Below are 144179 nucleotides of genomic sequence, written 5' to 3'. Positions count from 1 at the left end.
GCAAAAGCACTTGGTATTGAGGGTAGGGGACGGACAAGAATAGAAAATTGGTTGCCAGACAGGAAACAAAGAGTAGGGATTAATGGGTACTTTTCAGAATGGCAGGCAGTTACTAGTGGGGTGCTGCAAGGCTCAGTGCTAGGACTGCAGCTATTTTCAATAAACATTAATGATTTAGATGAAGAGATTAAAAGTAACATCAGCAAATTTGTGGATGACACAAAGCTGGGTGGCAGTGTGAAATGTGAAGAGGATGTTATGAGAATGCAGGGTGACCTGGTCAAGTTGGGTGAGTGGGCAGATGCAGTTTAATGTGGATAAATGTGAGGTTATCCACTTTGGTGGCAAGAACAGGAAGACAGATTACTATCTGAAATATGTCAAATTAGGAAAAGGGGAAGTACAATGAGATCTAGGTGTCCTTATTCATCAGACTCTGAAAGTATGCATGCAGGTACAACAGGCAGCAAAGAAAGCTAATGGCATGTTGGCCTGCATAACAAAGGGAGTTGAGTATAAGAGCAAAGAGGTCCTTGTGCAGTTGTACAGGGCCCTGGTGAGACCACATCTGGAGTACTGCGTGCAGTTTTGGTCCCCATGTTGAGAAAGGACATTCTTGGTATTGAGGAAGTGCAGCATAGGGGAATGAAGTTAACTCCCAGGATGGTGGGACTGCCATATGCTGAAAGAATGGAGCGACTGGGCATGTATACACTGGAATGAGAGGGGATCTGATTGAAACATACAAGATTATTAAGGAAATGGACATGCTATAGGCAGGAAAAATGTTCCTGATGTTGGGGGAGACCAGAACCAGAGGCCATAGCTTAAGAATAAGGGGTAGGCCATTCAGAATGGAGTTGAGGAAAAACTTTTTTTACCTAGAGAGTTGTGGATCCGTGGAATGCTCTACTTCAGAAGGCAGTGGAGGACATTTCTCTAGAAGCTTTCAAGAAAACATTTGATAGAGCTCTTAAAGATAATGGAATCAAGGGATGGGGGAGAAGGCAGGAACGGGGTACTGATTGTGGATGATCAGCCATGATCACAGTGAATGGTGATGCTGGCTAGAAGGGCCAAATGGCCTACTCCTGCACATTACCTATTGCCAATTCTCAGCCCCCAACGTCAGCCCCCAATGGTCTGTGTCCCTCTATTCCCTGTGTGCTCGTGTGTCTCAGTCCTGGAGTAGATTGTTCACCCAAAATATTAACAATTTCTTTCCCTCCACAGATGCAACTTCACCTGCTAAGTTCCTCCAGCAGTTTTCTTTTTTTTGTTCCAGATTACATCATTATCTACCTCCCATGTTTCCGTTTGTCCATCTCAATGCTTCTTAAAATTCTGGCTACATTTTGCAAAGCCCAGAAGTAAATATTGACATTGGATACATATGAACAATGCACCTGGAGTAACCTTAGGGGACAGACACTTTAACAAGAACCAATTTCCCCTCCGTCATCCCCTCCTCACCAGGAGGACCTGTTTATGGAATTTCACTCCTGGAGTTCTGGAGGTTAGTGGTGCCTCCACTAGAGCACCCAAGTTTGGAAAAGAATTTGAAACAATATTAAAACTTGATAGAATGTAAAAGTGAAATCTCAGTCCTTGTTGTAGCTACAAAGTCCAATCCAACTACCCTAGCAAATTCTCCCCAACTACCCTAGCAAATTCTCACCAAATGACTTCCCATTAAAATCATTTTTGATCTATTTAAGTGAATCAGATTCAAAAACAAGCTGCTGGAGGAACTCAACAGGTCAGGCAGCATCAATGGAGACAGAGGGATAGATGCATGGTCATGAATGCAAGGTCACGATGGAAAATATTGACCATCTGTCTGCCGCCATTGATGTGCCTCACCCATTGAGTTCCTCCAGCAAGTCAAGAAAAGTTCATTCTCACCTGATTGAACAAATACAATCTGACAAAACAGCGTTCTCTGGTCGTTGGTGCAAAGCACGCAGACACACAACCACCCATAATGCACAATCAGGCAATACATATGCAGCACAAGTATTCTTATATACAAATAAATAATTAAATTTTGTTTCATGAATATGAGAGTTTCAGGTGGTTAGTGTTTGTTGTGTTGGGAAACGTATCAGGTTCAGTGGGTTCACAGAGAGACGAGTCTGGAAACAAGTGTCCAACTTTAATTAGCACACAGAAGACAAAGAGGGCAGAATGTCAAACAGTACTCAATCACTAAATAACCTAAACAATGATATAAACATTCACATTGGAACTAGGTTGGACTCCAATACCAGTGGCTGCCTATACTCTACAAAGTCAAACATTTGAGTACACACTTTACTGACAGGGAGCTTCAGACATACACCCAGTTCCCTGTACCTATGGGGGATGTGACTCTCAGCAAGTACTGATATATCACAGTACTATAGCTCAGCTTCATTGTAGTGCACACCTTACCCGTGACACTTAATGGAATGTCCACAGTAGCGACCTGGCATGTAGTGATGTCTGAGGCTTGAACTATGAGGCAGAGAGAGAGAGAGAGAGAGAGAGAGAGAGAGAGAAAGAGAGAATGTGCTATGTGTTGATGTTACATACAGTTCTGATCTGGCCCCCAATAATGATCCTAGATAAGTTAAACAAGCCAATAGCAAGGTATGCAATAATGCATGGCCAGAGTCCAACCTTGATTGACAAGTGATGTGACTTCCTAATAATTCAAACAGGGAGAACACATTGACTACCCACAATCCACAATATTACAGAGATGCAGGGAGGCCATGTGTTTCTCCACAATCCACATATACCCATGTGAGCAGATCCTTTGGATGTTCAGCATTCTCACTTCCCGTGGGAAGAAGCTGCTCATCAGCCTGATCAGCCCTGATGCTCCACGAGCAGCTGGAGACATGCAGAAGAATGCAGATGTTGACATCTAAAGCTACACATAATCTGCTGGAGGAATTCAGTGGGTCAAGGTTTCTGGCCCAAAAGGACAACTATTCTTTTTCTCCCACTGATGCTGATCAACCTGCTGAGTTCCTTCAGCGGAGAATATTTAGTTTCCTCCAGCAGTCTGTCTTTGTTCCAGATTACAGCATCTGCAATCTCTTGTGTCTCCAAATAATTCAACTTGTTGTTCAAACTTCAATTCCTGTTGGCTTTATTTACATTATACATTTGAAAGGACAGATGGAAAGTTTGCACTTTATGAGGAGTTATGTGCACTCTGCTTGCTTTCAGGTATGAGCAATGGCATGCAAGTGATGCAACTGATTGTATTAATATAGATTGATCCTGGATTCCATTTAGGATAGTGCACAAATGGGGTAAGGTAAAGAAAGAACATGCATTTAACAGTTGGATTTCTGGGCTTGTGCTGGTAAGTAAATGTGGGATCTGGACAGACATCTAATCTGCAACACCTCACACTCCACACACAGCTTGTGCATTCCAATTCCTGACTTAACTGACTTCCTTTTTTTTTGCTCTGCAATGCATATATGAAGTTTCCCGAGCATAAGGCCTGTTCACTCATGCAGGGAATATTTGGCCACATTCTGCATATTTTTCCAGTCACAGGCTTTCAAACAAAGCATTTGTTGGTCTGCCATGTACCAGCTATTTTTAAGCAGGTAACATTAAATTTTTAGGAATTATAGTTAAGAAACTGATTTAATTTTAACAGACCATTATATTAGAATTCAGAATACATTCTATTTTCATTCTTGCAAAGATGATCATAGGAAACTTCAGAGTTTTCCAGTGGTAAACTTTAATGATCTCCTTATGTTCTCCCCTTTCAAAAATGCTGCAATTTCTTATAAGATTAGTATGAAAGTTAAATTTATGGTTCTTTTGTATCCTGATATAAACTTTGTGTGGAAATTCAAATTGCTTTCCTTTTGTCTTTTAAAGGTACAAAGAGGATAGGGCGATAAGCACATTTTATGAAATTCAATAAATTACTTAGTCAGTAAGTAATGAACACTTGCTTAATATCTTCAGATTTTATCTTTTCTATGATGTTTCTAAACTCCAGCAAGGCTTTGGTCCTGCAATGCATAATTCATAATTTATTGAGCTTTCCACTGAACAAATCTGATATACTCATTTCCAGAACATTTATGCCTACAAGTGAGGTACATAATTTTATAAATACTTCTTTCCATACATGTTTTGCTTCAACATTTTTCGCACTATAATCTTGAGAAAATTCTCGGACCACTAACAGGGCAACCCTTGAGCTACCTTTTATTCTACAAATGGTGACTTCGAAATAAAATTTCATTTCAAAATATCCCCTGCAAAATCCAATTTAAATAAGCCAAGCGTTACCTTTAATATTAGTAATACTTGTAAGTAATGATTTAAAAGGGACTTTTCCTATTGTTAATCTCCCCACATGGTTAGGTGGAAAACAAGGACTTGAGCAAGTAAGGTTATTAGCAGAGAACTGCCCAGATAACCTGGGCAGTGGCTCTTAGTAACAACAGGCCATAGCTTCCACCTGTTTCAAGAAAGCAAAATAATGTGCTTAAATGAACATGACCAGAGGATATGATATTCACTGCCATCCAGTGTTTTGAGGGATTGATCTTTGCTCATATCTGCTCTCATCCCCCAGCCATCCTTAACCTAGTTCAATTTGCCTACTGCTCTAACAGGTCTACAACAAACTCTTTCCCAAATTTCAAGATCCTGGCTTCAGCAACCCCCTCTGCAATTGGATCCTTGACTTCTTATCTAACAGACCACAATCAGTGAAGATGGGTAACAATATCTCCTTTACATTCAGTCTCAACACTGGCACTCGGCATGGATGTGTACTCAGCGCACTACTATATACCCTCTATGCCCCCTACTGTTCAGCCAAATATCATTCTCACCCCATATTTAAGTTTGCAGATGACACCAGAGTTGTTGGCCATATGTCAAATAATGCTGAAACTGAACCCTGGAAGGAGATTGAGAGTCTAGTGGAAAGACAACAACCTCTCTCTCAGTGTCAGTAAGGAACTGATCATGGACTTCAGGAGGGGTGACATAGGGAGAGTTGATTCCACTCCCCTTTTCACATCAATGGTGCTGGAGTGGAGACAGTAGAAAGCTTTAAGTTCTTTTGTGTTTCTCTTTTGGAACTCTGCTTTGGAAGTTTGGTGGAACATGGTATTGTGGGGACATTCCCCACTGAGCTGGGCAGGCTGGCCCACCTGTGGAACCGGTAGTCCCCCCCCAAGATCCTTAATAAAGACCGAAAGCCCTAGTCCCCTCCCCTATACCTGCTCTTAGACTTGAGCCAGCAGCATGCTGAGGCAAGCTTAGATCTTTAGATCAATAAAGCCTTTGGCCCTTACTTTGTGTTTGTGAGTGGTCATTGATCACGCTACAATTTATTGATCCAAGCATGCCTCAGTATGCTGCTGGTTCAAGTCCAAGGGCAGGTATGGGGGAGGAGACTAGGGCTCTCGGCCTTTATTAGGGGGAGAGGGGAGGGGCTACGTGTTCCGCAGGCAGGCCAGCCTGTCCAGCTCAGTGGGGAACGTGCCCGCAATACCATGTTCCACCACAGGAAGTGAAAGTTTCTGGTGTGAACCATCAGAGGAATCTTTGTTGACAGCAAGAGCTCAGCTTATTAATGGAGTAATAGTTTCTCCTTTTTTTCACTACCATGTTTTCATTCCTAACTTTCAAAGCAATATTATTCCTTTAACACTGTACACATTTAGAATATGTTTACAATTTTGCAGGAAGTCATGCATTGCTAATACATTGGTTATATATTTTGATCATTGATTTGAATAGCAAATGGTATTTTTTGTGATATGGCAAACTATGTATGAGAAATAAACTCTCACCTTTCTTAAACAAGGACCTTGGAAAATCAAGGGTTTAGTATTTACACCACCCGTACTGAACAAATGAAATTGGTCATGGTTTTTACCTTCAGCATCCCACATTAAATACTTGCAGGGTACTTATGTCACAACTAAAAGGCGATTAAAATCCCACCTTTTCTGAATTAAAATGTTACAAAGTCTCAATCCTTCTGCTAGGGTACTATGAGAGATCAATCTTCAAAATGTATGATGTTTCTAAATGATATGGACAACTTAGTTGGACCAGACTGAAGGCAATTTCTGACTGAGATTTGTGGATTGAGCCTTATCTTCAATGGAGGCTATCCAGATCAGCAACTAAGGGAGAATATCTTTCGCTGAGGGGCCTGTACTGGGCTGTAATGTTCTAATTCCATTCCATTGGCCTCTTCCCCCCCCTCCCCACCACCCCTTCATCTATTCTTTTCCTCTCTTCTATAGGCAATTTTGTGGGATTGACTTAAATGATCCATAACCTCTTTACCCAGAGAATAGTCGATGTTACCATCTGTGGTGGAGATACCAAATATTCTGTGAGGAATAAGGCTTTTTCTCATTTCTCTAATGGATTTATTGGTGGCTGTATTTCACTTATGGGCATTAATTTTGTTCTCTCTGACAAGTGTAAACATTTCTATTCCTATCACATCAAATCTCTTCATAAACTTAGATAGATACCATGTTTTAAATCACCCACAAGGCAGAAGCTCTCTTTGGAGTTAAACACTGTAGACACTGTAATGAAGTGAAATACACAAAATTATTGGAGAACCTCAGCATTTCACGCAGCACCAATAGGAAGCAAAGGGGTATAACTAACATTTTCTCAAGGTCTGAGCAGATAGGAACCTGATTAAAAATGTGTTGGGGGGGGGAGGGAAGTGGCAGGAGGAGGAACACAGGCCAACAGGCAAGAGGTCGTAGGTGGATAGGGAAGGGAGGGCAAAAGAAAAAAAAGCTAAGAAGAGATAGAGGGAGGGGGTAGTCCTCTGCATGGAGAGAAAATTTTGTCTGTCAGAGATGATGCATGAACTGGTGGCTTGGTTTTTTTTGTGGGCTCCTATTCAAGGGGTAAGTAAGAAGAGGTGTCTGAGAGCTGTCGTCAGGCCTCAGCAAGTTAGAGGTCTGAGCGCCAGACCACAATAGCATCCCATTTGTCTGCGTGTTTGATAGTGAGGTTAGGATCAGTATGGAGAGAGTGGAGGGTAGAGCATTCTGGTGGGGTGAGGGTAGAACAAATGATTGGAGTGATGAAGTCAAGACAGTTGATGGAAGATGATGGAAGATAGAAATATAAAGAACCAGAGTTGCTACCGCTCCCCCAACACTTCTCAAAATTTTCTCTTCCTCCCTCCCACCCTTATCCACCTATTACCTTTCACCTGTTGACCTGTGATCCTCCAGCTGCCCCTTCACTCCTTTCCCCGCCTTTTTCTTCAGGTACCTGTCAGCTTTCTGCTCATACCTTGACAAAGGGCTCAGGTAAAAAACGATGGTTGCCTTTGTAGATGCTGCGTGACCTGCTGAGGTTCTCCAGTGCATAGAAGCTTTCTTTGCTCTTTTTCTGTGTATCCTACTGGATTGCATGAAATTCTATATAACAAAAAGATTTCAGGTCCTTTGACTGAATAAGTAAATGCTAATGTGTAGTACTTATTAAAAAGGATTTTGCTATGAGTATAAATTACAAAAGATTATGCCTCTGACCACAACTATGATGAATATCAGAAATCTTTTTTCTCTTTATCCTTTTGAAAATAAGGGTTAGTGCCTGGTCCCTGCATAATCCTTTCCATGATCAGAGCATAAAATAGCTTGCAGGAATCGACCTCCCCATTGAGGTCCTTTCTGACCCTTTCTCGCGTTTTAAATAGAAGTTGCATAAACACTATGTATCTAGTAGTATTTTATGAGCAGGACCCCACAGGGATGTTATTTTGTCAACATGGAAATAATTATAGGCCTGTGAATGGGGGAATTTGCTAAAAATCAAGTGTCAAATTTATACATTACACCATCAGGAAGATCTAAAGTCTGTTCTGGAGAGGTTCAAATTTTAAAAAATTTAGACACACATGCCATTTTGACCCAGGAGTCCATGCCACCCAATTTACACTCAATTAACCTTCACCCATGGTATGTTTTAAATGTTGGGAAGAAACAAGAGCCCCTGGAGAAAACCCACGCAGACACAGGGACAACGTACCAACTCCTTACAGACAGCGTGGGATTCATATTTCAGATTTCAGATTTAGAAAATCTGAATTCAAACTCCAGTCCTAATCACTGGAACTGTAAAGGCATTGCATTAACTGCTATGCCAACCGTGCTGTCCCAGGATGAGGTGTGTAGATATTCAGATACATACAGTATATCATATATACAAATAAGTTTGTTTAAATTTTAGAAGTCAAACTTTGTAAACTCATATTTCAACAATTTTTTTCTGCCTCAGTGAGGCCATCCACACATTGAAACAATTCTGTATGGATGCAATGAATCACAAAAAACCAATTAATATGGGAATTTGGTAGTTTAAGGTTCGAAGAGGGAAAATATTGCAGTTGCGTGGGAGGTCTAAGTGTGGGAAAAGTATGTGGACCAGTTATTATTTATTATGGTACAAGTCAAGAGCACTACTTTTCTATGGCTAGGTTTCAAATGCGTTCTGTCTTATCCAAATGTGTGCAACATACACACTACCTTGTTATGAACTGCACTTCTGATTGTTTGATCATCTTGGTGCATAACAATGCTGTCGTATCACTGTTTGAAGTGGTCAACTATTTATTTTGTGATATTGCTGATTATGTGATAAACATTTCTGCATGAGCCATTATCTCCTGAGAACCATCTGCAAAGATTGAAACCATGGATTTTACAAGACTGGAATTCTGTTTGAACCTTGAAAACCTCTGAACCCACTCCATTTCCAGTGCACAGACTATTTACTTCTCGGCTCAACCATATCTGGCTTGCTTCTGGCCCAGCTGCTGTAACCTTCGAATGGACTTGTTCAATCCAAGGAAAATCAAAATATCAGCAGTTGTTGGAAATCTGAAATAAAATCAGAAAATGGAGGAAACATTCAGCAGGCCAGGCAGCATCTGCGGAAAGAGAAACAGAGCTAATGTCAAAACAAGGGAACAGATGGAAATCTGTCCGAAAGTCAAGTACAACTAAGTTTGACAGTGAATTTATCAGTAAGTGAAGCTCATCCTCAGCCATCTAATGCTCTCAGAGCTGACACGTCATCCTTCACCATTCCTAGATTTAAGCTCATTGAAAATTAATGTTAATTTTAAAAATTCTCCCATTCAATATCCAGCAAAGCACTGATAATCTGTGAGATTGAGGGAGAGAGAAAGAGAGGAGAAATAAAGAAAGAGAGAGAGAGAGAGGGAGAGAGGATGGAAGACATATGAGGCAGAAGAAATGATGGATCTTTTGGTGGGAAAAGAACAATAGTGACAGCTTAAGCACTAGCAAGATTCATGCACAACCTGACCATGTAAAACAGGGTGTACTTCACAATATAAATGGAGAAAATGGAAATGTAATTTATGGTGGATAACATTGTTGAGATTGGAGATACTACTCTAAGGCATAAAAGCCCTTGTATTTTACTTGTGGAATCATGATTTACTTGGATGTACAACAGTGATGTATTTGAAAAGTGTCAGGTTCGATGGGTTCACAGAGAGACAATTTTGTACACTTTATTGAACACATGGTAGACAAGCAGAGAAGATGTCAAAGAATATTTAAATACTTTACTACTAAACAACTATATAGACATTCACATCTGACCCAGGTTGGACTCCGATAGCAGTGGCCACACACTTCGCACACGGGGACTTTCAAACACATTTCCAATTCCCTGTACCAATGTGGGTCCGGCTCTCTGCAAGCACTGATATATCAGAGTGCACACCTTACACACGACTCCTCCAGCGATGTCCACAGTAGCAACCTGGCATGGAGCGATGTCCGGGACGGGCCAGGAGACAGAGAGTGAAATGTGGTATGTATCAATGTTTTATACTGTTCTGAGCTGGACGTCTGCCGAATGGTGTCACTGAATTTTTTAAATGAGCCAATGGTAAGGTGTGCACTAATAGGTAGCCGGAGTCCAACCTTGATTGGCAGGTGATTTGACTTCCGAATAAGTTTCAGACAGAGAGGTCACATGATAATCTGCAATCTACAATGTTCCAGAAAGAGAGACCATGTAATCCTCCATAATCTACATATAACATTCCATCCCTCGGAGGTCACATCACTCTCCAATCACTCCAAACACAATGAATAACTGATTTCTAAACTGTAAAATCTAATTAAAATGTTATAACTGTAAACATGTGTCTAAAATAGTGCAAGTCAAGTGAATCGATATATACTCACGCCTTCCATACGATTGACAATGCCTCACCAGCTCCCCCTGAATAAACAGGGTTGTTGTGTTCTCGATGGAGCAGGATGCTGTGGGAACTGCACCCCAGTGTGAGAGGAGAGGGAAGAGGGAAGAGGAAGAAAATTGTCTGTTCATTGACTCACTTGCCTAGTTTCTCCAGCTTACCTGGCATATGTGTGCACCTTTACAAGGGCAACATCTGTGAGCAGGCAGTGCAAGGTTATCCATAAGGTGCCAAAGCCCTCTCTTGGCTAACGCATGCAATGGGAACAGGCATCTTGACACAGATCCCAGATGCCTGTTGCCATGCCATTCCCGTGATGAGGCAGGGGACAGGACAGCAAGTGTGTAACCAGGGTGTACCCATATTCTCATGGGAGCACCCCTTTTTTTCTGTGCTGTTGTCTGACATCAGGATGCTGTTCCTGCTCACGTTCCCTTTAAGGGATGTCACTATGCCTGTGTTTATTCTCTGTAACAATGGCTAGGAGGAGTCAGGACTGAAAGTTGGCCAAATTAGTAGTTTTTAAAATAAAAGCTCCTGAAGCACACAGCCCATGAGGAACTAGCTCCTTGCTGCTTAAATGAGCAGGTGCTCATGGCTGGAATGATTGATGGGATTGCAGCAATCTATTTTGATGAGCATTTTGCAGACCCTCACAATCGAGAAGAGGAACAGCTTGAAGGGTAGTCTTCTCTTGTGGGGAGGGGAGGGGTGTTTGGGAGAGCTCACAAGATAGATTAGTCAGGGGCCACCTCCTGTGGGGGAAGACCAGAGGGGAGGCTGGTCCAGTTTGGAGTGGATGGAGCACAGGATGCTCCATCCGTATGGGGCTTCCCCCTGCAATATTCTCTCCAGAGGGCATAGATGTCTCTGTGACTCACCAGCAGGGTGACATGCCGAACTGTGCCTCAGCCCTGCAAACTTGAGTGGGTGCTCCCCACTCCATGTATGTTGATCCCTCCAGGAGAGTAATGGCTTCCCGGATAGTTTTCCTGGTCATCGGCCCCAAGAGGGGCAAGACCACCTCTCCAAGGTTGGGGTATGCAGTAGGTACTAAATAGCCCATCAAGGCACCTGTCAGCTTCGTGCTTCCTGAGTAGTGGTGATTGCAGGTGCCCCCATAGATACCCATGATCAGCGCCCACTCCCTAACAACCTGTGTCTCCTTGACAATGGTGTGCCACTGCGGCTGGCCATGTAGGCCCCATTCTTTGAAGGCAGGGAACCTAGCCTGGATCACAATCTCCCCCCCATTCCCATAGAGTGGTGCTGTTATTGACCCATTCAGGTGGCGCCTGCAAGGCATTGCAAGTTGTCTGTTGATCAGGTAGACTGTCCAGGGTGCTCTCTTCCCGATGAGAGAGAAGGAAATTTGGTGGGCCCCTCATCTCACAGCTGAAGCAACGGCATGGGTAGGTATTCACCTAGCCACTGGTGGTATTGATCCCTTCGTCCGGTTAGCTCCTTGGCAGAGCTGTCCCAGGACTCCGTAATTTTACAATAACCACATATGTATCCAGCTGAGATACCCCCATCTTTGGCTACCTCCCCATTTTGGAGGGTCGGCAGACCTGGGACTACATGGTCACTGGTCGGGCTTACAAAGGCTCAAGCACACAGGGGAGAGGACATGGGTCATAGTACTCAGTTTCCTCATGGTCATCACCATCCATCCTCACATACCCATCCCCTAACTAAGTGCTGATTCCTTCCCTGGACAATGGCTTGGACTTTGCCTGTGTCAAGCTGCCTGCCAGACCAGTGAGCTGCTTGCTGGTTCTGCATTTCAATCAGTTTGGAAGCTGTCTCAATGACTTTCATTTCTAGGTTGGTCATTCGTACTTGGGCAGTCTGCACTGTCTCCTGTAGTGCACAACAGCAATGCTGCAGGGATTCTATCTCCCAATCTTTCAGTGCACGCCTTTGGTCTAATTCTCCTGCAATTGCGTGTTGGTGTCTCAGGAGAAACACCATAGCCAAAAGGCCCCTCTATGACTCCCCTCAATCTCTGGAAATCCTGATTTCTCAAGGAGGAACACCACGTGCTGCCCTATCTTTTCTCTGTGGGAATCCAGCCTGCCAATCAAGCTGACCAGCATGGTGTAGCTTGCCAGCCATGCTGCCAAACGGCTGAACCCCTAACAATTGTCGGTTCTTCTGGGGACTTTATATTCTAACCCTGGGGTTCCTTTACTAGCTGTGCATCACCTCCTGCTGCTGCCATTGTTGTGCAGGTAAACAATAACACATGCACCCAATAGGGCACCCACATACACACTCCTTAGCACAATCTCCCACATGGTTAATACATCATGTGTGTCTACCTGAAACTCTGAACCCTGCTCCCAGTGCCAATTGTTGAGTTTGGGAAACTATCAGGTTCAGTGGGTTCACAGAGAGACATGTCTGGACACAAGCATTACAATCAAAGTTAACTTTATTGAACACACGGGAGTCAAACATGGGAAGATGTCAAACGATACTTAATTTCTCTACTAATATAGACATTCACATCGGCCAAGATTGGACTCCGATGCCAGTGGCCGCTTATCTTCTACGTGCTCCTGCACAGGTACACAATTCACAGACAGGGACTTTCAACTACACTTCTGATTCTCTGTACCAAAACAATGCAGCTTGCTGCAAGCACTGATCTATCGCAGTACTATGGTTCAACTTAAGTGCAGTGCACACCTTACCCACGACTCCTCCAACAATGTCCATAGTAGTGACCTGGTGTGGAGTGATGCCCAGGACTTGGACCAAAAGGCAGAGAGTGAAATGTGGTGTACATCAATGTTTTATACTGTTCTGGGCTGGGCGTCTGCCGAATGATGACACTGAGTCATTTAAATGAGCCAATGGTAAGGTGTGCACTAATAGATGGCCGGAGTCCAACCTTGATTGGCAGATGATGACTTCTGAACAAGTTTCAGAGAGGGAGGTCACGTGTCCATCCATAATCCACAACGTTCCAGACAGAAAGGTCATGTGTTCCTCCACAATCCACATATAACAATCAGAAACAGCCCACTGAGTCTGCACCGAACAGCAGCAACCATTTACACTAATCCCATGGCAGCTAAAAATGCCAGAGAATCCAGTCTCCTTTGGTAGCAACAGATGAAATGGCAGCTTACCTCCAAAGGACAACTTCCAAACCTTTGGCACTGATAGGACAGGACAGCATCATGTGACCATAAAAGGTGCAAATCTCTGTCACTGCCCTACTACATACCTCATAAACTTGATCTTCTAATCGCATGCCAGAACAAAGAAGTAATTTGTTTCTAATGCAGTGCTGGCAGAGAGAGTTTTCTCATTAGAAGTCATACTGAGGGAATTTGCACAATATGCCTGGGGAAAAATGGCATAGAATATACTCCATGTAACAGATATGCTGTGAGTAACCAAAGGGTAAAATAGAGCTCTGAGGCCTTGATTGATGATGCTCATACTGGTAAATACTGCTATATGCTGTTCCATTAGGTTGAATTATACCCATGACGAGTGGTTCAGTTACCTAACTGAAGCAAAGAGCACAATCAATCTAAATCTTTGAAGGCTTTAGGCCTAGCGAAATGCATGATGGTGATGGTGATCAGTCTTGAGTTATCAGTGTTGTGGTGGACGATACTGACTCTGTTGGGCATGATTAGGTTGCACAATTTAAACTCAATTAGACAGAAATGCTTTGCATTCACAGAGTCATGCTTGGAGAAGCTATTGTTCAAATACACTGATATCTCCAAAGAACCAATGGAAAATTGAAAAACAAAACCAAAGCACAACTAAGAAGCTGATTGTGGACTTTAGAAAGGGGAACTCAGGAGAACATGAACCAGTCCTCATCTAGGGGTTAGCAGTGGAAAGGGTTAAGAACTCCAAATTCTTGGATGCTGATCTGTCCTGGGGCCTCCATGTCGATGCAATCATGAAGAAGGCTCACCAGTGGCTATACTTCGTGAGGATTTTGACGAGATTTGGTATGTCACCGAAGACTCTTACAAATTTCTCCAGGGTGTGTCAAGGAAAGCATTTTGACCAGTTGCATCACGGTCTGGAGGCGACAATGCGCAGGGACAGGAATAAAAGCACAGAGATTTGTAAACTCAGACCATTGAGGACATCTACAAGAGAAAGCACCTTCTATTCTCAAATACCCTCACCACCCAGGCCATGATCCCTTCACATTGCTATCATCAGGAAGGAGGTACAGGAGCCTGAAGCTTCTTCCCCTTTGCCATCAGATGTAATTTAAAGCAATATTTCCACTATATTGCTGCTACAAAACAATGAATTTTGTGACATATTCATGACAATAATTTCTGATTTTGTTTCTGATTCAAAGCATGTGCTATGACAATATTTTTGTCAAACCAATATATTGCAAACCAGGGTTCATTCATTATAAGTTGAAGAGTCAAATGGAAGAAAAGCTTGAGAAATTGTACTGTATTTTCACTCATATAATGTGCACACACATATAATACACACACACGCATATAATGCGCAGGTGTAGTATTCTAAATTCTGACTGGCAAAAGCAACTTTCATTTAATATGGTGCATGAGACAAAACACATACCAGTATCTGCCACAGTTAATCTCCCGACATTAACACCCGATCAACTTCCCCCAGAGGTGTCAATCGCCCATTATATATATCTTGTTGCAACACATTCACGAGCTTTGGAAGGGAGTCAACTAAATAAATCGAAGTCAGGCTTCAGAGCAAAGCGGGATTTTAATTCTAATGTTGTATTAAATCAGAGGCACTTAATTTCCTCCCTCAGAGATGGGTCTGGGCAATTAATATTGATAAGGTGCAGTGCCCTAGCCAGAATGTCCTGTTTACAGGAATACCATGGCATTCAGTACGATCAAAATTTCCCACACCCAATATAAATTTTGCCCATTCTTTCATTGCCACCATTGCATTCTCATTCTCATTATAATATTCCCATGCTCACTATAAATTGTGTCTTTACTACGGCAGCTATAAATTGCGCGAGTTCTCTCACTGTCGCTATTATATTCCAACACTCACTATAAGTTGCCGGCGCATCTTTCCCACGGCTGCTATTAATTGTGCGTGTTATTTCAATGCCGCTATTATATTCCCAAGCTCACTATAAATTGCCGGTGTGTCTTTCCCACGCCCAGTATTAATTGTGCAATTTCTTTCAATATGTAAAAATATTCTCGTATAGTGTGCACATGCATATAACGCAGTGGGAGTGGGATATCTGACACGTGCATTATATGCGTAACAATACAGGGGGTATGTAAGAACCAAATAAATAGAATCTCAGTTTCTCTTTCCTGCACTGACCTCAGATCCCTTCATACCCTTAACGTTGAAAAATCCATTAATTTCTTTGCAGAATCGACACATTTTTGAACCTCCACGAGTCTCAAGTGGAAAATTTCAAAGATAGTGAATCTTGAAATTTTCCACCCAAGGTACTTGTGGATCCTTGTATCTATCCTGCCTCTGCTGGATGAAGAGTCTAGATGCAGGATCACAATTGCAAAATAAGGGGATAGCCATTTAGGAGTAAGATGAAAGGAAATCTGTTTAACCATAGGATGGTGAATCTGATGCTTATCAGCTGAAACCTGTTAAAGAAAAGGTTGACCCTTTACTGAGAGCCAAACATCCAGAAAATATCATAGAGGTTTGTTTTATTTTCTGGGACTCATTTAATATTACACTATACCAGATCATCTGACCCACTGATGCTACTTATACTGACTTAACAACATTTGAGAAGGACAAGGAAGGGAACTGGGGAAATTCACAAATAAATTGTTTGATTGATGTTATACTTGTGCAATGAATGTCTATTAAATCAGCAAGCAATGTTGTAGCTGCTGTCATCAACTGTTATGGATGATGGGCAATGACACTGATGGGCATTCAACCAATGACAAGTACTTTGTGTATTCTTATAAGAAATGAAAGTAATAATATATATTTTAAGAATGAAGTCCTGGCAATTAACCTCGTCAGTTGCTTCTGGGAAGACTCCCTGCTATATGATTAGTCACAGGTTTTATTAGCAATTCTGGCTCCTAAATCAATAATTATAACAGTAGCAGTTTCCAGAATGCAAAGCCAGGCATTTTTATTGTCACAGGAAGAACGCATAAATTTATACCACTCATCAAAGTAAAATGTTGTTGCTCTCATTTTGCCCAGATTACCACATAAATTCTCGAGAGTAGGAAGAAAATGTATAATGATCGCACTACAACTTGTAGATGATCAGGTGCCTCATTAAGGTGGGTTCCTCAATGGGAGAGCATTGATGAATACAGAAGAGCAGAAAGATTTAGGAGTAACGGTACATCGTTCCCTGAAGGTAGAAACTCACGTGAATAGGGTGGTGAAGAAGGCGTTTAGTATGCTGGCCTTTATCAATCATTGCATGGAATATAGGAGTTGGGAGGTGATGTTGAGATTGTATAAGACGTTGGTGCGGCCTAATTTGGAGTTCTGTGTGCAGTTCTGGTCGCCTAATTATAGGAAGGATATAAACAGATTGGAGAGTGTGCAGAGAAGGTTTACCAGAATGTTACCTGGGTTTAAGCATCTAGAGTATAGGGAGAGATTGGACAGATTAGGTCTTTATTCTTTGGAGCGTAGAAGGTTGAGAGGGGATTTGATAGAAGTATTTAAGATTATGAAAGGGATAGACAGAGTGGATGTGGATAGACTATTTCCGTTAAGAGGAGGAAAGATTAAAACAAGAGGACATGAGTTAAGAATTAAGGGGCAGAGGTTTAGAGGTAACATGAGGGGGAACTTCTTTACTCAGAGAGTGGTAGACGTGTGGAATGAGCTTCCGGGAGAAATAGTGGCGGCGGAGTCAATTCTATTATTTAAGTAAAGGTTGGACAGGTATATGGATGAGAAGAAGATGGAGGGTTATGGGCATTGTGCAGGGAGCTGGGACAAGAGAGGGGTGTTTGGTTCGGTGCGGACTAGAAGGGCTTAATGGCCTGTTTCCGTGCTGTAAATTGTTATGTTATGTTATGTTAAGTTGATGAACATATTCAGAATCAGATCAGAATCAGAATTTACTGTTGTGAAAGTTGTTTTGTGGCAGCATCATGGTGCAAACATTTATACTACCACCATCTTACAACATTACGAAAGGAAAGGCAATGTCATTGATTATACAGGAACCTGATGGCAGCAGGGAAGAAGCAGTCTCTGTGCCACTGAGTGCTCATCTTTAGGCTCCTGTTCCTTTTTCCCAATGGTAGGAGAGTGAAGAGCGTGTGGCCTGGGTGGTGGGGGTCTTTGAGGATAGAGGCTGCTTTTTCAAGATACCTCCTCATGTAGATGTCCTCAATGGAGTGAAGTCTGGTGCCTGTGATGTCGTAGGCCGAGTTAACAACCCTCTGGAATTTATTCTTGTCCTGACAGTTGGTGCCAGGCAGTGATGCTACCAGCCAGAATGTTCTCCATGGAACACTGTAGAAGTTTATGAGAGTCTTTGGTGAAATACTGAATCTCCTCAGACAACTCACAAAGTACAGCCGCTGGCAAGCCTTCTTTCTGATTGCATCAACATGAGGCTCCAGGACAAATCCTCGGAGATGTTGACACCCAGAAATTTGAAATTCTTGACCCTCTCCACTACTGAACCCTCGACAAGGACTGGGTCATGTTCACATGACTTCCTCCTGACGTTCACAATCATCTCCTTGGTTTTGCTGACATTAAGCGCAAGGCTGTTGCCGTTATACCATTCAACGAGGCTGACCTATCTCTCTCCTGTTTACTTCCTCATTGCCATTTGTGATTCTGACTACAGACAAATTTTAAAGGGAGAATAGAGGGTCAGACATTGAAACAAAAGGTAATTTGTCAAAGCTGAAGAAAAGTAATTTTGATTAAGTGAAAGATATTGAATCAGCAGACTGGTGAGTATCGTGTCTCTGGTAAAGGTATTTATTCTACATTGAAAAGGTCGGAGATATCATGATAAAAATAGGTTATATCTGAACATGAAGTTGGTTCAGGAGGGAGACAATTATGGCTCTGTAGCCAAAACATGAGCAGCTGGACTGTGGATGCAGAGACAACAAATTTGCTACTGCCTCTGAGTCACGATTCAATTTATTGTCATTGTAATAAAGCAGTGTCAGATTACATGAAATTCCTTTTGCCTGCTGTAAGGCAGACTGATTCACAGTCAGCAGAAATTGCCTTAAGTGCTTCTTACAGTCAGAGAAAGCAAAAGAGAGCCACCCTCCACCCCCCCCCCCCCCCCAGAGTCACTGAATGTCTGTAGCTTCTACAGCCTTCGCAGCCACACATAGTCCAGTCCAAACCATTTCCAACCTGAGCTCCAGATCCGAAGCTCCACACGGTCAGGAACCCTTCAGCACCTTCGGCACCCCCTCGCATCTCGGTTCCAATACTTGGTACCCCTTCAGCCAGTTTCGAGCCAGTTTCCAGCAGTCCGCAGTCCGGCGACAACAGTCTCCGGCAACCACAGCCTCAAGGGGTTCCTCGCCTTGAGTCGCCAGCAGCCCGCTGCGTGAATCTTTCAACCGCATAGCCCCTCACTGGTCCGCCGCCGTGGTCACCATCCCATGGGTCATCTCCTCTGCTTCTCCTTCTCAGATAGGGGGTGGTCTCCATTTTACAGTGCCCTGCGCTAGTCCTTCACTCCCCTGAAGTCTGCAACCCCTCATGGCTGCTGTCGACTATAGAGGCAGCAAGCTTGGGTGCAGACCCCACGATCACGGGATTTCAAATGAATTTACCATTGGCTCCTTTAAATGGCCATTCAAAGCCAGTCCGGAGCTGATGGCAATTGACTAGGCTGTTGGACCCCTCAGAACCGCTGTATCTCCACTCCTCGCTGCCCAAGGGTCCGCACCAGCAGCAATGCTGCCATTGCAGCGGCTCCTGCAGCGCCGCCACTTTCGATTACAATGCTGATGTGACAATCTAGGCTCCGGGCTCCAGGCTGGAGTGTACGTAGAAATCTCATTCTAATATTGAGACCTGTGCTAGATGTGACAATCTAGGCTCAGGGCTCCAGGCTGGAGTGTACGTAGAAATCTCATTCTAATATTGAGACCTGTGCTAGTTACAGGTGTTTATCGGAAATGGCTGAAATATCCCCAACCAATCTTACCCTCGTCCGAAACATCTGATTAGTGTATTCTGGTTAGGTTAATGTCATTGGATTCGCCAAGTTAAGGCCATTGTAATTCTAAACTTGAGATGTCCAAAGATAATCAGACTGTTTTACATGAGACTCTGATGTCCTGTTGAAAGTTTCTTTTAGTATGCTTTACTGTGGTTAATAATATTCAATTTATACTTTAAAAAAAACTACCCAACACTACAGATTGTTAGACTTGAACTTGTAACTATCAAGTTCAAGAACTTAAGGTTTACTTCTTCAAAATCAATGGAAACTTTAGGAACAAAGAATATTGTAATAGCAACTGAAAAATGATGACTGTTTACAATTTTTCATGTGCAGATTCATGCTAATGTGGAGCCAGAAATAATTGTGAAAATTAGCCTGCTTTTTAGAGTGGCTGTGGTTTGGGTTTTCAAACATAACATGCCAGTTTACAAACCAAGCATCAGAATGTGAAGCTAATTTTTGAAATTTGTTTCATATCTTCCAGCAAGATTAATGGGTTGATTATGCAAACATTACAATTAAACCTCCACAAGCTCCAACCTCCAAGTTTAAATTCCCAGGCAAACTTGTAAATAAGTATGAATATATCACATCCTTTTTGTTAATCCTGATTATTCTTGGATTTGAATACAGTTCTGAAATTCTTACAAAATGCAAGGAGTTAAAAAATAGTTTCAGCCACAGCAAAAATACTGAGAACTATTGGTCATCTCCAGGCTATTTATTTTAGTAAATAATCAAGCCACATAACACAAGCATGATATTTATGTGATGAATTACATATTGCATGAACAGAAATTGCATGGATATTTTATTCTGTTTTCTTTTTACATGTTTTTAGTGCTTTAGATTTGATCGGGAATGTAACGAGATAATTGGAATAAATATAATAATATAACCTAATTTGAACACACTGACCTACTATTTCTGGGGCACGGTGACATGAGGCTCATTTTAAGGTATCTCAGGCCAATGCCTATGTCATATACAGGCCTCAGTAATGAAATAAAATTCTAAGATAATTTCTGGTCTTGAATCCTAAACTCATATTTAATTTCAGGGTTTCAAAACAGCCTGGATAAGGATAGAGAATTCTCAAAAAAAGTCTGAATACTGTGAAGTTGGCAGGAGTGAACATGCACTTCCTCAACCCTCAAAACAATTACGTGTTCCCGCAGTTGTACTGGCCCAGCCCTAGGATTATCTCTCTCCTAGCATTACCTCAAAATCCAGATGTGGTTGATTTTAATCACTTTTAGGGCCTCTGCCTCAAGGCTATTGGTTGCTCTTGTGTGACTTTTTCTGACAATGCCTGAGGACAGATTTATTTGGGCCTCAGGGGCCTCTTTTCCAGTACACGGTGCCAAATGCTGCCACATTGGTCGCTAACTGGTAGTATTAAGCCACGGTCTTCAGGGGGTGAGGAGAAACTCAGCTATATCTGTATTGTTTGTGCCTTAATCTTTCACAGATTCTGCATGCATGTCAACACCATATCACATCTTGTAATAGCATGACACTTTTTACAACTGTATGTGACTGATTTGAATCTAAAACATTTTTCTCTCTATACATTTCTATAAAGTGGGCTGCTTGGAAGATAAGCCACATAATATTGCTGCTTTGGGGAGAGGACTGGAAGTGTAAGGTGCTGCTCATACATGGAGCCAATACAGACTCAGAGGGTGGAATGAGTTTTTCCATCTGATAATCATCCTATGAATCTGTGATGTTGTAAGCTCAATGAACATCAAGAGGAAATGGTGAAGTGTCCATAGTCATTGTTTGGTGTGATAGAAATAGAGTGTTTCAAATCCAAGCACATAACTGCATTCAAGCATGAATTGACTTTCTATGACCTGAGGTAGTGAAATGTAGTTGTGAAGTGAAGTTCAGGGCCTAAATATCCTGTACTGTGTGTTCAGATAAGGCTTCTATTCATGACTTAGCTCCCCTTCCCTCTCCTCTTCAGTTTTTCTTCCCGTGGGTGATGTGCAATGGGCAGGATGGCCAGGCTTGGCAGCAAATAGCTGGTGTTAATGAAACACAACATCCTCATGGGAGAACCATAAAGGTCTACTGAAACAGACCAGGTAGAAATGTCCTTCTCTTTCACTGGAGTCCATACTGTTCTCTGTGCAGTGGCGAATTAAAAACTAAGATAATGTATTATGATATTCGGAAAGATCCAGGGATAAAGGTCAGGGTGACAGTGACCTCCACCTCCGTAGATAGAGCCATCCAAGGATTGCTGGGCCCTGCTCTGTTCAGACCTGCTTTATAGAGTGTGGTCTACACTGCATATTAATTGCATGAATTAATCAACATTACAGGAGCCATCAATGCTGTATCACATAAGAATGGACATTACTTTGGTGTATCTTGCATACTTTGTGCAAGTATGCTTTACATGTGTGGAACTGCAGGCTTGCAAGTTTAATTACACTCTATTTGTACCCTATGTTCCTAATTGCATTTTGGCCTTGATTTTAGGTTGCAATTCATTTATGAAATTCATTTAAAAACACATTAGGCATTTATATTTTTTAGGTAATTCTTTGGACATTGATTTGATTGGGGTTTGTGAAACCTTGCAGCATGCATTTCCCTACTTTATAGCAATGATTACACTGCAAATGTAAGAAATTGCTGTGAAGAGATTTTGGAAACTCTGAGCTTCTCATTAGCATTGATTGATTTATACTGAATGTGTTAAAATGGGGTAAATCATACACAAATTCACTCCAAGCAAGGAAAGCCAATTTAAACCATGTTTCAAAAGGGCATCAATCATCCCGGTACCCAAGAAGAGTAGTGTGAGCTGCCTCACGGACTACTGCCCAGTAGCACTAACTTCTACTGTGATGAAATGCATTGAGAGGCTGGTCATGGCCAGAATTAACTTGTACCTAAGTAAAGATCTGGACCTACTGTAATTGCCTATTGTCACAATCACTCCACAGCAGATGCAATATCGTTGGCTCTCCACTCAGCTCTGGATCACCTTGAACACAGCAATTCATACATATAGCTGCTCTTCATCAACTACAGCTTAGCCTTCAATATCTCAAGAAGCTACAGGCCTCTGTATCCCCCTCTGCAACTGGATCCTTGACTTACTCATCGGAAGATCACAGTCAGTTCGAAATGGAAGTACTGTCTCTTCCTCACTGATTATCAACACAGGCACACCCCAAGGATGAGTGCTTAGGCCACTGCTCTACTCATTATACACCCATGACTATGTGGCCAGGCACAATTCCAATGCTATCTATGAGTTTGCTGATGTCACCACAGTTGTCGGCCGAATCACAAATGGCAATGAGGAAATGTACAGGAGGTAGATAGATTAGTTAATTGAATGGTGTCACATCAACAACCTTGTGTTCAATGTGAGCAAAACCAAGGAGATGATTGTGGAGTTCAGGAGGGAGCCAGGGGAACATGACCCAGTCCTCAATAGTGGAGAGAGGGTCAAGAATTTCAAATTTCTGGGTGTCAACATCTCCAAGGATCTGTCCTGGACCCTCCACGTTGATGCAATCGCAAAGAAGGTCGATACTTTGTGAGATGTCTGAGGCAGTTCGATATGTCACCGAAGATGCTCATAAGCTTCTATATGTGTACTGTGGAGAGAATTCTGGCTGGTTGCATCAATGCCTAGTATGGAGGTGCCAATTCTCAGGACAAGAATAAACACCAGAGGGTTGTTCACGCAGCCAGCAACATATCACAGGCACCAGACTTCACTCCATCGAGGACATCTACTTGAGGTGGTGTCTTAAAAAAGCAGCCTCTATCCTCAAAGACCCCCACCACCCAGGCCATGCCCTCTTCACTCTGCTATCATTGGGGAAAAGGTACAGGAGCCTAAAGAAGAGCACTCAATGTCACAAGGATAGCTTCTTCCCCACTGCCATCAGGTTCCTGAATAGTCAATGAACCAAAGTCACTGCCTTACTTTTCATCCTCTATTATTTTTATTTCTCATAGTAATGCTGTAAGATGGTTATAATCTGAATGTTTACACTTAATTTCATGGCTTGTTCATGACAATAAATTCTGATTCTGGTTCTGACATTTTGACTTTCTTTACCTGATTTTAGTTGTTAAAGTTTGGTATCTTCTGGACAAGGTTGTCCATGAGGGGAAAGAAGGGTTGAAGTCTAAATGACAGTGGTTATGTTGGTTCTATGAGCAGGAATCAACAGTTCAGGTGTTTGGTTCATTTTGTTTTTCTAAGCCTGATCAGGAATCATATCTTTTATTTAACTGTCAATATTCCAGAATTTGTGTTGTAAATATGTGATGAAAGCTGACATGTAAAATAAAGTATACATTTAGATGACACGATTGGTGTGTCTGGGAGATAAAAATCCTTTTCAAGATTCAATTTATTGTCATGTAACAAAAACAGTGTCATATTACACGACATTGCCTTTTGTTCGTCATTGGCATAAATTGCCTGAAGTACTTCTTATTGTCAGAGAATCACCAAGTATCCATGGATTTGCCTCCAGCCCTGCCCCAGCCCTACAGAGTCCAGTTCAAACCGTCGGCAACCCGAGCTCCAGATCCAAACCTCCAATATGATTAGGAAACCTTCAGTGCCCTTAACATCCTCTTGCATCCCAGTCCGATACCTGGTACCCATTCAACCAGTTTCATTCTAGAAGTGCGCAACCTGGTGCGAGACCCTTGACCATGGGCTCCAGCAGTCCTAAGCCTGCATGGGGTTCTCACCTCGTCACCAACAGCCTGTCGCCTGTCTGAGTCCTTCAGCTGCAGAACTTCTCACTGGTCTGCTTCCATGGTCTCTGGCCCATGGGTCATCTCCTCTGCTTCTCCTTCCCAGACAGGGGATTTTTCTCCTTGTTTTCTGGTGCTCTATGCCAGTCCTTCACTTCCCTGGAATGTGCAACTCCTCGTGGGTGCTGCCGATCATAAGCGCCACCATCTTGGGTGCAAACCCTGCGGTCATTGGATTTTCAATAAAACTACCATCAGCTCCTTTAATAGGCTGTTCAAAGCCTGTATGAAGCTGACAGCAGTTGGACGGGCAGTTGGAGCCTATGGGAGAGCTGTGTCTCCGCTTCCCGCTCTCCGTGGGTCCACAGCAGTGGCAGTGCTGACATTACAGCAGCTCCAGCAGCGACATCATCTTTAAAATTATATATATTTCAACAATCTTACAGACGGTTAAAATGCTGATTCATTTATATCCATTGATCATCAAAAGACATCATTAATAATAAAAATGTGTATTATATGATCTATGGGTGTAACATGACAACCAGATCTATTTTAAAGAATGCCTGAACAAAAGGGATGAATTAGAATGTGCATCTTGAATGCTGTAACCAATTTTATCTTGCCAACATTTAACTGAAGAGGACATGTAAGTCACACGAAGTGTTGCAGCAGGTGTTTCTTTCTTTGGCTTGTCTTCATGGATGAAGATTTATGGAGGGGTATGTCCACGTCTGCTGCAGGCTCGTTGGTGACTGACAAGTCCGATGCGGGACAGGCAGGCACGGTTGCACGGTTGCAAGGGAAAATTGGTTGGTTGGGGTTGGGCATTGGGTTTTTCCTCCTTTGTCTTTTGTCAGTGAGGTGGGCTCTGCTGTCTTCTTCAAAGGAGGTTGCTGTCTGCCGAACTGTGAGGCGCCAAGATGCACGGTTGGAGGTGAGATCAGCCCACTGGCGGTGGTCACTGTGGCAGGCACCAAGAGATTTCTTTAAGCAGTCCTTGTACCTCTTCTTTGGTGCACCTCTGTCTCGGTGGCCAGTGGAGAGCTCACCATATAACACGATCTTGGGAAGGCGATGGTCCTCCATTCTGGAGATGTGACCCACCCAGCGCAGTTGGGTCTTCAGCAGCATGGATTCGATGCTTGCAGCCTCTGCCAGCTCGAGTACTTCAATGTTGGTGATGAAGTCATTCCAATGAATGTTGAGGATGGAGCCGAGACAGCGCTGATGGACGCGTTCTAGGAGCCGTAGGTGATGCCGGTAGAGACCCATGATTCGGAGCCGAAAAGGAGCGTGGGTATGACAATGGCTCTGTACACGCTGATCTTTGTGTGTTTCTTCTGGTGGTTGTTTTTACAGACTCTTTTGTGTAGTCTTCCAAAGGCGCTATTTGCCTTGGCGAGTCTGTTGTCTATCTCTTTGTCGATCCTTGCATCAGATGAAATAGTGCAGACGAGGTAGGTAAACTGGTTGACCGTTTTGAGTTCTGTGTGCCCGATGGAGATGTGGGGGGGGGGGGGCTGGTAGTCATGGTGGGGAGCTGGCTGATGGAGGAGGATGGAGGCTTCAGCAGGTGTAGTTACATGACAAATCATGCAAAAGTGAGCTACTCTCATACAAAGTTGGAAAATAGCAATCCTAGCTAAGACTGTGCTACAATGTAACAAAAATAACCATTCAAGCGATGAAGAAACTCTCAGTAATTATGGAATCCAGTGGCCCCTGTTTGAGGAATGATAGGACTTTTTGAATGAATGGAAATAGCTGATATCCTTAACTGATACAATTAAATATTAATTTACTTAAAACAATGTAAATTTGTTTAAAAATGTTGTCAGTTAACTCAGTTAAAAAACTCAATAAAAATAAAAGATGGATAACTATTCTTCCTGCAGTTGATTCTTCCTATCAAAATTATTGGTCTTGAGCCATGTTAAGATGTAGGGTCAAGAGGTTCAACTGGGCTGGTGAATCTGAGGAAGTCCGTGCTCCTTTATGATACAAAGCATCTGATTGTAGTGTTGAGCAGACTGAAAACACGGACTTCAAATTGTGCTCTCAGCCACTATTCACTTTTACATCTGCAAGCCTTGAAATGGACCATCTTCCCGAAAATACATTTGCAAAAATGCATTGTAATTTTGTTCAAACCTCATGATCAATAGATGGCTGAATTCAATCAGAGATTTCAATATTTTATATTTTTGTTATTAGTACAATGGATCGTCTTTGCATCAGTCAGCATCTGTGGCATGCTTTGTCAATATTTCTTTAACTGATCTTCAACTCAGGATAATTAATTCTCTGAGTGAATAATATTGTAAAGAAACCCCTTTAAAATTGCTTTGCAAGTGCATGTTTCTAGTGTGGGAATAATCTCAGAAAAATGTATTTTTATGAAAGCTTTCAAAATGGAACCATATTTTCAGAGTATTTGGCTTTAAATCCAGTCTATGTGTTAAGCTGGTTTCTCAAAGGGTTGGAAGTGTGGTATTATACATCCTGAACCAGATTAAACCAAGCCTCTTCCCAGACATAATGGGAATGGCACATGATGCTGAAGTAACCATGACTGGAGCCAGAGCATCATAATTCACTTACTTAGCAAAAATAAACTACAGATTGTCTTAGTTTGTGGTTTTCATTTCCCCACTAGGACTCTCTCTCTTCCATTCATTTGAAGCTACATAAGGATCAACTTACCCTATTTAACAACAATATTTCTCATGCTGAGTATTTCTATTTAGGTCATAATATCATTGTCAGTTACATCATTTAGGAACCATTTGACTGGACAATTCAACTGAATGATCCTGTTCGATAATATTTTGAACATGAGAACAGTTTTACCCTTTATTTGAAGAGAAGGGTTAGGGTATTTTGTTACAGATAAACAAATTAAAAACTCCAGCTGATACACTCCTGACCTATCCTGCTTCCTGAAAAACACCTCTCCCATTCTGGTTATGAGTCAAATAAGCGTTTTCTAAGCTGCTTCCTGTACATGAGCATCTTTCTTTAAATGAGGGGTCTAAAGCTGTACACATTACTCCAGCTCTCACCAATGTCCAATATAGCCATTAAATTCTCCGTGAAACAAGTGATAGTATGCTGTTAGCTTTCCTAATTATTTGCTAACTTTTTGCATTTTAAGCACAGGGACAATCAGTTCCGTATGCAGCTCAGTGCTCTGCGATCTTTTTACAGTCAGTGACCATATCTTGTATGGTCACTCCAGTTATCATTGAATTTCTAGGTAAACATGTTAAATATCTACCAAGCATGAATATTCCATAAGTTTCACTCTGAATGAATAGGAAAGGATATTGATGGCTATGCTATCTTGTCAATTTGTTTTTCTCAAGAGAGCCATATGACACTTTTATCAACCTTGCAGAGTAGTTGGACAAGCACATCTGTTCTAACACCTGCCGGAGAGCTGGATAATTTTTCAGACCCTGCATTCAACCCTGCTCCATTAGGGATGTAACTCCCAACTCCTAACAATGTCATTGTACATTGTGCTAGTTGAAGACTTAATTTGTCTTCTGCACCTGTAGTGATGAAATGAGAAATTAAACAAAATCTGGACTCTTGGGATACAATACAATAAGCCACACAGAATGAATTGTTTGGCTGCATGAATCCATATCTGGTGGAGGTACCATTAGAGCCAGCTGCAGTGTTCTCAAAGGACATTGAAGATGGATGTAAAAACAGATCGAGTTCATCATGAGGAACTGGAAAATAAAGGAAGAATTATTATCAATAATTTCATGAGAATGATGTTCTTTGAATAAATCAAACTTTGAAAAGAACTGCTCAGTCCAACTTCTCTGAAAATGTTATCTGTTACTTCCTTTATGCAAAGGGATCCAGGGAGATTCTTTGATATGCTATGTATCCATAAATATTATTTAGAAAGGCTGATAACCATTAAACATTTAAAAATAAATAAAATATTGAGAAATAAATGTTGATGGATTTATAGGACTAGGTGTTACAATCCCTGACATTTCAGTATTGGTTAGATTGTAGCCAAATGTAGCAGAACATATGAGGATTAAAAAAGTAGAAAATAAATTCAGTAGTGTGCAATTTCAATACGTTGCACCTCAGTTTAATAGAACAACGTTTTTAATGCAAAAGATTGACCCAAAGCACATCATAGGACAATCATTAAATACAGCTCCAACCATGAACTATAAATGGAGACATTCATCTGGTCATCTACACAGTTTTATTGGGCCCCTTAAATGAAAGAAAAAGTGTAAGATAGGCAGGGAAAATTCGAGAACTTATGGCAAAAAGAGTTACATGTAGCTTTTTGGTGAATCATACAAGGTTAGTAGAAAGTATCAAATGTGCTACAGGATTAACAGAACTGTCAGGCAGAATATACTGGCCTTCAGTGTCTCCAAACTTCTCACATCTATTCATTTCTGTGCTGCTGAATCCTCCAGAGCTGAGATCACTCTTTACCAATCAAGGGTACTGCAATGTAACTATGGCCCTATAGGTGGTACATTGATTTTAGCCTTTGAAGCTGAGTACTGCCAATGCACAACGTGGCTATGGAGGAGTTTCATTAAGCTTTCAGAAGTGTGCTCCCACTCCCACGTCAAGTTGCTGAGTGGGTGGTGGAACAAGATTCCCTGAGCAAAAATATGAAAAGACAAGGAGTAGATCATAAGAGCAGTATCTGCACTTCGTCATGGTTAAATTCTGAGTTATCTTACCTACATTGCTTTGAGATGAGCCTGGTATCTGTCAGTTCATTTTGCGAAAAGAGGCACTCCTTTTTGTTGAGAACATCAGGTCCAGCTGAGGAAGGTGATGGCAAGGTCTACACCTCTTGGGCGCAAAATCCAATAAAAGTCAAAGCTTCCAGAGAAGCAGTGATAGAGCAAGTCGAAACAGGTCACCAATAAATAGCTCAATTTCTCAAATGAAGAAATTTTACCCCTGACATAGTTTTTACAAGGCAATGGATCCTGCAGTTATTTTGTAGCAGTGCTTGCAAAGGCTTGTCAAAAACACACCCACCAAACTTCCCCTTGAGCAGCACCTCAGATTGGATGCTTTCTCTTACTTATATATCACTTTGTTTTCTCTTACAGAACCCGGCCCATCATATTCCAACATTTCATCTTCCATCTTCCTGATAGTCAGTAGGTTTATTTAACATTTTCACAATACCTGTATTAATTATTCCTGTGCACCAGGCACCAGATCTCAACCTTTTGAGATGCCCAAAACAGCTAACTCCAGAAAGTGTGTGCTACATGTCTGCAGTCACCTGTGATGCACTATACCTTTTCTTCCTCTATGTATCTGACAGCTTCAACCCAGTTAGGCTTGACTTGCATGAAACCTTGTTTAGAGCACAGCACACACACCGTTCGAGGGAAGATGTGATTTCATTTTAGATGGCAAACAAGTTTTTACAAGGCTGTTGTCAGGAATAAAATTTTAGTAATTGACAGATTGGAAAGACTCATATTGTTCTCTTTGGATCAGTAGAGGATGAGACTTGTTCAACTGTCGGAGAGAATGGGAAGGACTTGTTTTCTTAAACTGACATTAATAGCTAGAGTGTAGTGTGGATTGTGAAGGGGCATACATGCATACATACATACATACAGCATGGTAACAGGCCATTATGACCAAAAAATACATGCCACCCAATATACACCCAATTAACCTACACCTCGGTATGTTTCGAACAGTGGGAGGAATTCAGAGCCCCCAGGGTAAACACACGCAGACATTGGAGAAAGTACAAACTCCTTACTGATAGTGTGGCATTTGAACCTTAGTGCTGATCGCTGGCGCTGTAAAAGTTTTGCACTAACCACTACACCAACCATGCCACCCACGACATGTGACCTCTCCACCTGGAACCTTGTTGGAATGTGGATTCTGGAGGGTCATGTAACCTCTCCAGCTGGAGCCTGATCGGAAGTCACCATTAATTGGTTAGGTCTGCCCACCCGTGAGGCTGATGCGTGATTGACCCTGGCACCTGACATGGACAGGTCCTGCACTGAAAACGTAGCACATGCTTGACACCACAAAAATTGAATAGAATGAAATCAGATTTATCATATCAATGTTTTAGATGTGGTAAGGAGATGGGAACTTTCTTGCATTCAACTTGGTCATGTCCCAAGGTAAAGATTATTTGGGTGGACTTAGGGAATTTTTTAGAACAAGTTACAAGCATTGTATTTCCACAAAAACCCAGATATATTTCTATTGGGAAATATAGAAGGAACAAGACCTAAGTTGAAACATTTTTAAAAAATTAGCGGAGGCAAAGAATTGTATTGCAATGACCTGGAAATCAGATTTACACTTGGGTATGGGAAGATGGAATGTGGAAATTCAAAGCTGTATCCTCTTGGAGAAAATTACATACAATCTGAGAAATAAATTTGGTATATAAAAATACCAAAATGGTATATTTTTACAAATTTGGAGCTCAAATATGCAAATTTTAGGCATAAATATATAGTGATGTTCTTCTGGCCTCTTGAGACCTGTGTTAATTTTCTTCCCTAAATTAATTGAATAAACCTTGTTGGAGTCCTGTGTGTTGGAAAGCAATCCTTCGAGTAATCCATGAAGCTATTTTTCTTTTTCCTTTTCTTTACTGTATATTACTACATGTCCTTTTTATATATAAATTACTTTGGTTTTGGGGGAATAGGGAGGGAAGGCATGGAAGGGAAGAGGAGGGGTTATAACCATCATGTAATGATTGAAATTCTCATTGTTTTTCATTAATTGTTTATTAATCACATGTATGGAAATATTTAAAATAAAATATTCAAAACAAAGTAGCACATGCAGCTTTTGTCTCTGTTTCTGTCTCTCTCTCTCTCTTTGTTTGCTGTTGCCTTTCAACCATCCTTGAAGCTGAGGCTGCAGGCATCTCTGGAGGGGTGACTGCAATGGGCCAGTCCGGGATCTTGATTTGTGGTTGATGCTAGAAACCAGGTTTATATGTATGTACTTGTTAATTGTGACCATTGCTGAGCTCCAGGCTACAGGTAGCCTCTGGAGGGTCGACTGCAATGGGCCTGTCCTGAATCCTGAGCAGGGGCTACTACACTGGAGACCAACTTCATGGTTATGTGCTCGCTCATGTTTTATATCGTATACTGTGCTGTGGGTGATGGGTGCTGAACAAGTTAAACCACCATTTCTCAGTATACCATGCCTGTGAGTGGTGGGTGCTGAACAAGGTAATCCCTCATTTCATGGTATTCTGTGCTTGTGTGCTGGGAACATTAGTCTGTCAGTGTGTGCACTTTTTGGGAATTCCTGTGGGTAAATAAAGACCATGGTTGCTCATAATATGTGACCAGCCTTGATTCTCTTTGAACCCATCAAACATATTCTGAACACAAAAAAAACATTTGGTGCTGTGAGCAGGGTTCAAGAAAATTCAACTGGGCCCATGAGGTTGTGATGTTTTTGCACAATACTAACCTGAGAGAGTGGGTTTCCTTAATTCATCTACAGGTGCTGGAAGTAGTGATGGTGGCATTGAGTGGTGGTTGGATGTGTGCCAGCGAATGTGCCGACAGAGGAAACAACTTGAATGCTACTGAAGGACCGCCACAAACACTGATCTCTGTTGACACTGAAAGCAGACACTCTGGGGGGAAGTTGTCTGGTTCCATGGGTTTTGATATTCCTGTGTTGAGGATGTAATGATCGCAGGCCAACTTTTCCCCACACCAGTAATAGCCACATATCCAGTGACCCTTGGTGGGGTGAGTGGCTCAAGAATGGGTCTTTCCCTGTGCACATTCTGACCAATACAAAGTCCTGACTCTCAGAGCGAGTCCTCAAATGGTGATCAAGTCTTGTAAATGTTTGCACTGGTCCGAGCAATCAGTCGGAGTGTGTAAAGGAACAGTATTTAGGTAAGAGAAGGTCCACAGCCGACAGCTCAGCAAAGATGGGTGCTCCCTGGGAACTAAATGGTATGTCCTGGTAGTGCGGTTGCCAGGTTGACTCCATGGGACAGTACAGCGACTGCTGTACTGTGCCACCATATGCCTCGTAAATCTGAAAGAGCACCCAGATGAATGGCCACCATGGTGAAGACACTGACCAATGAATTGGTTCTAGGACTTGGGCATAAGGAGGAGTCAAAATGGCTTTGGACTACCTGCTTGCAGACAGAGGTGTTACCGGGGCTGTTGTTGGTAAGAAGTTTACATCCTGGGTCAGTTGAGTAATACTGCTTACCTACCACACATGAGAGTCGGTGAATAAATTAAATGAGCCAGGGACCAGTCCCTTGAGCAAAATACTTCCTGGGGATGCTTGTAAACCTATGGGGCTGGGGGGAAAATTGGAAGGCCATCAATAAATATAGACTGTGTGTAATGTAGCTACATCCATGGGGTACTAGCCTGTAAATGGACTGGCATGATGTGTGACTTCTGAGGGGTGGAATGGAGTGTGGATTGTGGAAGGCCATGTGGCCCCTCCAGCTGGATCCTAATCAGAATTCACCATTCACCTCACCCGTCAATAAAGGGTTAAATCTGCCCACCTGTGAAGCTGATGCGTGATTGGCCTAGTAGCTGATGTGGTCTCTCTCTCTCTCTCTCTCTCTCTCTCTCTCTCTCTCTCTCCCTCCCTCCCTCCCTCTCCCTCCCTCCCTCTCTCTCCCTCCCTCTCTCTCCCTCCCTCCCTCAGGCAGGTCCGGAGGGCTGACTGCAATGGGCCCATCCCAGATCCAAAGCAGGGGATACACTGAGGCCAAGTTTATATGTATGTGCTTGTTTATTTGTTACATGTTATACCATACCTGTGTGTTGTGGGTGCTGAACAAGTTAAACTCTCCTTTCTCAGTATACTGTGCCTGTGGGTGGTTGGAGTTTAACAAGTTAAACCCTCGTTTCTCGGTACACCACACCTGTGTTAGTCTGCCAGTGTGTGTCCTTTTTGTGAATTCTCCTGTATGTAAATAAAAACTACTGTTTGTACATAACATGCGTCAAGCCTTGATTCTCTTTGAACTTGATGAGCCTATTCTGAACACAAAAAAAACATATGGAAGCATAATTTGAAGTAATCAGTGCCAGTGTTACAGAGGGAGATAAAGAACTATTCACTATGTTTTCTGAAATGGCGAAAGAAGCAGAAATCTTTATGATTGCCATAAAATATTTGGTTGTATAGTTTAAGTGCCATTGTCTAAAAGGCTTGTGGATCAAGAACTTGAAAAATGAGTTTGTGATGAAACAAGCAAACCAACCACAATAATAATTGCTAGCACCATTAATACAGTAAGATTTCCAACCCACGTTACATGTGTAATTTCAGATCAAATTTGTTTTCAAAACTCATAAGGAAAAATGAGTGTGAATTCTTGGCCAAAGAAGTACTGGTAAAGAAGTGACTTGAAGGAAAAAGAATGCAAAAAGTTTAGGGAGGCGATTTTAACTTAAATTATATGAGAACTGAACACATTCTACAAATGTTGAAACAATTCAATTCAGAGATGATTATGAGCCTAGAAGTGGCAAAGTGCAGACAATGTCTTGGAAAGTTCTGGGCTTGAAAGAGATTATGTGGATGGTGGAATGACACTATTGATTAGAAAACAAGAATGAGAATTTAAATAATAATGAGGGAGCAGGAGGCTGTTCTCATGTACAAGAGGATCTCAGGGAAACTATGAAGAGAGTCAGGAGACAAACCCAAGGAAGCAATTTCAAAGCTAGTCTTGATGAACCTTAGGGAAAGAAATGAGAATGAGAGAGGCAATTATGGGATATTCTCAATCCTAGAGACAAAGAATACCATGACTTCTTCATGAGAGACGTACCACATGGAGGAAGGGGGGGGGGGGGCGAGTGGGGGAGGGAGAGATAACAGGGAACAGAGATCTAAGAAGAAGGTGTACATTTAACAAAAGAAGGAATTACCTTCACACTCAAGTGATTCTGAATATTGAATGTTTATGGCAGATGCAATTAATGCCCTATTGTACTTTCTGTGGGTCCCAAGCAAATGAATAGTTATCCTCCATATGAGTTCATCATTTTAAGTGGTGGAGCAGGTTCAAAAGGCAGCATGGCTCCATGTTCTTATATTTAGTGGAATGACAATCAGGTGGAGCATGCAAGTTATTCTCATTCATTGTATCCTTTGGCTGAAGATGCATCTTACACCCAACACTCCTGACTTTATAGTGGGATTCTACTTACCAGAAAATGATATGAATGTTGGTCAGTTAGTTTCCTACTGGAGGAAAACCCTAAGACCCAACAAAAAATGGATTCAATGAAAAAGGAAAATATCTAAAACATGCTTTCCATAGGGTGGGGCATATGAGTCTGTTAGCATTTCTTGTGGTTATTTGACATCAGCATTTAATGCTACAAGAGTGTTGTTAATGTTTACAGTAACAGGAACAGAAAAGCAAAAGAGAGGATACAGAAGGAAGCAAAAATTAATGGGAAGATAGGGGATTGGGAAGTTCTTAAAAACTTGCAGAATGCATTTAAAAACTCATAAGGAGGGAAAAGAGGAAGTGTGAAAATAGGCTCGCAAATAATATCAAAAACTATACAAAATGCTTCTTCATATATATAAAGAGTAAAAGAGAGATGAGATAAGACCATTAGAAAATGATGCTGGAGAAATAATAAATGGGAGATAAGGAGATGGTAGAGGAACTAAATGAGAACTTAACTCATGTCTTAACTGTGGAAGACATTAGCAGTGTGCTGGATGTCCAAGGGTATCAGGAAAGAGGGAGTTGAATGCAGTTACTATTTCAAGGGAGAAGGTGTTAGAAAGCTAAATGTTCTAAGGGAAGATAAATCTCCTGGACTAGATGGAATGCATCCTCGAGTACTGAAATAACTAGTGGTAGAGATTGTGGGGCATTGGTAATGGTTTTTCAGGAATCAATAGATTCTGGCATGGTCCCAGAGGATTGAAAAATTGTAAATGTCACCCCACTATTCAAAAGGAAGGGAGACAGAAAAAAGAAAATTATAGACCTGTTATCCTGACATCAGTGGTTGGGAAAATGTTGGAGTCGATTGTAAAGGATGAGGTTACAGAGTACTTGGAGGAACATGATAAAATAGGGCAAAGCCAGCATGGTTCCTTAAGGTAAAATCTTGCTTGACAAACCTGTTGGAATTCTTTGAAGTGACAAGGAAGGAGATGCAGTGGATGCTGTATATTGAGATTTTCAGAAGGCCTTTGAAAAAGTGCTGCATGTGAGGCATTGGTTGATTGACAAGAAGCAAGGAGTCGAAACATATTTTGGTTTGCTGCCAGTTGCTAGTGGTGTTCCACAGGGGTTTGTGTTGGGGATGCTTCCTTTTATTTTGCATATTAACGATTTAGATTTGTGGCCAAGTTTGCGGATGATACGATGGAGAAGCAGGTAGTGTTAAGAAAACAAGAAGGCTTCAGAGGACCTAAACAAATTAGGAGAATGGGTGGAGAGGTGGCAAAAGAAATATAATGTCGGAAAGTGTATGGACATGCAGATTGGTGGAAAAAAATAAACGGGCAGATTATTTTCAAAGTTGAAAATTGAAAATCTCCAGATGCAAAGGAACCTGAGAGTCCTTGTGCAGGATACTGTAAAGGTAAAACTTCTTCAGTGGTGAAGAAGGCAAATGCAATGCTGACATTCATTTCAAGTGGAATAGAATATAAGAGAAGAGATGTGATGTTGAGGCTTGATAAGGCCCTGGCAAGACCTCATTGGAATATTGTGAACAGCTTTGAGCTCCACATTTAAGAAAGGGTGAGCTGAAGTGGGAGAGGGTTCAGAGGAATTAAAGTGTTCTCATATGAGGAACATTCGATTGCTCTTGACCTGTACTCATTGGAATTTAGGAGAATGAGGCGGATCTCATTGAAATATTTTGAATGTTGAAAGGCATGGACAGAGTAGATGTAGAAAGATTGTTTCCCATGGTAGGAGAGTTTACGACAAGAAGACACAACTTCAAGATTGAAGAGTGTCCACTTAGAATAGAGATGTGGAGGAATTTCTTTAGCCAGAGGAGGTGTGGCTGTGGAGGCCGTTGAAGAGCAGGAGGTGAATCCACAGATACTTCTGACTATAAGGAGCACCGGAAGTTTCTGCTTATGTCGAATCTGTCTGCCTTATGGCAGACTAAAACAAATTTTGTGCAACATTACTCCTGTTTTGTACATGACAATAAAGAAATCTTGAATCTTGAATCTGTGGAGTTTGTTGCCACAGACAGTTGTGGAGTGGTGGCCCAGGCCTGAAATAATTAGCTACCCTTTTCTTCCTATGGATACTGTGTTACTTGCTGAGTTTCTCCAGCTCATTTGTGTATTGCACTCAACACCAGCATTTCCTGTTTAACATTTTGCTCCAAATCTATATTTCAATGGAGGTTACATGGATTGAGGCCCTTCCCAGGTTGAGGGACCTCTGGTCACCTAAAGGCTGCAGTCATGAGCATGAGGCATTTTCCTCTGGATTTCTGACCTTCACCCTTAAGTTTCAACAAGCTTGTTGGTCTTTAAGGAACTACTTGAGGAGCCATTTATATTGGGGACACTTCTAAAGATTACAAAATTGGAAGACTGACCCCAAACATTAACAAAGTTATAGATTTGGAAAAGAGGTGATACAAAATTGCAAAAGCTCCAAAAAGGCTTGCTTCATATTTAATAAATTCTGATTAAAATACATTGATGTGGATGGGGACTAGTGGTGCAGAGGGATGTTAAATGCTGGTGCTGAGTGCAAACCAAATTAACATTCCACAACTGCATAGGGTTGAGATGGGAATGAGCTGAAATGGATGTTTGTTCCTTCCATGCCTGAAAACAACAGGAGATTCTCATCAGGAATTTTGATGTGAATTTACAATTTCACAGCTAACCCAACAGGCAGTACTCAGAGGTGGGAGTTATTGCAACTTCAAACGAGGGTGGGAGTGAATAGTGCCACACGGTTCACATTAACAAGACCACTTTGAACGTGAAGCAGCTGCAAATTCACATCTGCAGTGTAAACACGCGGAGGAGATCAAAAGCCACATTTGGCACATGGGGAACAATGGGTACATTCAAGAAACCGTTTTAGATTAAGGACATATCTTATGATAGCAATACTTCCAATATGTCTGAAATTGATTCTAAACACACTGTTTTGGGAAATGTGGCAGACCAATGTGATAACGTATTTGTTAAAGTCTAATATTACGATTCTTTGACATCTGAAACATACTTTACAATATGAGAAAGCATTGTGACATTTTGAACTGTATAAATTGGTAAGGGGGGAATGTTATGGTAATGCAATACATTTTCAATCTGTTGAGAGTAATGCGAATGGTTATGGAGATGAAAGGATCCAAGCCATTGCACAGAGGTAACAATTTTTAAATGACAGCCACAATAGCAGGACAAGCCTCAATCAGCACCCAATATCTGTTCCAGGTAAGTAGTTTGCTGATCTAATTCCCCTGAACATTACATCTGCATATTTGGACATTAATGGTATGGATCCAGTATGGAACCCTCTCCAAGTTTCTATGGTTGGTCATCCGCTTTTGGACAAGAAGCAGACAACTGATTACACTTAAATTTGTTCTAGCAGTTCAGGTACTTTTTTTGCACCAATCTCCCCTCTCCTAGCTTTATAATAAGACAACCTATTTTTTGATCTCATATTGATATTGACCTGAAAGCCAACAAAAGTTGTCCAAAGGTTTAAGTTGCCAGAATGCTGCAAGCTTTACTTAGGTGGAGCTTGTAAAAATTAAAATGTATAGTAGTTCTATACCATATTTTTTTTTTTCTTCTTTGGCTTGGCTTCGCGGACGAAGATTTATGGAGGGGGTAAAAAGTCCACGTCAGCTACCATATAACATATAACTATATAACAATTTGCAGTACGGAAACAGGCCATAATTGGCCCTTCTAGTCCGCACTGTTTTACGTGAAACCACTACCCACTCCCATGCCTATAACCCTCCAACCCCCTCACATCCATGAACTCATCCAGCCTCCTCTTAAATGACAGAATTGACCCTGCCGCAACCACCTATACGTTTGTTCATTAGCCTGCAGTTTCTTACTGCCAAATGAATCTCCAGATCATAAAGTTTTCTCTTCTGCCTTTGTTTCGAATTGCTGATTTTGTTGTTTGACATAATATTGGATCTTTGGGCTGCTGGATATGTGATTGTTTTACACAGCAAAACTTAATGTTTTAAACCAAGAAGACCTAAATGAGTGAGGGTTGTTGAAATGATAGCTTTTTCCCCCCAAAAAAAATTTCATTCCCAATAAATTATTTAAAACTGATCAAGACTTTTTACACTCATTGTGCAAATCATATTGATACATTCTCATCACGGTAGATTTTACATTCTTCTCTCCTTTGTTGCCACCACTGTGGCACCTTGTCATTTCTACCCCCTCTGTTGGTTGAGGGACTTCCCCTCATTGTCAGCCCCTCAGTGCCCAGCGGTGGGAGGACTCTAGACCTTCCCCACAGAATCCTCGTGATGGCTGAACCATGCCTCAGTGTGTCCCTCAGCACATACTCCCATTGCCTGGAATGTGCCTGTTGGCAATATGTCAAAATCTCAGTATGCTGAAAGACCAACAGGTTTCAGGCAGACCAAAGAGCATCTTTCACTTAGTTGGTGGTCTTCCAGCAATTCTGGATGTCTGACTTAGAGAGTGTCCCTGAGAACAGTCCGTAGATTAGAGAGCCCTCTGTCACGTTGTTGCTGGGGATGAACGGCGAAAAGGACCCCTGCATCCTTCCCATCAAGACTTTGTGAATCTGCATTCAGCATAGAGGTGAGCAACAGTCTCCACTCCACCGCAGCCGTCTCGAGGACAATGTGCATGGAGGGTGATGTTCCGGTTGTACAGATGGATCTCACAGAGAGGGTCCTCTTAACGCCAGCCAGGCCAAGTCCTGGTGCTTGTTTATGAGCCCTGGTGATGAGGCATTCTATTAGATGACCTGGATGGTCTGCTCAGGGAACCATCCCACCAGATCAAGGGGGCTGCCAACATCATAAAGGATCATCAGACATGTCACAGTCTCTTTTTCACTGTTATTTCAGGTAGAAGATACAGCAACATTTTTATCCAATAGCTATCAGGTTCGTGAACCTCACTGTACAATTCTAATCCAAACCATAAACTATCCCAGGACCACCAAAATATCTATTTGCACTACTGATATATCACCTTTTTCTCTTCCACTAACTACTTTATTTATTTATCTATCTTGTTATCTATTTATCTATTCTTTGATATTTATTATCTCTTTTTCTGTCTTGCTTTGTGATTATTTAAATTTTTGTAATTGATGTAGTCTCAAAAACTTCTGCAGGTGTACTGTGAAGAGCATTCTGTCTGATTGCATCATTGTCTGTGTGGTGGTACACCACTGGCCTACTGCAGGGGGCAACCTCTGTACCTGCAGAAGAACATGGGGACAAGACAACACCTGGTCGGCAGTCAATCAGCCAACCTGAATGGACCAAGCCCCACCTGGTCGGTGTCAATCACCCTCCGGAATAGAAGCCTGAGCCGGCCCTTCAAAGTCACTCTCAGAGCTCACAGCAGCACCATCTCCACAGCTGGCTCTGTGGAGTTTTATGTCGAATAAAGCCTGTTGTACAGATTTTTTTGGTTTTGTGTGTTTGCTTCTGACCGACAGCGCAGCACAATCTGGTACAAAGGTGCAACGCTCAGGATAGGGAAAAAACTCCAGAGGGTCGTTAACTTGGCCTGAGACATCACGGGCACCAGTCTTCACTCCACTGAAGACATCTACAAGAGGTGTTTAAGAAAGCAGCCTCTATCCTCAAGGTCCCCCACCACCCAGGCCATACCCTCTTCACTCTGGGAAAAAGGTACAAGAGCTTGAAGACGAGCACTCAGCAGCACAAGGACAGCTTCTTCCCCACTGCCATCAGGACACTGCCTTTGTCTTTTCTCTTTTTCTTGCACTATTTTATTTATTTTGAAGAATGCTTTATTGAAATGTTTTCACTATTGATGCTGCTACAAAACAATGAATTTTGTGACATGTACATGACAATGAATTGTGATTCAGTATCACCTGATTCAGTATATCTTACATACTCATTTGGCTGCAGCAGGTAAGTATGCATCAGTACCTTGTTCTCATGTATATGACAATAAACACGTTGAAAATTGAATATTAATAGCAGAATCATTACAGGAGGGATGAAAGAGAATAGAAAATTGTTCCTTCTGCACGTGAACTTTCCTGAACTTTACTGGGGAGTTCAACAGGGCAAAATTATGAATTTATTTATCATATGTTTGCTTTGTTCTCATTTATTTAAACCATTTTGTTTCACAATTGATAGAACATTTAATATTAAGTATGAAAATTAAAGCAATTTGCATGATTTTACTCAATGAGACCATGATTTTCCTAAATGTTAATTCAGCAAGTTATCTAATTTTGTCTCTTCAACCCTGTAGTGCAGATTGTGGAGGGCCATGTGGCCTCTCTTTTTGGAACCTGGTTGGAATGTGTATTGTGAGGATAATATGGTTTCTTCTTTCTGGAATTTGGTGGGAATATGAATAATGGAGAGTCACGTGTGACCTCCCTGGTTGAAGCCTAGTCAGAAGTCACCTCATCTCCTAATCAATGGTTAGATCTGCCCACAGGTGAGGCTGATGCATGATTGGTTCTCTAAAGGTCAGGTGGACGGGTCTTGCATTGAAAAAGCCAAGTACAAGCCCTCTCTCTTCTTGCTTGCTGCTGCTGCATGAAGACCATCACTGAACTCCAGGCTTCAGGCTGGCTCCAGAAGGTCGAATGTAATGGGCCCATCCTGGATCCCAAGCTGTGGACAACGCCGGAGACCAGATTCATTTGATATACTTATTAGTTGCAGTTAATTTACTATGTGCTGTGCCCGCTGGAGATAGAGTTAATGGTACTGTGTGTTTAACCCTTGCTTTCCCAATTGGGAGTTGAGAATTTTCAGCAGTGATTTATTCGCATCCGATGTGTAGTTATTTGTGTATTATTGCTGTGTAGGTGTTCATTAGTTATGGCCATTGCTGAACTCTAGGCTGTGAGCCACGGACAGCTCCAGAGAGCCAAATGAAATGGCCTGTACCAGATCCTGAGTAGCGGCGACACTGGAGATCAAGTTCATGTGTATGTATGCGTTAGTTATGTGGCAATGGGTGCTGAAGAAGTTAAGCTCTTGTTTTTGAGTATAGAGTACCTGTGTGTGGTGGGTGCTGAAGAAGTTAAATCCTCATTTTTGGGTATATACTATGCCTCTGGGAGGTGGATACTCAAGAAGTTAAACCTTCATTTCTCAGTATAACTTGCCTCTGGGTGGTGGGTGTTAAAGAATTTGAACTCTCATTTCTCAGTATACCTTTGTGCGATGTATGTTAATATCTCTGAGTTTGTACCCTTTTGTGAATTCCCTTGTGTGTAAATAAAGCCTACTGTTTGTTGATTAATATGTGTCCAGCCTTGATTCTCTTTGAACTCATCTAAATTATTCTTGAACACAACAAACCTAGTTGACAAAAGGATTGGCAGAGTTGCCAGAAGACCTGTACTCAATGTCAAGGAGCTGGAAAGATTTCAGTATTAACCTTACATGGGACTTTGCATAAATCCATTACAAGGCAGTTCATCAGTCTGTGCTCTGACAGGATTTACACATGAGATACTGAGAATTTCCACCTCTGCCACTGTTGCTAACACTTCATAAGGACCAAAATTATATTCAATGTAACCCTATTTGTCCTTCTCTCCTTTTGCATCTTGTTCACAATCTTTGCCCACACTATTAACCTTGCTGTTCCCTCAACTATCGATCAGGTTCAATTGGAGCCATCTTAAACTGTTCTTCTTCATGCTTTTTCCTGCTTTATTTTGATGAACCTTAAGGATCTGGCCCTGAAACACCTCCTGTTGCACATCTGCATGGAATTTGTTCATTACATTATCTGAAATCAAAACACTGGACCTGTTGACATCTGCCTCTACCTCATCACTGTCTCTCAATCTCAGACCACTTGAATGGGCAGAAAATTCCTCTAACTAAATATTGGTCCCATCCCCATCCACTAAACCGCTAATTCTGAAACAATTTCCATTCGTATTTGAGCATGAGATGAGCTTTCAATCATGTACTGGCACCATTATTTATATTTAGCATGGTAACAGGTTCTTCTGGCCAACAACCCCATGCTGCACTGCCCATCAAAAACACCAATTAACCCACAAAGGCTGAGAGTAAACTGGGGCACCCAGAAAAAAAAACCATGTAGACACCGGGAGAACCATCAGTAAGATGGCTTATTACCACTTCAATCATATCTCCTGACACCACTGTTACCTCATCCTTCAGTGGTCGTCTTTAGACACAATTATCCCACCAATTTCATGGACAACCTTATTTGTGCTATTCTCCATAAACTTGAATTCATTCATCTAGAACTACTTAGAAAAGAAGAAATATTGTAACAGATATACAATTTGGGATATTTCCACCAGATAAGTGCAACACAAGATTAACCAGGCAGCAGTGAGTATTGCTGCCCTATATGCTTCTGTGACCTAAACTGGCCACAACCGGCATCTCAAGAGTCATAATCTTAACATGAATGCTGCCTTGTAGTGGTGAGAAGTAGTAGTTGTAGTAGGCATTACTTGTCCCTTTAAGAAAAGAATGAGCCAATGTTTCCCTGAAACTGCGGTATTACATAGAAACAACCTAACTACTAGCAGTGCAAGAACAGAAGCTCCAGGCCCCAAGAGTGCACCTTCATCCTGGGCCTTAGCTGTCACTGTATCCCCATAGAACAGTGAAGCATCACAAAAATAAGCTATTTCTCTTATAGACACATCTTCAATTACATCCAAACTACTTACAATATATGTGGAAAAAAAAAACCAGTGCCCCAATACATTGATTTTCAGAGGTTGGGCCATGGTTACAGAAGAGACAGGTTGAAATATACCTTTAAATGTTAAAATATCCACTAGCACAATTGAAGAGACAATTCACGCAATCCAAAGAGGCCACCGCGGGCTACTACCATACTGCCATCAAGGCCAGGTTTATTGGCATCTGCTGGATGTGGCACGAACAAAAGCTCTCAGAACTGGAGGAGCCAGCCATCAGCAAAGCCCATTACCAGTGAATCTCATTTCATTGCATTCACTCCTTCCTGCAGAATTAGGGCTTGTGGATGAAGATTCAGCAAGAAAAGAAATCAAAAAATATACAATTATTTGCTGATTTAAATGATCCAGGGGTCTGGAAATCCTGGCAGAGCACCTCAGCACTGGTGGGCCTTGGGCTCCTTGGGTCTCCTAGTCCCCTTGTAAGGGAGGTATAATGGGCAGTGGGGTCTCCTGGTCCCCTGGTAAGGGAGGTAGAGTGGGCAGTGGGATCTCTGGTTCTATGACGGAGGGGAATGATTTTTATTCCTGAACCGAATCTCCTGAGGTCCTGATTAGAGGTGATGGAAAAGAGTTCTGGAACTCATGGGTCTCCTGAGGCAACAGACTCTCTGTTCCATCAGGTACCAGGTCCCTGATAGAGATGGTGTCTTCCCTGCCATCTGGGTACTCCACATCGGCATATGTGGAGTTGGCATAGAGTAGTTTCATCCTCTCCACCAGGGCATCGGTCTTGCTTCTCCTCACATGATTTCTTAGAAGGACCAGACCTGGTGTGGTGAGCCAGGTTGAGAGTGTAGTTCCTGATGCCAATCTTCTCTCAAAATTGAATAAAAAACATATGAGGAGTCGTATTGGTTATTGTACAGAGATGCAACCGAATGGAATGGAGTGCCATGGGTAGGACATCCTGCCAGTGTGAGTCTGGGATGACTCTTGACTTCAGGACCAATTTGACAGCTTTCCAGACCATGATGGCTTCTTTTTCAACCTACCTGTTCCCCTGGGGTTGTAGCTAGTAGTCCTGCTGGATGCAATACCTCTTGCCAGCAGGTACTGATGTAGCTCATCGCTCATAAATCATGAGCCCGAGTCACTATGGATATAGTCAGGATAAACGAACAGGGTAAAAATAGGATCTAGGGCCTTGATTACTGATGAGGTGGAGGTGTCTGGACATGGGATAGCAAATGGGAAGCGAGAGTACTCATCAATGATGGAGAGAAAAAATGTATTACCATTCATGGAGGGGGGAGAAATCCCTTAAAATCGACACTGAGCCATTCGAAGGGCTAGGATGACTTAATCTGGTGCGCCTTTGTAGGGTGGTAGAAGTACGGCTTGCACTCCATGCAGACCTAATAGGACCTAGTCATTTCCCTGACATCTTCCATGGAGTAGGGCAGATTGCGCATCTTGACAAAGTGAGCTATGTGGGTAGCCCCTGGATGGCAGAGTTCATTATGCATAGACTGCAGTTGGCCGGTGTGAGGAAGCAGAGGCACAGCTTCCTCTGGATAAGGCGTCTGGAGGCTCATTAAGGGCACCTGGCCGATAGGCAATGTCATAATTGTAGGTGGAGTGTTCGATCCTCTACCTAGCAGCAATCTTGTCATTTTTAAATTGTTCCCCTCTTGACATTATTGAACATAAATGCGACAGAGCTCTGGTAAGTGAGGAGCGCAAATTTCCTACCAGCCAGATAGTGCCTCCAGTGCCTGATAGCCTCTACAATGGCTTGAGCCTCTTTCTCTACAGAGAGATTCCAGAGCTCGTGGCCTTGCAGGGTCCAGGATAAAAAGGGTCCAAGTCTACCTGCCTGGTTAAGGGTAGTGGCCAGAGCCACGTCTGAAGCATCTCTTTCCATTTGGAAAGGTTCATTCTCATACACTGCATGTATGGTGGCTTTAGCAATGAGGCTTCGAACATAGGTAAATGGCGTTTGGGCTTCAGCAGAGAGGGGAAAACTAGTGGATCTTAAGAGGCGACGAAGCTTATCAGTGTATTAAGGGACCCACTGAGCATAGTGGGAGAAAAACCCCAGGCATCTGGGGTTTTCAAGGTCCTTGGAATAGGTAGCTTTAACAGGGGGCGCATCCTCTCCGGGTCAGGGCCAATAGTATCATCCTCCACCACGCAGTCAAGGACAGCCAGTCGTTCAGTCTTGAACACACATTAGCACCTCCATGATGAGGATCAACTTCTTCTAATGGTCAGTGAGAATACTGAAAGACCAAAGTAACTGCTCACACTAACCACCCAAAACTCTTATTTGCATAAAATATATTTATTTATTTGTTTGAATAGATTAAATACTTGACCTGCATATGTATTGTTTATCTGTATGTGTGTTATGTCTGGTTGAGTTTCTGCATGTTTTGCACCAAGAACTGGAGGACGTTGTTTTGTTGGGTTGTACTTGCACAATCAAATGACAATAAACTTGACTTGATCATGAATAGGGCAATTTTATATAGCTGCATTTCATTACTATCCATAACTTGTTGTGGCTGGCATTTATCTTAAATGTGGTAGTTAATTAAAAACCTGAGGTTAAATAATAAGAAAATTTGTTTGGTGTTACATAATAATGAAAGATATCATTGTCTCCTTCATGTTTTTTTTCTGTTACAGAATAGCAGGTACTAGAGAACATGATTTTTCACAGCATTGACATGTGAATCTTAAAATCGTAGAATATCTGTTTGTAGAGGTTTTAATATATTGGTTTATGAAATAATGTCGCTGGAATATTCATGTTGATGGATAGAAAATTAAAGGGGAAATGTGCATACATATTCTCATTGGATGGCCCATGAGCTAATTTCAATATACAAGGTGCAAAATCATAACATTTTGCACTCAGTATATAAAATTACTCTATTAATGACATAATATAAATGGGAAAATAAACTTTCCTTTAGGAATGGAAACCAGTCTATTGGAAATATGCACTTGCAATGCAACTTTCAAGTACCGTATGTAATATGAAAGTGCATTGACATGAGAAAATAACTGGAAGAAGTTCACTTGAGAAATTTCATTTTTCCTTTGTCCCCGCTTGATAGAAGAAGTTGCAAATTGTGGAAGGAATGTTTCACTTTTCTTTTCCAGCATATCAGTTCAATCCCCAGGTGGTCATTTAAGGAAGGGAGCGAGATGAATCCTTGGAAGGGAAAATAACACTTACAAAGCAAATGAGTTCTCCAGCTATTATTTCTAAAGTTTAAAATGATCATTAAAATATGATAAATAATTATTTATATTTAAATTTCCCTTGGTACAGAAAAAAAATCTGAAAGGAGTGGCAGGAGTTTTTAATTTTAATGAGAAGACAATCGAAATGAAATAATCCATCATTTTCCAATCTTATTTGTGGAGTTTCAAATGCATTCTTATCGACTAAGAACCATGCTTGGCTTAGGATCTCTTGCTCACTTTTGAATTTCTATCCATCATTTCCTTTCACAGGAGAGAGTACTAACTCTGCCCTCATTAATATTTACTTGGATGATAAGATGAAGAATTTGAGTAATGGAAAAATCCTTTACATAGCAACAGCAACAGATGTTTGAGGAATCTCCTGAGAAAGCAGGTAATTTGAATCGTCTAGACAGGTGCTATGTGGCTCCAGTGTCAAAGGCACTAGACCTTGCATGCAGGGGCAAACTTCCTATAATATATTTATTTTTATAAACTGTATTACTGGAAAACTGAATTGTCATCATACTGAATGAAGGCTGGGATGTTGTAATCTGTTCCATAGTGATAGAAGATGGGAAATTTTTTTCCCTGACGAATTGCTGTAGGATTGTAGAATGTTTTCAATTATTGCTTGAAAGGGGAAGACATTTGTGGCTTTGTAAAATCTTTTATGTTTTTATTTCCATTATCTTCATTAGAAATTGAAACTGGGAAAAAAGTACATTTAGTTAAAGAGTTTATTTTTCAATGTTAAATTTAGACATAAGCACGGTGAAAGATCCTTTCAGGCCACAAGTCTGTGCCGCCTAAATACACCAAAATAATCTACACCCAAGTATGATTTCCAGTATTTTTTTTTAATATTGGGCATTATTTCATACAATATGGGAGAAACTTAGCAGGTCAAACAGTGTTCTTTACAAGGCAAAGTTAAAGATACATAGCCAATGTTTCAGGCTTGAACATTTTCAAATTCATCTTTCAGCTGTTTTGTGGTGCAGTAGGGCAACATGATATAAAAATGATTGAGGACATGTTGTAATGGAGTAGATAAATATTGGGAGAATTTGGTAAGATTAGAGTAGGTTACACATATACACACATTTTAAAACAGATCTTATTTGAAATACTGAAGAATTCACATTCAGGAACTTTACAGAAACTATGGAGAATACTAAGCACATTTCATAAGTAGGTGCTAATTGAAATGATGTCATGAAATGAATAGATCATTGTTTGGATTGGAGACAGACTGGCTGGTTGAATAACTACAAGGCTTCTGACCTTTCTACAAAGTGCTCAGAGAGAGGTCACTCCTAGGTTTTGTTTATTTGAGTCAACAGCTTGACCAAGAAGGATAACTCCTGTTGTTTGCTGAAGAAGGTGGGGATTTTTGCAAGTGAGAGAGTCACATGGGCTTTCCAGCAGTTGACAGTTGGACAGAGAGAGAGGTGAGACAGGCTCACTCAGCTAGTATGTGTGTGACATTGAAAGAGACTGAACAATCACGGCTGAAACAAGCCAGGAGAAGATTGTTAGAAACAGAAAGCTCCAGAGTGGCAGATGGCTGGAAGTGTTATCTGTCTGATGTTTCTCTTGGAATAAGAGGATCAAACAGTAAATTAATTACAACTAACAAATATGTAAAATTAATTTAGTATCTATCTGAGACTGTGACATCATTGAGTTATCTGTAGTCATCACATGGACGCCAACTGCTGGAGTTCTTCTGGACCATGTGCAGCAGGGATGCCCAGGGGCTGTTTGAACAGCAGATGAAACCCAGCTCCTCCATGGCAGAGAGCTCAGTCTTGGCTTGGAGGAGTTTGTCCTACGGGAGGTTCAGTGGTTGTGCATACACTGGTGGTTCATTGGTTTTGATGTGGTGCTCCATGCTATGTGCTGGTTTAGCATCATGGAAATTGGGCAACAAGGGTGACAGATACTTGGCCAGTAAAAGGGCTTATTTATTGAGGTCTAGAGGGTGGATGCCCAACTGCAAAAAGGAACATTGCCGCAGCATAACGGGGTATGACTGGAACGTGGTAATATTGACCAAGCCATATCTGTTCATGTCTACCAGGATCTCGTGTGCATGGAGGAAATCGGCTCCGAGTAGGGCTTGCCCAATGGATGCAATCATATACTTCCAACGGAAAACAGTTCCCGCAGCATGGATTGTGACTAGATGGGTGCCAAAACTTGGAATGGAGGAGCCATTGGGTGCCTGTAGGTGGAGGTCCTTGGGATTGTGCTTGAGATCAAAGTACATCAGTGGGATGAAGCTTATCTCTGTTCCCATGTCGACGAGGAAATCCCTCTTTGTCTGATGGTCCCTTAGGTAGAGTAGGTCTTTATGTGTGCAAACCTCCAAGGCCACTCTCGGCGGCTGGCCTGTTCATTTCTCGTCGTTACGCTCGACTTGGCATTGGGTTATTAACATGGAGGGATGCACCACCGGGCATTGCAGATCCCTTGTGGTAGATGAAGCAGTAATCACTCCATTTGTCTGAGCACTTGTTATGTTGCGTTGGGCTGTGGCTACTGCTGGTGGAACAGACAGAGGGGAAATCACTGGTACAGGGACTGAGCCAGGGTCGCTGATGGTGTAAATTGGTTGTACATGTATCGAGCTCTGCTGTGGAGAGCACATAAATCTTTCTGCTTCCTTTGCTACCAGGTGCGGAGCGCTGAAATCCATGTCGGGTATTGCCGAGGAAACATCTTGGAGAGGAACAGGACATTGAACAAGAAACAGTTTGTGTGTCTGTCTGCTAATGCCACCATTTTGTGCATGAGCTTGGAGGGGTTTCTATCGACCAGGCCTTTCATATTCAGGATGCAAATGGCGTGCTCATGCCAGTTGAGTTCCAGGAAATTGAGGAGGAATCACCAGAATTGTTTGTACTTATGCTCCGTAGGAGGATTTTCCACGGAGGAGCTTACTTTTGCTGCAGTAGCGGCATCCAGGGCATTGACGACACACCAGAAATTGGTATCCTCTAGGACAGTGGTTCCCAACCTTTTACTTTCCACTCACATACCACTTTAAGTATTCCCTCTGCTATCGGTGTTCTGTGATTAGTAAGTGATTGCTTCAGGTGGTATGTGAGTAGGAAGGGAAGGTTGAGAATCACTGCTCTACACCCAATTGTTACTGAAATATTTTGCTTGAAAAAAATTGTCATGGCCCATTTCCTTTGGAGTTATGAAACTATGCACATAACGAATCAATTTGGAATGATTAAAACAGTGGTTTTCAAACTTTTTCTTTCCACCCACATACCACCTTAAGCAATCCCTTATTAATCACAGAACACATGGCATAGAGAATACTTAAAGTGGTATGTGAGTGGAAAGTAAAAGGTTAGGAACCACTGCTCTAGGAGTCTAGGACAATGCCTCTGACCTGGAACTGTGACTAGGCCATTTGTAACCAATTCCTGGGCTGGTTGGCTCAGAAGGGGAGCAAATGCACATCCACAGCATTGGTCACAGCCATTGCAACTGTAGTGGTAGCAGCATCCTGCATTTTGTCATATTCGAGGTGGGTTCCAAAGACATTGGAACCTTCGGGGGTCACCACTGTAGCAGCTGCTAACGGCAGTGCTATTGAAATGAAGCACATCCACACAACGGTGAACCAGTAACTGACTTTATTTGAATCCCTCATGCCACTTTTCGGGGACGACCCACTTCCTGTCTGGGACATGTTGGTCTATGGGAGTGATGTCAGTGCATTGCAGAATCACTGCCTTCCCAGCGACATGCAACCAGAAGTGGCAACATCTCCCAGGCAATGGTGTGTCGCCAAACGCGGGCTTCTCCTGAGAAGGGAATGGGGCCTGCACCACCTTGTGCCAACCAACTGGGATGTCGATTCAGCCTAGCTAACCATGCGGTTGCTCGGCCCGCTATAGTAGAGTAATGAAGTATTATTTGACATTTTCCCCTGTTTGGCTCCCTTGTGTTCAATAATGTTCCTTTGATTGTAACACTTGTGTCTGGACTCGTCTTTCTGTGAATCTACTAAACATAATAACCGTATAATAAAACGAGTGCATACACATGAACCTGGTCTCCAGTGTCGCTGCTGTTCGGGATCCGGGATGGGCCCATTGCATTTGGCTCTATGTAGCCGCCTGTGCCTCATAGCCTGGAGTTCAGCAATGGTCCCAACTAATGAACACATATGCAGCAATAATACACAAATAATTATACATTGGGTGCAAATAAATCACTGATAAACATTCTCAACTCCTGATTAACAACTCAAGGGTTAAACACATAATACTCTCTCCAACTTTAGCAGGCACAGCACAAGAACAAGCAGTAAATTAATTACAACTAACAAGTATATCAAATCAACCTGGTCTCCAGCATCGCCCACAGCTCAGGATCTGGAATGGGCCCATTGCATTCGGCTCACTGATGATCTCCATGCAGCAGCAAGAATAAAGAGAGGGAGGGAGTGAGAGAGAGAGACCTGCAGGAACCAATCATGCATCTGCCTCACCTGTGGGGAGATCTAACCATTGATTGGCATTTGGACAACCAATCACATGTCAGCTGCCAGAGCCAACCATGCATCAACCTCACAAATGAGCAAAGCTAACCCTTGATTGGCAGGTGGGGTGATTTCTACTAGGTTCCAGCCAAAGAGGCCACATGACCCTCTGCAATCCACACTCCCATCAGATTCTAGATGAAGAGATTACATGATCCTCCACAATCTACACTACTCCACTGTGCAAGAAAGGAGATAATTTTCCATCTTGATGAGGATATTTGTGATATATCCTCATATATCTGTATGAGGAAGCATGACAATGTGTCCTCATAGTGAGGATATTTGGAGGTACTTCCTCAATTTATAGAAAGTTACACATGGCTTCTGTACTTCTGGTTGGAAAACTGCTCTGGTCAGGAAAAGGAAGAAAAAGTACATCAACTGTAAGCATTCTAGATCACCAATACTCCTAAGCATAAAGCCCTGCACAAGGCAGATGACACAGCTTGGGACATCACAGGCAATTCCCTTCCCAACATTAGGAATATCTTGGGGAATGCTGCTGTCGGAGAGCAGCAGCAATTATCAAGGATCCACACCACCCAGCACATGCTCTGTTATCGCTCTACCCTCAGGAATAAGTTACAGGTGCCTCTGTATTGCACAGTCAGTGGCTTACATTTGTTTATTTGTTTACATGTATATGTTGTGTACAATTTTGTTTTGCACTACCAATAAGTGGGTGTTCTGCCTTGCCCGCAGGAAAAATAATCTCAGCATTGTATTGATGTCATGCATGTACTCTGACAATAAATCTGAAATTTGTTGATGAGAAGAACTATGCTTAAGAGGGAAATCAGCCTGACAAAAATATTATATGAGATGGAATTGACGAGATGAATAAAAGGAAGTCCCTAAAAATCTATGTATATTAAGAGTAAAAGAGTGGCTAGAGAGAGGGATGGTCTAATTAAAGATCATCAATACTGTCTTTGTGGGGAACCGCAGGAGATGGGAGGGGTTTTGAATGAATATTTCTCATCAGTTGGTGGAGAAGATCATGCAAGCCAAGGAAATGAAGGAAACAGGAAACAATGCATTGGACTATAATAGAGCTACCAGGGAAGATGTATTGGCAGCCTTGGAACATTTTAAAGTGGATATATTCCCAAGGCCTGATGAAATGTATTCTCACACATTGTGGGAGAGTAGGAAAGAAACTGTGGGGGCCCTTACTGAGAAATGCATAATCTTAGGTGTCAGTGAAGTGCTGGAAACTGGAGGATAGCTAATCTTGTGCCATCATTTAAAAAGGGCAGCAAGAACAAGCCAGGGAAATGCAGGCCATTGTGAATGACAACAGTGATGAGAAAGTTGCTGGAGGGGATTCTAAGGATCAAGATCTACCTCTGTCTAAGACTGATTGAAAATAGTCAGCAAGAACTTGTGCATGAGGAATCATGTGTCATAAATCTGATAAGAGTTTTTCAGAGTTGAAGAAGAAGATTGATGAAGGCAGGACAATGGATGTTGAAGAAATTGATGGTAGCAATGCCTTTAACAAGATCTTGTATGACACGTTATTCTAGAAGGTTAGATCACCTGGAGATCCAAGGTGAGCTGGCCTGTTGGCTCAGTGAAAGGAAGCAAAAGGTAACTTTGGAGAGATGTTTTTCTGATCAGAGACCTGTAATCAGTAGCGTGTGACAGGGGTCCTCTGTTGTTTATTAACTATATTAATAATATGGATGACAAGATAGTTAACTTGGTTAGTAAATCTGCAGCTGACATCACAATTAATGATGTGGTGGACAATGAAAATGGATATTTAAATTTACATCAGGATCTAGATCAGTTGGAAAGGTGAGCCCAGGAATGGCAAATAGGATATAACTCTGACAAAAGTGAGATGTCACACTTTGGTAAGTCCATCTAGGGCAGGATGTGTATGAAAAATGGTAGGGCCCTGGAGAAATCTAAAAAACAGAGAAACAAAAGGGTTCAGGAGTATAGTTCCTTGAAAATGGCAACTCAGGTGGACAAGCTAGCCTTCATTGGGTGAGATGTGGAGTACAAAAGTTGGAAAGTGGCACCTCTGATTCACCTGTACACGGTATTACAGTGTGCATTTCCGGTTGCCCAGTTATAGGAAGACATTAATAAATTGAAAGAGGTGCAGTGGAGCTTCACCAGAATATTGTTGGAACTGGAAGCGTCAGATTATAGAGAGAGATTAGATAGGCTAGCTCTTTATTCCTGAGAGCAGATGAGGGTGAGGGGTGATCTTCTAAAAGTTTACAAAGTCATGGGGATCATGGTTAAAGTGAATGTTCTTTGTCTTTTTCCCAGGGTAGATGATTCTAGAACTAGAGGGCATTGGTTTAAGGCAAGAGGGGAGAGATTTATGAGGGATAATTTATAATTTAGACATGCAGCATGGTAACAGGCCCTTTCAGCCCATGAGCCCATGCCTCCCAATACCCCGATCATCCTACAACTCCCAAACATTTTGAAAGGTGAGAGGAAACTGGAACACCTGGAGAAAACTCACACCAACACAAGGCGAATGTACAAACTCCGAAGTGACAGTGCCGGATTCGAACCTGCGTCGTTGGCTCTGTAATAAATTGCACTAACCACCACACTAACTGTGCTACCTCAAAGGTTGTCAGGTGCAACCTTTTCTTTCAGATGGTGCTCTGTATCTGGAATGAGCCGCCAGAGGGATCTGTAGAAGAGGATACAATAACAACATTTAAAATATATATGGGCAGTTTGTAGATGGGAGGGATTCAGAGGGACATGGACTAAATGCTGTCAAACGGTACTGGCCCAGAATGTCACTTTGATTACCATGATGTGCATGGGGCATGATTCCAGAGACTGGCCTACATACCTGTCTGTCGAGGGAAAGAGGCCACATCTCTATTCTTTACTATCAAATTTACTGAACTTTATTTGGATTTTTTTTTGTAATTTTGATTTAGCATTTGATGTATTTCAGATTTTAAACACAAAATTATTTTGAGATTGTGAGTTTTCCTTGATGTAAAATTAATTCCTGTTAGGAATTGATCAAACTGTCAAGAAGTTTTTAACTCATGTAGCCTGGATATTTTTCACTTCAAACTTTGTAATAATGTATAATAAATCAATGTTCAAATTATTTGGACTACATAGCTTATGTTTTGAACTTAATTTCTATTTTGAGGAACGCATTAAAGAATTAAATCCTAGAAAATCTGAGGTGAATCTCTTTAATTTTTGACAATGTGTAAGACAGTAGTGTTTAAAATATTAAACCTAATTTTTGCTTTATTTGCTAGTTAGGCTAATATTACCAGTCTTAAGTGATTATCCAACTGCACGAAAACCAACAAGGTCGGGTCAGATACAGCAATGAGCTCTCTGAACCCTTCTCCATTAACAATGGCGTGAAGCAAGGCTGTGTTCTCGCACCAACCCTCTTTTCAATCTTCTTCAGCATGATGCTGAACCAAGCCATGAAAGACCCCAACAATGAAGACGCTGTTTACATCCGGTACCGCACGGATGGCAGTCTCTTCAATCTGAGGCGCCTGCAAGCTCACACCAAGACACAAGAGAAACTTGTCCGTGAACTACTCTTTGCAGACGATGCCGCTTTAGTTGCCCATTCAGAGCCAGCTCTTCAGCGCTTGACGTCCTGCTTTGCGGAAACTGCCAAAATGTTTGGCCTGGAAGTCAGCCTGAAGAAAACTGAGGTCCTCCATCAGCCAGCTCCCCACCATGACTACCAGCCCCCCTACATCTCCATCGGGCACACAAAACTCAAAACGGTCAACCAGTTTACCTATCTCGGCTGCACCATTTCATCAGATGCAAGGATCGACAATGAGATAGACAACAGACTCGCCAAGGCAAATAGTGCCTTTGGAAGACTACACAAAAGAGTCTGGAAAAACAACCAACTGAAAAACCTCACAAAGATAAGCGTATACAGAGCCGTTGTCATACCCACACTCCTGTTCGGCTCCGAATCATGGGTCCTCTACCGGCATCACCTACGGCTCCTAGAACGCTTCCACCAGCGTTGTCTCCGCTCCATCCTCAACATCCATTGGAGCGCTTTCATCCCTAACGTCGAAATACTCGAGATGGCAGAGGTCGACAGCATCGAGTCCACACTGCTGAAGATCCAGCTGCGCTGGATGGGTCACGTCTCCAGAATGGAGGACCATCGCCTTCCCAAGATTGTGTTATATGGCGAGCTCTCCACTGGCCACCGTGACAGAGGTGCACCAAAGAAAAGGTACAAGGACTGCCTAAAGAAATCTCTTGGTGCCTGCCACATTGACCACCGCCAGTGGGCTGATATCGCCTCAAACCGTGCATCTTGGCGCCTCACAGTTTGGCGGGCAGCAACCTCCTTTGAAGAAGACCGCAGAGCCCACCTCACTGACAAAAGGCAAAGGAGGAAAAACCCAACACCCAACCCCAACCAACCAATTTTCCCCTGCAGCCGCTGCAACCGTGTCTGCCTGTCCCGCATCGGACTTGTCAGCCACAAACGAGCCTGCAGCTGACGTGGACTTTTACCCCCTCCATAAATCTTCGTCCGCGAAGCCAAGCCAAAGAAGTGATTATAGAAACAAAGTCTAATTCCATTACCTTATTCCTGGGCCAAATGACCATGGAGATAATGGGAGTAACCACTGAGGCAATGATAAATTCTTCGTCTGTTTTCTGCCACAGGAAAGCTACATCTTAAATGGAAATCTGGTTTTGGTTGAATTCCTCTGTGTCTGAATCATTCATCCGCCTGAAAGGCAGAATGGAAAAATATGGTCTGACATGAGCCATTGTATGACTTTTATTTTGCAACAAAAGGGAGGAGCACCTCCCACATCTACTGTTGAGTATTAAGATCTTTGAGGGTTTAAGTTATGATCTGCAGTGGGTGAACAGGTGTTTGCAAACCTTTATGACAATGCCTAAAATATATGTGTAATTTTAAGCTGATATATTCCAAGGCACCTGATAGATGAATAAGCAAATGAAGGCATTCCCACAGAATAAAAGGGAGCTGTATAAGACCGATAAATACCAAAGGATCTCGAAGAGGCATGCCTCCTGCTTTACTGCTCAGTTTATAAATGACATGGGAAAGATAAATGGCCTATGAAATGACAGGTATAGCAAATAAAAAATGTATAGGATTGAAAAGTGACCAAGTCCACTTTTTTTTAGCTCAATCATAGAAAACTTTTGATGTAATCTGGAAAATCTTAGAATTATAAACATTCTGAAAGTCAAATGATGAATCTTTCAGAATGCATAACTAGGAACAAGAAGAACCCAGTCTCTAACAGCAGTTCAGAACTGTTCTTTGTCAGAATACTAGAAAAAAATCTCTATTTTCTTAATCTTTTTAAAACTGTCATTTAAATTTTTTTAATGTTATAATTGCCCTCTCTTTTGCTCGCCTTAATAGAGACAACATAAAAATGGTTTTGATTAGATTTTCCCTTGACCGCAAGCAAATTATGTGATTGATGGCGGTTTCAAGATCTCACAGACAAGTTGACTCTGTTCACACATAGAGGACATACAAATTTACACTTGCTGTAGGAGTAAGCAAAAATGGAGCATATATGAGGCCTTTTCAGCCTGTCCCACTGAAATGTCAGGTGCATGTTGTACATCCTTTAACAGGGCCAAGGAAAAAGACTTCTCTTCAACAGAAACAGAAAATGCTGGAAGCACTCAAAATGTCAGGCAATATCAAAGAAATAAAGTGAATGTTTCAGATTGAATATCCTTCAAGGCCCCAAATTACACCCTCTTGTTGAGTTTCTCTAATGTTCTGACCTACATTTATTCTTCGATCGACTTCACTTAAAAGCAGATACTTGAATGTTTTGCTGGGTTTTCTTGGAGGGGGAGACTTTGGTGTGTGGAAATTGGCGACATGTTTCACATAGTGCAACAATGAACATACTTCAAAAGGCCTTTGCTGGTGAACAATGCGCTGCAATATCCTGTGAGTTTGTAAAAGGTGATGTTTAATGCACATTTTTAGTTCCTCTTTAGTTCATCTGAGAACTATTGTCTCATGTCTCATTTGGACCGTCTTCACTAGCCAGAGAAGAAAATCCTTTGTCTGTCTTGTTCTTCATTGTGACTTGACCTCTCATTCAATCATTTAACAACCCCTCCCTAAGATTTGGGACAGCATTCTGATGGAATGAGTTCAATAAGCAAAGATTAGTCTTGCCACACCTCTGTGCTACTGCAGTAACTGTGGGAAACATTTCCAAGCTTTTGGGATGGCTTGGGAGAAGTGTAAGTTGGTGCTTGATATGTGGGCTTGCCACTTGAAAAGTGCACTGATGAGGTTGTTGGTAGTTTTGATTGCTGTTGGCTGTATCCTGCTTTGCATACCAGTTTTTCTTGCTTTGCTTTCTACCCACTTATCCCTCACCACTTTAAGCTGTTCACACACACTCTGGAGTCTGAAAAGTTATTCACATTTTGGTTTCTTTTGTAATGCCTCCCACAGTCTTATGCTGATATAAAAGTAGCCACATCCAGTTCTACTATAAACACAAGAAATATCATTGTATTCCTTCTTTTTTGTGCATGTGCGCGTGTGTATGTGTATGTGTGTACGTGCATGTGTGTGCATGTATGTGTATATATATATGCACATATATATATATATATATATATATATATATATATATCAATTTGCATATACATATGTATTGGTAGATGTGTGATTTTGTGAAGGCTCACATAGATTTATGCAGTTGCCCACTTATTTTCGCATGCATGAGATTAAACATCCAGTATTTTGTGCAGAAGCCATCTAATTTTTGAATAACACATAATCGGGCCCAAACTCTGCATCAATCCAGTAAGGACAAAATAGGTGTCTGGACCTCTTGCATGAAAATAATCCATGAGATCCAATTACTCTGGAAAAATGTCTTTTTTTGCATTGAACACGAGTGAAAGATGAACTGGATTGTAAAACATACTACCAATCAACTTTACTCATTTTGAATATTTGTACTCTTTATTTTTCGTCCATTACCTCTCCCCTCTCTCCCACCATCACCAGTGCCAATGCAAAATTGAGTCATACAGATACCAATATCTCTGAGATGAATACTTGAGAAATGCTGGGCCAGATGTGTTCAGCCATTAGGGGAAGAGCTATTCTGTGATGGCTCCAATTGAAAGAAAGGTTGGGTGAGAACAGAGGGAAGCTCCACTGTGATGCTCCTCCTGGCTCCTCAAGAAGATTGTGTCTTAGTGGAATATGACTGCCAGTAATTATAACAATAATAAACCCTCTACAACCTGCTCAGGAAGAAACAGTTAAATAAAAAAATCTGATGTAAATACATTTTGAATTTGCCTCCTTTCGAACGGGAGAACATTTTGGACACTAAAATCAATTACTAAAATGTTTTAATATATTTAACCATGGAAACACAGTTCACAAAGATTGAATCTTGAAAAATATTCTGATATACAATGCTAACAATTTTAAATCAAATGCCAATTTAAAAAAAAAATAAACTGGAGACACTAATTTGAAAGGGGATCTTTTTGGTGGAGAAAGGAATTTGGTGAAAAATCTGTGGCAGCTAATTGTAAACAGGTGCATGTTTCTCTGCCAGACACCAACCTGCCAAAACACGTCACGGCTCCATACTTTGGGTGGGCCTGACCTACACATAGGTGTGATACATGTCTGGCAATCAAAAGCTTCCAGCAGATGCTAAACTCCATGATATTGCATCTTTAGATCATTCACAGAGTTTGAAAAACAAACTACTCTACACGATGTGTCTCAACATGCTATAAAAATTGCAAGATCTGATTTCTGGCTTCAGTAAAGGTACTTAATCCTTGCATTACTTTTCACCTGAAAGTGCAGAAGCATGCTTTCTTTCACATAAAATCACTTGGTATATTGAATATTATTATTCAAAATTATTGTACATATTGTTCCATAAAGCCATTTGGAACAGAAATAGGCCATTCGACCCATCATCCTTGCTCTGCCATTCCACATATGAGCTGATCCATTCTCCAACTCAGCCCCACTCTACTGCCTTCTCCCCATAATGGTTGATACCCTGACTACACAAATATACATCAATCTCTGCCTTAAATACATCCAATGACCTGATGTCCATAGCCTCTGGTGGTAGCAAATTGTAGAGGTTCATCACTCTCTGGTCAAAGAAATTCCACTGCATCTCTGTTTTAAATGGGAACCCTCCAATCCTGAAATTGTGCCCTCTTGTCCTTGACTCTCCTACCATGGGAAACAACTTAGCCATATCTCCTCTGTCCAGGCTTTTCAACATTCACAATGCTTCTATGAGATCTCCCCTCATTCTTCTAAATTCGAAGGTGTACAGTCCAAGACCTTTCAAACATTCCTCATATGCTAATCCTTTCATTCCAGGGATCAAGTGATTCTATGTGATTTATAAACTTTGCAGGCTCAAATAAAAAGTGCAATTATTCTGAAACAATAACTTTCGGCTCCGAATCATGGTTCCTCTACCGGCATCACCTACGGCTCCTAGAACGCTTCCACCAGCGTTGTCTCCGCTCCATCCTCAACATTAATTGGAGCGACTTCATCACCAACATCGAAGTACTCGAGATGGCAGAGGCCGACAGCATCGAATCCACACTGCTGAAGACCCAACTGAGCTGGGTCCTCCAGAATGGAGGACCATCGCCTTCCCAAGATTGTGTTATATGGCGAGCTCTCCACTGGCCACCGAGATAGAGGTGCACCAAAGAAGAGGTACAAGGACTGCTTAAAGAAATCTCTTGGTGCCTACCACATTGACCACCGCCAGTGGGCTGATCTCGCCTCCAACCGTGCATCTTGGCGCCTCACAGTTGGGCGGGCAGCAACCTCCTTTGAAGAAGACCGCAGAGCCCACCTCACTGACAAAAGACAAAGGAGGAAAAACCCAACACCCAACCCCACCAACCAATTTTCCCCTGCAACCGCTGCAACCGTGCCTGCCTGTCCCGCATCGGACTTGTCAGCCACAAATGAGCCTGCAGCTGACGTGGACATTACCCCTCCATAAATCTTCATCCGTGAAGCTAAGCCAAAGAAAGAACTTTTGGAATGTACATTACTAAAAGTGAGAAAGCTGAATTGTGTCTAAAATGAATAAATCTGCATTGCCATCATTGTGACATTTCTGACATGTGTGAAGAAACATTAATCCAGGAGATGAAACAATAATTTTAATTTGCTTTATTATGTGTTGGAAGATATCGGAAAATTATTATTGGATTCAAGTCTGTGGATAGTACGTTGGTGGATTACAAAGCTCAACTGAGAATATTGAGGATTATTCAAATGTCAGTGAATGTTGCTTTCTCAACAAGAATATGTAAACATCAAGTTGCACACCAACCAGCAATGATTTTGCACCTTCAGATCATATGTTTAAAATGAAACCATTTGCAAAACTTGTGAATCCTTGGTGGAGAATGTTTTCAGTATTATGAGGATCTGGACTAAAGTAACAGGAGAATAAATGTAATGTCATAAAGATATGGTTGCAAAAAGTGTATGGAACTTAAGGTGAGGGCTGTGAAGAGGGTGCTTAGCAATATATAATGAATGATTCACCTTAAATGAATAACTAAAATAGTGGGATCCATTGGCAAACCTCATTACAATTCCACAAACATTATTTGATTTAGTCATTGAATTTATGAAGTGTTTAGGCTGGGGCTTTGTGTGTAATTCTGAGATCTTTATTCCTTGTAGATTAAATATGTGCAATTTATCTAAGTATTCTATGACTGATGCTCCCACAGCTGAAAAGATAATAGCAGTGGTTAACTTCTGAGCCAAAGGCCAGCTGGCTTGGATTCTTCAGGCCTGTGTGACTGACATTGATGTATCTGCAGACTGGATTAATGTTTTCCGAGGTGATGTGCAAAATGGTGTGGTGGCCGCAAATGATACTGATATCAGTGCCAATCACCCATTCCTGAGCTTCTCATGCACTTCCTCAGGAAATGTAGTGATCGAGCTATAACCGTGGATCTTAATACAGTAAAAGTCCAAAAATCCAGATGTCAGGAATCCTGACCACCCGAGAATCCGGACTTCTCGAAAACTCTCAAACTTTTAAAACCTAGCAGTCTTCTGCGTGCTTGTGTGCATGCAGAAGTACCACAGATGCACAGAAGTTATGGAAATGAATGAATAAATAAATATTTGTATTTTATATGAAAAAAGGTTTCATTAATAAAATATTAAAATTTACCTGTTCATTTCTTCCTTAGTCTCTTCAAATTTGAATTTTAAAAGAATCCGAAAATCTTGACTGACCCAATCCCTGAGGAGTCTGGATTTCAGGACTTCTACTGTAAGATCTTTGAATCTCTTTTTGAAGATTGTTTATATGTGTTTTGCTAAAGTTATCAGAGGGCTCTGATTTTAATGAATGAGTGAAACTTCCAAGTATATTTGCTGAAATTGGTGATGAGTGGGTTTTTGGAATTGGTTTTAATAATGCATCCTATGCTTGAGCAGATTAGCTCCACTGATATTGTAGTGGCAACATATTACACAGCTATATTAACTAATTTGATCTCTCCCTTTCAGGGATATTCCCTTTGATCTACCCATTCCCACGCCCCTCCCCCCCCCACCCAAATCTCCTGTTCTAATGAAAATTAACTTGTTTTCTTTCTTTTTAATTGCTCCATCAAGAGGAATAATGTTTCTTCATTCATTCTATCTGTGCCCTTCAAAATTTTAAGTCTTATCATATCTCCTTTGAGATACACAGGTCACTGCAGATGCTCAAATATGGAGGAATTAAATGGGTCAAGCAGCATCAGTGGGAGAGAACTAATGATCAATAATTCATTCTGGATTGAGAATGCAGAAGGGAGAGAGCTAGTATTATAAGGACGGGGTGGGAGGCTTTGGACATGAGCTCGTGTGGGCATTACCATATCTATACACTTCATAATTTTGTATACCTCTATCAAATCTCCCTACATGCCTTATTTTCACCCTCCTTGTACCTCTTTTAGAATTGCATTAAATTTCATCAGCTGCCCATCAGCCCACTCCTCCAGTTTTACATATTGAGTAGAATTCTCTGATTATCCTGTCCTTCAGCTTTTGAGTCATTTGCGTAGATAAAACTTTGTTCAACTAAATCTACATTTCTGTGACCTACATTTCTGTGAAACTACATTACACCTCCATAAATCTTCGTCCGCGAAGCCAAGCCAAAGAACATTAGAAATACAATATAAAATACTATTTATATTTTTAAAATTATGAAATAATTATAAACTATCACCAGAAGGGCAAATTTAAAATGGTTAGCATAATCATATCAGATTTAGAGTGTATGTGACACAATTATATGAGCTTTCATCTGAAACCATAGAGTATAGAAATAGGTATTGACAGCACAGTATTGGCCCTTTTAATAACCTACTCTACTAACTCCCTAGAATTTCACTACTATATAACCCTCCATTTTTCTCTCTTCCATAATCTTAAAAGATACTATTTTATCTGCTTCAACCACTGTTGCTGGCAGTGCATTCCATGCACCCACCACTCTGTGTGGGAATAACTTGCCTCTTACATCCCCCTGTACTTAGTCCCTCTGGTATTAGCCATTTCAGCCCTGGGAAATAGCCTCTGGCCATCAATGCTCTCGTAATCTTGTACACCTCTCTCATGTCACCTCTTATCCTCTGTTACTCCAAGGAAAAAAGATGTTCACTCAACCTACCTTCATAAGGCATGGACTCCAATCCAAGCAATATCCTTAAAAATCTCCTCTGCACCCTCTCTATAGCATCCACATGTTTCCTGTAATGAGATGACCAGAACTGAACATACCTTATTGAAGGGCTCAAGCCAGAAACATAGGTTATGTATCTTTATCTTTGCTCTTTCAAGTACACTCTTTGACCTGCTGAGTTTCTCCAGCAATGTGCTTTTAATGAACACAATATTTCAAATGGAGTCTAATTAAGTCTAACATATCTGTAACATTACTTCATAGCTTGTCAACTTGATCCCATAGCTAATGAAGGCCAACACACCATTTGCCTTCTCAACACTATCAACGTGATAAATCTTTGAGTGTCCTATTGGTACAGACCCCAAGCCCTCTCAGTTCGTCCAGACTACTCCCAGTCCTCCTGTTAACATTGAATTTTTCATTCAAACTTGATCTACCAAAATGAACCACCTTGCACCTTTCTGGGTTAATCCTATCACTGTCCCTTTGTAATCTCTGTCAACCCTCCAGATTAGCCACAAACCCAAAAAATTACTAACCCACTTTCCACTTCCTTATCCGGGTAATTTATAAAAATTACAAAAAGGAGAGGTCCCAGATAAATACCTGTGGAACACCACTGGTCACTGACATCCATGTAGAATATGAACTATCTATAACCATCCTCTGCCTTGTCTGGACAAGCCAATTCTGTATCCTCAAAGCAAGGCCTCCTTAGATTTCATGCCTCCTTACTTCCACAGGGAACACTAACAAATGCCTTACTGAAGTGTATATACATTACATCCACCACTCTACCTTCATCATTGATCTTTGTTTTATCCTCAAAAAATTCAGTCAGGCTTGAGAGATATTATCTCTCCTAATTAGATTATGACTCTCTAAATGCTTGTAAATCCTGTCTCTCAGGATTTTCTCCAACAGCTTGTCTACTACTGAAAATAAGGCTCACCGGAGTATCATTTCCTGAGTTATCTCTACTCCCTTTCTTGAACGGGAGAATAACATTTGCAATCCTCCAAATCTCTGGTACTTCTCCTGTCCCTGGCAATAATGTGAAGATAATCACCAGTGGCTCAGCGATCTCTTTCCTTGCTTCCCACAGAGGCCTTGGGTAAATCTTGTCTGGTCCTGGATGACTTATCTAGTTTTACATATTTTCAAACGCTCCAATGCATCCTCTTTCTTGATGTCAGCATGCTGTAGTACCTCAGTCTGCCTCAACTCATCTAGACAATTCCAAGATCCTTTAGTTTGGTGAGCAGTGAAGCAAAATATTCATTAGAGACCTCCTCTACCTCTTCCAACTCCACACACATGTTTCCACTAACACCCCTGATTCCTAACCTCACATGACTCATCCTTTTTTTTGCATACTTATAGAATGTCTTGGGCTTTTTCTTAAACTTGCTAACCAAGGTCTTTTCATGACCCTTTCTAACTCTCCCAAGTCCTTTCATAAGCTCTTTTCTGGCAATCTTGAAATTCTCTTGAGCTCTATCTGTTCTTATCTTCTTAAACCTCTCATTAAGATTTTCTTTTCTTCTTACATAGATTTTCTAATCCCTTATGTGCCATGGTTCTTTCACATCACCATCCTTTCCATATCTCAATGGAATATATTTGTGCAGAGCACCATGTGAATGTTCTTGAAACATTTTCTACATTTCTGTTGTTTTTTTTTCCTTGAGCACATATGCTCCCAATTTATGATCCTAAGCTCCTGTCTAATAGCATCATATCTTCCCCTACCCTTATTGGTTTTTCCCAAGTGATCTATTCCTGTCCTTCTCCAGTAGTATGATATCAGAGAGAGAGAGTTGAGATCACTTTCTTTGAAATGTTAGCCCAGTTAGAGATCTGACATCTGGGGTGGTTCATTTCCCAATACCAAGTCAAGTATGGCATGTCCTCTTGTTGAATTATCTGCATATTGTGTCAGGACACCTTCGTGAATGGACCTAATAAATTCTACTCTATTTAAACCCTTCACTCTAAGATGATGCCAATCAATATTAGGAATGTTAAATCACCCATTACTACAACCTTATTACTGCAACCGTGTCTGCCTGTCCCGCATCGGACTTGTCAGCCACAAACGAGCCTGCAGCTGACGTGGACATTTTACCCCCTCCATAAATCTTCGTCCGCGAAGCCAAGCCAAAGAAAATTATCTTTGCACATTTCCGGCAATCTGATCCTTAATGTCTCTGAAACTATTGGGGTGGGTCTTTAATAAACACCTTGTAGGGTTATGCTCTCTCCGTGTTTCTGACTTTCACCCACACAGGCTCATTGGACCATTACTCAATTACTTCCATCTTTGCTGCAGCTATTGTAATCTTCCTGAGCTTACTGATCAGCAATGTTACCCCTCCCACCTCTTTTTCCTCCCTCCCTGTCATTTTGAAACATCTAAAGTTTGACATGTTCAGTGTGTGCCATTCTGTGGTTCTATTCTGGACAGGATTATTAACAATTGTTAGGAGAAAAGTAATAAATTAAATTTTGACCAATCAAATATATTCTTCATTTTACAATAATCCTCTTTGGGTTTTGGATTACATTTGAGGACATTAAATGATTCATGGTCCTAGATGTAGATGATATTTTCCAGAGGAACCTGTGATTTCTTTTGTCATAGGTTTTCCATATTTGAGATATTTAACACCACTTTTTAATATTGTAGAAGTTTTGCTTTTTCTAAGATCTAAGAATCACTGACTGATGTCTCTATGAAGTTGAAAATTCCACACTTAGAGATAAAAAGAATTCAATGCTGCATCCTGGAAATTTTCATTTACATAGCATAAAAATCATTAAATTGCTTAAGAAAGGAAATAAAGAATGCTAAAAAAAAAGCAAGAGACATATAACATTTAATGCTAATGTTCATGTGTATTAAGTAAGTGCATTTTTATGATAGGATTTTATTGGCTCCAGTGAGAAAACAACCTACAGAATTTATAATAACATTTGTTAGCTTAAGAGCAGGTAGCACTGGCAGGACAAATATAATAATATGTTATGTTTTTTAAAAATAAACTATATGTGAGACATTTTTGTACAAATATAAAGGAATGTTTCTTTTTGTAGTAAAGTCCAAATACAAGGATTATAAAATGAAAATAGCTTCAATATGGTGTACATGCTAAATTCTTAACTCAATAAATGGGGACTAAGTAGAAATTGCAATCGTGTCACATGGTTTTTATACATGATGCCCTTTGGAGGAAGTTAGGTAAAAGGATGAGAGAGAGAGAGAGAGAGAGAGAGAGAGAGAGCAGAATTTTAAAATTATAGAATTCTTCGGAAATGGAGTAAGCGGAAGTTTATGTGGAGTGAAAATAATCTTCTAGTTTCGTCGGTCAAAATGTCCTGAATCTGTTCTCAGGTAATTCTATGTAAATGGTGGATTAAATATATTGCACAGATGTAAGAATGAGCTTTGATCTTTTGATAAATAATGGCTTATGAGGGTTTTGAAGCCCGTATCATTCTATAAATGTTCCTTTCACATTTCATGGGTAAGACTTGAGATATCAGTTGGGAATAAAATCTTTGGCTGAATTTTCATCCCTGAGCAAATTCTAACATCTAAACATTATGCTAAAGTAAGATTAGTTAACTAAGCATAGATTGTGGATCAGTACTAGGTTATCTGGTTTTCACATTGTTCAGTGCCTGAATACATTGTGTTATTGAAGTGAATTTTACATCTGAATGTTTTACACATTTGGACTGTGTTCTTGTAGTCCTGGGTGCTTATACATCAGGTGTTGCTAAATTGATATCAAAACACTTTTCTTGTTTACCTGAGATGTTATAATTATTTAAAATATCTCTAACCTTTTTCCTCAGAGGGTCAAATGCCAATGGCATTCATTCAAGCAATGTGAATTCTCTCCTAAATTTATAAGAATCCAGATGTCTCCCTGTATAACTGAAGAATATTTGGTACCATGAATGTAAAACTGATTCATGTAGCAAAATGTAATTTGCTTCTATTATTTTTCCATTATTTCAAAATGGATGACAATCTATATAAAATAATTTGTTAATATCTCAGTTAAAATGGTGCATGGGATATAAAGTGGATTAAACATTCAGATGTGAAGCTCACTGATCAGAAAGGATTTCCGTTAAGTATACATAATACATGAAAGATTTCAATTCCTTGTGTCGGTGTGTTTTGAAGATATTTAATATTGTGTAGTGGAGATTGATGTTATTACTTGTGGTTTACATGCTCAAGATTTCCATGCCTTATTCCTGGATTCCAGTTTTCAGTGGCAGAAACCCAGGAGTTGAGAGCCATGACTATGTTCAGAGGTCAAACGTTATTGATATGATTTTCTGTTGCAAAATTTAGATGGCTTAAGAACAAAGGGCATACTATGTTCAAGAAAGACATGAGACATTGCAGACAATAAGAATAATGAATGAAGTTTAAATGGAGTTTATTGTTATATATGTAGTCATAGAAGTACAGGTATTGTCATAGAAATAGTGTTAACGTAAAGGTAATACAGGGACAAAGAGCCCAATAGCTATTGGGAAAAAAAAGTCTTGAATTGAGAGGGGCAGGACTTCAGGCATCTATACCTTCTGCCTGAGAGTAGCAGCGAGAAGAGAGAATGGCCACGGTTATGGGGATCTTGGTGAAGTTTAAGTGATTTAAGTGCTAGCAATGTAACATTACTTTTGATATCCACAAGGTATTATTTAAGTTTTTCAAACATATTATCTACTGATTTTTAAACATTGAATGATGAAATGATAGGAAATTTATTTGAAACTAAAGTGCCTGCAGTAAAACACAAACATCTGTAGACCCTGTCATTGAAGGTAAAACACAAAGCTGGAGAAACTCAGCAGGTCAAGTAGTGTCCTTTATACAGCAAAGGTAAAAATGTATAATCGACATTTTGGGCTTGAGCCCTTCATCAAGGTATGGGAAAATGTCGGCAGGCGTCCAAACAAAATAATAGGGGGGGAGGGGTGGTCGCAAAGGAAGGAGGTGATAGGTGGAGAAGGGAGGGAGGGGACAGCAGTGATCAAAGGGAGGAGGGATGGCTCAGAGAATAGAGAGAGAAGGGGGAGGAGAACAGGAATGGGCAAGGGAAGCGGAGACGTAGAATAGAAGAGCAGGTAAGCAAAAACCAGAGAAGTTGATGTTAATGCCATCTGGTTGGAAAGTGCCCAGATGGAAAATCAAGTGTTGTTCCTCCAATTTGTGGTGGGAAAGTACAAAAGGCCATGGACAGACATGTGATTGTGGGAGTGTGAACAGAACAGAAATGGGTGGTGACTGGGAGGTCTCTGTCACTGGTGTGAATGGAGGAAAGGTGCTCAATAAAGCGATCTCCCAATCTATGTCCAGTTTCTCCAATGTAGAGAAGGCCACAAAGGGATCACCAGATGCAATAAATCAGTCCTGCGGATACGCAAGTGAAGTGTTGCTTCACTAGAAAGCCCTGTTTGGGACTTTCACCACTCACCAACCAGTCCATGGTGAGGAGCAAGGTGTGGGCATGAATGTGCCACCTCCTGTGGCCACAGGTCAAGGTGCTGGGGTAGGGGAAGCATTGGTGGGGCGGAATAAGAACACAATGGAGTCACGGAGAGAGTGGTCCTTACGAAGGGCAGAAAGGGGAGGAGGGGGAAGATGTGTCTGGTGTGGGATCCTGTTGTAAACACCTGAAATTTCGGTGGATAATGTGTTGGATGCGGAGGCTGGTGGGGTGGTAGGTGGGGGCAGAGGGGGCCAGGGCAGATGAGTGAAAAATAGAGGAGATGCGGGTGAGGGCTAAGTTGGTGGTGGTAGAGGGTAAACCATATTTGTAGAAGAAAGCAGACATTTTGGAATATCTGATCTGGGAGCAAATGCGGCAGAGACAACGAAATTGAGAGAAGGGGATAGAATCCTTGTAGGGGTCAGGGTGTGAGGTCAAGGAAGTTGTGAGAGATAGTGGGTTTGTAATATTTGTCGGTAGAAAACCTATCCCCCCGAGATGGAGATAGAGAGATCCAGGAAGGGGAGAATGTTGTCGGAGATGGACCAGATGAGTTTGAGATCGGGGTGGAAGTTGGGCACAAAGTGAATAAAGTTGACAAGCTCATTGCGGGTGCATGAGGCAGCCCCAATGTAGTAATCATTGTACCAGAGGAAGAGTTGAGGGGTCTTGCCTGTACAGGCCTGCAGCATAGATTGATCCACAAAGTCTACAAACAGGCAGGTGTAGTGGGGATTCTTTGATTTGGAGGAAGTGAGATGAGTTAAGGGGGATTTGTTTAAAGTGAGGACATTCTGCCAGGCAGAGGAGGGTGGTAGTAGAGGGTGACTGATCAGGTTTCTAGTCCAGGAAGAAGCGAAGTGCTTTAAGACCTTCTGTATGGGGGATGTAAGTATAAAGGGATTAGACATGCATCGTGAAGATGAGGCAGTCAAGTTTGGGGAATCTGAAGTCATTGAAGAGATGAAGAGCATGTGAGGTATTACGGATGTAGGTGCTTGCATTTGTCTTGCATATTTTACAGTCTCAGGATGTCCTACTTAACCTTATAACCAAGATATTATGTTTTTATGTGCAAATTCAGATGTAACCAAGGGAAATACAACTGACAATTTGAGCAGAACTGGTCCCACAGTGATGAAAGATCATCCATTTTAGTGAAGTAGAGCGTCCTTGAAATTTGATCAACTTGTTAAATTGTACTAGTAATTATTCCTGAGCAAAATTGCAATTTTACCTAGAAATAAATTCCACTAATCCAGAGCTGATATTAATTTAGAGGATTATAATTGAAAGTTCAATACTGGTCTTGATTCTTCTACAATAGTGAAATAAGCCTTGGTTATATCAACAAGTTCATAGGCCAATATATCAGCCTCCATGAGTATCTATATGAAATCTTAAATGCCCATGAATTACACACCCTGGGTTAATTAGGAGATTAAGTCATCAGCTACAGATTTACCAAAAAGCTTTGTGATTTTTCTTCGATGACAGAGAATTAACAAGTTCAATTCATTCTTTTCCCATAGTAAATGATGGAATCATTGACCTGCATGACAATGATGTGATGAGCTGAGGCATGGTACAGTGGAACTATCTGACATCTTCTCATCTGTTGCTATTTCTAATACTTAGCTGAGCAAGGATTCTGAAGACAAATACCTCAAATAACAACTATACTTCCATGCCATCTAATAACTATAGACTTCAGGATGTTTGAACCACAAATGTGGGAACCAGGTCAAGTCAGATTGAAGGAAGGGCCAATTACTCATGAATGTACTCAGTTGTTTTGCTTGTCAGTTTAAACTACTATTGTGTCAATAAGCTATTGTGTTCTGTCACATCCAGCAGGACATTTACTCAATGAAGCCTACTTTGCCTGTAGGGTGTTTTCAAAGCAGAAGGAAACACAAGGTGTGTCCTTGTCATTTTAGGGTGGAATGAAGCTGGCGTGAAATTTCTAACTCGACCTGCTTGCAAAGAAGCAGAAAACCCAAGGGGTAGAACTATATAACGATGGGAGACAGCATGGGAACCAAATTGCTCATTTGGGTGGCCACCATTCCTGTCTTTGTTAATGTTAGTGAAGAAGTAGGTGTGAATTAAAAGTAGCATTAATCTATTAGAAAATGATTCATGCAGATCCTGGGGTGGGTATTGAAAAAAACTAGACTTTTGCTATAAAATTAGGGTGTATGGCACTTGTTGTTTTAGTTCCATGACTGCCATGTTTAGGTGGTCTAAAAAGAATAGGATGGGAGGTAGAAGAGTGCGTGGGTTGGGGAGAGGGGTGGTGGTGGTGTGCAGAGTAATAAAAGCCCTGTATTGGTATAATACTTGACTGGTTCATGTGTATGGCATATCAATTTTATTAACAGACTAGAGCCACCTCTAAACTGGCCAGTGGGAAAGCATCTCCATCTGTTATACCATTAGGATGAGAATCTCTACAGCCATAGTCTTAGCAAACAGTCAGTATAATACATCATCATAAACATTACTGGTCAAGGGATAGTATCACAGCTATAGAGGGAGTGTCCATTAAGTCGTTGTGGGTGGAAGTCAGAAACAGGAAGGGTGCTATCACTATAGTGGGAGTAGTCTATGGACCCCAAATATCTTTTGTGATACCGAGGAGCAGATAAGCAGGCAGAATTTGGAATGTTGCGAGAAATACAGGGTTATATTTATGGGTGATTTCAACTTGCCTAATGTTGACTGCAAGAGGGATAGATGGGGCTGAATTTGTCAGGTGTGCTCAAGAAGGCACACAGTATATTGTCCAGCTGACGAGAGGAGAGGCTATGCTGGATCTGGTTGTGAGGAATGAACCTGGTCAGGTGGTGGACCTCTCAGTGAGGGGCCATTTTGGTGAGAGTGACCACAACTCCCTTAGCTTCAACATGGCTATGGAAAAGGATTAAAAAAAGGCCAAAATGGGAATGTGCGTAACTGGGGAAGGGCTAATTATTAAGGGATGAAGTAGGAACTAGAAAGAGTAAATTGGAAACAGATGTTTAAGGGTGAAAGCACAGAAGTTATGTAGAGGAAGTTTAGGGACCACTTGTGCAGGGTTCAAGATAGGTTTCTCCCACTGGGGCAAGGAAAAGAATGAGGAAAAGGAAACCGTGATTGATGAAACAGGTCAGGCAACTAGTCAAGAGGGAAGCATATATTAGATTTAGAAAGCTGGAAACAGGAAGGGCTCATGAAAAGTATATATAGCCAGGAAGGAGCTTAAGAAAGGACAGGAGAGCTCAAAGGGGCCATGAGAAGGTTTGGCATGTGGAATTAAGGTAAACCCAAGGTGTTCTATGCATATGTGAAGAACAGAAGGATGAATAGAATGAAGGTGGGGCTGCTAAAGGATAAAGGAGGCAACATTTACCTGGAGGCAGAGGAGGTTGGGGAGGTCCTAAATTAATGGTTTGTGTCAGTATTCACAAGAGTAAAGGACCTTGGTCATAGTGAGGCCAAAATTGATTGGGCCTATGTGCTGGATATTGTGGAGATTAAGGAAGTGGAAGTGTTGGATCTTCTTAAAAACATCAAGATTACTAAGTCCGCAGATGATATAGTCCCGGCTGAGGGAAGAGATAACTGGGGCAATAGTTGCGATCATTGAATCTTCTTTGGTCGCAGTCTAATTGAGTTTTTTGATGAGGTAACAAAAGAAATTGATGAGGGTAGGGTGGTAGATGTGGTCTGCATGGATTTTTGCAAGACATTTGACAAGGTCCCCCATGAGAGATTCATCCAGAAAGTCATGAGGCATGGCATCAGTGGAACCTTGGCTGTGTGGATAAAAAAAATTGGCTTGTAGTAAGAAAGGAGAGTGTAGCAGTGGAAGGAAAGTATACTACATGTAGGTCAGTGACTAGTGGACTGCTGCAAGGATCTGTTCTGGACCCCTGCTCTTTGTGTTGTTATAAATGATCTGGATGAAGAGGTAGAAGGATGGGTCAGTAAGTTGCAGAAGACGCAAAGGTTGGAGGAATTGTGGATGGAGCTGAAGGTTGTCAAAGATTACAAAAGGATATAGACAGGATGGAAAATTGGGCAGAAAAGTGGCTGATGGATTTAAATTTGGATAATTGTGAGGTGATGCATTTTGGAAGGACAAACCAGAAGGCTGAGTATAGGTGTGATAGCACAGATCTATCACCAATGTATATAGTGTATATAGTTACAGTATCTAGACTGTGCTTACAGCGATTGGCTGAGAACTTAGTTACACCTACTGTCTGGGCCTTAAAGGGTTGTGTTCCTAGCTAGGTCAGATCATTCCGGACTGGTCGGCCACCTGTGAAGTGCTCCTGTCTTTTGCTAATAAAAGCCTTGGTTTGGATCAACAAGTCTTTGATTCTTTCGACGAGCTCTACAATAGGGTTAACAGTTGGTTACTTAAGAATGTGGATGAACAGAGGGACTTTGGGCTTCAAATCCATATATCCCTCAAGGTCATCGCACAGGTTGATAGGATAGTTAAGAAGGTTTACGGTATGCTGAGCTTCATTAATAGGGTTATTGAATTCAAGAATAAAGAGATCATGTTATAACTCTACAAATCACTGGCAAGACCACACTTCAGTTCTGGCCACCTCATTATAGGAAGGACGTGGAAACTATGGAGAAGGTGCAGAGATGAGATTTACCAGGATGTTGCCTGGATTGGAAAACAAGTCTATGAGGCAAGGTTGACAGAGCTGGGACTTTTCTCTTTGGAGCATAGAAGGATGAGAGGAGACTTGACAGATGTCTACAAGATTATGAGAGGCACAGATAGGGTGGGCAGCCAACACATTTCCCAGGGCAGGATCAGCAAACACCAGAGGACATATGTACAAATTTAAGGGAAGGAAGTTTGGGGAGATATTAGAGGTAAGTTTTTACACAGAGTTGTGGGTGCCTGGAATGCCTTGCTGGGGATTATGGTGGAGGCTGAAACATTGGGGGTATTTAAGACATTCTTAGACAGACAGATTGATGAAATAAAAATAGAAGGATGCAGGGTAGGGATGGTTTAGTAATTTTTTTAGGAAGGAATATGTGGGTCGGTAAAACATCGAGAGCCAAAGGGCCTGTACTGTGCTGTATTGTTCTATGTTCTAAAATGCTTCTGATTTCTTGGATAAATCATAGCAAGACTCATGTAATCTATCAGATTAGTATGGAGGTTTGTACACACTGGAATTGTGTACAATGAGCAGATGATGATGTCCATCCTCGCGCAACACAGATATAATGTCCTGCAAAAAAGGACAACAACCCAGGTAATAACACATTTTAGATACACATGTGGAACCTAGTGTTTAGCCCAGGAAACACCTTCTCACCTGTCCTTATTAAAAAGAGGTAATTTCTTATTTGCCTGTTTTTTGGTGAATGATTAAAAAAGAGTTGGTTACAGAGAAATGGAGTTGCCTGATTGCTGGATAAGTTTTGAAATTGACAAGTCAAAAGAGAGTGCTATAACATAAGGATGAGCTTAATTTAAACCTAAACTATGCAGCCATATATGGGAACTTTGGTAGCTGCACCTCCAGGCCTATGGAATTACAAGAAGGCAGAAGAATTAAAGGAATGGAAGGTTCCCCCCCCCACCCACACACCCATCCACCCCCTTCTCATGTAGAGTTGAGTTAATCATCACTGTCTGTGGTGGAAGGTAACAGGCAAAGTAAGAGTGTGGACCTTTGAGGGCAGCAGCCTTCCCCTCACCCAGAAGGAAACTGCTATCAAGTGTACTTATACCTACATACCAGTTTTCCACAAAAAGTTCCAATACATGCTAGAACCAAAAGGGTTATCGCTTCCCCAACTCACATCAGTGTCATTAGGAGGATAATGACTGGTTGATCAATTACTTCTTTATATGTCCAAATCCACTGAACCACAAATCAGGTCAGGTGATTATTGAAAAGCAGAAATATTTGTTCAACAATGATGTTCCACTCCTGAATGCATAGCAACGCATGAATCGATAGGAATCAGAATTTATTGTCATGAACATGTCACGAAATTCGTTATTTTGCGGCAGCGTTACAGTTCCAAATATTGCTTTAAATTACATTTCAAAAATACATAATAAAGTAGGATAAAGTGAAGTAGTGTCTGTGTCCATTTAGAAATTTGATAGCTGAGGGGAACAAGCTGTCCTTGTGCCGCTGTGTCCTCATCTTCAAACTCCTGTACCTTTTATTCCTGATGGTAGCATTGTGGGGCATGTGACCTGGATGGTGGGGGTCCTTGATGATAGACGTTGCTTTCTTAAGACACCGCCTCTAGTAGATGTCCTTGATGTAGTGAAGGCTGGTGCCCGTGATGTTGCTGGTCGAATTTTTTCCTGCCCTGTTCATCGGCACCTCCATACAGGACAGTGATGCAACCAGTCAGAATCCTCTCAACAGTACAACTGTAGAAATTTTCGAGATTCTTTGGTGACATAGCTAATCTCCTCAAACGCCTCATGAAGTATAGCCACTGGCAAGCCTTCTTCATGATTGCAATTCTTCATGATTGCCCTAGGACAGGTCCTCAGAAATGTTAACAACCAGAAATTTGAAAGTTCTTGATGCTCTCCACTTCTGATCCATTAGAACTGAATCTATGTACAAAAAGACTAAAACATAGAAAGCATAGAATCAGAATTCTTGGCAAGTCTTCTTCTGCTTGGATGATTCTGGGAATACTGTTTCTTGCAATATTTCCCAGGAGAGGGATAGGTGTCAAGATTTGTTCGAATTTGTTGCGCTTGGTAACAAAGCAAGCGCAGCAACAGGAGATGATGGAAAAGGGAGGAGAAGAGCAGGAGAAAAAGAAAGAGTTGATGAAGCCATTCATTTAGGGAGGTAATGAAGGTGTTGCACTTCCAATAAGCAGAAACACAAATCTTATTGGTGCCCTTTGGATAATTCACTGGTCTGTCCCACCTAGAAGTGAAACCTGAGCCATATTTAGAAATGTGTGAAGAAATGATGAGTACCGCTTATGCAGGAGAAAAATTTGGCGAGGACCACTACAGGGAAGTCTTCGGCAACAACATCATAATTGTTTACCTTTCATCAAAGACTTCAGGAGAATCAGCCAAATAACTGTGGCTATAAGAGTTGGTTATAGTGTGCATGCTCTGTAATGACTGAAAAAACAAACGACTCCCCAAAGTCTATTCATCTTCTACCACAGAGAGCAAAAGTAGTCCAAAATTTAAGAGGTGCATGTGTCTCCTGTCACCGGAAGGCTAAAGGGTGTGGAAAGGAGGATGAGCACTTTGTCATCTTCAAAAATCTCAGTGCTGCTGTTTGTCAGGGTTGCAGTGAAACAGCTCTGATTCTGGCTATGGCTGCTCTCCAGGAAAAAAGAAGCTAGTTGAATCATTCTTGTCACTTAGCTCTTTGAGGGAGAAGAAACTTCTCAAAGAGAAGTCTGCAAATTAGTGACTTGCAAATTGTTTTGCTGATGCATCTACCTTGGTTGAACGGATGGCAGTATGACAAATTGGATAAGATTGTGGGTGTGGCTTGATTATTCAGGGTTGTCAGAGTAAAATAAATGTGAAATTCAAAAGTCAAGCATTTATTGCCCATCCCTAGTTAGTGTAGGAGCTGAATGATTAATTAGAACATTTCATGAGGCAGACAAAGGTCAATTACATGTGGTCTGGGGTCACATTCTGACTGACCTGAGGTGTGTAGCAATCTTTCTTCCTGTGTAACAGTTAGGGAATTAGATTGTTTTAATTGAAACTCTGTGAGTTTGATTGCTTCCAACTGAAGCTGTTTTAAACAAAATCTCAGACACACTGACAGTGCTTGTTGGCAAGTGTGTGAATGGATGCAATTAAAAGCAGTGTGTGAATCCTATGGTTGCATCTGAAGAAGATGGGATTTGATCATGTGACTAAAGAAGCATCTTGTGACACTGTGGGAAAATCTTCAGGGGTCAAGTCATCGCATTTACCTCTGGTTGCAACTCTTCCCTCTTCCACTTGTCTGCATATTTGGTGAGCACCTGGCCTTTCGAGGAAAGAGGATTATTTTCCTCATCTACCAAGGTCTCCAGGGCTACACGGAAAAATCAGGGCATCTGCTCTCTTTTTTGATCAGGTGTTGGTGGCGATGACACCCAAAACTATGTCTTCCATGACTTTTTGCTTTAAAGGCTGTGACCACAGCTTCAATCAGCGTGAGCTAGCTCAAACAAATGAGTCTGTTCATGGATTTGGATGCTGATATTATGTTCATGAGATTGAACCATCCATAATTTTACACCATCAACCTGATTAAAAGGGTGCATATAAATCCCAGAGCACATACCTCACACACGTGCTCTGATGCTATCTAATTTAAGTTCCTGCCTCACCCATGTAGGAAATGTGATTAAAAATGTATGGTTTTGCAATCCATGCAGTGAAACATAAAATTATGGTAATAATTCCCAGCTGTTCCCAATTCACTTGCCACAGGGAGCAGATCATAAGGGGAGGGACAAAGGCAGGAGGAAATGATGAACTGGTGATGATCTGGGCAGCTTCTTCCCTCTATTGTAGTGAATTGTTTGATTGAATGTCAGCCACACCCATAGGGTAAGTGAAGATGTAGCTGTAGAGTTCTATGATCTGCTGCAGGGTCTCAGCAGAAAACCTGCACAGCAAAGGGAATTGAAATCATTTTTCTCCTCTTTGCTCACAGAGACTCACTCTTTCAGGCTTTAACATTAACTTTATAACTGATGAATTATTCCAATCAGTTTTTATTTTGAATACTGAAGAAGAAAGAAAAAGGATTCATATTTCCCTATGTAACTTCTTCCATATTTTCAGGCCTAGTCACACCAAAATGATATCTTTGATGCTTTTAATATTATCAGTGTGAGTGCACTATTTCATCAGAACTCACCATATTCGCAGAGTTGGATTTCCCAGACCATTTATAAAATGTATGAGAGACCCTGGATCCCTAGATACAAATCCCAACCTAAGAAAGTGTATTTTTCCATAAAACCTCAGTCCTCTTCATGTTGTCTCATTGATATCACATTTGCCTCAGCACTTTCTATTCCAATATCCTTTGTTCACATTCATAATGAAATCTCCAAATGTATGTTTATTCCAAGATGGAATGTGACCAACATTTTGTGAGCTGCTTCTGGCTGATACCCTACTTCCATGATTTACATTTGTTTGTATTTACGTATAGGTTGACTTGCCTGGATAGCACACTGAACAAAGCTTTTCATTGTATCTTGGTAAAAGTGACTATAAACAATTCCTTAACTGGGTTAACTTCTAATGGCATTCTCTGACAAGTGGTGTCTCAATACTGGTTTCTCAATTTCTCAGCCTTTACCCTTGAGAAATTCCTATGTGCTTCTCAGATTATTGCAGAGTTACTGGAAAAATACAAATAAAATCTAAAATTCAATACAAAACAATGAGAACATCTTTAGATAGGGAATTGGACTAGATTTGTGTTCCCAAAATTTGAAAATGGAAGGTCTTTAAACTGAAACAATGGTCATGCCATTAATTGGCAATAGTTCAGTGCACCCAACTTGCTTGCTGCACTGTAGAAGATTCCGGAGGGCCGATGCTGCTGCATGCTGGCCTACAGACTGCCATTGGTCTCTAGTATTGAGTCCATGGGTGGAGCACAAAAGGTCATTTTTGTGATGTTTTCAGGCCATCAGCGGCAGCTTAAAAATGTGCATATGGCATTCCTTTAAATTAGGTTGGCAGTGTGGATTGAAAAGGTTAGTGTGTAATGTGGCTTGGTTCTTTCTACTGTATTTTAATCAATTGGAATGTTTTAATTAATTTTGCTAATTTAGAAATGTTTTAGACAAATGTACTATTTTTAAATTAATGTATTGTTTTAACAACTTTTCAAATGTTTAAATTCAACTGTCTTTTATATAACTGATTATCAGAAAAGTTTATAAACAGTTTAAAAAAAAGTATTTTATTGGCAGTTAACCATCAAAAGTCATCAGAATTGTCCAAGGACAAGGCCTCAGGGTTGTGGACTGCTTGGCCTCAGGGACCAAGTCCTGTGGCTCAGCTTGACCTGCAGGCTGCAAATGATTAGTGTGGTTGCTGGACGAAGCACAAACTAACCTGTAAATCATTCTTTCTTCACAGATGCTATCTGATCTATTGTGTATATTCTGATTTTCCACTATACTCACAGTTTGGTTTTGTGTGCCTCCTGTGTCCAGTTCCAATTATCCAAGCCCCTAAGCCTGCTTAACCTGTGGGTTCTTCTGTATGAAACTGATGAAAGGCTTCAGTATGGGGGTTTGGCTTTGGGACTCGAGAAGGAAATGCTCCAGTGTTACATAGTTCTGAATTTCTTGTGCTGAGTCAACTCAAGAAATCAACAGTATTAAAATAGCTGCAGAATGGAAAGTGAATAATATGTACTCTGCTTCGATTTAATTCCCACCAGTGAAATTCAAAGTTCACTATAAAATGTTCTTTCCTCCATTACAATCTGACCCTGTATGGATCATAGTCATATGGCAGTTTCTGAAACCCTTCCTTTTTATGTTGTTACCATTGATTTAACATCTTCCAAATATTTTTCTGTATTACTACAACTTGCATGCCTTATTGATGTAAAAAATAACTGTTAAATTGGTGAGAACATGTTTATTTACTATGATAAATTATGTGCTAATTTGAGGAATCACAAGTTGGTAGAATCATACAACATAAGAAATAGGAGTAGGCCATTTCGCCCACCAAGCCTGCTGTGCTACTCAATGAAATCATGGGTGATCAGATGATAGACACATCTCCACCTACCTGACTTTTCCTCATATCTCTTAATTCCACTACTAGAACATTACAGCACAGTACAGGCCTTTTGGCCCATGATATTGTGGTGACCTACATATACCTACCCAAAAGAAAACCTTCCTTGCCTCATAACCCTGTATTTTTTCTTTCATCCATGTGCCTGTTTTAAATCCCCTTATTGTTCCAGCTTCCACCACCATTCCTGGCAATGCATTCCAGGCATCCACAACTCTGTGTTTATATAAAAAGAAGTTAACCCTGATGATTCCCCTAAGGCTTCCTCCCTTCACTTTGTACCAATGTCCTCAGGTGTTTGCTACTCCCACCCTGAGAAAAATATGCTGACTGTTTACCTTATGCTTTTCATAATCTTGTAGCAATCTTGTAATCTTATTAACTCTATTAAGTCACCTCTCATCCTTTTTCGCTCCAAAATCAGTCCTAGCTTTGATAATAGTTCCTCCTAAGATATATCTTCCAAACCAGAAAATATTCTCCTCTACACCCTCTCCATAGTTTCTACAACCTTCCTGTAATGAGGTGATCAGAATTGAACAGAATATGCCAAGTGTGGTCTCAGCAGAGATTTATAGAGCTGCAACATTACCTCTTGACTCCTGAATTCAATTCCCCCAACCAATAAAGCCTAGCATATCATTGACCTTCTTAACTATCTATCAACCTGCATGGAAACTTTGGACCCCAAGGTCCCTCTGTTTTTCCACACTAAGCAATCTATTCTGCCTTCAAGTTTGACCTTCCAAAATGCATCACCTCACACTTACCTGGATTGAACTCCATGTGCCACTTTTCTGCCCAACTCTGAATCCTGTCCATAACCTCCAACCTTTTTATCATCCACAATTGACTAACCCACCCCCCTACTTCTTGGTTCTGGTCATTTATAAAAATCACAAAGAGCAGGGATCCCAGAACAGACCTTTGTGGAACTCCATTATTCATTAACCTCCTGGCAGAATACTTTACATGCACTGCTACTCTCTGCTTTCAATGGGAAAGCAAATTCTGAATCTACACAGCCAAGTTCCCATGTCTCATGACTTTTTGAAGGGGCCTTCCATGGGGGACCTTGTCAAATGCCTGACTGAAATCCATATACACCACACCTACCACCCTACCTTCATCAATTTATGTTGTTACAACCACAAAACACTCGATTAGGCTCATAAGGCATGACCTGCTCCTCACAAAGTCATGCTGACTATCCCTGAGAAGACTGTACATGTCCAAATGCTCATAAATCCTTAATGATCCTCTCCAATAGTTTTCCCACCATTGATATAAGACTTTCTGGTCTATAATTCCCAGCATTCTCCCATTTGCCTTTTTAAAACAAGGGGATCACATGTGCCATCCTCCAATCCTTCAGCACCTCCTCTGTGGCCAAGGAGTTGCAAAGTTCATTGCCAATGCCTCAGCAATCTCTTCTCTCCTTTCCTGGGGAATATTTCATTCAGTCCCGGGGACTTATCAATGCGAATGTCTTTTAAGAAGATCCAGTTCTTTCTCTTTCTTAATCTCAACATGGTCCAGCACATACATTTGTTCTATTCTGACCTCACCTTGACCAAGGTCCTTTTCATTCATTTTGGACCTTCCAAAGCTCCTTAATCTCTAGGCACATGTTGCCTTTTTTAATCCTTAAGATGCCCTACCATCATTCTTGTTATCCTTTAGTTCTTCACGTAAGCATAGAATGCCTTTGGGTTGCCTTTAATCCTAAAGGCTTTCTCATGCCTCCTTCTAAAGCTCCTCAGTCCTTTCTTAAATTCCTTCCTAGCTACAATATAATTCCCATGAACCCTTCCTGTTTTTTGCTTCCTTCTTCTCATACCTAGCTGCCTCACTTGTTTTGTCAGCCACAGTTCCCTTTTTCGATTGTAATTTCCCTGTCACAGTGGGACAAACCTATTCAAGAACCCCATGCAAATGGTCTCTAAATATTCTCCACATTACTTCTCCTGAGAAAATCTGTCCCAATTTACTTTCCCTATAGTTCCTGTCTCATTCCATCGTAATTATTCCTTTCCTCATTAAAAGTTTTACCATTTTTTGTCTGCTTTGACCTTGTCCTTCTTCTTTCTTTGGCTTGGCTTCGCGGACGAAGATTTATGGAGGGGTATGTCCACGTCTGTTGCAGGCTTGTTGGTGACTGACAAGTCAGATGCGGGACAGGCAGACACGGTTGCAGAGGTTGCAAGGGAAAATTGGTTGGTTGGGGTTGGGTGTTGGGTATTTCCTCCTTTGTCTTTTGTCAGTGAGGTGGACTCTGCAGTCTTCTTCAAAGGAGGATGCTGCCCGCCGAACTGTGAGATGCCAAGATGGACGGTTGGAGGCGAGATCAGCCTACTGGCGGTGATCAATGTGGCAGGCACCAAGAGATTTCTTTAAGCAGTCCTCTTCTTTGGTGCACCTCTGACTCAGTGGCCAGTGGAGAGCTTGCCATAGAACATGATCTTGGGAAGGCAATGGTCCTCCATTCTGGAGACGTGACCCACCCAGCACAGTTGGGTCTTCAGAAGCATGGATTCGATGCTTGCGGACTCTACCAGCTCGAGTACTTTGATGTTGGTGATGAAGTCATTCCAATGAATATTGAGGATGGAACGGAGACAGCGCTGATGGAAGTGTTCTTGATGCCTGTAGAGGACCCATGATTCAGAGCCGAACAGGAGCGTGGGTATGACAACGGCTCTGTACACGCTGATCTTTGTGAGGTTCTTCAGGTGGTTGTTTTTCCAGACTCTTTTGTGTAGTCTTCCAAAGGTGCTATTTGCCTTGGCGAGTCTGTTGTCTATCTCTTTGTCAATCCTTGCATCAGATGAAATGGTGCAGCCGAGGTAGGTAAACTGGTTGACCGTTTTGAGTTCAGTGTACTCGAAGGAGATGTGGGGGGGCTGGTGGTCATGGTGGGGAGCTGGCTGATGGAGGACCTCAGTTTTCTTCAGGCTGACTTCCAGGCCAAACATTTTGGCAGTTTCCGCAAATCAGGATGTCAAGTGCTGAAGAGCTGGCTCTGAATAGGCAACGAAAGTGGCATCGTCTGCAAAGAGTTCACGGACAAGTTGCTCTTGTGTCTTGGTGTGAGCTTGCAGGCGCCTCAGATTGAAGAACCTGCCATCCGTGCGGTACCAGATAATTGTTGAGGTCTTTCATGGCTTGTCCTTGTCTATTGCTACGCTAAAGCTCAGGGAGTTGTGCTCACTATCACTGAAATGCTCCCCCAATGAGAGGTGTGTTTTCTGACCAGGTTCATTAGCCAGTAATAGATCCAATGTGGCCTCTCCCTCTAGTCAACTGGTCCACACAAGACAAATTCTGCCTCATCTACTGTTTTCACAAGTCGGGAATTGCCAGTCAATATTTGGGAAGTTGGTCTCTCATAACAACATCCTTGTTATTTTTGCTCCATTCCAAAATCTGGCTACTTACCTGTTCCTCAGTGTCCCAAGAGCTATATGAGGGCCTATAGATTACTCCCAAAACAGAGATTGCTCCTCATATTTCTGACTTCCACCCACACCAACTCAGTAGAAACTCCCTTCACAGTGTCATCTTTCTGCAGCTGTGATACTATCCCTGACCAGTAATATGACTCACCTCACCTCTTTTTACTTCCCATCCTATCCCTTTGTAAATTATCTAAACAGCAAAATTGTTCAAGCTTGTTTTTCTTGAAAAATTTTGAACCTGGTGTGGCTTGCATAAAAAAAACCCCTGTGATACCTGCAGAAGAATATTGTTGGACATCCCCTGAAATATCATTGCTAGGCCTTTTGATTGTAAATTTGTTTAGGACATAGCAGGTATGTTAAGTGGAGTATACGACATGTACAATGCTATTCTAACTTGAAGTAAGGTTAGTGGCATACATCGCAGTAGTAATCCCCCGTAGAAGAAACCATTCCACGGATGATGCTATAGCCTTGTCTCTTCACTCTGTCTTGGAGAACCACACCACATTGACTTCAGTTCAACCTTAAATATGACCATTCTCCAGAGGCTAGTGGAGAGGATGTCCTCACTGGGACTTAACACCCCTCTCTGTAACTGGATTCTGGACTACAGAATGGAAAGACCACTGTCTGTCCAGGTTGGTAATAGAATGTTGAGCACCATAATGCTGAGCACTGGTGCACCACAGTGCTCTGTGCTCAGTCCGCTCCTGTTCACACTACATGCCCATGACTGCATCACCAGATCCTGCTCTAACTGTGTAATTGTCTGTAGATGTCACAACAGTACTTGGTCTCATCAGCAACAACGATGAGTTTCACTACAGAGAAGAGGTGGAAAATATTGTGAAAGTGTGTGAGAGTAACAGCCCGAGTCTCAATGTGGACAAGAGAAAGGAGATTATTGTTGGCTTAGGAGGACCAGGAACGACCACCCTCCACTACACATCAGCAGCTCTGTTGGAGAGAGAGTGGAGAGCATCAAGTTCCTTGGAGTTCACTTAACTAGTGACCTATAATGGACACTCAACGTCTCCTCGCTTGTCAGGAAGCCACAACAATGACTGTACTTCCTGAGAAGACTGAAGTGGGCAAAGCCTCCATACTTCTCCCATCCATGTACTTGTCCAAATTCTTCTTAAATGTTAAAACTGAGACCTCATTCACCACTTTAGCTGGCAGCTTGTTCCACACTCCCACCACTCTCTGTACAAAGTTCTCCATCATGTTTTCCTTAACTTTTCACCTTTTACTCTAAACCCATGTCCTTGAGTTTGAATCTCACCTACCTTCAATGGAAAAAGCCTCTCTACATTTACTTTGTTTAGCCCCCTCATAATCTCTCCTCATTCATCTATGCTCCAGGGAATAAAGACCTAACCTGTTTAACCTTTCCATGTAACTCAGTTCCTGAAGTCCAGGCAACATCCCAATAAAACTTCTCTGCACTCTTTCTAATTGTCATCTTTCCTGTAGTTAGGTGACCAAAACTGCATACAGAACTCCAAATTTGCCCTCACCAATGTCTTATACAACTTTACCATAACATCCCAACTCCTGTACTCAATACTTCTGATTTTTGAAGGCTAATATGCCAAAAGCTCTCTTTACAGCCCTATCCACCTGTGACACAGTTTTCAGGGATTTGTGTACCTGTATTCCCAGGTCCCTCTGCTCTACCGCACTCCTCAGTGCCCTATCGTTTACAAGGTATGACTTTTCTTGGTTTGTCCTTCCAAAATGCAACACTTCACACTTGTGTGCAATAAATTCCATCTGTCATTTTCAGTCTATTTTTCCAGCTGGTCCAGATCTCTCCGCAACGCCTCCAATCTTAGTGTCATCTGCAAACTTGCTGATCTAATTTACCATATTATCATCCAGATCATTGATATAGATGACAAACAGCGATGGTCTCAACACCAATTCCTGAGAGACACCATTAGTCACAGGCCTCCAGTCTGAAAAGTAATCATCCACCACGACTCACTGGCTTCTCCTGTCAATCCATTGTTGAATGCAGTTCACTACTTCTCAATGAATACCTAGCATCTGAACCTTCCTGACGAACCTCCCAAGTCAGACCTCGTCAAAGGGCTAATTAAATTCCATGTAGATAACATCCACAGCCTTTCCTTCATCAACTTTCCTGGGCAACCTCCTTACAAAAACTCTACAAGATTCATTAAACATGACCTACCACACACAAAACCATGTTAACTATTCCTAGTCAGTTTCTTGCTTTACAAATAATTGTATTACCAATCTGTAAGAACATCTTTGAATAATTTACATACTACTGATGTCAGGCTCACTGGCCTTTAATTTCCAGGGTTACTTTTGGAGTCTTTTTTAAACAATGGAACAATGTTAGCTATTCTCCAATCTCTCAGCACCACACCCATGGCTAAGGATATCTTAAATATTTCTGTCAAAAACCCCTGAAATTTCTACACTAGCCTCCCTCAAGGTCCAAAGGAATATCTTGTCAGGCCCTGGGGATTTATCCACCCTGAGGTGCTTTAATTCAGCAAGCATTTTCTCCTTTTTTTATCTGTATAGGTTCCATGACCTCATTGCTTGTTTTCTTTACTTCCCATGACTATGTTCCTGTTTTCTAAGTGAATACTGATTTTAAGAAGAAAGCATTTAAAATCTCCCCTCTAGAAGCTCTATCGAGGGCATCCTGGCTGGTTGCGTCAATGTTTGGTATGAGTGCTGCAAAGAAATGTATCGGAGGTCAATCCTCAGGACCATAAGAGTGAAAGAGAGGATCAATGGGGTCTCCCTCCCCCACCATCCCCCTGATCCCATTGACATGATCTACTGGGATCATTTTCTGAAGAGGGTGTGCAAAATGATTGAGGACCCTTTCCACCCAACACACAGCATCTTTCAGCTGCTTCCATCGGGAAAGAGATACAGGGGTATTGGAGCCAGACCACTAGGCTGAGGAATAGCTTCTTCCAATGGGCAATGAAAATGATGAATGAGCAAAGGAACTGCTCACACTAACCATCTGAGGCTCTCATATTCATGAAACGTACATCTATCTCTCTATCTATCTCTCTATCATATGAATACTTGTCCTGCAAATGTCCTGTTTGTCTGTATGTGTTATGTCTGGTTGCATGTCTGTGTGCTTTTAACTGAGGGATAAAGACTGTTTCGTCAGGTTGTACTTGCACAATCAGATGACAATAAAGTTAACATGATTGCAACCAGGGATCAGATTGATCATTCATGTAAATGATAAGTATGAATACATTGCAAAGATTATCAATTAGGCTTATTCAATTCAGCATTTCTGTCGACCTCTCTAATCACTGCACACTGTCCAAAATACATTGTGATTGAAGCAATTTGGTAAAATCGGACTTTCTCAACATCGTGCATACTCCTCTGGAAATGTTTATTATTGGGTGTGTTTTGAATTGTTGCTGATAAGCTTTCTGCACATTCAGAGGGTGAGGGATTTCCTGAGTTATGTGTTGGGCATTACTGACAATATGGGTACAGTCAGTGAGGCACCGGCCATTGAAGAAGTCAGTCAGCAAATTGAAACCAAATTCAGCTGTTTGTTGCTGCAAATCCCATTGAAATCTTTAGCCATGAAATAAATGCAGCTGTTTTTAATATAATGGATCCTTCCTATCAAGTCTCTGGTATGTTCCTGGAAGATGAGCAAAACATAACGGTAATATATTTGCTGAATTACTGCTCCTTCACATCTTGGTTATTTAATTAGTTGGATTTGAGGAATTGTCATAATAAATTTTAACTCCTGTGGGTGAATAGGATTGAGAGCATGTGTAAGTTCAGTGTTCTGAAAACTGGAAAATCAGACCTCTGCCAGTGATTTCTGCATTTAAGCTGAGCGTACCAAGTTGTGAATACAAGCCACTGGATGGTTGCCAATTGTCAATATGCTGATAGCTCATTAGTATATTTAATAGGTGTTTTAAACTTGAATTGATGGCAACTCCTGAGCATCCTCTAATTAAAAAGAAAACTGAGCAAGAGTTGAAGAACTTTTTTTCTAAGCATTATTTATATCAAAGGCTATGGGGAGAAGGCTGGAACAGTATACTGAATTTATATGATTAGTCACGATCACATTGAATGGCAGCACAGGCTTTTTTGACAGGGGGGGAGTGTTGAATCGCCTTCTTTTGCTTCTATTTTCAATCTTTTTATGTAAGAACTAATAGGTATTTTTTTGGGTGGCTCGCTGAAACCTTTTCCTCACTTTGTTAGAAGTCGGCTCAGTAATTTGATAAACATAGCAGTTATATTTGTACTCTTTGAAGATAATGATGAGGTACCTGTGCCTTCTGCTGTTCTCAATGACAAAGTCAACTCCAGTTTGAAACAGGAAGAACAATCATTTCAGCAGAAGCTGGGGTTGTATCCCTTCGAGTGTAGGATGCTGATAGGTGACCTTCTGGAGGTTTAGCAAATGATGTGGGCCATGGATATGATGGAAACTCTGTCTATTTTACAGGCTAGTTGATTCTAGAACTAGAGGGCAGTGGTTTAAAATGAGAGGAGAGATTTAAGGAGGACCTGAGGAGGATTTATTTCACTTGGAAGGTAGCCTGAATCTAGTACAAGGAAGCTATCCAAGTGGGTACAATTACAACTTCAAAACACATTTGGACAGATGTGTATCGGAAGGCCTCAGAAGAATATGGACCAAATGCAATTAAACACAGGATGCCAGCATGGATGAATTGTGCTGAAGGGCCTGTCTGTACTGTATGACTCTAGAACATAATGAGAAGCCCTGGGAACACTAGCAGGCTGCAACTTGAATATCTTTGGCTGTACATGGAGATGGGGTCATTGGAGAGATGCAGCCTGCAGATGGATATAGCTATTCAGACAGAGAATAATCTTCCACTATATCCCTCAGCACTTGTGGCATTTGCATTACACTGGAACGAGAGTTACTGGACTTTTTGGCTAGAGTGTACTCTTTTTTGGCCAACCAAGATTCTGAGTTGGTCCAAAAGAAACAGGCTGTAATTACTGGAACTATATTGGCACCTGCTGAGGCTGAATGTGGAAGATTTAAGTTCAGAAATGGTCCCCTTAACTAAGAAGGGATCCACTTGTGGTAGAGGGGATGCAACAATGAACCAGATTGATTTCTAGGATGTTGGGAATTGTCCTTTGTGGAGAAATTGAGGGAATGTTGCTGACTGGCTCATTGCAGAGTACAGGAATACATGTTGAGGCTTGGAGTAGCCAATATGGAAGCATCACGGTCCAGGCTTTAAAGGGCTGAGATTAGTGGGGAAGCTCCTCAAACAATAGAAGGGAGTGTAACACAGAGAGGAGGTGGGGAGGGGGGAAGGGCCACAATAGTGACAATGGTGCTTTGAATGCTTAATTCTAGAATGTTCAATTACAGAATGTAGAAACAAATATGACACAGTGTGAAAATTTTGCACTGTTTTACTTTGTGTACAAATAAATATGGCACTATAAATGTCAAAAGCATTTGCACTGTATATTGATATTTTTGTGATGAATTAAGTTTATTTTGAATTTTTTAAAAAAATTAAGCAAACTGAACTTTCATTCTATAGAGTCAATCTTATTGAAACATACAATATTCATTCTGCATTCAGGAGAGTGAATCTGAGGAAACTATCCAGTCTGGATGAAGTACCTGGCCAAGTATTAAAAATCTGTGATGACCATCAGCACCGATTATCTTCAACATCTCACTCTGGCAAGGAATAGGACCCACCTGTTTCCAACAGGCTTCAATTGCTCTGGTGCACAAGAATGAAGTAGCCTGCCTAAGTAATTATTAACCAGTGGCATTCACATCAACAGTGATGAAATGTTTTGGAAGGCCAGTATTGAAGCATATCAGCTCCTGGCTGGGCGGTGACATGGATTGTTCCAATTAGCCTATTGTAGCAAAAGGTCTAAGGTGGATGCCATCTCACTGGCTACACACAAAGCCCTGGAACACCTGGTCACCAAAGATGCATACATCAGGATCGACTACATTTTGGGGTTTAACACTATCATCCCCTCAAAATTAATCTGCAAACTCCAAGTCCTGGGACTCAACACCTCACTGTGCAATTGGATCCTAGGTTTTGACATCTCCAGACCACAATCAGTGAAAATTGGTAAGAACATTTCCTCCACAATCTCCATCAGTACCAGAGCACCACAGGCCTGTGTTCATAGTCCCCTGCTCTACTCACTTTACACCTACGACTGTGTGACTAGGTAAGACAAATTTGCAGATGACACCATGGTACTGGGTTGGATGAAAAGGGGCAACAAGTCAGCATATAGGATGGAAATGGAAAACTTAGCTGAATGGTGCACCAGCAACAACCTCGCATTCAATGTCATCAAAATCAAGGGGCTGATTGATGACTTCAGGAAGATAAAACCAGCGATGTATGTTTAGAGCGCATTGAAAGAATCAAAGACTTGTTGATCCAAACCAAGGCTTTTATTAACTTGAAGACTGGAGCATATCACAAGTAGGTCGACTAGTCCAGAATGACCTAGTCTGGCTAGGAGCAACCCTTTAAGACCTGCCAGTAGGTGTGGCTACGCTCTCAGCCACTCACAGTCATCCTACACTACAATCCGTACATGTACACATTGGTGATAAAATCTGTACTATCACATTCACCCCTTCTTTGAGAACTGACCCCAGGGTGGATGGAGGGCTGTAAAAAAAAAAAAAAAAAAGAAAGAAAAAAAGGGCCTGGTGGAGGTTAGGGGCTGTACCCGTCTGGGGGCCTGACCATCCAGCGTAACCGCCGTGGTGCCAGGATTGGGGTCGTGTCGCCGACAGGCTCGTCGGGTGCGGCCACTGCCTCACTCAATTCCCCAATGGCATTGTCGACAGTCTGGCCTGAGCTGGTGGGGTGGTGCTGGTCCCTCTGTTCAAGCACATGACCTAGGGGAGAAGGATTTGAGGGAGGTTGGGTTGATGTAGGCATAATGTGGGTTCGCATGGAGCAGAGTCACTCGGTCAACCAAGGGGTCATTCTTTGAGTACCGGATGTGGCATCGTAGGACCAGCCCGGGAACCATGAGCCACACTGGTATGGTTGTTTCCGATTCGGATTTCCTCGGGTAAGAGAACATCCTTTCATGGGGGATGGCATTGGTCGTGGTGTACAGGAGGGAGCAGATGGAGTGTAGGGCACTAGTGAACATGTTCTGCCAGTGAGAGGTGGGGAGACCTTTGGACCGGTGGGCAAGCGCAACCGCTTTCTAGACGGTGGAATTCTCTCTTTGACTTGCCCATTACCACGTGGGTTATATCTGGTGGTCCTGCTTGAAGCAATACCACACCCCAGAAAGTACTGCTGCAGCTCTGCTCTCATAAACAAGGACCCCCCTGTCACTCTGGATGTAACTGGGGTACCCAAAGATGGTGAAAATGCTGGGCAGGGCCTCTATGACTGAAGAGGCGGTCATGTCCGAGCAGGGCACAGCGAATGGGAAGCGGGGGTACTTATCGATGGCCGTAAGGATGTAGGTATTACGGTTGGTCATCTGTAGGGGCCCCTTGAAGTCCACTCTGAGACGCTCAAAGGGGCAGATGGCTTTGATGACGTGGGTGTTCTCCGGACGGAAGAAGTGGGGCTTGCACTCAGGGCACACTGAGCAAGCTCGGGTCATGGAGCGAATCTCCTCGACCGTGTAGGGCAGGTTGCGAGCTTTGGCAAAGTATGGGAACCTAGTGACCCCTGGATGCTCTCGTAGACTCTCGGGGACACCATAGTCATCAATATTAGTAGTCGATGGCTGTCCTCTATCACGGCAGGGTCGGAGAGTTGTAAGTATGTTTCAAAGCACCTCACCCAGTGCTTAAAGTCATTTGAGGCTGTAGTCGACTGTGGGTCAATGTTGAGGCGTTCCAGCCATAGCATACGCTCCATCCCTTCAAAACTTTCTAGTTAATAAAATAGTAGAGTGCGTCAAAAGAATCAAAGACTTGTTGATCCAAACCAAGGCTTTTATTAACCAGAAGACTGGAGCATATCACATGTAGGTCGACCAGTCCAGAATGACCTGGTCTGTCTCGGAGCAACCCTTTAAGACCTGCCAGTAGGTGTGGCTACACTCTCAGCCAATCACAGACATCCTACACTACAATCTGTACATATACACATTGGTGATAGAATCTGTACTATCGCAGTATGATCCTGTTATCATTGGGGGATCAGAGATGGAGAGAGTGATAAAATTCAAGTTTTGGGAGTCAATATCTCAGAGGACCTTTCTTGAATCCAACACACTAATGGCATTGTGAAAAATGCATGTTAGAACTTCTACTTCCACAGAAGTTTGCAGAGGTTTGGTATGACATTGGACACACTGGCAAATGTTTACAGATGTGTGGTGGAAAGTGTGCTGATCGGTTGCATCACACCAATATCCCCGAGCATAAAGCTCTACAAAAGGTAATGGACACAGCCCAGGACATCACAGACAAAACCTTCCAAACCATCAAGAATGTCTGCAGTGAATGCTGCTGTTGAGAGCAACAGCAATCATCAAGGATCCACAACACCCAGTACATGCTCTATTCTCACTGCTACCATCAGGAAAGGGGTATAGGTGCTACAAGACTCGCACCACCAGGTTCAGTAAGAGCTTCTATCCCTCCACCATCAGATTCCTCAACAATAAATTCAATCAGGGACTTATTTAAGGATTTTTCCTTTTGCATTTTATTATGATAGCACAGTTTGCTTACACACATAAACAAATGTATGTTGTGTACAGTCTTTTTTTGCACTACAAATAAGTGGTAATTTTGCCTTGCCTGCAGGAAAATGAATCTCAGGGTTGTATGTGATGTCATGTATATACTCTGACAATAAATCTGAAATCATTGGGAACTTGACAGGGACAGCAGAGCGATTATGCTTTATTCTTGGATGGGATAACAGTTCAAAGAAAGGGGTCAGATATTTTATGCTGAGAAGAGAAGAAAGTTCAGCAAATCATTGAAATTCTCAACCAAACAGGGCTGTGGAGATTCACACCCTGAATATAAGCAATACACAGATTGATCGATTTCTAGATACTACGGGAATTAACGGATGAGGGAACTAAAAGGTGAACTTATTAAATAGTATTGCAGGACAAGGGGTTCGATGGTCTTGTCTTTTCTGTGCTGCAATGGTTTCTGGGTTTCCTGAGGTGCTCTGGAATCTTGCTGAGCTCCCCCTGGTCTAGATGTCACATTAAAGCCCCTACCATACATTTGCATTTCCGCAAATTGGAAACTGTTTAGGATCAAAACTAAAGCCACTGTTTGTGGATCTTTAAATATCTAACCCTACAGTTTGCATGCAGAGGATGGTAACATGAGATGTGCAGCACAATAATCAAGAGCTGTGATTCATGTTGAGACTGGCGATCCAAATAAATGGCAATAACTTTGAGTTTGTTCCAAGCAGCAAAGCACAATGATTCAGACAATGTTATAAACCACACGAGGGAAACTTGGGCAGTTTGCAAAATTATTTAGACTCCCAGGTATTTAGTTACATCTGGTAACATGCCGAATTGTTCTTTCATATGGTTATGTTATGATTAGGTTCCTTTTCTTCTTGCCTGTGGTTATTGTAAAATTCTGGAGGAAAACATCAACCGCAAATGGCTACTGAAGTCAGTGGCTGCTTTCTCAGCTTACTGATACTGCTGGAATCCCAGAATGAGCTGGTTCTCTCAAGGAAGAAAAACTAAAAAGATTAATGTATTGCTGAAAGTCGTTTCATTGAAAAATATCTTATTGCTAGTAATTATCTTAAATAATAAAACCTGCTTCACCCTCTTCCCCTCAAAGTGGGTTTATCCTTTTACTGAAAAAGTCTGCTATTGCATTCCTTAAAAGATTAAATGGGGGAAAAAAAGAAATATTACTCGTCATCCTACATGTGATTAAAAACATTGGAATTCTACTTTCTTTTCAGTTCCTGAAATTAGTTGCTCATAAAACTTCAAAATATCAATGTGGCTATAATACATGCTTACATTTTTACCAGAATTCTGTTCAAGTATTAATGCAAGAAAATGAAATCTTTGCAATCACACAGCACCCTTAATTCTTTGTTTGTGTTCATTTATCAAGTTATCTCTTAATTTGAGGATTTGAATTCAAAATGTTTTCAATAAAAGTTAAATATTATTAACCTTGTTAAATCCGTGAATATAAAATCAATGTCAGCCCTGACTTACTGGTAACAGACCAAACCTTCATGGGAATTCAAGCCAACCACATACAAACATAATCTAGATTAATGCTTTTGATCAGTATTGAGAGGGTAACGTGAGTTCTGAAGATGCTAGAAATCTTTAATAAAAGAAGGAAACATTAGTAATCGACAGAACTCAATAAAGCAGCAGACTGTGACAGAATTCACCTCACAGTCTGCACACTACCCAGCCTTCTAGCAGGTGGTAGCTGACCAATGAAACTATTATACAAGGGACTAGCTTTAAGATGCTGGGAAAGTGGAGTGAAGAGGAAAGAGGAAAGGGAAGGCCTGTGAAAGGAGAAATTTGAGAGAGACTGTATGATAGAATGCTGATAATACAGAAGGAAGAAAAATACAAAATGTGAACTTAGAAGAGATGGAAATGGAAATAACACAATCATGAACTGACAACGTGGAACTGAATGCTGAGGCAAAGACTGACATAATTGGTAGAAAAATGAGAACCTTGGTAAAAAATATCTCCATAACATCCAAATATGTAACTGATTTCAAAGCATTGGCTGTTTGGTTGGCTGGTAACTTCCCTCTTACTGTCAGTTACCAGATTGGTCAGGTGAAAAACTCTAATTGGCCAGTTGAAATGCAATTGGATTGGAATTGCAGAAAATGGTTACCTGCCATTTGTTTTTGAATTACAATCTAACTCAGACAAATTTTGAACTTGAATACTTTTTCTTGTAACATTTTTGGAAATAAAAATATTTCTCCAGCAAAAACTTTGTGCAAGTACAAAGAGGTTTAATTTCAAAATGTTTCTTCTCTTTTGCATTTGAGAAGGTTCCTTGCTGATAAGGAGCTCCAGAAGCAGATTTCATTTTTCTTGAAGACAGTGACTCATGCACATCATTGACTGATTCACAATGGTCGACAGGTCTCCAGCACCTGGTGCGTGACCATTCATTATGTCTCATCCTAAACAGTTGTGGGCGTGGAAGGGATTTATTACATGCACAACTATGCATAGGTGAAGACGTTGAGGAGCTCCTGGGGGCCACTACATATTTAAGAAAAACCTTGTTTTGACTACTTCACAGGGAAAGGGACCCATAAACTTTGAACATAATACTTGAAGTGGGGAGGGGGTATAGCCAATAAAAAAAGGTTATGATCTAGAAAATAAACTATAACTAATTACTTTTAAATATTGTCCTCTGAAAGAGAGAACAAATATAGCATATTGCCAAAGTGCTAAAGCTAGAAGTTTCCTTGATAGCAGAGAATGAAACTTTAACTGGGTGGCATCTTTATTCATGAGCTGTTAGATCAATGGGGAAAATACTCAATAAACTAAATATTAAGCTTTATAGATATTAACATCTAATATCATACCTGTAGAAATAGGACATGGCCACTTTTTACTTCAATCTATTTTTCTTCCCTCAATGTAAATTCCCTGTCAACATTATGCTCAATTCAGCCAATAACCAATGTACTCCAGAACATTGTAGGATGTGCACAATGTCATTATTTAAGATTTTATTCATTTAATAGCATGTTTTCTAATGGTTAGTAAAATTTGATGCCATGCATATGTCCTTGTTTTTCTCAAAAAAAGATGTAAAATAGGTAACATTTGTCTTCCTTTGACAATTCCCAAGAAGTTATTTTGAAGCTTGTTTGTTGATTGTTCTAAATAATTTCAATTTTTTTAATATCAGAGAATATTCAGCATCTATGAAAAAAAAATGAAGTAAACTTTCTTATCAATTACTTCATCAGAACCACCCTGGCCCAAAACACTGATTTCTACCCATGGATGTCTCCTGCCCTGCTGAGTCCCTCCAGCTTGACTATGTTCACTCAGCTGAACCAGTCCTTAACTCAAAATATTTATTCTCATGACTGCTGAATATTTCCAGAATCTTCTGTTTGCATTTCAGATTTTTAGCATCTGCAGGAATTCATTTTTATGCAGTGCTTTTGAACCACTGATCCTTTGTAGAAATTGTCAAATGTCTGCTGAGGTAATAACCTATATCACACGAGATGGAAAAGAATGGATTCCCTCATCAGCTCAGCACAGGGGAATGTAGGGCAAGGCATAACCTTGGCTGCAATCTAGGTCCTGGAGGGATGCAGTAGAAAGTCATCTGTCAGCAACCTTCCTGTAATTTCCCCAAACACATAGGAAGAAGTTTATTTAAAAATATGTTTAAATGTGAAGTTTCAAACATAATTTAACTTCTGGCTAAAACTCCAGGAAACAGTATTATGCACTCATCCATGTACTTATGCCGCACAAACAAGTCCAGCTAAAGTGATTGTCTCCAGTCCAAAACAAATCAAAAAGTTGGACTGCAACACCCTTCAGTAAAACTAGTTTGTTTGGAAAGACTCCACCACTGTCATTAACCCCTTCTCTTGATGCATAACACAGTAACAGCATTCTGATGAGAAGTTAAATACAAGGAACAACTGCTTCATTACTTGGTGACACATGAAATAGCAGGAGTCTGGAACAAAGATGAACTGCTGGAGGACTCAGTGGGTTGGGCAACATTTGTGGAGGGAAATGGATGGTTAATTTATCAGGTCTTGTCGAAAATCTGTTCTCTATATCCTGTCCTCTTCCCTTTTCTCCCTTACCTCTTTGTAATGTCTATTACACCTTTATTCCCTCAGCTTTATGTACTGCATGTCCCCCCTCTATTTCCTCACTCTATATACTGTCTATCGCTCTGCCACTCCCTCTATGTACTGTCTCCCCTCTAATCCCTCACTCTATATACTGTCTCTCTCCTCTACTCCCTCTATGTACTGTCTCCCCTCTATTCGCTCACTCTATCTATATACTGTCTATTTCTACTTCCTCTATGTACTGTCTCCCCTCTATTCCCTCACTCTATCTATATACTGTCTATCTCCCTTCTATGTACTGTCTACCCTCTATTCCCTCACTCTATATACTGTCTCTCTTCTCTACTCTGTCTATGTACTTTCTCCCCTCTATTCCCTCAGTCTATATACTGTCTATCTCTACTTCCTCTATGTACTGTCTCCCCTCTATTCGCTCACTCTATATACTGTCTATCTCCCCTCTATGTACTGACTCCCCTCTATTCCCTCACTCTATATACTCTCTTCTTCCTCTATGTACTGTCTCCCCTCTATTCCATCACTCTATATACTGTCTCTCCTCTCTATTCCCTCACTCTATATAATGTCTATCTCTACTCTCTCTATGTACTGTCTCCCCTCTATTCCCTCACTCTATGTACTGTATCTCTCCTCTATTCCCTCTATGTTCTGTATGTCTACCCTCTATTCCCTCACTCTATATACTGCCTCTTTCCTTTAGTCCCTCTATGTACTGTCTCCCCTCTTTTCCCTGACTCTATAAACGGGTTATCTCTTCTCTTCTCTTTCAGTCTTAACCAGAAATGCAAGCTCTACATTTCCCTTCACAGTTACTGCCTGACTTGCTGTGTTCATCCAGCATCTTTATTTGTGCCTAATGATTTGTAGGCTATGGCTTGTTCCTTTTTCCTCTGAGTAGAAAGGCTATGGATTTAACTTCAAAAACTTGCTAGAATGAAAACCAACACACTTACAGGGCAGTACTGCTGGAGGAGGTGCACTTTGGATGAGCCAATAAACTGAGCCACAGAGTCTACTCTTGAGGAAATGGAATGCATTCTATAATACTCTATTGAAGAAGAGAAGGAGATGTAATCTTGGTGTCTTGGCTATTTCTATTAATATAGCTTAAAAAGTGGTTGGGTCATTTGCACAATGGTCTACCCATGTCAAAGAAAACTTAACTGGAAATAAAGTTTGCAAAGAAAGGTATCAAACAAATGCTAGTATTTTTTTTTAATTTTTTTTCTTCATTTTCCACCCCAGTCCTCACTGATAAACTTTTGTTTAACTCACAAACGGTCAGCTCTCTATTAAATTATGGTGAGTGTACAATAAAAAACCAAATGACACTAAAATATGTTACAAAAGGAATTCAAATTTTATGACTCTATCATTGTGTTTTTGGATTGCAAAGCCTCCGGAAATACTCAAGAGACAATTCTCATGCCCTTGTATAAGATATGTGCAGTAAATCTCCAGATTACACAATATGAATACTATTTGTTCCTTTGCAGGCACACTCAGCACATTGTAATCTCACCACATCTTTAGCAAAAAGGAGAAGGCATCCAGCTGCAGCATTTGGGTGGATAAACCCATTGCATTGGTTTTTATGGAACAGACTGACGCATTGATTTTTATGGAACAGACTGACATGACATGATTGAGTCTTAACTCACAAGTAATGTCTATTACCAAGTACTAAACCAGAGTTTCTTTACTTCATTCTGAAAGTTTATTTTCTAAAATTCCAGCCGTTTGAACAGATGTTCTCTGCATTTACAGAAACCAAATTTGGCATCTAGCCACCGATAAATGTTTTAATTACTGGCAGATGTGAAGATTTTTTGAAAGAAAAGAGCAGTATCTCAACAAATATGACTATGTCATATTTAATTTTTAAAAATACATATTTTCCTCTAAATACACAAGTCCAAATATTGTGTTCACTTGATAGGCTCTGCATATGAGAGTAGAAATGCAGAATTTAGGTTTGTGTATGAACTGGAGTCATAACAATGTTACAAAGGACTATCTCATGTTGTAAAGTACAATAAATGCCTTGGGCCATGCTAGAGTTTATCCTGGGTTTTTTCTGGAAATTATGGTGCAATACTCTAATGGAAATACAGTAGGCTTCATGTGCATAGATGCAGAAGAAAAGCTTACTAGTTATGTGGAGTTTGGAGAACGAGACTACAATATTCAATCCCTAATCATTATGCTCTGTTCGTATAACTTCCTGTGAGGATCCAGGTATGGTAAAGATCTATATAGTTTCAATATGTTACACATTCTCTTGATCAGATCTCATTATTATTTTCTATATTTTAATAATACCATCTATATTATATAAAAGCAGTTCAACAAATCTATTTTCTTGAACATTTTTGAAGATGGGGGGTACAGGGTTAATAAATCCTTAAAAATGGCAACTTGTGGATGTGGCGGAGAAGAAGGCATTTGACCAACTGGTCTTGGGTGGGGAACAGAGTACGAAAGTTGGGTCCTTATGATTTAAATGTACATCTTAGAGTACTATATGGATGTGGTGCACTGTTAGCCAGAATCAGACACACACAAAGATAAAAACTGTACAACAGGCTTTAATCCACAAAGACTTCCACAGAGCCAGGCTGGCTGTGGCTGCAGCAATTCTGAGTGAGGCCTCGGGAGGCCGGCACAGGCTTATATCCCGGAGGGTGATTGACACCCGACCGAGTGGGGCTTGATCCATTCAGGCCGACTGATTGACAGCTGGCCAGGTGTTTTTCTGTCCCCTTCCACTCCTGCAGGTACAGAGGTTGCCCCCTGCAGTAGGCCGGTGGTGTACCACCACAATGGAGTTATAGGAAGGGCAATAATAAATTGGAAGGGGTGCAGAGGAGATTCACCAGGATGTTGCCAGGACTGGAGGTCAAGTTATAGGCTGGGTCTTTATTTCTGAGAGTGAAGCAGTCTGAAGGGTGATCTTATAGACAGAGGTATAACATTCTTGAGTGATATGGGTAAAGTGGATGCTCACAGTCTTTTTCCCTGGTAGATGATTTTAAAACTAGAGGGCATATGACACTAACTCAGAATGCCAACTTGGTTGGCATGGTTGAGTTGTGTCAAAGGGCCTGTTCTATGGTGATTACCTCTATGATTCTAATGCAGGTGCCTAAACTTTTATACGGGATTGTCAGGACTGGAAACCTACCATTGTTTGGGATCTTCTGGATTTTGGAATCAATTTAAAATGGCGGTCCCTTGAAGCAAATGCGATGTTTCAAAATCTGTTGATCTGATGCTGCCCCAGCTTCTACCCCGGCCAGTTCATTGTCCTGGGAGTCGCTTTAGCGATCTCTGTCCGCATCTGCTGCCAAGCAATGTGCTGGCCCAATCTCCGCAAATGCAGGCCGCCTCACACACATAACACATCTTTCCCCTTTTTAAAAAAAGAAAAAAATCCCAAAAAATATTAACACAATACTATGTCCTCATAATAAGGGTATCTACATTCTGTGGCCAGTCTCTTTTCACTCAGCAACTTTCAATCATTCTCTGAGGTGGTTTAACAGTCTTTTTGGTCTGGTATGTTATTCCACCCATGTATTGCTTGCATTTGCTGCATTAGTATTTCTGTCTTTCTGTGAACTCTGAACTCATGTTCCTTTTCAAAATATGCTGGCCCCTTTTGTGTACTGACAGGTGACGGGTCACAACCATGGGCTGGAGCTTGTGGTCGTACATCCACGTGGTTCAATCTCAGAGGTGTCCCTCCTTCTGTCTGGATCTGGTAGGAATGTGGATCTAAATCTTCTTGCACATATCCTTGTATGGACCATGTGCCAGAATTGTGATCTCAAATTCGCGCTTGAACTCCAGGCTTCAGGACTGGTTGGCTTTTTGCAGTCTTATCATGAGACTATTTCTGTTTTAGTTTCTCTTCCACTTTAGCCTGTTTGACCTTGTGTGCTCCTTTGGGCGTCAACAGATTTTCATGCATTGGAAGGTTGGACTGTATGTGTCGACCGATCAGCATTTAGGCAGGAGAAAGACCATTCTGTAGTAGCGCGCTTCTGTGAATCATTAGACCTGTGGAAATCCTATCGTCCATCATGGACTTTCTTCATGAGGCTCTTCTCCATTTTGAAAAAATCTCTGCTAGGCCTTAGACTTTGGGTGATGTGGGCTTGAAGTTACATGCCAAAACCTCAAGTATTGGCAAAGGATTCAAATTCATTGCTTGAAAATTGTGGACCATTGTCTGATACTACTTTACAAGGAACTACATGCCTCGCAAACACATTTTTCATGGAAGTGATAACTGCTTTGCTGGATGTTGACTGCAGCGTGGCCACCTCTGGCTAATTGGACAAATAGTCTTTTACTACTATATTGGCTCTTCCCATTACAAACAAATCTAGTCCATTTTTGAAGTATGGCCTGTCTGGTACAGGGTCTGGTGTAAACGGTTCTGTACGCTGCCTTTGTCTATATGTAAGGCATACTTCACATGAAGCAGTGGTCTGGCTTATGTCTTGGTTCATTCTTGGCCAGTACATCACCTCTCAAGCTCTACAGTGGCATTTTTCCTCACTAAGATTTCCTTTGTGTATCTCTTGGAGCATTTCCTTGTGTAACAGCACTGGAATCACAAACCTGTTCCCTTTGAAGACCATATTTTTCACAATTGCATGCCCAGTAATCCCAAATGTCCATTGGACAGTCACTCTTAGCTGCTGGCCATCCTTTCTGCATTCTTTCTTTGAGTTCTTTCATTGTTTCTGTCTCTGTGCATTTTTAAAACTTTGGAATTATTCTGAAAAAAATTAGCATATTTACTGCCGGTGAGTCCCAATGTGGTAATTTACACAGGAGCTTTTTTAGAGCACTTTTGCAAAGCCTTCCTGTGTTGCAGAGTTTGTCAGAGAGGCAATGTCATATTCATTGGGCCTGTTTCTTATTTCAATTTACACTGCAGCCATTCCTTAAAAATTTGTAGGGACACGAGAGGAAAAATTAAAAGGTGAAATTTGCATTAAAAATTCATCCCGACATTTTTTACCCTGAGCAGAAATTTTCTACTGATCAGTGGCTGTGTAAAAGTGCCTTCTGTTGCTTTCCTGATCTGCTCTGTTCTATCCCAGGATAATGGAAATAAGGTCATAATCATGTCAACATAGGCCTTTATCTCCACATTAACATCTTGGTCACAGTTCTTTCTTGTCAACTGCTCGAGACAGTACTTCAGCTGCAAACATATTTTCCTGGTGTGTAGGTCATTTTTACATCGTATTTCTGCAGCCTTATCAACATGGGACAGCCATTCAGTGTTTTGGACATAATTGAGACCAATGGTTTATGGTCTGTCTCCATTTCAAGAACTTGTCCATAAATATATTGATGGAACCTTTCACATGCATTAGTGCCGGCAAAAAACTCCTTCTCTATCAGTGCATAGTCAGCTTCTGCACTTGTTAAATCCCTTGATGCCAAGGCCACAGGTTGCCATGTGTCCTCATTCTACTGCAGTAGTACTACTCCAAGGCCATGTCAGGATGAATCAGTCAAGATCCCTGGGGAGCCTATCTGGATCATAAGATTTGAGTACACGCTCTTATGTTAGGACTTTTTTGAGAGCCTAGAAACACTCTTCTTCCTTGAGTGACCGGATCCTCTCATTTTTCTGCTCAAGGAGCGACCTAAGTGATGCTGACATAGTCAACAGATGAGGGATGAACTTAGTCAGGTAAATCACCATCCCCAAGAAACGTCCCACCTCCTCTTTGTTTTGGGACCTCACAAAATTCTCAGTGGTTGATGACTTTCTTGAATCAGGCTTCATTCCCTGTTCAGATATGACATTTCCTATGAAAGTCATTATCTTTACGCCAAACTCACTTTTCTCTTTATTTAATTTCAAATTGACATTCTGTGTCATGTCAAGCACTAGCCTTAATCGCGTATCATGTTCATTCTTGGTGGACCCCCCATCAATGATGTCGTCCATCATGGTTTCAACACCAGGTATAATTTCAAAGATCATGTGGATGGTTTTATGGTAGACTTCTGGTGCGACACGATCCCATATGGTAGCCGAAGAAAGTTATATCTTCCTTGGGGTATTGAAAATGCATAATCTTGAACGTGATTCATCAAGCTTCATCTGCTAAAACCCCAATGATGCATCAAGCTCGCTAAATCATTTGGCACTTACAAACTGGGACATGATTTCCTCTCATGTCAGCAATTTAAAATGCTCTCTCTTAATGGCTTTATTCAGTCTCATGGGTCCAGACATATATGCAATGCTCCATTTTTTCTTTTGATTGATGACCAGTGAATTGACCCAATCTGTAGATTCTTCAATTTCTGTATGACTTTCATCCATTTCATGCATGCTAATTCTTGATTAAGTTTGTCTTTAAGTGGAAACAGAACTTCCTGCATGAATGGGCATCAGGAGACCCTGTCTCGTCTATATGGATCTTGTGTACACCAGGTAAACATCCAAGCCCCTCAAAGACATCTGTGTACTCTTCAATGAGTGTTGAATGCTTATCTTTGATCTGTGAAGCCACTATGAAAACTCGTTTCACCAGGTCGAGCCCTTCACATGCACTCAGACCTAATATTTGCTGGACTCTCTTTTCTATAAACAGTAGCTGTGAATTTTGATGTCGCCCTTTGTATTTGAAGATCACCCTACAGCCCCCTTTTAATGGAATATTCTTTCCAGTGTAGTCTGTCACTTTTAATTTCACAGGATAAATCTTGCTCTTGATAGTGAGGTTCTTGTAAACATCCATAGATAACAGATTCACCTGAGCTCCGGTATCAAGCTTAAATGGAATTTCTGTCTCATTCACAGTCACTGGAACGATCCATTCCATTCCACCAGTAGCAGCAGTCTGTACTGAATCCATAAAGAATTCCTCCATTTCTTCATCCACTGTGTGCACCTTTCTTTTGGTAGCCCCTGTTTTGCAGCACTTTGCAAAATGATTCTTCTTCCCATATTATTGCAGGACTTTCCATAGGCAGAACATTTCTTTGGAATATATCTCCCTCCACACATGCTGCATTTTCTGTTTGAGCCTCCCTCTTTGCTTTGCTGTGGCTTTGTGGCAGTGTTTTCACCTGTTATGGACCTTGACTATTTTGTTTTTTGACAGGACTGAACTTACTGCAGGGGATTTGAGGAGCTGTAATGGTACTAAGCTACCGCTAGGAAATTTTGACAGCTACCAAAGCACGGGAGCCACGCAATAGAAGTCCATGGACTCACAGGAGAGCAAACCTGCAGCTGCTAACCTCTCCACCAAGGGGGAGAGCTGGAAGCAGCGCTGGGCAGCTTAAAAACCCCAGACTGCAGGACTAACCAGTGCCACTCCTGTCCCCTTTCAAGGAAGAGGACTTGTGTGCCAGAAGGGCACTACTGAACCCTCAGGAGGACTTTGGAGGGTCACCAGACCACTCAGGACAAAGTGTCCAGGACTCACATGCCAGAAGAGCACTTGTGAACACTAAAGTAGGCTTTGGATACGTGAACCTCATATAATGACCAGGAAGACATTGTGGAAATTCCTGGATAAAGGAAGTAAAGGACAGTGGTAGCCCCATTTGAACCCTAAAGCAGACTTGACATGACTGATGTGGGTGTTTTGGTTTTGTGGTTCATCTTTTAGGAATTTTGGTGATTTTGGGGGCATTTCAGCCTGGATTGTAATGGTCTGAGTTTTTTTTCCACATACTGTATCATATAGTCTGTTGCTGATATAGAGTTGCCATTAAGGCTGGTGATCAGGTTTAAGTTTATTGAGTTAATTCTATAATTGTTAGTTTGTTTAATAAATGTTGTGTTAAAATTAACTAATTTGTTTGTCTACCTCCTAATTGCTGCTGGGAAGTGTAACACACCACATGCACTGTTGTGTCTATCCTATGCAGCTCCTTAGCGTGTGCTTGTGTGGTTTCTGCTGCCCTACACATATTTACAGCCTTTCCAGTGTCAAATTTTTTCACGCAATAGTCTTTCTCTAAACTCATTATCTGGAACTCCAGAAACTATTCTGTCTCCTTTTGATGTTTTCTTTGGTGGGCGAATCCAGGATAAAAGGACACAGTCTTAGAATTCGAAGGTACCCATTTACAACAGAGATGAGGAAAAATTTCTTTAGCCAGAGGGTTATGGATTTGTGGAATTCATTGTCACATACAGCTGTGGAGACCCAATCACTGGGGGAGTTTAAGGGGAAGATTGATAGGTATCTAACTAGTCAGGTTGTCATGGGATTTGGGGAAAAGGCCAGAATTTGGAACTAGATGTGAGAACAGTTTACCTTAGGGTGGATTTCCAGAGCAGACTCAATGGGCCAAATGACCTACTTCTGCTCCTTTATCTTGTAATCTTATAATGAGTGAGTTTTTCAAATCTTCAAATTCACAGGACTTATTCAGTGTGTTAAGCTCTGCTAAGTATTGGTCAAAGCTCATACCTTGTTTCTGGTCACAGGAGAAAAAAATTGAGTCTCTTGTACGTAACATTTTTACTTGGAACAAAATACTCCTCAAATTTTGTCATCAGAGAGTTCAACATGAAAGCTGTTTCATCGATTTGAAAACTTTTATAGATATCCAAGGCATCTTCACCCATCTTGTGAAGAAATATAGATGCTTTCTGTTTTCCATCAATCTCTCCTGTTCCATCAGCCTCTAAATAAATGTTGAATTGTTGTTTGAAGCGTGTCCAATTATCAGTTAGATTGCTAGTAAACTGCATCAGTGTGGGAGAACTTAACCTATACATGACGAGATCTACAGGTGCCTAACCTTTTATCCAGGATGATAGGGATCGGATATCTGCTGTTGTATGGAATCTGCCAGATTTTGGAATGATTTTGATTTCTGCCCCTTTAAGCAAATGCCTCACTCCTAGCCCCTCCTGGCTGTGCATCCCTCCCAACTGTCTTTTGATTTCACCCCCCCCCCCAGCCGTCCATCATCACCTTTCCGCCAAAAGTAAGAGAGGGCACCCACGGGGGCAGGGACAAGGACAACAGGGACTGAGAGTCTCCCTTTGAAAATGGAGAATTTATTATCGGGAAATTAGCATTATTTATATATAATGTCATCTATTGAAAAATGTTGAAAAAAGTTCCAGTCTTTGGAGGTTGCTGGTGTTCGGAATTCCAGATAAAAGGTTAGGCACCTTTATTGTCATTTTATACTTACACACTTCTAACACTCTGTTATGTTCGTTCCTTGAAGAAGGACAACCTTGCGGGGTTTTAATGCTTATGTAACTTTATTTCTTGAGCTGCTTGAACCAACAACGCAACCGACTTCTGTCATAATCTCCATTTTGTTTTTGTACCAACCTCGCACATTGCCTCCTGGGAAATCTAGTTCTTTATTATACACACATAGTCATCTTTATTTTTTTACTCTTATATTCCATATCCTGATTGATGAAGCCAATTCTCAAGGTATACCTCCTTCGAAGCAATTTCCTTAGCCTTTCTGAAGGGAGTACTATGAAGTTCTCTCCCACAGCTCACCTTCCCCATTACCTCTGGGCTTCTCCTCTAGATTTTTCCTCTTTTATATATGTAATTTCACCTTTTTATCTTAGAATTGATAAAGGTTTCCAACTTCAAGCATTGACTGACCATTTCTACCCAATTACTGTATGGTCTCTGACCTGCAGAGTTCTTTGTCTGTTCAGTTATACCATATGTCTTCATTGCCACCCTAACACTTGTGTTGCCATTGCTACTTTCAGTGAGATATAGACTTGCACCCCAAGATCTTTCTATACCTCAATGCTCCTAATTTTCCTGCCATTTCAAGGGTAAAATGACCCTATTAGCAGTTATATACAGGCCCCCAAACAGCAGCAGGGAAGTGGACTATGAGCTACAGCTGGAGATAGAAAAAACATGTCAGAAGGAGAATGGCAAAATAATTATGGGGAATTTTAACATGAAAGGGGATTGGGAAAGCTAGGAAGGCACTGGATCTCAGGAGAGAGAGTTTGTAGAATGCCTACAGGATAGCTTTTTGGAGCAACTTGTCGATAAGCCCACCAGGGACTCGATGGTTTTGGATTGGGTGATGTGTAATGAACCTGAGGTGATTAGGAAATTAAAGGCAACGGAACCCTTAGGAAGTAGTGATCATAACATTATGGAGTTCAGTTTCAAATTTGAAAAGGAAGAGCTGATATCAGGTTTGTCAATATTTCAGTGGAACAAAGGGAATTACAGTAGTATGGGAGAGGAACTGCCCACGTTGACTGGAAATGTAATCTCTATGGAGGGATGGCAGAGCAGAATTGGATGATATTTCTAAAAGAAATAAGAAAGTGAAGATAGATATATTCCAAGAAAAAGGAAACTTATGAATGGTAGAATGGCACAAATGTCACTAACAAGAGAGGTTAAGGCTAAAATAAAAGCAAAAGGGAAGGAAGCAAAAATTAGTGGAAAACAGAGAAATTAAAAAAAATTATGGAAAGAGACAAAGAATGTCATTAGAAAAGAAAAGATGTATTATGAAAGGAAGTTGAAAATAACATAAAAGGATACTGAGTTTTAAAAAAAAATACATATAAAGAGTAAAAGAGAGACATGGATAGATGCTGGAAAAATTATAATGGGTAACAAAGAGATGGCAGAGGAACTAAATGAATATTTCGTGTCAATCTTCTCTGAGGAAGACAATAGCAATAGATCTGATGGTCAGAGGTCTCAGGGAATAGAATTAAATACAGTTAGGATTACTAGAGAGATAGTGCTTAGTAAGCCGAATGGACTGAAGGTAGATAAGTTTCCCAGACCGGATGAGGTGCACCCATAGGTTCTGAAGGAGATGGCTTTGGAGATTGTAGAGGCATTGGAAATGATTTTCCAGAAATCAATAGACTCTGGCATTGTTCTGGAGGATCAGAAGGTTGCAAATATATTTCCATTGTTTAAGAAAGGAAGGAGGGAGAAAAAAGGAAGTTATGGGCCTATTGGTCTGACAGCGATAGTTGGAAAGTTATTGGAGTCAATCCTCAAGAATGAAGTTATGAAATACCTTGAGGGGCACGGCTTGATAGGTCCAAGACCTATCATAAAGGGAAGATCCTTCCTGACCAACCTAATGGAATTTTTTGGGGGAAATCTCAAGTAGGACGGACAAGGGAGAGGCTGTGGATGTTGTGTATTTGGATTTTCATAAGGCCTTCGATAAGGTGTCGCATAAGAGGCTGCTTAATAAGATGAGAGCCTGTGGAATTACAGGAAAGATATTAGATTGGGTGGAGCAGTGGCTGATATGCCGAAAGCAAAGGGTAAGAAGAAAGGTTCTGCTTGGTTGCTGGTTACTAGTGGTGTTCTGCAGGGATTAGTGTTTGGGCTGCTTCTTTTTATAATGTACATTAATGATATAACTATGGATTGAATGATTTTGTGGCAAAGTTTACAGATGACATCAAGATAGGTGGTGTTGAAGAAACCGAAAAGTTGCAGAGAGACTTGGACAACTTAGGAGAGTGGGCAAAGAAATGGCAGATGAGATAAAATGTTGAGAAATATATGGTTGTACATTTTGGAAGAGGAAATAAACAGGCAGATTATTATTTGGATGGGGAGCAATTTCAAAATTTGGATCTACAAAGGACTTGGGGGTCCTCGTGCAGGATAACTTAAAGGTTAACCACCAGGTTGGATCGGCAGTAAAGAAAGCGAAAGCTATGTTGGCCTCCAATTCAAGAGGAATAGTGCATAAGAGTAAAGAGGTGTTGGTGAGGCTCTATGGGGCACTGGTGAGACCTCATTTGGAGTACTGTGTGCAGTTTTGGGCCACTTAAAAAGAATGTAATAATGTTGGAGAGAGTACAAAGAAGATTTACCAGGGATGATCCCAGGAATGCAAGGCCTAACATATGCGGAACATTTATTGGCTCTTGGACTGTATTCATTGGAGTACAGAAGAATGATTGGGGATCTCATCAACACATGTTGAATGCTGAAAGGAATGGACAGAGTAGATGTGAAAAATATATTTCCCTTGATGGGTGAATCCAGGATAAGAGAGCACAATCTTAGAATTAAAAGGTACCAATTTAAAACAGAGATGAGGAGAAATTTCTTTAGCCAGAGGGTTGTAGATTTGTGGAATTCATTGTCACATACATCTGTGGAGGCCAGATTATTGGGGGGCTTTAAGAAGGAGATTGATAAGTATCTAATTAGTCAAGGAATCCAGAGATGTGGGGAAAAGACCAGAACTTGGATTAGATGTGAGAATAATTTAGCTCAGGGTGGATTTTCAGAGCAGATTTGATGGGCCAAATGACCTACTTTTTCTTGTGATTTTGTGATTTCCTGTATTTCTTCCCCTTATTCTTGACCTCCCAAAGTGCCAAACCTCACACTTGTCTGGATTAAACTAACTGCTATTTCTTTCCCATATCTGTGGCTGATCTATATATTCCTTTATGGCCCTTTACACTGTTCACAGCACCCACAGTGGAACTAGTAGAACTGACTGGAGAAGGGGAACAAGGCAATTTCTTTAGCTAATTAAACTCTTGCTGGCAATTTATTGTCCCTTCACTCAGTAATTTTTCACTACAGATTGGCAACTTAAATGTTTCAAAAATTAAAAATTGAGCTCAATGATAAATATGGAAATGAAAGAAAGAAAGTTTCAACTGTTCTACTGTACAGGAATGGGAGCAGCGAGACATGGTTGGTTGACATGCTAGTTCAGATATTGAAGAGAATGGACTTCCTATGCATATTCAAAATACTGTAGCGGCGACTACACTGCTAACTGAAGGATCGCACAACCAGATGGGTTGAGTTCAGTGAGCAAAACTTCTTTATTGCAGGCTGCCTGGCTGGTCTAGTACTCTCAGCCTGGACCTGGCTGAGAACTGCGCTGGGGAGCCCTGATGTCACCAGGGCATCATGTGGGTCGCCAAGCGCGGGCTTCTGAGCCCGGTTCCGAGGTTGGGAGGAAACACCTGACGGTGCCATCTTAGCTGGCTGCCCCACCGCGTGCATGACAAGCAGGGCCGGTTCACCTGCCTAATGGCATACCGCCACACAGCCCCCCCCCAGAACTGACGCCAATGTCCTTTTTGCCGGACAGCCTCACTTCTTGGGTTGGGCCACAACTACTGGCTCAGTGGGGTCAAGGTGGGCTGGCTTTAACCTATCCACCGTGAACAGTTCCCTCTTACCACCGATGTCCAGTGTGAAAGTGGATCCTGAACGCTGGATGACTTTGTATGGCCCTTCGTATGGTCTTTGTAGAGGTGCTGTGGAAGGACCCTACCTGATAAAAATGCACTCTGCGGAGTACAGCTCACTGGAGAAGAAAGAGGTCCGTGTTCCGTGTCTGGGCAGTGGTGGGGGTGTGAAGGAGTCCAACTGGGCCCGGAGGCGGGGAAGTAAATTGTGCGGTGACTGCTGGGTGTTGTGAGGTGCATTGACAAACTCACCGGGTAGGACTAGCAGTGCACCGCAGACCAGCTTGGCTAATGACGCCTGTAGGTCTTCTTTGGGTGACGAGCAGATGCCCAGGAGCATCCCACGCAGCTCGTCCACCCAGTATGGGCCGGTGAGGCGGGGCATAAGTGCCGACTTAAGGTGGCGGTGCGATCACTCGACTAGCCCATTGGCCTGTGGGTGATAGGCTGTGGTGTGATGTAGCTAGCCTGTGGGTGAGCTGTGCCCAGAGCGCAGAGGTGAACTGGGCGCCCCGATCACTGGTGAGGTGGTTCGGGATGCCGAACCGGGCAACCCAACAATTCAAAAGCACTTGGGAGCAGGTTCGTGGAGGCATCTACCATCGGGATGGCCTTGGGCCAATGAGTGGTGTGGTCTACCACTGTGAAAAGGTAACGGTTACCTCGGGAAATGGATAAGGGGTCCGATGATGTCCACATGTGTGGCTGAACCGTTCCTGGACGTGTTCGAAATCTTGTACAGGCACTCTGGTGTGCCTGTGTATCTTGGAAAGCTGGCAATGGGTGCAGGTTCTGGCCCAGTCCGCAATCTGCTTCCGAAGCCCATGCCAGATGAAACGTTAAGCCACCATATGAACTGTGGATCTGATGGAAGGGTGGGAAAGGTCATGGATATGGTGGAAGACTTGCCTGTGCCACTGCTGGGGAACCACTGGTTGTGGGGTGCCCATGGAGACATTCCACAAGACAGTTCCCTCACCGTGAGGAGTCGGGAGGTCCTGGAATCGCAGGTCCGTGATGGCAGTCCATAAGGCCCATGTCTCCTCGTTGGACTTCTGCTCCCGGCGAGCTGGTCAAAGTTGAGGCCGGGTGTCCGCGCGCAAATGGCCAGTCATGAGAGTGCGTCGACGACCACGTTGTCTTTCCCCGCCTTGTGCTGAATGTCGGAGAGTGAACTCCGATATGAAGGAGAGGTGATGCTGTTGGCGGGCCGACCAGGGATCTCTTGCCATATTGAGTGCCTGAGTGAGGGATTTGTGGTCAGTAAAATTGGTGAAAGGCCTCCCCTCTAAGAAATAGCGGAAATGACGCACCGCCAGGTAAATGCCCAGCAACTCACAATTGAAAGTGCTGTACTTGTGCTCTGGCAGCTAAAAAATGCCAGTGGTTTCCATTGTCCATTCACCTGCTACTCCAGGACGGCGGTGATGGCTGAGGCAGAGGCATTGACGGAGAGTACCATATGCAGGTCGTTGCGTGGGTGGAAGAGCAGGGTAGTCTTTGCAAGGGCATCTTTCGTGGCTTCAAATGCCCTGCTGGCTTCTGGAGTCCAGGCGATTGTCTTGTCTTTGGCCGCGATGAGGGCGAAGAGCGACTGTATGATGCGCGCAGCGCCTGGAATGAAGCAGTTATAGAAATTGACCATACCTGCGAACTACTGTAGCTCCTTGAGGTTGTCTGGGCATGGGAACTCCCTGACTGTAGCGACCTTTGTTGCGGCAGGTGTAGCTCCTTCTGACATGATGGTATGGCCCAGGAACAGCATGGACTCTTTCCCGAACTGGCATTGGGCCGGATTGATCATTAGGCCAAAGTCGGCCAGTCGGGAGAAGAGGGTACACAGGTGAGACTTGTGTTCTGCCCAGTCTCTGCTGGCGACAAGGATGTCATCCAGGTAAATGAATACGAAATTCAAATCCCTGCCCACTGTGTCCATAAGGTGCTGGAAGGTCTGAGCGGTGTTCTTGAACCCGAACGGCATGGGTAGGAACTCGAACAAGCTGAAGGGGGTGAGGATGGCCGTTTTAGGTATGTCCTCGGGTGCACTGGGATTTGGTGATACCCGCGCACCAGATCGACCTTGGAGAATAATTTCGCGCCATGCAGGTTGGCCGTAAAGTCCTGGATGTGAGGGATCGGGTAACGGTCAGGTACTGTCATGTCGTTAAGCCATCAATAATCTCTGCAGGGGCGCCAGCCGCCGGAGGCTTTCAGGAACAGGTGGAGTGGTGAGGCCCAAGGACTGTCGGAGCGTTGAATGATTCATAGCTCCTGCAGATGTGAGAACTCTTCCTTCGCTTATCCGGCAGAAGTCGATGTGCCTTGACATGGACCGCTGAGCCTTGGGTGGGGATGTAATGAAACACCCCGTGGCATGGTGAGGCGGCAGAGAATTGCGGCTTGAGGAGGGATGGGAACTCGTCCAGGATATCCTGAAACTCGTCCTTGGGCATGCTGATCATGGCTGCTTTGTGCGGGAGGTGTTGAGGCAAACGGATTGGAAGGTACAGGCATGTACCAGTCGCCTACCTCGAATGTCGACCAGGAGTTCGTGGGCAAGGAGGAAGTCGACACCCAGGATGGAGGCTGGGAGGGATGAAACAGTGAACCTCCACGAGAACTTCCGCTGGCTGATCTGGAAGTGAATGGTCTTGTCTCCATACATTCGGATCTCCGTCGAATTGGCTGCACGGAGGGGAGGTCCTCGAGGCTGGTTCTGGGACTCGATGGCTGTGGCCGGGATGACGCTGATCTGGGCCCCGGTGTCAATGAGGAAGCGTCGGCCACTGACTGAATCCCGTAGGTAGAGAAGGCTGTGTACTTGGCCAGCCGCTGCAGCCATTAACAGTGGCCGACCTGCTCGTTTCTCTGGAATGAGCAGGGCTGACGACACTTCCAAGCCCTGGCTCCCCAGTTCTGGTGGAAAAAGCAGAGACCTGAAGTGGATGGCTTGCTTCTGGCTATGCTCTTTGAGGCCCCTTCAGGGGCCGAGTATTCCACCGCAGCGCTGGAGGAAGGCTTGGCGTTGTCATGCCCGTGACTCGTAACCTGCTGGACTGCTGAGCCCTCTGGGAATTGTTCAAACCATAGCTCCTGATCCTTTTGAGCCACCTTCCTAGGGTTGTCGAAGCTCTCCTGTGACAGTAACGGCCAGATGTCTTCAGGCAGATGGACGAAGAAGATACGCTCAAAGAGTGGGCAGTTGGTGTGATCGCCCATGAACGCTAGCATCTCGTCCATCAACTCGATTGGAGTTCTATCCCCCAAGGCATCGAGCCGCAGCATCCGAGCGGCACGCTGGCGCCTGGAGAGGCAGAGGGAGCCGGTGAGCACCTGCTTGATGGTCCCATACTTATCTTCCATGTGTAGGTGCTGAACGAGGTGCAGCACTCGTTTGGCAGTGCCCTGGTCCAGGGCGGCAACCACATGGTAAAACTTGGTCGAATCCAATGAAATCTGGCAGAGGTGAAACTGAGCCTCTGCGTGGCTGAACCAGGTCTCCAGCTCCTGAATCCAGAAGTCAGGAAGCTTGATGGCTATAGCGTTGATTCAAGGGTCGTTCATGTCGAGTTCAAAGATGTTTGAACCTGCCGGGGTCACCAAATGTAGCAGCAGCTACACTGCTAACTGAAGGATCGCACAACCAGATGGGTTGAGTTCAATGAGAAAAACTCCTTAATTGCAGGCTGCCTGGCTGGCCTTATACTCCCAGCCTGGACTTGGCTGTGAACCGCGCTGGGGGCCCTGACATCACCGGGGTGACACGTGGGTTGCCAAGCATGGGCTTCTGAGCCCGGTGCCGAGGTCGGGACCGACGGCGCCATTTTGGCCGGCTGCCCTGGTGCGTGTGTGACAAGCGGGGCCAGTCCGCCTGCCTAATGGCGTACCACCACAATACCATCTATGATTACCAAGGGGATTGTTCTAGCATGGTTACATATGGCAAGAACGATTCCCAGTTGAATGCGCAGAGGGTTGGAAAAGGCTGGTAAGTTCAGAGACCGATTTCAGATTTCCTGTGGAGCCTGGAGAGAACCCCTGCTTCTTCAAATTTACTAGAAATAACAAATTAATCCTAATAACTTCATCAGAATCCATTTCATATGTGAAAATGTTATGGAGTGAATTGCCATGGAAACAATGTCTTCCTTGCAATGAAACCACATTGATAATGATACACCTTGACGAAGGGCTCAGGCTTGAAACATTGGTTATCCTTTACTTCCTATAGATACCACATTAACGTCAGTACTTTTGTGTATTGAACCCCATTATCATTCTCTCTAGATTCCAATGAACTCCTTTATATTCTACTACTCACCTGCACATTAGGGACAATTTATATTGGCCAAATAACATAAATTGGCACATATTTGGGATGTGGAAGGAAACTGGAGTCCTCAAGAAAACTTCATAAGGAGAACCTGCCAATTCCACAGAGGTGTGATGGAGGTCAGGATCAAATCGGGTCACTGGTGCTGTAAGGCAGCAGCTCTGCTGGAACCAAATCTAAATATAACCATATAACCATATAACAATTACTGCACAGAAACAGGACATTTTGACCCTTCTAGTCCACACCGAACTAAGTACTCTCCTCTAGTCCCAGCTACCTGCACCCTGCCCATAATCATCCATTCCTCTCCCATCCATATACCTATCCAATTTTTCCTTAAATTACAAAAATTAACCCTGCCTGGAAAATTCTCCTGGAAGCTCATTCCACACAGCCACAACTCTCTGAGTGAAGAAGTTCCCCCTCATGTTACTTCTAAATTTTTGCCCCTTAACTCTTAACTCATGACTTCTTGTTTCAATCTCTCCTACTCTCAAAGGAAAAAGCCTATCCACATCAATTCTATCTATCCCTCTCGTAATCTTAAATATCTCTATCAAATCCCCTCTCAAGCTTCTATGCTCCAAAGAATAAAGACCTAATTTGCTTAATCTTTCTTTATAATCTAGATTCTGAAACCCAGGTAACATTTTCGTAAATCTTCTCTGCACTCTCTCTACCTTGTTGATATCCTTCCTATAATTTGGTGACCAGAACTGCACACAGTATTCTAAATTTGGCATCACCAATGCCTTGAATAGTCTCAACATTACTTCTCAACTCTTGTATTCTATCCAGCATACTAAAAGCCTTCTTTACCACCCTTTCCACATGAGATTCTACCTTCAAGGAACGATGCACCGTTATTCCTAGATCTTTCTGCTCCACTGCACTCCTCAATGCCCTCCTGCTTACTATGTATGTCCTATTTTGATTATTCCTTCTAAAATGAAGTAATTCACACTTATCAGCATTAAACTCCATCTGCCTTCTTTCAGCCCACTCTTCTAAGCAGTCCAAAACCCTCTGCAATCTTTGAAAACTTTATTCATTATCCACAATTCCACCTATAATCTGTATATTTACTAATCCAATTTACCACCCTCTCATCCAGATCATTAATAACCATATATAACCATATAACCGTTTACAGCACGGAAACAGGCCATGCCGGCCCTTCAAGTCCGTACCGGTTCACTTGAACAACTCCACTAGCTCCTACGCAAACCCCTGAGGAAGTAGAGGCTTTCTTCATGTTGCCATTGGTGTGTTGGTTGCAGGAAAGATCTTCTGAGATAGTGACTCCCAAGAACCTACATCGTCTATTGATGACAATAAAACAATCAAGTCATTAAGGAAAAGTTCTGATAGGTTCATCTCCACAGACTTATCTTTTCCCCATATCCCTTAATTCCCTACTTTGTAAATAGCAGAAGACCTCATTGATACTGCAAAGGATCCAATAGAGATCCCTGAGGCACATTGCTTGTCACTGACCTCTAGGCTGACAAACAGTTATCCACTATGACTCTCTGGCATCTCCCTTCCAGCCACTGTTGAATCCATTTGACTATCTCAAAATGAATACCCAACGACTGCTTTCCTAACTAACCTTTCATGCAGAACCTTATCAAAGGCCTTACTGAAGTCCACATTGACAACATCCACTGCTCTACCCTCTTCCTAGTCACCTCTTAAAAAAATTCAACAAGATTGGTCAGACATGATCTTCCACGCACAAATCTGTGTTGAGTGTTCCTGATCAGACCCTGTCTCTCCAGATACTTATATACACTATCTCTAAGAACGCTTTCCATTAATTTATCTACCACAGATGTCAAACTTACAGACCAATAATTGTTAGGCTTGCTCCTTGAACCCTTTTTAAACAAGGGAACCACATGTGCAATATGCCAATCCTCTGTCATTATACCCATCTCTAATGACCTTTAATGACATTTAAAAGTCACTGTCTATTTCCTCCCGTTGGGACCTGGAGACTTATCCACCTGAATATACTTCAAAAGCTCCAGTACTTCCTAATTTTTAATCGCTATAGTTTCCATAATTACATTCATTGCTTCTTTACCCTGCACAATTCGATATCTTTCACCTTAATAAATTCCTCGTTGGTACCTCTGCGTATTGCTGTAAAAAACTATCGTGCACACATTTTACAAACTCCAATCCATCAATAATACTGCACTTCAGTGTCAGAAAATTTCTTTGAGCTAAATTAAGGTTCCATTAGAACATTAAATTTTCAGTCAATAAAGACTGCAGGTATTTCCTGGTTTAAAAATATGAGAGAAATACTGAGATTTAAGAACTGCATCCACTGAATTTTACACTTTCCTTTTTGTTTCATGTATCTATGCAGCTTCTTCACAATGAACCATTCTTTTTGATTTGAGTTAATGCTCAGAATTTCTGACATGAAACGACTTGCTCGTTTACATAGCTACTGGGGCAGATTGTAAAGACATTCATTTACAGGTGTCGTGTGGGTGTTTAGTGTTTTAATGATGAGCTTTAAAGGCATCAACAGATTTAAACCTCAAGCAGCAGATTTAGAATCAATTTACCAGTTGATCTTTATGAGACATATTTTTTTACAAGGTTTATTAACTGATGGTTCAAAGTTCATATTTCAATCTTTTATTTTGCCACAGAGTACACTTGTAGAGTTCTGATTTGAATGACATATTGAGAGATGTGCAAGGAATATTTTGTTTATGCAACCCTGTTTTGGAAAAGGTATAAAAGAAGAAAACATATTTTATCATTTCAGACAGTGTAATATTGGATAGGTATTTAGCTTCTTCCAAAGATACTGGAAAACAAATAGCTTACCAGACTTAAAACTTGTCTCAACAACTCCTGCAGATAGGCAGCTTTCAGGAAAATTCATGGCCCTGCCTTCTTCTGCACCTGCCATAGGCAAGTGCCTCCGTCATTGAGAGAAATAACTTCATGCTATTGCAGGCTCTGACCTGCAGCAGATTTACGCAGATGATAACATCATCTGTCTTTTTCTTGTATCATGCTTATGCTTATTGAGAACACAAAGGGATGAAATTGGTTCACTTTCAGGCCCTGTTTGCAGTCTTTCCCAGCTTTGATTGCTGAAAGTCTACTGTTTAAAGCAATGGGCCTACAGCAAACGTAATACAAGGGAAAAATGCAGCTCTCAGGAGCCTCCACCCATCATCTGACAAAACATGAAGCTTACAGTGTACACCTGCGGCAATGGAACAAGTGTATGTGCCTCAGTAGCTGCCTGAGCTTGTCCAGCTTTGTTCAGCCAGCTGCAGACAGACAATCAGGTGTACGAGGCGCGTGGCACTTTTTGTGAAGATGAAGGATAACTTCATTGGTTGTTGCCAGAGGCATGTTCAGTCATAGTCTTTTTTTAAAATTTTCTTCCAGTATGTCCATTTATTAGTGTTCATTATTTCAGTAGACATTGTTAGTTGTAATCTTAAATCAGTTCACTTGAACTGAGGGAGAAGGAAGGCTTTAAAAACATTCTGATGTACAGTTACAGAATATATTAAGATGGTTCAAATGTAACAAATTGAATGAACATTTGAATAAAATTCATTGGTAGTTGTATAACACCATTTTATTTCTTTCTTTCACTGATGCAAAGCCTTGTTTCTTACCGACATGGCCCGGTCAATGTAGTGGTTAGCACAATGCTGTTTCAGTGACCGGGGCTCAAATCTGGCACTGTCTGTAAGGAGTTTATACATTCTCCCCATGTCTGCATGGGTTTCCTCTGGGTGTTCTGGTTTCCTCCCACCCTTCAAAACTTACTGCCTTGTAGGTCAGTTGGATGTAATTGGGCGGCACAGTCTCGAGGGCCGAAAGAGCTTGTTACTGTGGTGTATGTCTAATTTAAAAAAAATTAAATACAAAGCAATACAACGCATGATTAAACTTGAATCTTGGATGCTGAAAGGTGGAATAGTGGCTTGCAAACCTTTTTATTCAGGGACATCGTGTACTCCACAGATAACCTCATGGACTTCTTCCCAAGCCTATTCAAATGATGAAATTCTGATTGCTGTGACTTTCTAACATGTTGATATAAATCACATGGAAAGGAATATCACAGGAAATATTTTTTATTTTTAAGTCACTAGGAAGACCATACATTATATTGACAAAGTTTTAGTTTTCTCCCATCCAATGGATATAATTCTGATGTGTAAAGTTATTGATACATACTTGAAAGAGATACAGGCACCCCTTCTATAAAGCTGGAATATTGGAGCAGATTTCCATTTCAGAAATGCAGTTGTCTGCAGAAAGCTGTGTCAACTTGGCCTACCCTGAGTCCTTGTTAGGAACCAGATTTGTAATTTGGCCTGTACTGAGTTATGAGCAGCACTAATCACTTTTGTCACGGGCAGCTCAGATTTTGGGAGGTCAGGAAATCCAATGGAGAAGGCTGGGATGACCTGTCACAGAATCATAAAGAGGAAGGTTGACAAATTAGGAGAGAGGAAGTGCTGCGGCTGAGGGTGGAGAGAAGATGTGGGGTTGGGGGGGAGGTGGAATTGGAGAAAGCAGGAATATATAAATAAACTATTAAACCAGGGAGCTTCTATTCCTAGAATTCTCAAAAATAATGAAAACATTTGTTTGATTTATTGAACTATAACAGCTTTCCAACTTCGTTAAATTTACAGGCCATAACCTTGTCAGTCATAATGAAATGTTGCTGATCACATTCAGTACATTTGTTGTTCATGTTTATCAACTTCTTTGAGAATGCTTCAAAACCTAAATGATGTGACTATAGACGGTAATGTTTCACACAGGTTCCAGGCTCCAGCGACTTGTTGAGGGTGAGCCAACTTAATTAGGATCTTCTGTGAGCTGGTCTGTAGGGTATCTTGTTCTTCACACTTATCGGCTAAAACAAGGATGGATGTGATTTTGAAATACTAGTGATGGCGTTTCTTTCCCTGAGGCAAAGCTGAAAACAATAGGTTAAGGGGGATGTTTAGCCCACACTTCAGCTATTAGCAAATGGGTGAATTAAACTGTACAAGATTCACAAGGCCATTTCATGTCAGGCCTCCGCCTTGAGGCCGGCTACAGAAGCAGATGGAAAACTAAGAACTTACCTTACAGACAGCAACCCTAAAGGCTGCTCCAGCATCCCATTCATATCCATAGGCTTCTCGTAGCACCCTATGGATCTGATGGAGGCAGGGCGACTGGTGCCATAGTATCACACGCCATAAAAACGTGGCAGAGCAATGGCTGTCTTCTCTATTCATAATCTCCCAGGCAGCTGGAATCGCTCTGTGGTTCCCAGAACAATTCCAGCTGCATGAGGGATTATGGGTAGGAAAAATGGCCATTGCTCTGCCCTGATGTTCCCTGCTGCCCCAATGGTCCCTGGTGACAGCTCTCGCCGGCCCCTGCTGATGGCTCCCGGTGCCCCGAGGGCTCCCACCACCTCTGACTGAGTGGGGAGGAATGAGTGGGGAGATGGGTCGCAGGCTGACGGCATCATCAGCCCGCCACTAAACTGTTGCTTAGTGTAGCTGTACATTCAGGTCGATCGGTGGAGCACAGCACTCCGCTGATTATACATCTTTGAGAGGGGTTGGATTATGTGGCTCGAAGATGGCCTCCACGCAGAGAGGTACTTGGTTATATTTTGGCGGAGGTTCTCTGCCTTTACATTTGGACTTTTGCCCTATCTGAAAGGGCCTACTGACTAAAACCTACTTCATTCTTTACGGGGGTCTTTTCTTCAGACAGTTAAGATTCCTGCCCTTATTTAGATGCAATATCATTAATAGCTGCATGTTAGGGGTCCTATTAAGACCTGCCCATTTTCCTAGCTTTGAAGGTCTGGAGTAGTTGATGTTTTTCTGTGTGTGAGACATGGCGGCCTTAACAGATATGTTTTTTTTACATTTAACAAATGATTTTTTTTCTGTCGGCAGTTGTCACAGTTACCTTTTGGAGTGGTTGTTTACATAAATGGCCAAAACTCCATAATTCTGGATTTCACTCTGAGTTTAGTCTAAATACCTGAGGTGCAGTATTTATGTCGGCTAGATATAGGACACCATTACGTTGACGTCGACTATGACGTATAACTTACGCGTGACGTACAGTGTCACTACGTTGATGTCATCAGTGAGGTGAATCATCTGCATCTGAAATATCCATCAGGCAGAAGAACAAATTGGCTCTTGATCCCCAGATGCTTTTAATGCTAGCAGCGGGTATAATTTGCACTATACAAACTCACCTCTGCTACTGGTATTTTAATGTCTGCAGGCTGCACATTTGAAAATCCTGCACTGCCACATTGCATGTCCTCAATAACATCCTATTCATTAGCCCATTGTGTTTAAACTGCAGGCGTTCCATAATAATTTCTAGGGCTCCAGGAGGTAAAATATTGGAACGGGAATGAGCCCCTCATTTATTTTACATAGACTGATTTCTGGAATTTTGAGAATAATATTCTGGAACGCAGCGGCTGTGTAAAAAACACAAATGAAATGTTTAAATGCCACAATGAAGCTGCAAGGAAGTGGTAGGCTCTCCTTTTGGAGACGAGCCTACATTTGCTTGATCTGAACCAAGGGCCTCCCATTTATTTTTTAATGAATACACTTTGTCAATGGATAATTAATTTGATATTTTCAGTTATATTGTCTACTCTTCATTGTGCATTATAATGAGATTTTTTTGTAGATTTTAAATGATGCTTTTGTAATTGCATTATTGGAGGAGCATCAGAGACAGAAGATCAGCCATTTTGCATTCTAATCTATCTCTTCCACCACCTTCCCATTCCATATCTGATGTCCTATCTCTACAACAGTGTGCAAACTTTCCAAAACCTTTACTCTAATAAAAGTGTGTATGTACTCTTAATGGGTTCTTAATTGCTTCTGAGTTTCCATGCTGAATGCTACAGATGAGGGGTCAACATTCTACAAATATTGCTGCAACACTACTGAGAATAGTTCATCACATGGCAAGGGAGTGATAGCATCTCATTTACAATATCATTCACAAACTAATATGACACTGAGAGGACAATGAGTTGGGTAGAGTGAACTATTCTATCCCTTTCACCACTCCTTACAAAAATAATGTGCTAGAGACTATACCTTCAAAGCATCTTTTAACATCATAGGCATCAAGAAAGGTGCAATGGTGAAAGTCAATGTTCATACCATTGGGTGAGAGACTAAGCAGGTGTTATCCTTCCAGTTTGTGCAAGGCCACTGGATAGATTGGTCTGAGAATAAGAAAGGGAGCTGAAATAGCAAGCAACCTTTGCAGACAGAGTGTAGGTGCTCCACCAAATAAATGGTCACCTAGGCTTATTCTTGGCCTTACCGTTGTAGTTATGGCCTCACCTGAGAGCACCGAACGCAGCAGATAATGTTGTAGGAGGTGCACATGAATCTTTGTCTGACCAGGAAGGTCTCTTTAGCTCCCTGGATGGTGGTGAGGTAGGCGAGTTTCTGGTCACAGGATGGTTGACTTTTCAAGAGTGTTTCTTGACCCACTGAATGCAGGGGCACAATGTATACTGACTTCCCCATTTGCACTGTGAAAGGAAACTGTAGAGGAGGCAGAGTTGCGTCAATGGATCTGTCAATGTTTCAGGTGGAGACCCTGCATCAGGGCCCTAGAGTGACGATAGCTGTTGTAAAGCAGAGAGGGAGACAGCTCAGTAGATGGACAGAGGAGAGGTGGTGATGGCGGACACCAGGAGTGGATGGGGGAGAGGGTGAGAGGGTGAAAATAGTGCTACATGCTATAACCAGCTTCATTTTTCCCACAGGTCCCAGTGGGAAAAGCAGGCTTCATGAAAAATGAGTGGAAGGACAAAATTCTCAGCGTTTCGCTACCTCAATATTTGCTGGTAGCATTTTCAGCGATGCGCTGGAGCATCATTTCAGATCTCACCGAGCATTTAGAAATAATGAGAAATATCTATTAAATAAAAGAGAGGCTCAGTGATTTGCTGATGTGAGTTTTATCCATCTTTCTACCTGGATTTTAGTTGGTTCCATGAATATAGTGCAAAATAACACAGAACCTCTTGTTCCAGATGTTTCTTTCCAACATTTATCAGGCTTTTGAACCTCCCCTTGTTACACAATCATAGACACTGCATTATTGCAGTTATTTTTTTCTTGCATGAGGATAATTATGAGCAGTTATTAACTATCGATCTTTTGTATTTGTTGTCTCTTTTTAATTAAAATTATGTACACTCTCATCATCTTTTATTTTAACGATGAGGTACTTGTTCAGCTGCACCAAGTAAGGATTTTGGTTCATATGTACATTGTACAATATTTCTGACAATAAACTCATTCTCATTATCATCAAAATACTTAAATTTACCCTCTCAGGGTCGACCTCCATTTAAAACAAAATCTTTCCTGATTAATTTGAACTCAGAAATGCTATTGGATGATTCTGCCCAGCAAGTGCAAGCAAACAGATTTTCTGAATAATGCCAATGCTGGTTAAAAAAAAAATTAAAAGGTTTCCAGGAGGTCCCAAACACTCCTATAGAAGAGATGACAAGCAGTGAAGGAGAACCTGTTATAGTATTGGACTGTAGCCAGCATTGTCATTTGGGAAACAGTGATTTCATCAGGTTCCCTTGTGAAAGTTTTTCAGCGACATGGACAACAGAATTGCCTTCCAGCTATTATGGTTTGGAGAAATCTACTGAAGAGAATAACAATAGATATTAGCATAAAAATCTGCAAGAAATTTAGATGTAAAATGCAATAAATGTTACAATGACACATTTGGACTATTAACTGGAAATATGAAAAGAGTGACAGTCATATTAATGACAGATACATGGTTTGCACATTCTCAGCATCTTTACTTGCTCAGTAGATCTTTTGCCAATCTACAATGTATTCAAATATGATCAATATTGAAAAAGATTGAAACACACAGAGATAATAGACAGGTCAATGCACCAGGAGGTCTCATTTTGTAGAAACATCTTTAGAGAGCTCAAGAAATAGAAGGGGGATAAATGATATTTGAGAATTGGTTGAGAAAACCAAGTCCTTTAGTCCTAATGTCAAATTCTTTCCCTCTATTTGGAGATTAATAGGGCCATGCAACATCAGAATCAGCATCAAAATTGGAATTTATTGCCATGAACAAGTCATGAAATTTGTGCTTCAGCCAAATCAAGGCCGAGTTCTTTACTTCTTATATTACTTAGAAGAAAGATCTCTGGATTTTTTGGTATGTTGCTTTTTGTGATTTTATTTAATACCTGATTTCGATCTTCCCAACACTTTTTCAGTTTCTCACATGCCCAAATTGCATGTACTGTTGTTCCCGTTTCCTTCTTACAGAGAAAACATCTATCTGATACTGTTGGGTCCCATTTATTTAACTTTTGGGGTGTGATATATAGCCTGTGTAACCAATTATATTGTATCTTGCGTAATCTCCTATTTATTGTATTTCTCATAGTTCCGGAGCATAGCTTTTCCCATTTTTAATTCTTTATCTTTATGTTTAGATCTTGTTCCCACTTACACCTTATTTCATCATTCTCTCTTGCAGCTTGATGTACATGTTTGTTATAAATCTTTTAATTATCATTGTGTCTGTAATCACATATTCAAAACTGCTTCCTTCTGGTAACCTTAGCCTGCTTCCCTATTTGTCCTTCAGTAGTTTTTCAGTTGGTGGTATGCAAACATTCTACCGTGAGTTATACCATATTTGTCCTTCATTTGTTCAAAAGATAATAAATTATTTCCCATAAAAACAATTTTCTATTATTTTGATCCCTTTTCCCTCTCATTCTCTATTGTGAAAGGGATTAGTTGATTTTGCGTCAATAATAATTTTGGTAGTTGGTTATTTGCTTTTTTTTCCTTTCTACGTGTATCTTCTTCCAAATGTTGAGCAGATGGTGCAGCACTGGTGAACTTCTATATTGCACCAGTTTTTCATCCCACTTATAAAGTATATGTTCTGATACCTTCCCTATTTTATCTACCTCTAATCTGGTCCAATCTGGTTTTTCCCTTGTTTGATAAAAATCTGATAGTTATCTTAATTGTGCTGCTCTATAATAATTCTTAAAGTTTGGTAGCTGTAAGTTCCCTTGTTTGTACCATTCTGTTAATTTATCTAGCGGTATCCTTGGTTTCCTCCTTTTCCATAAGAATTTCCTTATTATTTTCTTTAGTTCATTGAAGAATTTCTTTGTTAAGGGAATTATTAACAATTGAAATAGGTGTTGTATCCTTGGGAAGATATTCATTTTAATGCAATTTACCCTTCCTATCAGTGTTAGTGGTAAATCTTTCGAATGTTCTAAGTCATCTTGTAATTTCTTCATTAATGACTGATAATTTAATTTGTATAGATGGCCTAGATTATTATTTTGTCGAACACCTAGGTATCAGATTGCTTGCATTTGCCATTTAAATGGTGATTCTTTCTTAAACTTTGTGAAATCCGCATTATTCATTGGCATCGCTTCACTTTTATTTGCGTTGATCTTTTATCTCGATACTTCTCCATATTCCTTCAATTTCTTATGTAATTCTTTTATTGATAATTCTGGTTCTGTTAAGTATACTATGATGTCATCTGCAAATAGACTGATTTTATATTCTGTCTCTTTTATTTTTATCCCTTTGATTTTATTTTCTGTTCTTATCAGTTCTGCCAAGGGTTCTATAGCTAATGAGAACAGTGAGGGAGATACTGGATATCCCTGCCTAGTTGACCTGCTTAATTTAAATTGGTTCGATATATATCCATTTACTGTCACCTTCGCCAATGGTCCCTTATATAATGCTTTAATCCAATTAATATATTTCTCTGGTAGGTTGAACCTCTGTAGTACTTTGAATAAATAATTCCATTCTAACTTTTCAAAGAATTTAGGCTACAAATTTCACTGGAATTTAACATTTATCTTGGATTTTTTTAAATATTGGATTTCACTAAGCCTGAAAATAAACATAGATTTATTCCCAGATGGTGTGCCAATTGCTCTATCTGAGTAAAGTTCGCCAAATTCTTGGGATTGCCTTAGAACACATCATGAAGTTCATGAGAGTTATATGGCAGGGAATGCCTATTACAAAAGAATATTCTGTAACATTTTGTTACAAGTTACTCTTTTAAGTTTTAATCTCCACTGGTCTACTTTAAGAAAAACCTAAAATTCTACTCAGGGATGAGCTCATAGCTTCATATCATTAGCTCACCAAGTCCATGTCAAATATCTGTCTATATTAACCCCATTTACCAGCAGCTGAGCTATAGTTTTATGTCTTTGCCACTCAAATGCTCATTGAGATATTTTTTCATTGCTGTAAGAATCTTTCCCATTGCTACCACCTTGCAATTGTAACATTTTGTATCTAAAATTTAACATGATGGCAGGAGGCGCCCATTTGGCTCCACTACATTTCTAGGCCAACTTGTCTGTGCCCGCTCAATGCTAAACAAGGACACACTCCAGAAGACAAAACTAAATGGTGTAGTGATTCAGTGTTGGCAATTGAAGCCGGTGTAGGTCACTTCTCCAGAATGGAGGACCATCACCTTCCCAAGATTGTGTTATATGGCGACTCTCTTCCACTTTCACTCTCAGTCCCGATGCAAGTTCTTGACACAAATGCTAATCATTCTCTACATGGCCACTGTTTGATTTTTAATTTAGATTCCAGTCTCCTGTATCTCACTTCCAACAAACACTCTCTCACATAGCATCTACTTGAGATTCACTTTGGGAATGAACGAGAGGAAAGTTAATTTATAAATGCAGATTATTTTCCTTACACAGCGCTATCAAGTTTCAAAATATCAAATCAGTCAATTATACTTTTTGCTAAATATGTTTTCCTTTCATGTAGATCTATTTAGAATTGCATTTTTATACCATAAATACTCATTAAGTTAGTTTTTGATCCATTTATATCAAAGGTTTATGCCAGCGCTTTTTTTTTGAGAACAGCGGTGATATGGATGTTTGTGGAAATGCATGTTTACCAGGGAAAGCGCATTTCCTGTCCTTTTTTCTTAATCAATGAAAAACAATACATGAGAGGATATATTAATGCCTTTACATAAGCTAGTTTATTACTAAGATGCTTTATATCATACATCACTTATTGCTCAGTTGGCAGTAATCAAGGTCATGCTGAGCACAAGAATCTGGCTGTTACTCTCTAATAGTGTCACACAGCTGGAAGATACATTTTTCAAATGAAATGTTGGAACTAAGGTCTGATATGCCTTCGGGTGGCCTTCAAAAACAATGTCACTGTATAAAATAGTGGAGAAGAATACTTTGCCCCTCAATCATTATCAACACATTAGTCATGGGTTTTAACTATATGCATGTTTCCTACAATTACAACTGTTTTCTTTTCTTTGGCTTGGCTTCACGGACGAAGATTTATGGAGGGGTAATGTCCACGTCAGCTTCAGGCTCCTTTGTGGCTGACAAGTCCGATGCAGGACAGGCAGACACAGTTGCAGCGGTTGCAGGGGAAAATTGGTTGGTTGGGGTTGGGTGTTGGGTTTTTCCTCCTTTGTCTTTTGTCAGTGAGGTGGGCTCTGTGTTCTTCTTCAAAGGAGGTTGCTGCCTGCCGAACTGTGAGGCGCCAAGATGCACGGTTTGAGGCGATATCAGCCCACTGGCGGTGGTCAATGTGGCAGGCACCAAGAGATTTCTTTAGGCAGTCCTTGTACCTCTTCTTTGGTGCACCTCTGTCACGGTGGCCAGTGGAGAGCTCGCCATATAACACGATCTTGGGAAGGCGATGGACCTCCATTCTGGAGACATGACCTGTCCAGCGCAGTTGGATCTTCAGCAGCGTGGATTCGATGCTGTCGGCCTCTGCCATCTCGAGTACTTCGATGTTAGGGATGAAGTCGCTCCAATGAATGTTGAGGATGGAGTGGAGACAACGCTGGTGGAAGCGTTCTAGGAGCCGTAGGTGATGCTGGTAGAGGACCCATGATTCAGAGCCGAACAGGAGTGTGGGTATGACAATGGCTCTGTATACGCTAATCTTTGTGAGGTTTTTCAGTTGGTTGTTTTTCCAGACTCTTTTGTGTAGTCTTCCAAAGGCGCTATTTGCCTTGGCGAGTCTGTTGTCTATCTCATTGTCGATCCTTGCATCCGATGAAATGGTGCAGCCGAGATAGGTAAACTGGTTGATCGTTTTGAGTTTTGTGTGCCCGATGGAGATGTGGAGGGGCTGGTAGTCATGGTGGGGAGCTGGCTGATGGAGGACCTCAGTTTTCTTCAGGCTGACTTCCAGGCCAAACATTTTGGCAGTTTCCGCAAAACAGGACGTCAAGCGCTGAAGAGCTGGCTCTGAATGGGCAACTAAAGCGGCATCGTCTGCAAAGAGTAGTTCACGGACAAGTTGCTCTTGTGTCTTGTTGTGAGCTTGCAGGCGCCTCAGATTGAAGAGACTACCATCCGTGCGGTACCGGATGTAAACAGCGTCTTCATTGTTGAGGTCTTTCATGGCTTGTTTCAGCATCATGCTGAAGAAGATTGAAAAGAGGGTTGGTGCGAGAACGCAGCCTTGCTTCACGCCATTGTTAATGGAGAAGGGTTCAGAGAGCTCATTGCTGTATCTGACCGGACCTTGTTGTTTTTCGTGCAGTTGGATAACCATGTTGAGGAATTTTGGGGGGCATCCGAGGCACTCTAGTATTTGCCAAAGCCCTTTCCTGCTCACGGTGTCGAAGGCTTTGGTGAGGTCAACAAAGGTGATGTAGAGTCCTTTGTTTTGTTCTCTGCACTTTTCTTGGAGCTGTCTGAGGGCAAAGACCATGTCAGTAGTTCCTCTGTTTGTGCAAAAGCCGCACTGTGATTCTGGGAGAACATTCTCGGCGAGACCAGGTATTATTCTATTTAGGAGAATCCTAGCGAAGATTTTAGCCGTGAGGTTCTGTTGAAAATTTCATGTCATGAAAGGCACTATATAAATATATTTTTTATAAAGACACACCTACAAGAAATGATAAAATTTAGATTTTATTTTCCTTCAAATATCTGCATCTGCTCTAGTTTGGGGTCTAAGAAAGAAAATATGGTGGTGCAGCCAAAGCTGCTGCGATGGCGGTTCTATGCTGCCAATGGTGCAGACCCTGCAGAGCAGGGAGAAGAGACACGGTACTGATCCGCAGGGTCTTACTGCCCAGTCATGATGCTGATAGCTCTCTACAGGCTTTATACAGCTTATTATAGGAGCCGATGGTTTTTTTTTCTTAATCCTACAACCTCGAAGGTCTGTGCCAAAGATGGCAGCACCTGTGCTAGGGAACAAAACTCAAGGGGTTGCAGACTCTGGGGTTCAGAACACCTCCCACCCCCCTGTTGAGAATGAGAATTATGTGAAAAAACTCTACAGGTTAGATGGCCACATAAGCAGACCAGAGAGGGGCTCAGTGGCTGAAGGACCCACACCGGCTGCAAGCTATTGGTGATGGGGGTTAAAGGACTTACACAGGCTCATGGGAACCAGGTATCAGAACCGGGAGTCAAGAAGGTGAAGAAGGTGAGAAATGCTCCCAAGGCTCTCAAAGGGTCTCGGGAACTGAAGGCTTCCTGATCATATTGGAGTTTGGATCTGGAGCTGGGGTTGCTGAAGGTTTGAACTAGAGTCTGTGTGGCTACAGAGGTTGCTGGAGCACTGTAGGTGAATCCACAGTCACTCTGTGTCTCTGAAGGGTCTTCCCTTGGCTTCTCTTTCTCTTATAGTTAAGTGAACCTGGCAAGGCTCATGGTGACTCTTTGTTTGTCATGCTAGACAAAAGTTGAAGTATATCATAGAGCATAGAACATAAAACATAAAATGTTACAGCACAGTACAGGGCCTTTGGTCCATGATGTTGTGATATCCTCTATATTCTCACCAAAAAAATACCAAACCCTCCCTACGTCATAACTCTCTACATTTCTTTCATCCATGTGTCTATCTAAGAGTCTCTTAAATGCCCTTAATGTTTCAGCTGCAACGCCATCCCTGGCATTTATATATATCTTATTATGTGACAATAAAACCTTGATAGCCATCTAAACTTTTTCTGCACCCGGTTCTCTTTTTCACACATGAAGTCAATTTAGCTTTCCTGGGTTCTTCAAGGTTGAAGTTGCATTATTAAAGTGTAAATATTCTGGCTCAAATAGTGCTTTTGGCACCTGAAGCAATTTTGAGAAGTATAATTGATATCCTGGGATGGAGGTACTTTCATTAGGACTTCCTGGGATGCAGCAAATCAAGAGGGAAACCAACATGCAACGGTATGGGCTTCCAGCATATTTAGGTTGACATGTAGGATGCATCACATACATTGTTAATTTGGATATAGGACTATTTCTGATCCATGCCCATGCACAATACTAATATATTTATCTTATGGGAAACGTCATAGAAACTCAGCTATCTATCCAATAATTGAATACAGTTCTAGACTTTAAAGTTAGCAACCAGAAAATTATTCCCTGACACATTACAATGAAGTATTTTTTAATTTAAATGGATAGTAAGAGCTTTCATCCGAGAATGAAGGGGTAGAGCTGGACAGAGTTTTGTTGCAAAAAAAGCAGGCCTTTCACCCCAACTTATCCATGCTGACCGAGTTGTCTATCTGAGCTAGTTCCATTTGCCTGCATTTGGTCCATATGCTTCTGAATCTTTCCTATCCTTACACCCGACCAAATGTACATGCCTCTGCCACTTCCTCTTGCAGTTTATTCCATATGTGAGGCAAAAATGGCATGCATCTTCTCCAACCTTGTCTACTGGATTTGGTGCTCACGATGTGGCCTCCAACAATGGGGAATGAGACTAAGTGTAAAGGTGATTGGATCACAGAACACCTGTTCTCTGCAATGGCCAGATGAGCTTTTTGTTGCAAACCATTTCATCTCTCCTTCTCATTCCCACACTAAACTGTCCATCCTCAGCCAATGCAAACAACTTATATTCATAGTTTACAGCTTAATGGTATGAACACTGAATATTGTATGAACACTGAATATTTTCCAATTTCAGGCAACCCTTCCCTTCACCAGATCTCATTCTCTCTTATCTCTCCCTTAATGGTTCCCATTATCACCTTTAGTAGTTTAGGATTCAAACTCTTAAGCCTTTCTGTTCTTGTTTAGAATCTCAAGCAACAATCTCCACCTTCACCCTCTTCCCATCTGCCTGTTCTTTAGCCTGCTTCCGTCTTATCATTCACTTGCCTCCCCGAACCTGGCTCCATCTGTCAATCATTCCTCATCCTCCCCAATTTACCTCTCACCTATCAATCACCAGCTCCCCTCCCCTCTTTATTCCAGCTATCTTTCCCCTCCACTCTGTCCTGATGCAGAGTCTCAACCCAAAAGTGTTGACAATGCCCTCCCAACTCTCTGCTGATACTGCTCAACCCTTGAGTTTGCTTTGAACTCTCTTATAATATTTAAGTATTCTCACTATCCCCGACATTATGAGTGGAGAATTGCTAAGAAAGTACTCATTGTCAGAGAAAGCAGAAAATTATGGATATTAACCTCTGGATGCAAACCTTTTGTACTTCAGACAGGGTGGTAATACATTCAGATGGTTAAATTATGCTCGATCCATCACATCATTTGCATATACATTTTATTTTCAGTCTTGGTCTCACGTTTGGTTTTCCTCAGTTTTCAGAAAGATAAATCAAATTATAGTCAATATGATATTTAAAAATATCCAGGTACAAAATCTTTAGTTTATGGAGTTTTCACTTTACAGTATAAAGCGTCAGAACTACATTTCGTCCGTTCGGCTTGTACTGAAAATATTCACCAAATTCACCAAAATCTTACATCACCAAAATTATAGTGTGAATGGTGAAGAAAGTTGCTGAAGGATAAAAGAGGAAATAGATCAGTTGGAAATATGGATGCAAAACCAGCAAATTGTAGTGGGCGCACAGCCGCCACCGTCAGATTTACCTGACACATCACGGGATAGCAGTGCTGTGCGCCAAATTGAGTGGATCAGATGAAGCCCCTGACTAAAGGCACGAGGCGCTAATGGCTCATAGTTTTAACCTGCTGGGCTGTACACTACCGAGCTCATTAACAGGCAGGGAATAAAAGGTCTGTGTATGTCTGCAATAGACCAGTCTTGAGTTGATTACCTTTGTGTGTGTTTGCCTTTATTTAGTAGCATCTACCATAATAGCTGCTACAAATTGGTGACCCCTGAAGTTAAGATTCAACAAATTTGAATGATTATGGAAAAGGAGGACATTTCAACAGCAGTAACAACTGCCGCCGCCATGACAGTTAATGCAGTTGGGCTTCATTTGCCTCCTTTCTGGACACATCAGCCTCAAATTTGGTTTCTTCAAGCTGAAACCCAGTTTTGTCTTCAGGGTATAATGGCGGAAGACACAAAATTTTGGCATGTCGTAAGTACATTGGACGCAGCCACCGCATCGCGAGTAAGAGAATTTATTGCTCGTCCTCCGGCAGAAGACCAGTACACCAGGTTCTGTCAGTTTCTTCTTGACACATTGGAACTTACTAAGCATGAGCGTGGCATGCGTCTTTTGAACATGGAAGGCCTAGGTGACAAGAATCCATCAGACCTGATTAATGAGATGCTGGCATTGTCAGGTGGTCATTCCCATTGTCTGCTTTTTGAAACCTTATTTCTGTCAAAACTTCCAGTTCACGTTGCCATCCCCATTGGTAACATGGATTTCCACCATCCCTATGATGTGGCTCGAGAGGCTGACAGGCTCTATCACAAGAGTCTGCCTGAATACATCCAGTTTTTGCAGCAGAAGCATCTCCCGCATCCTACCAGCCTCCTGTATCTGCATCCAATCCAAGAAAGAGGAACGTGCTGAGGTACATCGAGAGTGGTGTTTTTACCATCGCCGCTGGGGGAAAAATGTCGATAAGTGCATCTAGCCATGTACCTACTACAAAAAGAAGTAGGGAAATGAGAGAGCTGGCTGCCAGTAGTGGCCTCGGCAGCTGGCGTACATACAGGTCTATTGTATCTTCAGGACGATGCGGGTAAGTGCAAATTCCTTGTAGAAACAGATGCCACGGGAACAGGTGTGGGTGCAGTTCTGGAACAATATGTCAATGACCATTATCAGCCCCTTGCCTTCTTTAGTCGTCATCTAAGACCAGTGGAAATAAAGTACAGAGCCTTTGATCGAGAACTATTAGTACTTTATCTGGCTATAAGGCACTTTCATTTTATCTTGGAAGGTCGACATTTCACCATATTCACAGACCATAAATGGCTCATTTTTGCCTTTAGCAAAGTCACAGATCCTTGGTCGGCAAGACAACAACGACATTTGTCCTACATTTCGAAGTTTACTACGGACATAAGTCACATTTCGAGAAAGGACAATCTGGTCAAAGATGTGCTCTTTGAATCAAGTGCGTGCCATATTCAAAGTGGAGTCAACATTGCTGAACTGGCTGTGGCACAATCCGTGGATCTGGATATACAGGTGTACAGTACAGCTATTACTGGATGACATTCAACAGGTGGCACCACAACAAGGTAGTCCAGAACTCCTTTGTGATGTATCGTTGGGCTATCCTTGACCATTGGTCCCATTATCTTGGAGACAGCGTCTTTTTGATGACATTCACAATTTATCACACCCATCCATCAGGACTTCAGTCAAAATAATGTCAAACAAGTACATGTGGCATGGGCTGGAAAAACATGTTGCGCAATTGGCATGAATATGTATATCCTTCCATTCTGCGAAAATTCAACACCACACCAAGGCACCCATGCAGCCTTTCCTGACAATACGCAGAAGATTTGAACATGTGCACGTGGATCTGGTTGGACCATTACCAGTATCACAGGGCATGAGGTCTCCACTGGCCACCGTGACAGAGGTGCACCAAAGAAAAGGTACAAGGACTGCCTAAAGAAATCTCTTGGTGCCTGCCACATTGACCACCGCCAGTGGGCTGATATCGCCTCAAACCGTGCATCTTGGCGTCTCACAGTTTGGCGGGCAGCAACCTCCTTTGAAGAAGACCGCAGAGCCCATCTCACTGACAAAAGGCAAAGGAGGAAAAACCCAACACCCAACCCCAACCAACCAATTTTCCCCTGCAGCCGCTGCAACCGTGTCTGCCTGTCCCGCATCGGACTTGTCAGCCACCAACGAGCCTGCAGCTGACGTGGACATTTACCCCCTCCATAAATCTTCGTCCGCGAAGCCAAGCCAAAGAGTAGACCACTTCCCACGCTGGCCAGAGGCTATTCCATTACCAGTCAGTGATACTGAGGCATGTGTTAGAGCGTTCATCTTAAATTGCATTGCTAGATTTGGAGTGCCTACACACATAACTTCAGATCATGGACCACAGTTCACTTTGGCGTTATGGGCTTCCTTGGCTCATTTCTGTGGTCACAGTTGCACCATACTACTGCGTACCATCCACAGTCCAACTGCCTGGTGAAACATTTTAATCGACAACTTAAATCTTCACTTAAGGCCGACTCACCGGCCCCAACTGGGTTGATGAACTACCTTGGGTTCTACTAGGAGTATGAACAACTCCAAAAGAAGATCTGTCTGCATCATCTGCAGAATTGATGCATGGTACAGCCCTTATGGTTCCAGGAGATATTCACTTCACAAGCAATTCAGACATGGATGTCCTGCAACAACTCTGCAAGGGTATTGCCAACAGCAAACCATCCTCTACAAACTGGCATGGCAAACCTAGGCAACAAGTGCCCCAATCACTATTAAACACTGAATTTGTATTCGTACGCAGACAGGTTCCAGGAGCACCGTTACTAAAACCATATAAAGGACCATTTCGTGTGATTAAGAGAGATGGAGTGGTATATACATTAGACATCGGAGGGCATCCGCAGCTATTCAGCGTGGACAGACTTAAACTTGCCCATACTGACCCTACTTCACCAGTTTTGTGCCCTCAACCCAGGCGACGTGGACGTCCGCCTAAGTCAAGCATATCTGGCATCTTAAGTTACGGTGACAATCCTGGGGGGGGGGGGCGTGATGTAGCGGGCACACAACATGGTATTGTGAACTGCCATTGTCAGTTCACAGACTTATCTGACACATCGCGGGCTAGCAGTGCTGGGTGCCAAAGTTCACTGAGTGGATCAGATGAAGCCCTTGCCTAAAGGCACGGGGCGCTAATGGCTCATAGCTGTTCACTAATGAGCTCATTAACAGGCAGGGAATAAAAGGTCTGTGAATGTCTGCAATAAACCAGTCTTGAGTTGACGACCCTTGTGTGTGTTTGCCTTTATTTAGTAGCATCTACCGTAGCAGAGTTTAATTTGTGTGGTGCTGCAATTGGAGAGATCAAATAGAAGTGGAAAATAAACAGTAAATAACTGGATCTTTAGGAGTATTTATGTACAGAGAGCTCTTGTGGTGGAAGTTCACAGTTCCCTGAAAGTAGATCAGGTGATTTCAAAGGCAACTGTTGCATTGCTTTAGAGGGAATTTGGCAAGTCATATTGCAGCTGGGTAAGACTTTTGTGAGGCCACATTTGGAGTAATCATGGAATTCTGATTACTGGAATACAGCAAGAATGCAATGGTTTTGGAGAGGTTGCAGATGTTCACTTAGATGTTGCTGAACTGGAAAGTGATAGCAAAGGGGAGACTTTGGAATATCAAAGGCTGAGAGGAGACCTGATAACATTATGAAAGGCATAATTAAGGTAGGCCTTTTTTCCAGGGTGGAAATACTAGATGGCATAGCTTTAAGATAAGGGGGCAGGAACATAGGAACATAGGAACATAGGAAGTAGGAACAGGAGAAGGTCAAAAATGGCCCATCGAGCCTGCTCCGCCATTCAATACGATCATGGCTGATCTAATTTATGACCTAACTCCACCTACCTGCCTTCTCCCCATATCCCCTAATTCCTCTATCATGTAAAAATTTATCTAACCGAATTTTAAATATGTTTAATGAGGTAGCCTCAACCACTTCCCTGGTTAGAGAATTCTAAACATTCACTACTCTCTGGGAAAAACTATTTTTCCTCATCTCTGTCCTAAATCTACTTCCCCGAATCTTGAGACTGTGTCCTCTCCTTTTAGTTTCCCCGGCCAGCTCAAAAAACCTTCCTACATCTATCCTATCCATACCCTTCATAATCCTATATGTTTCTATAAGATCTCCTCTCATTCTTCCGAACTCGATCGGTATAAAGTTTTTTTTAACATAGAGTGCCAGGTGCCTGAAACACTGCCAGCAAAAGTGGTGGATACAGATAGCATAGTGACTTTTGAAAGGCATTTAGGCAAGCATATAAGCATGCAGAGAATGGAGGCATGACTTTGGTTTAAATTGGCATCATGGTTGGCACAGAAATTATGGGCCAAAGGCCTATCCTGCGCTGTTTCGATGTTTCATGTGTGCTAGAATTCGAAATTTTAAAAAGGTGATTGATTATGTTATTATTATTGCCAATGGTTAATTTTTGTGTATTTGATTTATGTCTGAATTCAATTTTCTAACTCATCTTGCAGCACCCACAATTTGGAGTTGGAAGATTTTTAAAATCCCTTCCAAGAGATAAGAGTGCGAAAACTTAAGCTGAATTCTGGTGCAGTACTGAGAAAGTATTGCAATATTTGGCATGTCATATCACAGGTGGATGCAAAACATTCCATGGTGTGACTTCAAAGAAGAGGGAAATTTTGTTGGTACATTTGCAAATATTCACCAACCTTTCACAATCATTATCACCAGTCCATGTGCAAATTGACATGCAAATATTCTGCATTATGTCTGGTGAAAATTTACTTAATTGACTGTGAAGTCTCATCAGCTAATGGGAAATGTGTTATGTAAATAATGTGTTTCTTTTATATTGGGGAGTTGTTGAAGTTGGATTTACTTCATACTTCTGTTGCAGCTCATATCATGTGAACCAAAAAATGCAAAATAAAAATAATAAATGGAAATGTGGTAGCATTGTGGAGCAAATAGATATTTTAATATAATAATGGAATTTTTGGAAGAATAGTAGATTGAAATATTAGCAAAATTCTAGTGATTTAACACAGAAATAAAGGAAAAATTCTGTTAAAAATTTGCATACTTACCTCTGAAATGGTCGTTTACGCAGCACTTTTCCTAAGCACTTTTACACTGCCATCCTGTGTTGGGGAGTTTGTCAGAGGGTGAACATTGTATTCATTTTATTCCCTGCCAGTTTCTTACTGAGTGCCTGCGGGGGTCAATTTACACTGCAGCCACTCTGTAAAAATGTGTAAGGATCTCAGTGGAAAAATTACAGGATGAAATTTAGCAAATAAATTCCATCAGGACATTTTTACACTGCCAGTGGAGCAGAAAATTTGTGCAATTTTTCTGCATCTCAGTGGCTGTGTAAAAGTGCTTTCTCTCTGAGGTTAGAGAAAAAGAAAGATAGTAATAAATTATTTTGCAATTTATTTCATACCTGAGCAGTCATATTTATCCACCCTTGGCCTTATACTTGTTTTCAAAGTATATTTGTGGTAGGCCTTGTACCTTATCAAGATTTTTTTTAATCAGGAAAGGACATTCATGCCAAATACATATGATTTTCTGAAAAGATTATATTTACAAATTCTGTTGGCAAAAGAAATTGCAACACCTTTCAATTTCTCAAATCAACTGTAAATTATAAGATAAATTTACTCAAAAGATTATTACTCCTATTTACTTTAGATTGTGTTGCCACAATTCAAGGAATAAACAAAATTCTCTAGACATGCCCTAACCAATTGAGATTAATGTCTAGTAGTTAGGATAAAAACCTTTGCAATCATCTTTAGAATGAATGTATATAAACTATCAAATGCTCCATTTTGGGCTTGTAAAGGTGAGCAGTAATGTAACATTTTCATTTTTTTTTGATGGATTCCTTAAGGTTGCATATTTCATAGCTTCATGGGCAAAAATGATTTTACAAGCAGAATTTGTCTGACTCAGACCTTGGAATTTGCATGAAATAAAATATGAAAGTACTGCTTTTGGAAGAAGAGTATAATGGTGCTGAATGTGGGAGAATTGAATCTGAATAAAACCAACACATGCTGGCATATTCAAAATCCAAATAACATTGAATTTAATCTGACCTTTCCAGCAACAACAATGTCTCACCAGAATATCTTTTAATAATTCCCAATATGGAAAAAGCCAGATGAGACAAGACCAGCTGATTCATTTATCGTCTCATGTTCCACCACGATGGCTAAGGTCTCATGTCAAAATTCTTGAAGTGCCAAGCTTTCTCCATGGGAAAGATTTAACATGGATTAAAGACACAAGAACACTTCAGAAAGAGCTATTGGAATGTTATTTGATTGCTCCAGGCCAAACTGGAGTGTGTGAGCAACATATTGGGGCTGCTAGTGTATCAGATGCAACATTGCATAATTAGACCATGTGTACCAACATTCCATTCATATGAATTTCATTATATTTAAAAGAAAATATGTACATTTCAGTCTCAGAACTTTGGCAACATCAACCAATTGGAGCTGTTTTTTTAATGTTTTCTGATTTCGGAAATGAATCCATTAGAGCTGTTTCTGGTACAGTCTAATCAGTGTCTTCCTTTAGGTAACACAGAATGCCACCTGGAGACCAAATATTTTGTCCTTAAAGATAAAGATATTTTTGAAAGCAAAGGTATACTCAAAGTAAGTGATGGGGTGAGGTTGTTCTCAACCTTTTTCTTCCCACTCACATGCCACTTTTGCTTGAGAAAAATTGTCATCAGCCTATTTCCTTTGGAGTTATGAAACTGTGCACATAACGAGTCAATGAGGTATGATTAAAACAGTGGTTTTCAAACTTTTTTCTTTCCAACCACATATTAATAATAGACCCCCAATGGGTTAGGGAATACTTAAAGTGGTATGTGAAAATGGTTGAGAACCACTGATCATAATCTTTCCTATCCCAGTACCTGCCTAAATGTCTTTTGATCATTAGAATGGTTTCTGTTTCTATTATTTCCTCTGGCAGCTCATTCCATTTACCCCCCCCCCCCCCACCACCCTCTGTGTGAAGAAAGTGCCCCTTAGGTTCCATTTGGATATTTTCTCTCGCGTGAAATCTATGCCCTCTAGTTTCAGTTTCAACTGAAAGAACATATGAAGATAATGAAAGTAATATCTGGTAACTGGTAATGGTATAATTTGGACAAGAATTTGTGAATTCCAGGAAGACAGCCCTTGGTTTTGATTAACTCTAAACCATTATTTCAGCATTATTTTCTCAACCAGCATTTCCCATTTTTACTAGACTCTTTGATAAAGCATCAAACTTTGTCAAGAGATCTGCCGCGTTCCAAGACAATGGACCAAATCATCCCAAAAGTCACAATCCATGTTATTATTGGTGCACACTTTCAATCAGGAAATTTGGGGAAGGCACCATGAGTTGTGATCTCCAGAATTAGCTGATTGATTTGCACCAATCCAATCTTTTAAAGGTATAATTATCATTGTGTTCTAATATTACTTTCTAGTTTTAAGAACTTGCTGAATTTTGACAGTAATTGGCCCTTAAACTCAATGTGTAAATTTTGGGCATATAATTAAAACCATAAAAAATGTTATTCATAAAATAATTGTTATTGAAATCTCATCTGTTTCCCTGGATTAGAAAGGGAATCCTATTCAGTTTTATTTCTGTCTATGGACAATTGTTACTTGATATATTTCTTTTTAAAAAGTTTTACATCTAAAATGTTTTTTACTTTCCCTTTTATTTCTCTTCCCTTTATTTAATTTTATATATCTGATTTGACTTTAGGTTATCCTTCTTGTCTTTCATTCCTATGCTTCTGTTTCAACCCATAAAGGTAATTGTTTTAGAAAGAACTGTGTTGGCCCTAATTTTCATTGCAATCTCTGATACTTTCTTGTTATTATGTTGAGCACCTCAAGGCTGTGTGCTCAGACTGCTCCTGTTCAGGCTACTGACCCATGACTGCATCGCCAGATCCAGTCCAACTGTGTCATCAAGTCTGCAGATGACACAATAGTAGTTGGCCTCATCAGCGACAGTGAAGAGTCTCGCTTCAGAGAAATGGTGTGGGAGTGGCAACCTGAGTGTCAACATGGACAAGATGGAAGAGATGATCGTGGACTTCTGGAGGACCAGGAACGACCACCCTCCACATCAACAACTCTGTAGTAGAGAGAGTGGAGAGCACCAAGTTCCTTGGAGTTCACTTAACTAGTGTCCGAGCATGGACATACAACATCTGATTGGACTTCCTGAGAAGACTGAGGCAGCAAGGCTACTGGCCACTATAATGTCAACTGGAGCCCTATCGAGAGTATCTTGCCAGGCTGCATCACAGTGTGGTATGATTGCTACTGATAAATGGATCAGAAATTAATCCACAGGACCATAAGAGTGACAGAGAAAATTACTGCGGTCTCCATACCCACCCCCACCCCCCCACACACACACAGACACACCACCAACCTGATCTACTGGGATCATTGTCTGAAGGTGCACAAAATCATTGAGGACCCCTTCCATCCTGCACACAGCATCTTTCAGTTACTCTCATCAGGGAGTATCAGAATCAGCACCACCAGGCTGAGGAACAGCTTCTTCCCACGAGCAGTGAGAATGCTGAACGACCAAAGGAACTTCTCAAACAAACCATCCGAGACTCTCATATACAAAAAAAAAGATTTATTTGTATAGATGAAATACTTGTCCTGCATATGTATTGTTTGTATATGTGTTAGATCTGGTTGTGTGTCTGCGTGATTTGCACCAAGGACCAGAGAACGCTGTTTCTTCGAGTAGTACATGTACAATCAGATGACAATAAACTTAATTTGACTCCAGCAAGAAATGGTGAAAATTATGTTCCTTCTATATTGTCCAGGTAGAATTCAACCTAGTGAATTTTCTGCAAAATGCACTGTTGCACAAAATGTAACCTATATTACAATGATACCCCTGAGGTCTGAGAAAACTAGTCCTGGATTAATTATAGATCATAACTCTAGATACTGTGTACATACATGGTGTTCCCTAACCAGAAGCCCTGGATGAATCAGAGATTTTGCTAACTGTTGAGTCTGAGAACAAAAGGATTTAAAGCTGGGGAATCAGGATCTTTACAAGAAGTCCAGATATGGCCTGCGGAAGGCAAGTTCTGAAGCAAGGTGGCAATTCTGGAGGAAGCTAGAGACTGAGACAGATACAAGCCAGCTATGGCAGGGAGTGCAGGCCATTACAGCCTACAAAGTGATGGTGAACACTATAGATGGCTGTGATGCTTCATTACCTTATGAGCTGGACACCTTCTATGCCCACTTTGAGAAGAACCAAACAGTGTCCACTTGAATCCATGAAAAGGCTGAGGACCCTGAGATATCCGTTTCTGAGGGCGACAACAGAACAGAACCCTGGCAAGGCGACAGACCCAGATGGTGTACCTGGCAAGGTACTGAAAATTTGCGTCAACCAATTAGCCAGAGTGTTCACCGACATTTTCAACCTCTCATTGCTACACTCAGAGGTTCCCACCTTGTTCAAAAGGGCATCAATCATCCCGGTACCCAAGAAAAGTAGTGTGAGCTGCCTGAACAATTACCTCCCAGTAGAACTGTGATGAAATGCTTTGAGATGCTGATCAAGGCCAGAATTAACACATACCTGAATAAAGATCTGGACCCACTACAATTCACCTATTGTCACAATCACTCCACAGCAGATGCAATATTGCTGGCTCTCCACTCAGCTCTGGATCACCTCGAAAACACCAATTCATCCAGACAGCAGCTCTTCATTAACTACAGTTTGGCCTTCAATACCATTATTCCCTCAGTGCTGGTCAAGAAGCCTCTGTACCCAACTCTGCAACTGGATCATTGACTTTCTCACTGGAAGATCACAGTCAGTACAAACTGAAAACAATGTCTCCTCCACACTGATTATCAACAGAGGGCCACCTCAAGGATACCTGCTTAGCCCACTGCTCTACTCATTATAAACCCATGACTTTGTGGCCAGGCACAGTTTGCTGATGACACCACAGTTGTCAGCAGAATCACAAATGGCAATGAGAAAGAGTACAGGAGGGATCAGCTCATTGAATGGTGTAACGACAACAACTTTGCACTCAATGCCAGCAAAACCAAGCAGATGTTTGTGGACTTCAGGAAGAAGTCAGGGGAAGACAACCCAGTCCTCATCAAGGGCTCAGTAGTGGAGAGGGTCAAGAACTTCAAATTTCTGGGTGTCAACATCTCCGAGGATCTGTCCTGAAGCCTCCATGTTGAAGCAATCACAAAGAAGGCCCACCAGTGGCTATACTTTGTGAGGTGTCTGAAGAGGTTCTGTATGTCACTGAAAACTCTCCAAACCTTCGACAGGGGTATCGTGGAGAGCATTCTGGCTGGTTGCATTTACTGCCTGGCATGCCAACTCTCAGGACAAGAATAAACTCCAGAGGGTTGTTAACTCGGCCTGCTACATCACAGGCACCAGACTTCACTCCTTTGAGGACATCTACATGAGGCAGTGTCTTAAAAAAGCAGCCTCTATCCTCAAAGACCCCCACCACCCAGGCCATGTCCTCTTCCCTCTGCTACCATCGGGATAAAGGTACAGAAGCCTATAAATGAGCACTCAGTGGCACAAGGACAGCTTCTTGCACGCTGCCATCAGATTCCTGAATGATCAATGAACCAAAGATACTGCCTTACTTTTCGTGCACTATTATTTTTATTTTTTATAATAATGTTGCAAGATGGCTAGAATATGAACATTCGCACAAAAAACACCGAATTTCATGACTTGTTATTGACAATAAATTCTGAATCTGAGATTGTCATTTTTAACTTTGCAAAGAATTTCAATGAAATTCCAAAAGCATGCAGATAAATTAAAATGCCTCACTTACCTTGAAGATCTATTTTTAGAGGGCTTTGCAACAAAGGCTACAATTGCATAAATCTAAGAAATATAAATTACACTTGATTGCTTTAAGAGAACAGTTAAAGCTATAGTGCTGACCAATTATTGTTCAAAACTCAAAATGTATTCCCTTGGATCTCCCTGAGAGTCATTCAATTATTTGTTCAGTTTGAGCTAATATTTATGTGGGAAGTGTAATCTACTTCACAGATCCACATTACACATCAGAACAAAAAGAGTCTGAGTGGACTGTGCTTGTGTTTGATATTCTCCAAGATTAAATCGATTCCAAGCAGACTCAATCAATTCAATGACATAGAAGTGAGACATCATTTTCTTTAGCTTCATTTACTCCAGACCACTAGTTCTGTGCAATTTATTTTATTTTGCTTCCTGTCTTAAAGCCATATTGAGGAAAATATCCTTTCTTTCATTCTGCATCAATTTTTATTTTAAGTTAGTTTTATGGAAAAGAAAATGATAAACCATTTAAACCGACTTGCCAAGTTCCTTTTGCTTCCCAAGGGAAGCTGAGCACAAACTTTTTGGTGACCTTTTCCTGATGAAAAGAAATCTTGTCATATAATTTAGCACTTATATCTTGCAATATCAATCTCCACACAATAATAGAAGTAGGCCAACAATATTTTGGTGGTTCATATTAAATCAGTAGTCATGTTTGGCATCATATTTGAGATATCATATTACCCAACTCTGGATATAAATGATCTTTACAGGCATTGCTCGAGTACTTGTTTTCATTCTATGTTGTCTTTATTGGTTATGTTATTTGTGTTTACTTCAGATGCATTCTTTCACTGTGTGGTTTGCAATAACTTGAAAACCAGTCTTGCATAACTTTGATAATCAGAAGTGACTTTGTAGACTGTGGGAACTCAGTTGGCTGCAATTTTCACTGAACAATTATTTAAAGTATGTAGCAGCACGGAAAAAGCAGACAATGAAACTTTTAATGGATACATTTTAGACCAAAATTTCTTGAGAACTCAGTAGTGAATGAAATACAAAACAATAATTACATTAATATATTATTTTACATATTTAATGAATTCCTTCCCTGATATCCAAACCTAAAAACTAGGAGAAGGAGTAAAGTATCTGACCCTTCGGATTATGGCTGATCTTTCATCTCAATACCATTTTTCAGTAATGTCACTACATCCCTTGATCTCCTTGAGTGCACAGAAATCTATCTACCTCTGCTTTGAATGACCAGAAAAAAAATAGCTTCCAGAGCAGAGTGGTGTAGAAAATTTCAGAGGTTTCTCCCCTTCGTAATCTTAAAATATCTACCCCATATCTCAAACTGGGTCACCAGTCCTAGACTCGTTATTCCTGTATCCCTGTATCTAACCCAACCGCTTGTATCTAGCCCAGTCATTTGTATCTATATCCCTGCATCTAGACCAGCCTGTCCTAGACTCTTTATCCCTGTATGTAGCCCAGCCATTCCCAACCTTTTTAAAATTTAAATAATCTTAAATTATCTACCCCATATCTCAAACTGGGTCACTAGTCCTAGACTCCTTATCACTGTATCCCTGTATCTAGCCCAGTCATTCAAAACCTATTTTTGGCTAAGGCTCCCCTAGGACTCTGCTCAAAGTTTATGGACCCCCTTCCCTGTGAAGCAGTCAAGTGTTGGTTTCTTCTGTACTTCTCTGCTCCCGATTATATAAAAAAACATAAAAGATATCTATTGCTGCTGGGTTTTGGGGTCCTCTGGGCTCAAAACAATGTTAAGTGAGGTGAAAAGAAAACAACGCTTTTACTTAAATGTACTGTGTGCCAGGGGAGGGGGGGTCATAGGGCTCCACTGAGAATGGCCAATCTACCCTGTCAATCCCTTCAAGAACTTTGAAGTTAGTTTCCATGAGATCTCTTTTTCTTTCAAATACTTTAAAAATAGTATTTAATCTCTTCTCAGGTGACAAACCTGCCATCCCTGGTACCAGTATGGTGAAATTTCACTGCACTCACACTGCACAAAGTACATCATTTTTAGATAAGGAGACCAAGACTGTGCATTCTCACCAAGATCCTATACAACAGAAATAATACTTCCTTACTTCAAATTCCAAACCATCTCATAATAAAGGCTCGTGTACCATCATTTCAAAAACATGAAATCAGAAGAACAAATATCAGTAGAATTAAATATTTCATTCATAGTCCTTTATCATTTAATTTCCAAACCAACCTGGCCGTAAGCAAATGTTAACAACTTTTATAAATATTGGGAGCATCTGTTCTTGAATTCATTGCAAAATGGTCCTTTTTCATTGCTGGGATTATTTCCTATGAAATAGATTGAGCTATGGTCCTCCAGATAAAATCAGTTAGAGAGCTAGTGTGGACCACAAATCAAAGCAGGATTCAAATGCTGATTGGTAATTTGTTACTTGATATGAATTTTCTTTTTGATTTATTGTTTGGCTGCAGGTCTAGCTGGCAAATTGGAGAGTTAATGCCGTCCTTAGTTTTCGTGAGAAGGTAGAGGTGAGGTTGCTTCTTGAAAACAGGTTTGATAGAATTAAAAGAATAATTGGATCACTTTAAAGAGTTATGAGGCACATTCTTCAAGAACAACCAATTGTGATACTTTTAACAATCTGAGGAATTTGTAATCACTTTAAATGACTGATTTTAAACTCACTTTATTTTTTAGACTGCTGTCGGGGCTTGAAATCATGCCCTCCTGAGTTTTATTCCAGGAGTCAAGATTACTGAAAGCTTTTCAGTTCCAGCAATGAAATTACAGATCTTGCTTGCCAGGTGGTTTAGTTCCTTGTTTTCCACGTACTATCGTAAAATGGCTAATTCCTTTAATTGGCTCAAAATCCTGTCTGTTACAAGGTTTAGTGGTGATTTATTTGGCTTTAATAGATTAAAATGTGAATATCTTATATTTTCCTGCCACTTCCCATGCCATCTTAGAAACAACAGGCTGTTGTTCATTGACTGCAGCTTGGCCTTCAACACTATCATACCAGCAAAACTTATTAGCAAACTAAGGGATAAAGGGTTTAAACCTGAAACATTGACTGACCACTTTTACCTATGGATGTTGATTGCCTCTAGCAATTCTTTGTCTGCTAAAGATTCCAGCATCTGCAGCTTTTGTGTTTCTCTAAAGGATCTGGGACCCTGTTCACCATTCTGCAACTGAATC

General features: G+C 41.5%; 1 long non-coding RNA gene across 1 annotated transcript; it reads left to right on the top strand.

Moving 5' to 3' along the window:
* Window positions 1-52762: 52762 nt before the first annotated feature.
* Window positions 52763-120979, top strand: LOC138752751 (uncharacterized). The gene is made up of 3 exons (XR_011350895.1): window positions 52763-52836; window positions 61247-61329; window positions 120812-120979. It is a non-coding gene; the product is annotated as an uncharacterized lncRNA (long non-coding RNA).
* Window positions 120980-144179: the final 23200 nt, after the last annotated feature.

This window comes from Narcine bancroftii, chromosome 2 (genome assembly GCF_036971445.1).
Source record: "Narcine bancroftii isolate sNarBan1 chromosome 2, sNarBan1.hap1, whole genome shotgun sequence".
Classification (NCBI taxonomy): domain Eukaryota; kingdom Metazoa; phylum Chordata; class Chondrichthyes; order Torpediniformes; family Narcinidae; genus Narcine; species Narcine bancroftii.
The sequence above is the reverse complement of the archived record's forward strand: the minus strand, read 5'-3'. Positions and strand labels throughout refer to the sequence as shown.